The sequence below is a fragment of the Pan paniscus genome, chromosome 11, assembly GCF_029289425.2.
Source record: "Pan paniscus chromosome 11, NHGRI_mPanPan1-v2.0_pri, whole genome shotgun sequence".
Lineage (NCBI taxonomy): Eukaryota > Metazoa > Chordata > Mammalia > Primates > Hominidae > Pan > Pan paniscus.
In genome coordinates, this window is record NC_073260.2 from 43022463 (window position 1) to 43146044 (window position 123582).

The 123582-nt window shown below is 43.7% G+C and overlaps 2 protein-coding genes, 1 long non-coding RNA gene and 1 pseudogene across 8 annotated transcripts; 2 read left to right on the top strand and 2 right to left on the bottom strand.

Moving 5' to 3' along the window:
• The first annotated feature begins 6942 nt into the window (after nucleotides 1–6942).
• Nucleotides 6943–42242, top strand: ZNF367 (zinc finger protein 367). Its single transcript, XM_034967808.3, has 5 exons — nucleotides 6943–10633; nucleotides 29895–30045; nucleotides 33243–33362; nucleotides 35646–35784; nucleotides 39724–42242. The coding sequence occupies exons 1-5, from the start codon at nucleotides 10217–10219 to the stop codon at nucleotides 39944–39946; spliced, it is 1050 nt and encodes a 349-aa protein (XP_034823699.1). The 5' UTR covers nucleotides 6943–10216; the 3' UTR covers nucleotides 39947–42242.
• On the bottom strand, nucleotides 19876–21603 carry LOC103784902 (ribosome biogenesis protein NSA2 homolog; annotated as a pseudogene).
• On the bottom strand, nucleotides 24178–44405 carry LOC134728571 (uncharacterized). The gene is made up of 2 exons (XR_010109115.1): nucleotides 44266–44405; nucleotides 24178–29447 (listed from the first exon to the last, which is right to left on the bottom strand). It is a non-coding gene; the product is annotated as an uncharacterized LOC134728571 (long non-coding RNA).
• Nucleotides 43897–107065, top strand: SLC35D2 (solute carrier family 35 member D2). Of its 6 annotated transcripts, XM_003811174.6 has the most exons (12): nucleotides 44009–44703; nucleotides 59547–59580; nucleotides 63284–63370; nucleotides 67611–67678; nucleotides 75684–75755; nucleotides 76622–76690; nucleotides 82384–82486; nucleotides 83782–83874; nucleotides 90985–91052; nucleotides 103584–103662; nucleotides 105683–105765; nucleotides 106423–107065. In XM_003811174.6, exons 1-12 carry the CDS (start codon nucleotides 44048–44050, stop codon nucleotides 106520–106522), a joined length of 1512 nt encoding a protein of 503 aa, XP_003811222.4. In that variant the 5' UTR covers nucleotides 44009–44047; the 3' UTR covers nucleotides 106523–107065. The 6 variants fall into 6 exon arrangements, with proteins under 6 accessions (XP_063450375.1, XP_034823697.2, XP_054973824.1 ...); XM_063594304.1 differs by lacking the exon at nucleotides 90985–91052 and having other exon boundaries at nucleotides 43993–44703; XM_034967806.3 differs by lacking the exons at nucleotides 90985–91052; nucleotides 103584–103662; nucleotides 105683–105765; nucleotides 106423–107065 and adding an exon at nucleotides 89222–90968 and having other exon boundaries at nucleotides 43912–44703.
• Nucleotides 107066–123582: the final 16517 nt, after the last annotated feature.

Below are 123582 nucleotides of genomic sequence, written 5' to 3' on the forward strand. Positions count from 1 at the left end.
GAGCCAAGATCGCACCATTGCACTCCAGCCTGGGCAACAAGAGTGAAATTTCATTTCAAAAAAAAAAAAAAAAAAAAAGACAGAAACTGTTGTTAATGAGGCAGATGATGCTGAATGAAACATTTTCAAAAGCCATCCAGCAGATGCCTCCTCACCCCTATGGGACCCACTTCCTGATCCTTTAACTGCTACTGATGTTTTTTTTTTTTCACTGAAAAAAAGAAGAAACAGTGTACAGCCTTTCAATCAAAAGGTAGTATCATAGGTAGAGACCAGAAGCTGCTGTTGTTTAGCCACTGATGCAGGTATCTGGTGATGCTATCTTGGGTGCCCTGAACACATTATTTTTTCACTGCATTAATGAAATGTCATATTTTTTACTGGTAAGTACGTATGTGTGAGTTTAAGAAAATGATTGGTTATTGGTATCATATAAATGCAGAGTCAGGAAGCATGGGGATGTCCACATTGGTGGCTGAGATAGTGACATCTTCGCCTCTGATGGTTCAACATACACACACCTTTATTTTTATTTAAAACGTTGTATACAATTACCTTCAGGCTACGTGTATAAGGTGCACATGAAATGTAAATTAACTTCATGTTTAGATTTAAGCCTCATCCCCAAGATATCTCATTATGTATATGCAAAAATTCCATAATCCAAAAAAAATCTGAAATCCCAAACACTTCTGGTCCCAAGCTACCTGGGAGGCTGAGGCAGGAGAATCGCTTGAACCTGGGAGGTGGAGCTTGCAGTGAGCCGAGATTGCGCCAGTGCACTCCAGCCTGGGCGACAGAGCAAGACTCTGTCTCGAAAAAACAAAAAACAGAAATCAAACAAACAAACAAAAACCCAGGCAAACAGACTGGTAGAACAGAATGTAAAGTTAGACCCAAATACATATGGAAACTTAGTATATGACAAAGGTGGCATTTCAGATCACAAGGATAAAGATAAATTTTTAAATAAAGTCATGTGATAAAAATTTCATGAATGAAGTCAAAAGACAACTGATGACAGCTTGGGAGAAAATATTCACAACATATACTACAGACAAAAGGGCAATGTTCTCATATATATAGAATTCTTAAAAAAAATTAAGAGACAGCTTGGCATGGTGGATCACGCCTATAATCCCAGCAGTTTGGTAGGCTGAGGTGGGTGGATTGCTTGAGCCGAAGAGTTTGAGGCCAGCCTGAGCAACAAGGCAAGACCATGTCTGTATCAAAAAAGATGCAAAACTTAGCTGGGCATAGTGTTGTGCACTTGTAGTCCCAGCTATTTGGGAGGCGAAGGTGGGAGGATTGCTTATGCCCGGGAGGTTGAGGCTGCAGTGAGCCATGATTGCACCACTGCACTCCAGCCTGGGCAACAGAGTGAGTGCAGCTACTTTGGAAAAGTTAAGTCGGATCCCCAAAATGTTAAACCCACGGCTGCTCTATGACCCAGCAATTCCACACCTAGGTATAACCAAAAATAAAAATAAAAACATATATCGACATAAAAACAGACACATGAATGTTCACAGCACCACTGTTCATAATAGCCAAAAAGTGGGAGCCACTTAAATATCCATCAAGTGATGAATAGATAAGCAAAATATAGTATAGCTATACAATGAAATATTATTTCTCCGTAGAATGGAGAAAGGATTCTCCATTGGCGCCCAGCCAATTTCGTAATTCTGACCAATTCGGAATTATGAAAAACAAGGGGCTGGGTGTGGTGGCTCACGCCTGTAATCCCAGCACTTTGGGAGGCTGAGGCGGGCGGGTCACGAGGTCAGGAGTTCGAGACCAGCCTGGCCAATATAGTGAAACCTCATCTCTACTAAAAATACAAAAGATTAGCCGGGCTTGGTGATGGGTGCCTGTAATCCCAGCTACTTGGGAGGCTGAGGCGGGAGAATCGCTTGAACCCAGGACACAGAGGTTGCAGTGAGCCGAGATGGCACCATTGCACTCCAGCCAGGGCAATAGTGTGAGACTTTGACTCAAAAAAAAAAGGAAAAACAAGGAGCCACTGAGCCACTGAAGAACTGTTACTCACTGCAGGGAACTAAGGACAAATAATCCCTAAATGCTATGTAAGATCCAGACAGGATCTTGGAACAGAAAAAAAGACATTAGTGGAAAAAAAGAAAAAGATTAAAATAGAATAAGGGGTGTAGTTTAATAAATAATATGGTACACATGTTAATTTCCTGGTTTTGATACGTGGTTGTGGTAATATAAGATGCCAGCATTAGGGGAAGTTGAGTGAGGTATGTGTGAAAAATTTACTATTTTTGCAACTTTTCTGTAAGCCTCAAATAATTCAGAGTAAAAAGTAAAAGACAGAATATCAGAAAAACAACAATAATTGTACTGACAACCCACTCTCCAAAGTTGAACTCTGACACACAGAAGTGAGGAGGAATAGAATTTAAACTAAAAATGTCTATGTCCTTACTTACCTTAATTAAATGGCAATAAACATGATGAAATACCACAGTGGAAAGTCTTCCTGGATGTAAAATGTACTGACTACCTTTGGCACAAGCTTACAACTAGGGCACTCGAGATACCCGCAGATCCTAAGTGTGATAAAACGGGAAGCTGTCCCAAGAGTCAGTTCAATGACCTCTTATAAGACTTAAGTGCTTCTTGAAAGTATTATGAATCTGCTGCCCTAATTAAACTGCTTCATTTAAATCTACTTTGGATTTTATTCTAACAAGTCAAATTAGTATAATTTACAGTGTAGAGCCACATATTATTTTAAAGTTGATTCCATATCCAGCTGATAATTGATCATTGTGGGTCTAAGATAATGAAACTGATGTTTTTGTGGAGCATAAGAGAACCAATATTAGTACCTCACAGTCACTCAGTCAGTCATTTTCTTTTTCCTTTCTTTCTTTCTTTCTTTTTTTTTTGAGACAGAGTCTCCCTCTGTTGCCCAGGCTGGAGTGCAGTGGTGCAATCTCAGCTCACTGCAACCTCCGCCTCCTGGGTTCAAGCGATTCTTCTACTTCAGCCTCCCGTGTAGCTGAAACTACAGGTGTGCGCCACCACGCCTGGCTAATTTTTGTATTTTTAGTAAAGATGGGGTTTCACCATGTTGGCCAGGATGGTCTTGAACTCCTAAACTCATGTGATCAGCCTGCCTCGGTGTCCCAAAGTGCTGGGATTACAGGCAAGAGTCACCTGGCCCACTCAGTCACTTTCAAGATTACAGAAGGGTCAAATGGTGCAACCTCCAGATCCTTGATGACAGTGGGGGTGTCAAGGAATGCTTAGAAGATGGGTCAGTCCCCCAAATCACCACCTGTGTCACCAAAAGCAATTCCAGAGGTGAGCAATAATAGTAGAATTCATTTGTAGGAGTAACAGAAACTTTCTCAATCTTGTGTAAGTTTTGCAGAAGTATTTACTATTTACTATTTTGTATTGGTACATAACTTATACTTTAAGTAAAAACATCATGCTTGTAGTTAGGCTCCATGGAGTCCCAGCTACTTAGGAGGCTGAGGCAGGAAGATTGCTTGAGGCCAGGAGTTTGAAGCTGCAGGGAGCTATGATGTGCCTGTGAATAGGCACTGCACTCAAGCCTGGGTAACATAGTGAGTCCTCATCTCTTAAATTAAAAAATTATATATATATGTACATATATACACACATACATACATATATATGTGTGTGTGTGTGTATATATACACACACACACACATATATACATATATATACATATATATACTTGCTATGGAAAGATAGTTTCAAGGCAAGTCCTTGGGACAGCCTTCTGAATCGGACTGTCATTCCCAAGCTGTCTCACTGACAATTCTGGAGGCCCAAAGTCCCTATATTACTAGGAATGTGGTGATCTCAGGTTGAAGGAGGTTTGGTAGGTTATCCCTAATGTGGTTAAGCAGCTAAAAATGATTTGTTTATAGTTAGTCAAGTTATCTGTTAGCCAAGAAGCATTTTACCGTGCTCCCATGAGGGGAAGACTATCTTATCTGAGGTTTACGTGGGCCCCAAGTTTAAAGTTTGGGTGATATTTTAGTCCTCTTGTTACAAAATGTCTTTTGTGGGACTCAGTCACATAGCAGGGCCTGTGCAAACTTGCAACTGTGCCCTGGAGCAGTGGTCCCCAACCTTTTTGGCACCAGGGACTCGTTTTGTGGAAGACAACCTTTCCACAGATGGAGAGAGGAAAGGGAATGGTTTTGGAGTGAAACTGTCCCGCCTCAAATTACCAGGCATTAGATTCTCAAAAGAAGCACACAACCTAGATCCCAGATCCCTCACATGCGCAGTTCACAACAGGGTTTGTGCTCCTATGAGAATCTAAAGCCACCGCTGGTCTGACAGGATGCAGAGCTCAGGCAGTAATACTTCCTTATCGCTGCTCAGCTCCTGCTGTGTGGCTGGTTCCCAATAGGCCACACAGTCCACGGCCCGGGGGTTGCAAACCTGTGCCCTGGAGAACATGTCTTTCAGCATCTCTTCAACATGTGGCACTGGAGTTAACAGCCTGGCACCACAGGAGGGCATTCACACTCCCAGACTGTGAGGGTGTTAATGGCCCAATTCTTCACTCTCCCTTGTATCCACACCCTCAGCCAAGTAACTTTGCAGTGTCCTCCCACCTAACATCAGGGCATAATTCTCCAGTCTTGGGCTGAGCCATGTGGCTTGTTTGGCCAATGGGATGTTAGCTGATGTAAAGCAAGCTGCTAGGAATGCATCGTTAGTCCTAGTTAAGTGGGGGAGAGATGAGAATTAGATTGAGGACTGCCTATAATCCAGTGCTTTGGGAGGCTGGGGGAGGAGGATTGCTTGAGGCCAAGAGGTGGAGACCAGCCTGGGTAACATAGTGGTACCCGTTTCTACAAAAAATTAGCCAGGTGTGGTGGTGCGTGGCTATAGTTCTACCTACTCAAGAGGCTGAGGTGGGAGGATCACTTGATCCTCACTTGAGATTGCATTGTATCTCTCATCAATAAAACCAAATGCTGGGGTCGGGCACCGTGGCTCATGCCTGTAATCCCAGCACTTTGGGAGGCCAAGGTGGACGGATCACTTGAGCCCAGGAGTTGGAGACCAGCCTAGCCAACATGGTGAAACCTCATCTCTACTAAAAATACAAAAATTAGCTGGGTGTGGTGGCGCATGCCTATAGTCCCAGCTACTCGGGAGGCTGAGGCTGGAGAGTAGCTTTAACTCAAGAGGCAGAGGCCGCAGTGAGCTGACATCTTGCCACCGCACTCCAGCATGGGCGACAGAGCTAGACTCCCTCCCAAAACATAAAAAATAAAAATGGGCCGGGCGCGGTGACTCATGCCTGTAATCCCAGCACTTTGGGAGGCCGAGGCGGGCGGATCACAAGGTCATGAGATCGAGACCATCCTGGGTAACACGGCGAAACCCCATCTTTACTAAAAATACAAAAAAAATTAGCCAGTCGTGGTGGCAGGCGCCTGTAATCCCAGTTACTCAGGAGGCTGAGGCAGGAGAATGGCGTAAACCCGGGAGGCGGAGCTTGCAGTGAGCCGAGATCGCGCCACTGCACTCCAGCCTGGGCGACAGAGAGAGACTCCATCTCAAAAAAAAAAAAAAGTGTGTGTGTATGTATGTGTGTATATATATATATATATATATATACACACACACATATGTATATATACACATATATATAAAATTAAAAATAAAAAAATATATAATATATATTATATATTATATAATAAATATATAATATTTAATTAATATATATTATATATTATATATAATAATGAATATATATTATATATTTATATACACATAATTAATATAATAATTAATATATATTTAATATAATATATTTATATATTACATATTTATATATTTATATATAAATGTGTATATATATATAATTAAAAATAAAGTGAAACAAAAAACCTTGCTTTTTTTTTTTGTTGTTGTTGTTATTTTGAGATGGAGTCTCACTCTGTCGCCCTGGCTGGAATTCAGGGGCGTGATCTAGGCACACTGCAACCTCCGCCTCCTGGGTTCAAATGATTCTCCTGCCTCAGCCTCCCCAGTAGCTGGGACCACAGGCGCATGCCACCATGCCCAGCTAATTGTTTTTGGATTTTTAGTAGAGATAGGGTTTCATCATGTTGGCCAGGATGGACTTGATCTCCTGACCTCAGTTGATCCATCTGCGTTGGCCTCCCAAAGTGCTGGGATTACAGGCATGAGCCACCACCCCTGGCCTGCTATGTTTTACATAGACTTTAATAACTGCTGCTTTGTCTTACTTCAATTTTATCTTGAAACTTTAAAATACATTTTTTTTAAAACGGGGTTTGAGGTTTCTATCTTTATCAGAAGGGGTATACATATGTAAAATATATATATAAAATATATATACATATATATAAAAAATATATATATCTACTTATATATATATATATATTTTTTTTTTTTTTTTTTGAGATGGAGTCTCGCTCTGTCGCCCAGGCTGGAGTGCAGTGGCGTGATCTCCACTCACTGCAACCTCCACCTTCCGGGTTCACGCCATTCTCCTGCCTCAGCCTCCCGAGTAGCTGGGATTACAGGCGCCCGCCACCACGCCCGGCTAATTTTTTGTATTTTAAGTAGAGACGGGGTTTCACCCTGTTAGCCAGGATGGTCTCAATCTCCTGACCTCATTCATGATCTGCCCACCTCGGCCTCCCAAAGTGCTGGGATTATAGGTGTCAGCCACCGCGCCCAGCTGAAGGGGCCTATATTTTTAAGAGTTGAAAATGCTACTTTAGTAATATAGTAAGTATCCTGAGATAGGTTTCAGTATTTTTCAGAATTAATATGTATTGTTGTTACCGGAAAGGGGTCCTGATCCAGACCCCAAGAGAGGGTTCTTGGATTTCTCACAAGAAAGAATTCAGGGCGAGTCCGCAGTGCAGAGTGAAAGCAAGTTTATTGAGAAAGTAAAGGAATAAAGAATGGCTACTCCATAGGCAGAGCAGCCCTGAGGGCTGCTGGTTGCCCATTTTTATGGTTATTTCTTGATGATATGCTAATCAAGGGGTGGATTATTCATGCTTCCCCTTTTTAGACCATATAGGGTAACTTTCTGACGTTGCCATGGCATTGTAAACTGTCACGGCGCTGGTGGGAGTGTAGCAGTTGAGGACGACCACATGTCACTCTCACGGCCATTTTGGTTTTGGTGAGTTTCGGCCGGTTCCTTTACTGCAACCTGTTTTATCAGCAATGTGTTTATGACCTGTATTTTGTGCTGACCTCCTATCTAATGCTGTGACTTAGAATGCCTTAACCGTCTGAGAATGCAGCCCAGTAGGTTTCAGCCTCATTTTACCCAGCTCCTTTTTAAAATGGAGTTGCTCTGGTTCACAGGCCTCTGACATTATGGGCTGTTAATATCTGAGACAGAACAAAGACATCAGGAATATGATCCATACACTTCAGACAGCTTCCTCATTGCATGAAAATGGAGCCAAACAAGCAAAGATCTGGTATGACCTCAGCTTTGCTCCGGGAATCACCTTCTGCCCAGTTCACACATTCCTGGCATGTCTTTCATTCTCTTGGGGAAGAGAGCAAGTGGAGTTGCCAGGTTACTGTTGATGAAGGGCAATTTTTAGAAGCAGAAAGTCAGCATCCTGTGCTGGATGATTCATCTTGCCCTCTGGGGCATGCTCTGAATGTTAAACAGTAACTATTTGTTGGTGATTAATCTGTTGGATTTTGCTCAACCCCTAATTCGAGTGTCCATGATGGATAGATCACTTTTTTCTTTACACTACTTGTCAAGTATAAAACAGATGGATAACATTTCCGTTCCAACTGATTCAGAAAAATATGTTTTTTGGTATTAAACTGTAAAAACAAAATGTATGTTTACTAAATTAGGTGAAAGTAGGGCTGAACTTTCAACTTTCTAGATCAACCATTACAATATGAAATTTGCCCCTAAACCCTGAAAGTTTTGGAATATGAGAAACGGGATCGAGAAATGTGTGAGTCCCATTTTTCAGCCTTTTCCTCCTTTTGCTCAGCAGACACTGAATATAATCCACAGGCAGTACAGACTTATTCTTCCAAAGGATTTATTATGTAATCTTGTACAAGCCTTAACTTTTCTCATTTATAAAATGGGAAAAATATCTTCCTTACCCAATTGTTGAGTGAACTGTGAAACATCCATATGTATTATTGTGTATCAGTACATATATGCTATTTTTGTAGCAGGCCTCCAGAAAATGGAGGCTATATACTGTTTCATTTCTTAAAAGGATACTTTCACTTGGTTCAAAGTTCAAAAGATACAGTTATATATTGTATTTCTTGAAATCTTTTCACTTCTGTTCCCAGCCACACAATTTCCCTCCATGATCCATGTTTCTTTTGCATCTTGCCAGATATTTTATGTACGTCTAAAAGTAAAAACGTATTTTCCCCACTTTAACAATTTTACATAAAATCACACTATTGCTTGTTTTGCCTTTTAAAATAAAAATACATTTTTGAAATTGTTCATATCAGTACACAGAGTTTCCTTTATTTGTTTTTAAACAATTGTGGCTTAATTTAGTCATAGCTGTGCATTTGTGTGTCTTTCACAGAGAGAAAAGCTATTCAGCTTAGTTATCTGTTATTATGCAGTCGTGTTCTAACTTAATTACCAATCCTAACCCTTAACCAATGGATATTCATTCATCCATTCAGCAAATATTTATTGAGCCCCTACCGCGAATCAGGCGGTGCCTGGGAATCTGTATTCCCAAGAACAAAACGCAGCTCCCCAGGCCACATCTAGCGGGTAGGAAGCCGGGCACCCCCTCCGCCCGGTCCTTCCTCTGCGGCCTGCGAGCCCCACCCGGGCCGCGGTCGGCGCCAGCCAGGCGGGGCTGGGGCGGGGCGGGCAGAGGACGTTGGGGCTCCGCGCGTCCCGGCGCGAGTACTAGGACGCGGCCGGGGCAGGTCGGGCCGAGCAAAGTAGGGCGCTGCCCCGACTCCCGGAGCAGCCGCTCGGTAGAGCGGGGTCGCCGGGGTGGGGAGATCCCCGAGGCAACTTCGGGGCATCAGTCCAGGGTGAGAGTGTCTACTCTCGCCCGGCTCTTGTGGCCTCCGCGCCGCGAGCGGCCCGCAGGGACTTCGGAGGCCACTTCCTGAACTCTCCCCTTTCCACAGATGGGGAACCGGAGGCCCACAATCGGCCCGGGGGAGTCAGGGCGGTGCTGACAGGGCTGGTTCACAGAGCGTGCAACAGCTGAGCAGACGGAACTCGATTAAGAAACCAGGCACGCCGGGTGCCCATCAGGACCTCGGGCAGCAGAGACTCCAGCCGCCGGGCGGGTGGTGGGACCGAGGGCGGGGCGGGCGGCGGGGCCCCAGCCCTTTAAACTCCCTGCGCGCGGGAACCGCGGCCCAACAACCAACGGCGGGCGGGGCCGAGCGGGGCGCGCGCCTCCACCGCCCAACGATCACCCCCCCCCGACCCCGCCCCGCCGCTGTCCAATCAGCCGCCGTCTTGCCGCCCTCCCCGCCGCCCGTCTCCTTGGCCCGGACTAACCACGCGGAGGGACGGCGGGGCGGGGCGGCAGGCGGGTGTGTCCGGGCGAGTGCAGACGCCGCGCGCTCCACTGGAGTTTCGAACGCTGTTGGCCCTCCAGACAGAAAAAAATATAAGAGCGGCGGCCAATGGCGAGGTGGGAAGGACCCGCGCGCAGACCCGGCCCCGCCCCGGCCGGCTGGAAAGAAGGCCAGGCCTGGCCATTGGCTCGCGCCGCCTGTCACTCGCCGGTGCGGCCAGCGGGCAGCGGCCTCGCGGTGACTGGTTCCGCCCAGGCGCGAAATGTAACGCGGGAAAAGCCGGGGCAGGCACCGCGGCGGCAGGTTGTTATTTTTGGGGGCTCAGCGCCGCGCGTCCTGCTTTCCTGTCACCGCAAGGGCCGGGCCGCCCGCTGCTTCCCACCCCTGCAGCCTGCGCTGCGGAGTACAAAGAGCGGAGGGCGCGCTTGACCTGGGGCTGGGGTCCAGCCCTGCCCGCCGGTGCCGTCTGCTCAACTAGTTAGGTGGCTGCTGCGCAGGATTCCGGGAAACGTCAGTCTGCCATGAGCCGGCAGGACTGAGCCTGCGACTCGGAGCAGAGCGAGCGAGGGGCAGAGCGGTGCTCAGGAGTGCGGCCCGGGGCCGCCGGAGCTGCGGGTCGGGCCGGGCGATGATCCGGGGCGTCGAGGCGCCCATGGCGGAGAACCCGCCGCCGCCGCCGCCCGTCATCTTCTGCCACGACTCTCCGAAGCGGGTGCTGGTGTCGGTCATCAGGACGACCCCGATCAAGCCAACGTGCGGCGGTGGAGGGGAGCCGGAGCCGCCGCCGCCGCTCATCCCCACCAGCCCCGGCTTCAGCGACTTCATGGTGTACCCGTGGCGCTGGGGCGAGAACGCACACAACGTGACGCTCAGCCCTGGGGCCGCGGGGGCCGCCGCCTCGGCCGCCCTGCCTGCAGCCGCAGCCGCCGAGCACTCGGGGCTTCGTGGCCGGGGCGCGCCCCCGCCCGCCGCCTCGGCCTCCGCCGCCGCCTCGGGAGGTGAGGACGAGGAGGAAGCGAGCAGCCCAGACAGCGGCCACCTCAAGGTGAGCGGGGCGGGCGGGCGGGACGCGGGGCAGCCGGGGCCCGTTAACGGCGCGGCGGGCGGGGCGGAGTTGAAAACGCGAGGTCGATCCGGCCACGGCGGGGGCTGCGGCTGACAGGATGCTGACGTCACTGCCGCGCGCCAAAAACCGGCCCCAGTCGAGGGGGGGGGCTGTCACGTGACAGGCGGGAGCGGCGCGGGAGACCGTCCTTGCGGCAGGTGCAGTGGGCGGGAGCGCGGCCCGGGGTCGCTGGGGAGGCCGGGTCAACGGCCACTGACATCCTCCCGGCGGGCTGCCGAGTCCTCAGTTCCGAGAGGAAACGAGAGGGATGAGGGCCTTGAGTTGTTCCACCGACTGCGAGAGGGAAGGGAGCGCACAGTGTTTGCTCCATTACTGCAGATCGCCCTGGCCCTGTTAAAAGATGCCCTGCAGAGACAGCCGAAGAGCAAGAAAGGACTTCTGGGCCTGTTCTGCGGCTGAAGTTGTGCCTTCGCTGCCTTTCATTTATCCAGCATACTACTTGCTAGGTGTTGAGAGCACATAGTGGAATGGGACGCTAAAATTGCTTGCAGTCTCCGACTGCTTAAAGCTGGGAAGGTCGTTACCACTGGTTCAAACCTATTTTACAGATCAGGCAGCTGGGGCTTACAGTGATTAGTGAGGCGACCTTCCCACGATCGCACAGCTCAGTAGTGGAAGAGCGGGGACTAGGTCGAGGTTTTGTGGCTTTTAGTCCTGCATGTGTTGGGGGTGACTTTCTGCTGACTTATACTGAACTCTGTAGACTGTAAGCTCCAGGTGAGCCAGGAGTATTTCTATCTAGAAGACTATATGACTTTACTACCTTACATTTTGTAAATGCTCAATAAAGGTGCTCAAAAAATATTTGTGTAATGAATGAATGGTGCTAACAGAAGGGTAATATCCAGGTTCCATTTGTTAAGTGGCTGTATAAGATAAGCAATTTGCAAGAGATAACAAGTAAATCACATAGTGGATAACTGCATCTGTATCAGCACATAATGTATAAGTTGAAACGAGTTTGATCATTTTACATGCAGTCACAAGGATGTTGAAACTACATTGTTTGGGTTTTGAGGAAATTGATACATTTTATGTGGCATTATTATTAAATAATTATAAGGTTATAAAACTATAGGTTTTTATACACTTCAGCTCTTGAAACTGCACCTCAGTAAACATTTGAAAGAACAGAACCTGGGCCGGGTGCGGTGGCTCACGCCTGTAATCCCAGAACTTTGCGAGGCAGAGGCGGGCGGATCACGAGGTCAGGAGATCAAGACCATCCTGGCTAACACGGTGAAACCCCGTCTTTACTCAAAATACAAAAAATTAGCCGGGCTTGGTGGTGGGCGCCTGTAGTCCCAGCTACTCGGGAGGCTGAGGTAGGAGAATGGCGTGAAGCGGGAGGCGGAGCTTGCAGGGAGCTGAAATCAGGCCACTGCGCTCCAGCCTGTGCAAAAGAGCGAGAATCCGTCTCAAAAAAAAAAAACCATAACACAGCCTGGTGAGGTGGCTCATGCCTGTGATCCCTTCAGGAGGCTGAGGCTGGGGAATCACTTGAGACCAGGAGTTCAAGACCAGCCTGGGCAACATAGACCGCATCTGGCGGCCTGCACCTATATACCTAGCTACATGGGAGGCTGAGGCAGGAGGATCACTTGAGACCAGGAGTTTGAGGCTACAGTGAGACATGATAGCACCACTGCACTTCAGCCTGGGTGACAAAGCAAGACCTCAACTCTTTAACAAAAATTGAAGAAACTTGCCAGGTGCGGTGGCTCACGCCTGTAATCCCAGCACTTTGGGAGGCTGAGGCGGGTGGATCACCTGAGGTCCAGGAGTTCGAGACCAGCCTGACCAACATGGTGAAACCCTGTCTCTACTAAAAATATAAAAATTAGCCGGACGTGGTGGCGGGCGCCCGTAATCCCAGCTACTTGGGAGGCTGAGGCAGGAGAATTGGTAGAACTCGGGAGGCGGCGGTTGCAGTGAGCCGAGATTGCGCCATTGCACTCCAGCCTGGGGGACAGAGTGAGACTCCGTCTCATAAAAAAAAAAAAAAAAGAAGAAGAAGAAACTAACGATAGAAGCGTTGATAGTATTGCTGAGTATTACTAAAGGCTACAGTTGCTGTTGGGCTGCCTCTAGGTAGCCCCTAGTGAGATGTAAGATGGATGGGTATCCACCGGGTGGGTGGCTCACGCCTGTAATCCAAGCACTTTGGGACACCGAGGCAGGCGGATCACAAGGTCAGGAGATAGAGACCATCCTGGCTAACACGGTGAAACCCCGTCTCTACTAAAAATACAAAAAAAAAAAAAAAAAAAAAATTGGCCAGGGGTGGTGGCTGGCGCCTGTAGTCCCACCTGCTCGGGAGGCTGAGGCAGGAGAATGGCGTGAACCCGGGAGGCGGAGCTTGCAGTGAGCCGAGATCGTGCCACTGCACTCCAGCCTGGGCGACAGAGCAAGACTCTGTCTCAGACAAAAAAAAAAAAAAAATTTGGATGGGTATCCTAGGTATTTTTGTGTTAACCATTTATAAGTTTTAGTCTTTTAAAAAAACCACTAAATTAGATTATGTAGTTGAACAATATAAAGGCATACATTCATAAGTTCTTGTGTAAGATTTTGCCTTTATGGTTTTATTCTTATAGATTAATCTAGTTCTGGATCACCCAAGAAGATTAATGTTATATAGATGAAATCTATAGGTATGTTGTTTTTGGCCTAAAACAGACTTGTCCTTACCCAGACATTTTATAAAAATTGCTAACTGTGGCCAGGCGCGGAGGCTCACGCCTGTAATCCCAGCACTTTGGGAGGCTGAGGCTGGCTGGTCACGAGGTCAAGAGATCGAGACCATCCTGGCCAACATGGTGAAACCCTGTCTCTACTAAAAATACAAAAATTATCTGGGTGTGATGGCACACCCCTGTAGTCCCAGCTACAAGGGAGGCTAAGGCAGGAGAATCACATGAACCCTGGAGGCGGAGGTTGCAGTGAGCCGAGATCGTGCCACTGCACTCCAACCTGGCCACAGTGAGACTCCGTCTTAAAAAAAAAAAAATTGCTAACAAGATGCATGGGTTTGAATTGTATTTCCATGCTGTACACCTCTTTCCAGAGGTAAAGTATACCAACGGTTGTAAAAAACATGTAAAAGTGAAATGGCTATTTTATATTTCTGCTTTTTTCCTTTCTCATGTAGTTTTTCCTGTTGTAACTTTCATAAATTATTTGGTAAATTGATTTGAATATGTCTTTCTATTGATGAAGCAATCCACATGCAGCTCCAAAAATTCATTTATTTAGCTTTCCCACCGTAAGACAGAAGGGTCTGGAATACACCTTTATTTAAGAAAGTTGCTAGCTAGACTAAGCTTTGTGGGGGCAAGAAGGAAAAAGAAAAAAATAAGGAAGTTGCTTAGTTTGATTTGTGGTCAATACACTGAACTACAAAGATAGAGAGTCCCAGCCTGTTTTACTGTTTTGCTTCTTTAAAGTACTTGTAGTTCTTTATCTCCATGTGCATCATCAGGGAATTGTGCTGAGTCTGCTCATTTTTGGGGAAGAGAGGAGACAAGTCTGCAATATAGCCAGTGCCAATAACATTCTCCCAATATGCCACATAGAGGCACTAACAGCTGTGGGTTTGAGAACAATATTTGCGTTCATTTACTGTCTATTCTTTGCCACTGCTCCCAGGGGAGGTGTCAGCGTCTGAGTCCTGCACGCCCTGTGTCAGCTTTCTCTTGCTCTTTTGATTGTTCCTGCCCAACACTGCCTCCCTCGCCTGTGGGAACACCTACCAGCTTATTTTGGCTGCTCATCACACGATTGCTTAGCACTGTTGGCATATAATTATATATTATCTTCTTCTGGATTGTAGAATTCTGAGAGGGAAGAAAGCAGGTCTAACTGCCTTCTGCCACAAGTTGTTCCAAGGCTCCCCACCTTGTCCCTGTGCCCTCTACTAAGACTGCATTTGAAGTTACTTCTTCACTGGGGCTGGTGGGGTCTGGCTTCTCAGATACTATTCACCCTACAGGATCTACCGGCTGCCGTATCCTACTTCCCCTTTCTGTGTCACCTGAACACTTCAAAACCTAGACTGTACATACTGTTACGAATAGCTGATTTTTAAATACTTTATACGTAATACATAAATTCATAGTATTTATGAATAGTAGTGTTTGAGCACCATGTTAAACCTAACATCATGTTAACATAGTAGGCACTATTTATTGCCTGGCACAGAGTAAGCATTTCATAATGTTAGCAGCAAACTGCTGGGCTCTGTGTTGAGCATTTTGAATTCTTTAATTCATTTTATCCTGTTTACCTGATGAGGAATGAGAAATTAGAGTCCCCAAGACAAAGTCTAGTTAAGATTGTATGGTAAGTGGCAGAACTGATCGGAACCTTCTAGAGTCCCTGTTCTTAGTCCCTATACTACACTGCTCCTGGGACTATCACATGTAAATAGACTTCAGGGGTTTATTTTTGTTTTTTAAATATTAAGCTGAGATAAGTAGACATAAGAAATACATACTATTGGCTGGGCATGCTGGCTGATGCCTGTAATCCCAGCACTTTGAGAGGCCAAGGTGGATGGATCACTTGAGGCCAGGAGTTTGAGACCAACCTGGCCAACATGGTGAAACCCTGTCTCTACTAAAAATACAAAAAAATTAGCTGGGCATGGTGGTGCACACCTATAGTCCCGGCTACTCGGGAGGCTGAGGCATGAGAATCACATGAACCTGGGAGGCAGAGGTTGCAATGAGCTGAGATTGTGCCACTGCACTCCAGCCTGGGCGACTAAGCGAGATTCTGTCTCAAAAAAAAAAAAAAAAGAAAAAGAAAAAAGAAATACATACTATGTATAGCTTATCTATGTCTCAATTGAGATGCTTTATAAAAGTGCACTCAATTCAATAAACTGGAATTAAAACTTGAGAAGTTGTGAAGATAGGTCAGGATGGGAAGTAGGTAGTTACAAGTTAGGAAGCATGTATGCAAGTCATGGGAAGTTTGTATCTAAATCTGAATGTGAAAAGGTTCACACGCCTCCCTCTGAGACCTATTTTTGTTTTCCTTTTAGGTTGTGCTTGTTCCCTTTATTTGAATTCTACTTATAAAAATGTGTCAAGGACTTTTAGGTTTTTTAGTTATCACATGACTAAACACTTTCAAAATCACTAATCAACCTTCTAGAGGTATGGAGATTGTTTTTAAAATTATAATTACTAAGGTATGCAAAAGTTTTTGGCAATTTAATAATTTTGTGTTGCGAATCGTCAACAGTCTTGACAAGATCTGTCCTTAGCCTCCAGGTGCACTTGGCTGCTGAGTGTAACACTCTGTAATTGTCCGAAGATGCCTAGAAACATGGTTTTCTCGTTGTTAAGGCCAAAAGGAAGAGGGTCCTCTTTAAGTAACATTGCTTATTTTAATATGTATTGTTAAAAGATGGTCTTTATTCATTTATTTAGGGCATTATATGATTATTTGTTTTGTCTTATTTTCTGAGCTAAAAGAATGCACTTATTAATTAGCTGGGCATGGTGACGCTTGCCTGTAGTCCCAGCTACTTGGGAGGCTGAGGCAGGAGAATCACATGAACCCAGGAGGCGGAGGTTGCAGTGAGCTGAGATCATGCCACTGTACTCTAGCCTGGGCGACAGAGCCAGAGTCCATCTCAAAAAACAAAAACAAAACAAAAAAACCCGAAAGAATGCACTTAGTGAACCCTTCCCTGTATATGGCCAGTATGTTGTATTATGCTGTATATTTCAGCACTCAGTCCATTTCTCATTTGGAAAATATAAATGTGTTGCTGGTGGCAGAAACAGTCTCTTAGAGTTGCTGGGAGGCAGCCATATGGTTAACTTTTTTTTTATGTTAACTAATCAGTTATTTCAAATTGCAAAAGTCAGCAATATGTTCTTGCATATTTATTTGTTTACTTATTTTTTATGTTTTTCAGACGAAGTCTCACTCTGTCACCCAGGCTGAGTGCAGTGGCACTGTTAGGGCTCACTGCAGCCTTGAACTCCCACTCTCAAGTGATCCTCCCACCTCAGCCTCAAGTGATCCTCCCACCTCAGCCTCCTGAGTAGCTGGGACTTCAGGTGTATATCACACCTGGCCTTTTTTTTTTTTTGTAGACAGGGGTCTTGCTATGCTGCCCAGGCTGATCTCAAACTCTTGGACTCAAGCAATTCTCCTGCCTTAAATTCCCAAGCAGTGGGATTACAGGCATGAGCCACGGCGCCCAGCCTTTCTTACATATTTAAAAATACTAGGAAAGGGATCCTTTTATGGCAGAGGACTTGTATCACTAAGGTTTTTTTGTTTGTTTGTTTGTTTTGAGACAAGGTCTCACTCTGTCGCCCAGGCTGGAGTACAGTGGCGCAATCATGGCTCACTGCCGCCTTGGCCTATCGGGTTCAAGTGATCCTCCTGAGTATGGGACCACAGGTGTATGCCACCACACCTGGCTATGTTTTTTTTTTTTTGTAGAGATGGAGTCACACTATGTTGTCCAGGCTGGTCTTGAATTCCGAGTTCAAGTGATCCTCTTGCCTTGGCCTCTTAAAAGTGTTGGGATTACAGGCGTGAGCCACTGTGGCCAGCTACTATGGTTTTTTTGTTTTGTTTTGTTTTGTTTTCTTTTGTTTTTGACAGAGTCTTGCTCTGTTGCCAGGCTGGAGTGCAGTGGTGCAATCTCGGGTTACTGCAACCTCTGTCTCCCGGGTTCAAGCGATTCTCCTTCCTCAGCCTCCCAAGTAGCTGGGACTATAGGCGCGTGCCACCACACCCAGCTAATTTTTTTTTGTATTTTTAGTAGAGACGGGGTTTCACCATGTTGGCCAGGATGGTCTCGATCTGTTGACCTTGTGATCCACCCACCTCGGCCTCCCCAAGTGTTGGGATTACAGGCGTGAGCCACCGTGCCTGGTCTATGGTTTTTTTTGTTTTTGTTTTTGTTTTTTTTGAGACGGAGTCTCTCTCTGTCGCCCAGGCTGGAGTGCAATGGTGCCATCTCGGCTCACTGCAAGCTCCGCCTCCTGGATTCACGCCATTCTCCTGCCTCAGCCTCCCGAGTAGCTGGGACTACAGGCACCCGCCACCACGCCCGGCTAATTTTTTGTGTTTTTTAGTAGAGACGGGATTTCACCGTGTTAGCCAGGATGGTCTCGATCTCCTGACCGCGTGATCCACCCGCCTCGGCCTCCCAAAGTGCTGGGATTACAGGCGTGAGCCACCACGCCCAGCCAGGCCTATGGCTTTTTTTTTTGAGACAGAGTTTCACTCTGTCGCCCAGGCTGGAGTGCAGTGGTGCGATCTCGGCCACTGCAACCTCCGCCTCCCGGGTCCACGCCATTCTGCCTCAGCCTCCCGAGTAGCTGGGACTATAGGCGCCCGCCACTGCGCCCAGCTAATTTTTTGCATTTTTAGTAGAGACAGGGTTTCACCATGGTCTCGATCTCCTGACCTCGTGATCCACCCACCTCGACCTCCCAAAGTGCTGGGATTACAGGCGTGAGCCACCGCGCCTGGCCTGTGGTTTTTAATTGTCCTGATTTCATGTTCTGTTTCTTTCTTAACAGAATCAGCTCCTATTTTTATTGATCACAGATGCTATATTCTTTTATATTTATTTTGTACTTATTAAAACAATTATTCATGATATGACCATAACCAGCAATAATCCATGAAATTATTGTGGCTTAATAAATGATGGCAATGAAGATTTCACTCCTGTGTAGCTCCTTCTGTCTAACTGTGTTAATAATTTTAGCAAGCAAGACTTGAGCTATATGTGGCTACTGAGGATCATAGCCAAGGAGTAAAGAAGATGAAAGAATTTGATGACCACCAATCATGGCCAGAAGTTGATTTGTTAATTTGTACTTTAATAAGTCATGGTCCATTTAGGATCTTGCTAATTCCTGTTTCATTATGCATGGGAATTTCTTGAGTAATTAAGTAAGGTTGTTGAGCTTTTTGTTTCATCAACAGATATTCGTTACTAACCCACTGAGTCAGTTAGCTCAGGCTAAAAAGCAGGCTGCAGAATGCAACTTCAAGATGGCAATCTCAGCCTCAACATGGCTCATGTTATGTGTCCTGGGAGGGTTGACCACTGGTGTGCTCCACATTCTGTTCATTCTAGGATCCTGAAGGAATCTCTCCAAGCTGGGACAGATGGGTCTCAAAGCAGAGAGAAAACAGAGATGGTAGAACCGTATGTTGTATTAGTCCATTTTGCATTGCTATAAAAGAATACCTGAAGGTGGGTGATTTATGAGGAAAATAGGTTTATTTGGCTTGTAGTTCTGCAGGCTGTACCAGAAGCATGGCACCAGAATCTGCTTCTGGTGAGGGACCTCAGGGAGCTTCGAATCATGGCAGAAGGTGAAGGGGAGCAGGTTTCACATGGTGAGAGAGGGAACAAGAGGGTGGGGAGGAAGTGACAGGCTTTTTTTAACAGTCAGATCTCATGGTAACAATATGAGCGAGCACAGCGTCTAGATGTTCATGAGGGATCTGTCTTTATGACCCAGACACGTTCCACTAGGCTCCGCCTCCAATACTGGGGATCAAATTTCAACATGAGATTTGGAGGGGACAAACATCCAAACTACACATGCTATTTTCACTCACATTTTATTGGCCAAAGCAAGTCATATGGCTAAGTTGCACTCTGGACCCACAGTGAAAGGGGCAGTGAATGTTTTTGCAATAATATCTGCCACAGTGCCTTCTGACATTTTAAAAATTGTGGCAAAAACCCGATAATATTTTCTACCTTAACCATTTTTAAGTATACAGTACAGTAGTGTTGACTATATGTAAACGGTTGTGCAGCAAGTCCCTAGAATTTATTCATCTTGTAAAACAAACTCTATACTCACTGAACTTGCCTTTTCCCCGCCCCTCTCTAGTCCCTGGCCACCACCACTCTTCTAAGAGTTTGATGACCTCAGATACCTCATATAGGTAAAATTATGCAGTATTTGCCTTTTTGTCACTGGTTTGTTTTACTTAGCATAATTTCCTAAAGGTTCATCCATGTTATGGCATATGGCAGGATTTCCATCTTTCTGAAGGCTGAGTAGTTTTCCATTGTTACTAACACACTGAGTTTGCTTAGGCTAAACTGTGTATAGCACTATTTATCCATTCATCAGTCAGTGGACATTTGGGTTGCTATCGATTGTGAATAATGCTGCAATGAACATAAATGTGCAAATATCTCTTTGAGATTCTGTTTTCATTTCTTTTGTATATGTAGCCTTCCCACATTGTTTTTTAAAAAATATTTATTATTTATTTATTTATTATACTTTAAGTTCTAGGGTACATGTGCACAACGTGCAGGTTTGTTCCATATGTATGCATGTGCCATGTTGGTGTGCTGCACCCATTAACTCGTCATTTACATTAGGTATATCTCCTAATGCTATCCCTCCCCGCTCCCCCCACCCCGCGACAGGCCCGGTGTGTGATGTTCCCCTTCCTGTGTCCAATGTTTATTTATTTATTTATTTATTTATTTATTTATTTATTTATTTTGTGTTCCATTAAAACTTTATTTACAGAAACAGGCTATTTGCCAATATTTTAATCTATTAAAAATTACTCACGTTGGCCGGGCGCGGTGGCTCATGCCTGTAATTCCAGCACTTTGGGAGGCTAAGGCGGGCGGATCAGAGAGATCGAGACCATCCTGGCTAACACGGTGAAACCCCGTCTCATTGGCCTGATGAATCTTTCATATTTAGGTGGTTTTCTTGTAAAGCCATCTCCAACAAAGCACACGTTAGTAACTATCCTCTTCCATGCCTTCTTTCCTGTTCGAATAACTTTTAATACTTCTGCTTCTCCCTGGGCACGTACTTTAGGCAGAGGGACTTCCCATTTTCCCGCCTTCTCTTTTCGTTTCTGTTTAATCATATTGGAAGGTACTTTAGCTCGAGATTGTCCCTCTCTGTCCAGCAGATAGGCAGGTACTGCTCCCTGTGGAGTCTTTTCATCATTCTTTTGTTTGGTGTTTTTCTTTTCATGCATCTTTGATAGTCTTTTTTTCATTTGTATTTTCTCAGCATGGCGCTGTTTATGTTAAAGCTTAGCCTTCAGACCAATCATTTTCTTTGCCTTCTTTGAACGTTCATGAGCCTCTCGACTTTCCTTCTTTCTCTTTTTCTCATGGTAATCCAAACGGTATCCATAGCGTTTACGGTGTAATTCAATATATTCGTTCTGTGGCATGGTGACGGCCGCAGAGCCGCCAGGAGCAGCCCCTGGGGTGCGAAAATGCTCTCAATTTTCGGGTCTCAAAGACCCACAAGCCCACGCCACGCAGGCCGGGACAGGAAAGCTATTTATTTATTTAATAATAGAGATGGGGTCTTGCTATGTTGCCCAGGTTGGTCTCTAACTTCCGGCCTCAAGCGACCCTATCACCTCAGACTCCCAAAGTGCTAGGATTACAGATGTGAGCCACTGTGCCTGACCCCCACGTTCTTTTTTTTTTTTTTTTTTGAGATGGAGTCTTGCTCTGTCACCCAGGCTGGAGTGCAGTGGTGCGATCTCGGCTGACTGCAAGCTCTGCCTCCCGGGTTCACGCCATTCTCCTGCCTCAGCCTCCCGAGTAGCTGGGACTACAGGCGCCTGCCACCATGCCCGGCTAATTTTTTGTATTTTTTTAGTAGAGATGGGGTTTCACTGTGTTAGCCAGGATGGTCTCGATCTGTTGACCTCGTGATCCGCCTGCCTCGGCCTCCCAAAGTGCTGGGATTACAGGCGTGAGCCACCGTGCCCGGCCCCCACGGTCTTAATCATTAAAAAAGTTAACTGTAATGGCTAATGAGAATTTACCAACATAAAACATATTTCTTCAGTTATTAATAATTTTTAGGTGTTCCTGTTTAGTACGCTGCCTGAATCTAAAGACTAAAGGAAAAATAGGTAAAGACTTCATTAAATCTTTTGAAAATTTTCTTTAGACTTTCAGAATAAAAGTAGTAAGTGTACAACTAATTTGAATATTCATGGTATAAGACTGAAATCAGGTCATTAAGTTGTGCTGCATATAGATTTTAATGTCTAAGGATTTTCATAAAACATGATTTATCCTAGAAGATAATTCATCCATGTAGGGATTGAACTTTTCTTTCAATGTGAAAATTTGATTGAAGGGAATTTTGCTGTAGCTTATTACTATCCTTCAAGGTTTCAGGCTGATGTTTAAGCTTTTGGAAGGCTTTGAGTTTTGATATTGAAAGCCCTAAAAGCATCTTCATTTTAGAAGTAGTTGTATATGATCCTTTTATGATTTTTTTTCATGTAAATTGTATGTGTGAAAGTTCACTTAACTGGGAAACAAAGTTTCTTTCAAGTAAATGTTTATTTTCTATTAGTTTTAGCTGTATAGAAAAGCTGTGAAGGTAGTACAGAGAGTTCCCATAAACTGCACACCCAGCTTCCCTGTTAACATCTTACACTAGTGTGGTACATTTGTTAAAAATTAATGAACCACTGTTGATGCACTAGTATTAACTGAAGCCCATAGCATATTCAGATTTCCTTAGGTTTTTAATCAATGTAAAATTACATAACATTAAATTAATCATTTTAAAGTGTACAATCTAGTGACATTTAGTACATTCATAATGTTCTAAGAGTTCCAAAACATTTTTATCACCTCTAAAGAAAACTTGATCTGTTAGGCCACGATTCCCTGTTCCCTACTACATGCAGACCTTGGAAACCAACAACCTACTTTCTGTCTCTATGGATTTGCCTATTCTGGATATTTCATTAAATGAAGTCACATAATATGTTGCCTTTTGTGTTTGGCTTCTTTTTTTAGCATACTGTTTTTTAGGTTCATCCACTTTGTAGCACATATTATTTTCATGGCTGAATAATTTCATTATATATGTATACATATTCCATTGTGTATGTATATGTATATATATATGATATCGATACAAAACTATCAAACTTTTCCACAGTGGCTGAGCCATTTTACATTCTCATCAGTAGTATATGATGATTCCAATTTCTCTACATTTTTTATAAAAAAACTATTTCCTACTTATTTTCCTTTTTTTCTCCCAGTATAGTATAACCTAGTTGGTGCAAAGCAGTATCTCATTGTGGTTTCAATTAGCATTTTCCTAAATGATGAATAATTTTGAGGATTTTTTTTTTTTTTTTTTTTTTTTTTGAGACAGAGTTTTGCTTAGTTGGCCAGGCTGGAGTGCAGTGGTGTGATCTCGGCTCACTGCAACCTCCGGGTTCAAGCGATTCTCCTGCCTCAGCTTCCTGAGTAGCTGGGATTACAGGCACTCGCCATCATGCCTGACTAATTTTTGTATTTTTAGTAGAAACGGGGTTTCACCATGTTGGCCAGGCTGGTCTTGAACTCCTGACCTCAGGTGATCCACCCACCTTGGCCTCCCAAAGTGCTGGGATTACAGGCGTGATACACTGCATGTGGCTGATTTTCAGCATCTTTTTATGTATTTGCTGGCCATATAACTGCATTTGTTGGCCATATAACTGCTTTGGAGAAATGTCTGTTCAGGTCATTTGCCTATTTTTTAATTGAGTTTTTTGTGTTTTTTGTTGTTGTTGAGTTCTAAGAGGTCTTTTTATATCCTTGATACTAGGCCCTTATCAGATGTATGGTTTGCAAATAAATAATCTCCCATTCTGTAGGATGGCCTTTCGTTTTCTTTGTAATGTCCTGTGATGTACAAAAGTTTTACATTTTGATTCAGTCCAATTTATTCTTTTGTTGCTTAGTTCTTGGTGCCATATCTAAGAATCCATTAAAAAAAATACAAAGTCAAGAAGAGTCATCCCTGTTTTTATTTTAAGAGCATTACAGTCTTTTTTTTTTTTTTTTGGAGACGGAGGCTTGCTTTGTTGCCCAGGCTGGAGTGCAGTGGCGTGATCTTGGCTCACTCTGTTGCCCAGGCTGGAGTGCAGTGGCGTGATCTCGGCTCACTGCAAGCTCCGCCTCTCGGGTTCACGCCATTCTCCTGCCTCAGCCTCCCGAGTAGCTGGGACTACAGGTGCCCGCCACCGCGCCCGGCTAATTTTTTTATTTTTAGTAGAGACGGGGTTTCACCATGTTAGCCAGGATGGTCTCGATCTCTTGACCTCGTAATCCACTCGCCTCAGCCTCTCAAAGTGCTGGGATTACAGGCGTGAGCCACTGCGCCCGGCCAAGTTTTTGTACTTTTAGTAGAGACGGGGTTTCATCGTGTTAGCCAGGATGGTCTTGATCTCCTGACCTCGTGATCCGCCCGCCTCGGCCTCCCAAAGTGCTGGGATTACAGGCGTGAGCCACCGCGCCCGGCCTTGTTTTTGTTTTTTTGAGACAGGGTCTCACTCTGTTGCCCAGGCTGGAATGCAGTGGCATGATCTTGGCTCACTGCAACCTCTGCCTCCTGAGTAGCTGGGACTCCAGGCATGTGCCACCCTGCTCTGCTAACTTTTTGTATTTTTGGTAGAAATGAGATTTCACCATGTTGCCCAGGCTGATCTCGAATTTTTGGGCTGAAACAATCCACCCACCTCGGCCTCCCAAAGTGCTGGGATTACAGGCATGGGCTACCGTGTCCAGCTAAGAGCTCTATAGTTTTAGTTCTTATATTTAGCTCTGTGGTACATTTTGAGTTAGTTTTTGTATATAGTGTAAGGTAGGGGTCTAACTTTATCCTTTTGTATATGGAAATCCAGTTATCCCAGAACCATTTGTTAAAGAGACTATTCTTTCTCTGTTGAGTGTTCTTGGGTCCCTTGTTGAAAATCAATTGGCCTTTCATGTATAGGTTAGGTTCTGTACTCTAAATTTTATTTCATTGGTCTATATGTCTTTCCTTATGCCATTACCACACTGTCTTAATTGCCAGTGCTTAGTAGTAAGTTTTGAAATTGGGAAGTGTGAGTCCTCCTGTTTTGTTCTTTTTCAAGATTATTTTGGCTATTTGGAGCCTCCTATAATTCCATATGAACTTGAGGATAGCCTTTTCCATTTCTGCAAGAAAAAAAAAAAAAGAAAAAAAACCCCTGGAATTTTAATAGAGATTGCATTGTGGCTGTAAGATTGCTTTGGATAGCATTGCTATCTTATCAATTTTAAGTCATCTAATTCTTGAATTGTATCCTATAAGTTTGGTATGTTGTGTTTTTGGTTTTATTTGTGTCAAAGTATTTTCTTTTTTCCCTTGTGATTTCTTCTTTGACCCATCGGCTATTTAAGAGTGTGTTGGGCCGGGCACGGGGGCTCATGCTTGTAATTCCAGCACTTTGGGAGGCCAAGGCGGGTGGATCACGAGGTCAGGAGTTCAAGACCAGCCTGGTCAATATGGTGAAACCATGTCTCTACTAAAAATACAAAAATTATCTGGGTGTGGTGGCACACACCTATAGTCCCAGCTGCTCAGGAGGCTGAGGCAGGAGAATTGCTGGAACCCGGGAGGTGGAGGTTGCAATGAGCTGAGATCATGCCACTGCACTCGGGCCTGGGCAACAGAGCAAGACTCCGTCTCAAAAAAAAAAAGTGTGTTTTTTAATTTCTATATATTTGTTCCTGTTTTCCTTCTGTAAAGTTTCATTCCATGAGGTCAGAGAAGATACTTGGAATGCTTTCAGTCTTTTAAAATTTAGTGAGACTTTTTTGTGGTCTAACGTATGGTCTATGTTGGAGAATATCTTTGTGGATCTTCTGCCTAGTTGTCTTATTCATTATTGAAAGTAGGGTATTAACTGGACACAGGGGCTCACGCCTGTAATCCCAACACTCCGGGAGGCCGAGGTGGGCGGATCACTTGAGGCCAGGAGTTCAAGACCAGCCTGGCCAACAAGGTGAAACCGTCTCTACTAAAAATACAAAAAAAAAAAAAAAAAAAAAAAAAAAAAATTAGCCAGGCGTGGTGGTGGGCACTTGTAATCCCAGCTACTCGGGAGGCTGAGGCAGGAGAATCGCTTGAACCTGGGAGGTGGAGGTTGCAGTGAGCTGAGACTGCATCACTGCACTCCAGCCTGGGCAACAAGAGTGAGAACCTGTCTCAAAAAAAAAAAAAAAAAAAGAAAGAAGTAAAGGAAGTAGGGTATCAAAGACTCCAGCTGTTTTTGAACTATTTCTCCTTTTAATTCTGTCACCTTTTGCAGGAGGCTCTGTTCTTAGGTGTATATATATTTCTAAAAGTTATAAGTTTTTCTGTCCTTTCACAGTTCTTTCTTCTTTTCTTTTGTTTCTTTCTTTCTTTTTTTTGGAGATGGAGTCTAGCTCCGTCGCCAGGCTGGAGTGCAGTGGTGCGAACTCGGCTCACTGCAACCTGCGCCTTCTGGGTTCAAGTGATTCTCCTGCCTCAGCCTCCTGAGTAGCTGGGACTATAGGCGCGTGCCACCATGCCCAGCTAATTTTTGTATTTTTAGTAGAGTCAGGGTTTCACCATGTTGGCCAGGTTGGTCTTGATCTCTTGACCTTGTGACCTGCCCACCTCAGCCTCCCAAAGTGCTGAAATTTAAGAGATAGGGTCTTGCTCTGTTGCCCAGGCTGGAGTGCAGTGGTGTGATCATAGCTCACTATAGCCTTGAACTCCTGGGCTCAAGTGATCCTCCTGCCTCAGCCTCCTGAGTAGCTGGGACTATAGGCACACACCACTGCACCTTGCTAATTAAAAAAAATTTTTTTTTTTTTGAGATGGCATCTCACACTGTCTGCCAGGCTGGAGTGCAGGGGCGCAATCTTGGCTTACTGCAAACTCCATCTCCCAGGTTCAAGTGATTCTCCTGCCTCAGCCTCCTGAGTAGCTGGGATTACAAGTGTGCGCCACCACACCTGGCTAATTTTTTTTTTTTTTGAGACGGAACTTCGCTCTTGTTGCCCAGGCTGCAGTGCAATGGTGCGATCTTGGCTCACCACAACCTCTGCCTCCCAGGTTCAAGTAATTCTCCTGCCTCAGCCTCCCGAGTAGCTGGGATTACAGGCATGCACCACCATGCCCGGCTAATTTTGTATTTTTAGTAGAGACAGGGTTTCTCCATGTTGAGGCTGGTCTCGAACTCTTGACCTCAGGTGATCTGCCCGCCTCGGCTTCCCAAAGTGCTGGGATTACAGGCTTGAGCCACTGTGCCCGGCCTAATTTTTGTAGTTTTAGTAGAGGCAGGGTTTCGCCATGTTGGTCAGGCCGGTCTCGAGCTCCTGACATTGTGATCTGCCCACCTTGGCCTCCCAATCAGCTGTTAATCTTATCGAGGACCCCTTTTACATGATGAACCACTTTCTTTTCCTTTTGAGGCCTGGTCTTGTTTTGTCCCCAGGCTGAAGTCCAGTGGCGCGATCATGGCTCATTGCAGCCTTGACCTCCCAGGCTCAGCTTATCCTCCTTCCTCAGCCTCCTGAGTAGGTGGGACCACAGGCATGTACCCCCACACTTGGATAATTTTTAAATTATTTGTAGACATGAGGTCTCCTTACGTTTCCCAGGCTGGTCTCAAACTCCTGGATTCAAGTGATCCTCCTGCCTTGGCCTCCCAAAGTGTTGGGATTATAGGCTGGAGCCACGGTGCTTATCCAAGTCACTACTTTCTTGCTGCTTTCAAGATTCTTTTTGTCATTTGACAGTTTGATTACAAAATGTCTTGGTGTGGATCCCTTTATTTTTCTTGAAGTGTATTGAGCTTCTTGGATGTTTAGATTTGTGTCACATCAAATTTGGGAAGTTTTCTGTCATTATTTCTTCAAATATTCTTTCCCTTTCCTCTCTTGCCTCTATGACTCCAGTTATATGTATGTTGGTATGCTTGATGGTGTTCCATAGGCATCTTAGACTCTGTTGATTTCTCTTCCTTCTTTTTTCTTTCTGTTCTTCAGACTGGGTAAATTCAACTGACCTATCTTCAAGTTGGCTGATTGTTCTGTCAGTTCAAATCTGCCATTGAAATCCTCTAGTGAAGTTTTTTTTTTGTTTTGTTTTAGTTATTGTACGTTTCAGCTCCAGGATATCTATTTGTTTCTTTTTTATAATTTCTGTCTCTTTGTTGGTTTTCTGTTTGTTGAGACATTGTTCTCCTGGTTTCTTGTCATTCTTTTTCCTTTTTCCTTTTTTTTTTTTTTTTGAGACAGGGTCTTGCTCTATTGCCCAGGCTGGAGAGCAGTGGTGTAATCATGGCTCACTGCAGCCTTGACCTTGCAGGGTCAAGTAATTCTCCCACCTCAGCCTCCCAAGTAGCTTGGGAGAAGTGCCACCATGCCTGGCTAATTTATTTTTATTCCTTTTAGAAAGGGGGTCTTGCTATGTTACCCAGGCTTCTTATTATTCTTTGTCCATCATTTCCATTAGCTCATTGAACACATTTAAGACAGTTGATTTAAAATCTTTGTCTAGTAAGTCCAGTGTCTGTTCTTCTTCTCAGTCTCTTTGTGTTAATTTCTCCTGTGTATGTACCATACTGTTTTTATTTCTTCACATGCTTTGTAACATTTTGTTGAAAACTGGAGGTTTTGAATATTATAATGTGGTGACTCTGGAAATCAGACCCTTCCGAGTTTTTGTTGTTTGCTATGAGTTGTAGTTGTTTAGTGAGTGTTCTAAACTCTTTCCAAATTCTGTGTTCTTTGTTGTGTTTGTTCTCTAAAGTCTCTTTCTTAGCCTGTGTTCAGCTGATGCTTTTTTTGTTTGTTTGTTTTTTGTTTTTTTGAGATGGAGTCTTGCTCTGTCACCCAGGCCAGGGTGCAGTGGCGCGACCTCAGCTCACTGCAACCTCCACCTCTCGGGTTCAAGCAATTCTCCTGCGTCAGCCTCCTGAGTAGCTGGGACTAGTGGTGTGTGCCACTATGCCTGGCTAATTTTTGTATTTTTAGTAGAGATGGGGTTTCGCCATGTTGGCCAGGCTGGTCTTGAACTCCTGACTTCAGGTGATCCACTGGCCTCAGCCTCTCAAAGTGCTGGGATTATAGGTGTAAGCTACCACGCCCGACACTTTGTTTTTTGTTTTTTAGAGATGGGGTCTCACTCTGTCACTCAGGCTACAGTGCAGAGGCATCATAACTCACTGTAGCCTTGAACTCCTTTGCTCAAGTGATCCTCCCACCTGAGTCACTGGGATTATAGGCTGAGCCACCACTAGTGTTTTGACAGACTTTTTTGAATACCTAGAGCTTCCCTCCACCATCCCCCAAAAAAGAGTAGAAAGAAAGGAGGACAACCACCTTCTCCCAGTCTTTGCAGAATGGCTGTGTTGGGGGACACTGTGGTTGCTTAGCCCTGCTGTTTACAACTCTACTCTAGCCTCATTTCCTGCTTGTGCTGAGCTGAAAGTTCAGCTGAAGGGTCTTTTCAGATCTTTTCTGAGCATGCTTCCTGCCCTGGGCATATATGCATGACTTTCTAAATTCCTAACCTTAGTATAAGTGGACATTGTTGAATGCCCTAATTTCCAAAAGAAACTTTCTCCCAGCTTTTCCTCTCAGGCTGTTGGTGTGTCTGTTTGCCTCAACTGAAATCTTTTGCCCCAGGTGGCTGCAGGTGATTTGCCTTACAAGTTTTTTGAGCAATACCCTCTGAAGAGACACCTCTCTGCCCTGTTCCAAGTTAGGGAAAGCAAAGACCAATGTCTTGTGTCAGTCCTTTAGGTAACCCGCAGGCTCAAAACAGGCAAACGCAATTCTTTCAGAATCTCTTCCTCTGGAAGCAGGGACTAAAGGAGTAGGTTCCCAGACTGAGAATGCAGGCTGCTGTCTTCAAGACTGCCACTGGGGAAGGGAAAGAGAGAGGGCAAGTCAAAATGCTGCAAAGCTTTTCTACTGTTTCAAGTTGCTTTTATATTCAGTTTGCTGAGTTGCTATAAATGTATTTTCTGGAGTTGTGACAAAGCTGATCTGACAGTTTTTGCTTGATTTTTTAGTCATCTGTGGAGGGATGGGCCATTGGAGTTACCTGCCTCACCATTTTTACGATGTCCCTTAAGAAAGACTTTTGCTTTGTTTTTAGAGACAAAACAAAAATGTTTTGTGCTATGTTGCTTCGAACTCCTGGCCTCAAGCGATCCTCCTACCTCAGCCTCCTAAATAGCTGGGACTATAAGTGTGTGCCGCTGCGCCCAGCTCCCAAGAAAGATTTTTGAAAGTTATATTATGATACGTTGCTTTAATGAGTAGCGTTAAATAAATTATATTAATGTTTATAAAAATTATCAACAGGATGGAATCCGACGTGGTAGGCCCAGAGCAGACACTGTCCGCGATTTAATAAATGAAGGAGAGCATTCATCCAGCAGAATCCGTTGTAACATCTGTAATAGGGTGTTTCCACGGGAGAAATCGCTCCAGGCTCACAAAAGGACTCATACAGGTAAGTTGAGCAAATTTTATAGAGACTGCCAGAAGTAACACTTTTTTTGAGATAGTCTTGCTCTGTTGCCCAGGCTGGAGTGCAGTGGCGCGATCTTGGCTTACTGCAAGCTCCGCCTCCTGGGTTCAAGCAATTCTCTTGCCTCAGCCTCCTGAGTAGCTGGGATTACAGGTGTGTGCCACCACGCCCAGCTAATTTTTGTATTTTTAGTAGAGATGGGGTTTCACCATGTTGGTCAGGCTGGTCTCGAACTCCTGACCTTGTGATCCACCTGCCTTGGCCTCCCAAAGTGCTGGGATTACAGGCGTGAGCCACCGCGCCTGGCCAGAAGTAACACTTAACTGAATGCTGATTTGATATTGAGTAATAAATTAACTTTTTAGTTGCTTTATATTTTCATATTACCACTATTAGTTATGAAGTTTTTTAAAAAGGCAGTATAGTCAGTTTCTTTTTGGTGGAGAGTGGTGGTTTTATGAATACTGGTTACATGTGATTTCTAAAGTTATCATGGTAATTAACCTAGATGTCATAGTCATGTTATTGACAAATTTAGTTTTACCCCCTACTTGCCCAAATTGTACTTGATATACTTTTATCTATGTAATTGTTAAAATTCATCTGTAGGCCAAAAACATTAATTGTCAAGTTTTTAATAGAATGTTTAGAGTCCTCACTGTGCTATCAGGACATTTGACCTAAGCATTAAATCTGTGGTGAACTATGGTAGGCAGCCATCTCAAGATTATGGTACATCTTTATTTGCATATGGAAATTATATTTGCATTTTAAATATCATTTAGAGAGCCAAAAAAAAAAAGTATAGAGGGCCCTTGTTCTCGCTATAAAGTTGGCCCCAAAGGAAGGAACCTTATAGTTCATCTAATAGTTTACAGGTGAGGAAACTGAAGTGCCAAAAATCCAACTACTACCTGCTTACAATCAGTCTCTCATACCTTTAAAGCTAGAGCTACACTGCCCCATACAGTAGCTACTGTGACTCCTGAGCACTTGAAATGTGGGTAGTCTAAATTGAGATGGGCAGTAATATAAAACATACTTAATATGAAAAAAAGAGTAAACAATAATTTTTACTGTTGATTATGTATTGAAATGACACTTTTAGATAAATTGGATTAAATAAAATACATTATTAAAATTAATTTCATGGCTGGGTGCGGTGGCTGACGCCTGTAATCCCAGCACTTTGAGTGGCCGAGGTGGGTGGATCACCTGAGGTCAGGAGTTCAAGACCAGCCTGGCCAACATGGAGAGACCCCATCTCTACTAAAAATACAAAATTAGCCAGGTGTGGTGGCACATTCCTGTAATCTCAGTTACTCGGGAAACTGAGGCAGGAGAATCACTTGAACCCGGGAGGTGGAGGTTGCGGTGAGCCAAGATGTGACATTGCACTCCAGCCTGGGCAACAAGAACAAAACTCAATCTAAAAAAAAAAAAAAAAATTTATTTCACCTCTTTCTCTTTACTTTTTCTAATGTGCCTTCTAGAAGTGGTTCATATTGTCTTTCATTGGGCAGTACTGGTTTAGAACTTAAGCCTGTAACCCTCAGTCCCCTATTTTTTTCCACCATGTTTACGGTGCTCACCTGTTTCTCACTTTTTTTTAACTTGTGGTTTTTGAAAATATATATTTAAATGATATGATAGAATACAGGTTTTTTTAAGTTAAATCCCTGGAAAGGGGTAATGTTTGAATTTTAAATCATTATAAACTAAGGTGTCTAGAAGTTTTGACTTTAGATACCATTAGTAAAATGATTACTTAATGAAACATTCTAATTTTCAGAATTTTTATATATTTTTTTCAATCTAAATATTCTAAAATATCCCCTGGATAACTGGTTTGTAGGCCGTAGAGTTGCCAGTGTGGGTAAGATTCAAGACTATGTGGCAGAATGAAGAAAGGGCTGAGTGCCGTCCTGATCACCACTACCTCACTGTGTCACCTGATACCCCAGGCATCAGCCTAGATGTCTGTACATCAAGGAACTGAAAGGAGGATCCCTAAGGGATAGTTGAGCCCTATTAGCATATTTTGTAAAAAGCTTTTCCCTTACTATTTTAAACAATCCCCCTATATCTGTGTTTTATTTTAACTTGTATTCAACTATCACAACCATTTATTATGTCTCTAAATAATGAGAAATTTAGGGAGGACTTGTTATTGTTCTTTGAGTTATACTGGAAAATGCAAACTAATGTACAATTGTTGATTAAATAATGTTTTTTTCAATAAATAATGTTTAATTATCATTGAACAAATTTTTCAGCACTTGAGCCTGGCACTGTGTTGTCTATAGGAATTTAAGTGAAGTATAAGGTACTAGGAATCTTTGCAGGAGACTACCATGACACATAAACAACACAGGACCCCAGGTTAATGAAGGTATACAAAGTTCAATTATTTGGAGGTAGATAGGAAGAATTCAGTTATTTGGGGAGATAGGAAGAATCTCACTGAGAGCCTACAGGATTGGGAAGATTTGAATGGGCAGAGAAAATAGGATTTTCAAGGATTAGAACAAGATGAGGAACTGCCTCCTGGCTGGAATGATTCTCCAGGAGGGAAGTAAGGATAAACTCTGCCCCTTAACCCCAGTAGCTAATGAGGTTGGTGAGATTGCCTAGAGTGCCGATCTTAGAGGACCATTTAAGTCAGCAGATAATTTTTAGTTGTCCAAAGTGTGTAATAGGATTTGGGGGTGGTTCAGGAGCTAGTTGGTATGACAAAAGCAGATTTCTATGCCAGCTACTCTGGGATTGCTGTGCAGGGGGAGAAACGAGAGGCCGGCCAGGAGGCTGTCGGAGGGTTCATCCTAGTGGGAGGGCTGCCCGTCTGACCAGGGGAAGCTGAGTGGGAAGGCAGGAGTGGGTGGAAGACATAGTGAAGAATCAGCAAGATCTAGTGATTTGGAGTATGAGGGAGAAAAAATATGGGATAAGCTCAAGATGATAACCTCAAGGCCTAAAGAATAGATTGTGTTCCCCAGCAGATAGTCATTGATGCCACCCAAGTGCTGCCATTAGCATTTCCACCTGCAGCTCAGTAGGGGCCATGACATGTTTTATTGTTATTGGGAGTCATGACCTATATAAAGGCTGATTCTCTCCCCATCCCCCTCCTCTTCTGGCCTTATTATCTCAGATATAATATCTAACATCTGTCTACTTAGGTGAGAGGCCCTATCTGTGTGACTACCCAGACTGTGGAAAAGCCTTTGTTCAAAGTGGACAGCTCAAAACACATCAGCGTCTTCACACCGGAGAGAAACCTTTTGTTTGTTCAGAAAATGGTATGGTGTTAGAAGTTAAGTTTATGGAATAACTAGTTGTGACTTAACAGTTAAAATATCCTTTCCTTGAATTTTTTTGAGGGGAAAGATTTTTTAATATAAATTTTATGAAACTTTATAAGCTTTCTTTGATAATTGTGATACATGCTGAATTTCTCAGAAATGATTGATTTTAAAAATTTGTTGGTTTTGATTTTTGTGGGTACACAGTAGGTATACATATTTACAGGGTACATGAGATACTTGATACAGACATGCAGTGCATAATAATCACATGGTAAATGGGCTATCCATCCCCTCAAGCATGGGTCCTTTGTGTTACAAATAATCCCGTTATACTCTTAACTTATTTTAGAATGTACAGTTAAATTATTATTGACTATAGTCACCTTGTGCTATAAAATACTAGGTCTTATTCATTCTTTCTATTTTTGGTACCTATTAACCATCCTTACCTGCCCCTCATCCCCCAGTTCCCCTTCCTGGCCTCTGGGCACCATTGTTCTACTGTCTATCTCCATGAGTTCAATTGTTTTGATATTTAGATCCCACAAATAAGTGAGAACAAGTGATGTTTGTCTTTCTGTGCCTGGCTTAAGAAATAATTGATTTTTAAATAAAGTAATCCTTTTTGATGAAACCTTAAAGGGCAATTAAAGATACTATATCCAGTTGTAGGCAGTAGAAAAATCTGTAAAAGTAAATACAGCCTTTGGAGCAACATTTTAAACTTTTTAATTACTAAAGTGAAGTAAGCATATTATCCTAAGTGATTTTCTTAATCTTTTATCAGTTTCTAAAGATGCACATTTTTATGCAGTTACAGTATATTTGAAGTTCCGTTCAATCTGTCCTGTTGCTCTGTAATTTTCTTGATTATTACAAATGTTGCAAAAGTCTGCAAAGTTTTCATCCAGCAAGTTTGCTTAAGCCTATATGCAATGGTTTCCTCTATGTTGAATAATGAATATTTGTTTATTTATTTTTTGAGACGGAGTTTTGCTCTTGTTGCCCAGGCTGGAGTGCAATGGTGCCATCTCAGCTCACCGCAACCTCCGCCTCCTGGGTTCAAGCGATTCTCCTGCCTCAGCCTCCCGAGTAGCTGGGATTACAGGCATACGCGACCATACCCAGTTAATTTTGTATTTTTAGTAGAGATGGGGTTTCTCCATGTTGGTCAGGCTGGTCTTGAACTCCCAATCTCAGGTGATTCGTCCACCTTGGCCTCCCAAAGTGCTGGGATTACAGGCGTGAGCCACTGCGCCCAGCATTTATTTATTTATTTATTTATTATTGTTTTGAGATGGAGTCTCACTTTTCGCCCAGGCTGGAGTACAGTGGCACGATCTTGGCTCACTGAAACCTTCGCCTCCTGAGTTCAAGCAATTCTCCTGCCTCAGCCTCTGGAGTAGCTGGAATTACAGGCTTGTGCCACCATGTCCGGCTAATTTTTGTATTTTTAGTAGAGATGGGGGACCATGTTGGCCAGGCTGGTTTGGAACTGCTGACCTCAGGTGATCCACCCGCCTCGGCCTCCCAAAGTGTTAGGATTACAGGCATGAGCCACTGCACCTGGTCTGAATATTTAATTTGTTTTTTAAATGTTCTTGTTACCAACAAAGCTGAGGGGAATGTTTTCACACGTGTAGCTTTGTTCATCTTTTGGGATGCTTCCTTATGTTGGAATCCACAAATGGAATTCTCGGGTCTGAGGTTTTGAACTCCACCCCACCCCTGCGATGGAGTCTGGCTCTGTCGCCAGGCTGGAGTGCAATGGCGTGATCTCGGCTCACGGCAACCTCTGCCTCCCGGGTTCAAGCTATTCTCCTGTCTCAGCCTCCTGAGTAGCTGGGATTACAGGCAGAGACCACCACACCTGGCTAATTTTCGTATTTTTAGTAGAGATGGCATTTTGCCTTGTTGGCCAGGTTGGTCTCTAGCTCCTGATCTCAAGTGATTCGCCTGCCTTGGCCTCCCAAAGTGCTGGGATTACAGGCGTGAGCCACCACGCCCTGCCATTTTGAACATTTTGAACTCATGCTAATAAATCACTTTCCAATGGTGTTGGACACACATGGCCACGACCAAAATGTGACTGTCTTCCTGTCCCCGCTCTAGCACTGATGAGACTGTGCTGGTTTGATTGTTTTCTCCTCCAAATTATAGATCCTAAATTTCACCATATTAATTTACTTTTCTGGATACCAGTGAAACTGAATGTTTTCCACATGTCTATGTGCTGGATGTCCAGATCCTGACAGGTGTTAACCTTGTGTTTTGAAGGCTGCCTGAGCAGATTCACCCATGCAAACCGCCACTGTCCGAAGCACCCCTACGCCAGGCTGAAGAGAGAGGAGCCCACGGACACACTCAGCAAACATCAGGCTGCCGACAACAAGGCCGCGGCCGAGTGGCTGGCGAGGTCAGGAATGCTGCCTTTAGTCCACCGTGAAGATGCACAGCGCGGGCTGGGGCTATGTTAGGGACTTGGACACGCCTCTCATTTTAAATAAGCTGCATTTATACACATTTTATAACATAATTAGAAATGACCCCTGATTTTCTATAAAATTGTTATGAGTGGTATTAAGATCTTAGGATCTGTGTGTGATAGAAAATTACAGTATAATTAGAGTGCCCAGACTACAGTTTATTTTAAAAGGAAGAGTTTTCCCATTTTGAAAAAATGTTTTATATGTATTGTATTTCATTCGTCATGAATGCAACCTTCTTCATTTTCTTTATGTTAGCCTTAGCTACGTGCCAATTAAAACAGGGATAGACAGCCGAGGTGGGTGGATCGCCTGAGGTCAGGAGTTTGAGAACAGTCTGGTCAACTTAGTGAAACCCCATCTTTACTAAAAATACAAAAATTACTTGGGCAGTAGTGGCACGCGCCTATAATCCCAGTTATTCGGGAGACTGAGGCAGAAGAATCGCTTGAACCTGGGAGACGGAGGTTGCAGTGAGCCAAGATGGCCCCACTGCACTCTTGTACTCCAGCCTGGGTGACAGAGTGAGACCCTGTCTCAAAACAAAGCAAAACAAAACAAAAAAACACCAGGGATAGATGTTAGTGGTTCTTCTTAGGTGAGGTTCCAAAAACACCAATTTAATTTTTTCCAATGGCAACAAGGGGGCCAGTATAAAAGAATTTCTCTAAGGATATTTCGGTTGAAGGGCCTGTCTGCTGTACACGAGCCAGCAGCAGCTGCTCAGGCCTCACACAGGCTTCACTGGCTGCTTAGGGTAAAGTCCAGGATTCCTAGCTGTGCTGCCATAGCCCTGCCTCCCTCTGATAAGGCAACTGTCCCCTGCCATGCTTGGCTGTGGGTTTCTCAACACAGGTGCCTTTGTATGAGGGCCTGTGTGCACCCTGCTTCCTCTGCCTGGAGCACTCACTCCCCACTTGGCTTAGCCGCTTGCTCACCTTCATCTCTTACTCAGGAAGGCCTCCCTGACCTGCTCAGCAACAAACGGGCTGGGACCAACTTAACAGATGCTTTCATTTTCCTTTTCAAAACATCTATCACACATTTATTTGTTTATTTTATACCTTCCCTGCCAGACTGAAAGCTTCCCCGGGCAGGGATATTTGTCTTGTTTATTATGGTAAGCCTAGGGCCTAGCAGAGCTTCTGGGCCTTGATAAATATTTGAAGGAATAAACTCTGTTTTGTTTGGATAAAAATACATAAGAATTAGATAATGGAATCTGGAAATACTATTTGATTATTCACGTCCAGGGAAATTTGTTAGCACTGTCATAGAAATTGTTTAGATGGACTATTCTAGGGGTACCTTAAACTAAATATCTCCATCACTTCCTCCCCTCCTCTTTCTCCTGGTTGGCTCCTACTGCTCCCATTATTTCTAATTGTGTCCCAGCCAGAAGCTTACTGGTCATCCGTGTCTTTTTTTTTTTTTTTTTCGAGACAGGGTCTTACTCCGTTGTCAAGACTGGACTGTAGTAGCAGGATTATTAGCTCATTGAGCCTTGACCTCCTGGGCTCAAGTGATCCTCCCACTTCAGCCCCCTGAGTAGCTGGGACCACAGGTGTGTGCCACCATGCCCAGCTAATTTTTAAGTTTTTTGTAGAGACTGGGTCTTGTCACGTTGCCCACGCTGGTCTCAAACTCCTGGCCTCAAGTGATTCTCGCACCTTGGCCTCCCAAAGTGTTGGGATTACAGGCATGAGCCACCGCACCTCGCCTCCTTGTCTTTCTGCTGTCTACTCAGTGACCAAGTTATGACATCTACCTCCTTACTAACTCAAATTCAGCCACTTGAATGCTCTCAATCCATTTTCCATGATCCTGCCAGAGGGATCTTTCTAAAATGTCAGTATGATCCTCAGTCTAAAGACTAAACCCTTTATTATGGAATTCAAAGTCCTTCCTTACCTGGTTCCTGCTGACTTGCTGAACTTATCTTTTGCCATTCTCCTCTTCTAGTCATCCTTCAAGTCATACTGAACAATTTGCACTTCTTTTTTTAGACCTCTGTGGGCATTGCCAAAACTTTTCCACTTTAAGTAGTCTGGATTTCCTGAAATTTGGTAGTTGTATTTTTTTTTTTTTTTTTGGTATGTAATTTTAAAAACAGCTTTGTTGGGGCTGGGTGCGGTGGCTCACGCCTGTAATCCCAGCACTTTGGCTGACGTGGGTGGATCACCTGAGGTCAGGAGTTCAAGATCAGCCTGGCTAAATGGCAGGACCCCATCTCTACTAAAAATACAGGCCTGGTGCGGTGCCTCACACCTGTAATCCCAGCACTTTGGGAGGCCTAGGCAGGCAGATCACCTGAGGTCGGGAGATCAAGACCAGCCTGGTCAACATGGTAAAATCCCGTCATTACACTCTAGCCTGGGCAAGAAGAGTGAAACTCCGTCTCCAAAAAAAAAAAAAAAAAAAAAAAAAAAAAAATTAGCCAGGCATGGTGGTGGGCGCCTATAATTCCAGCTACTCAGGAGGCTGAGGCACGAGAATAGTTTGAACCCAGGAGGCGAAGGTTGCAGTGAGCCAAGATTGTGCCACTGCCCTCCAGCCTGGGTGACAAAGTGAGACTCTGTCTCGAAAAATAAAATAAAAATAAATAAAAACAGCTTTGTTGGTATATAAGTAGCATATAAGAAATTATGATACATTTAAAGTGTACAGTTTGATACATTTTAAAGTATACAATTTGATACATTTTTGACATGTATATACTGTGACACCATCTCCACAATCAAGATGGTGAACATATCCATCATTTCCAAGTTTCTTCGTGCCCCCTTTGTGAACCGAACTACACATTCCTCCCTGTCCCCCTTCCCCCCATACAACACTGATCTGCTGTCACTATAAAATAGTAGTTTTATACAAATGTAGTTTGTTTATTCTCTCGATGGGCATTTGGGTTATTTTTGGCTATTACATATAAAGCTACTATGAACATTAATATACAAGGCTTTGTATGGACAGTTTTATATGATCTGTTACTGTCATTTAAAATGCATTTTTCTTTTTTTTTTTTTCTTGAAACGGAGTCTCGCTCTGTCACCCTGGATGGAGTGCAGCGGCCCGACTTCAGCTTGCTGCAACCTCCGCCTCCCAGGTTCAAGTCATTCTCCTGCCTCAGCCTCTGGAGTAGCTGGGATTACAGGTGCCTGCCACCATGCCCGGCAAATTTTTTTGTATTTTTAGTACAGAGGGGTTTTCACCATGTTAGCCAGGCTGGTTTTGAACTCTTGACCTCAAGTGATCTGCCTGCCTTGCCTCCCAAAGTGCTAGGATTACAGGCGTGAGCCACTGCGCCCAGCCTAAATACGCATTTCTTTAGTTACCAAAGAGTTGAGCATTTGCATTTTCTCTTGTAAATTATCAGTTGGCCATGTAACAGAATAAGGGTAGTGTTTTTAAGTTTTTGAATAAACTCTGTGTCACAGATGTTAATCACTTTTTCATAGTTTGTGGGTTTAATATTTACAGCGTTAACGCTGTCAGAAGTTACCATCCCTCTGTAGATAGGATAAATAAGTTTCTAAAGACTGTTTTTTCTACTATTTCTGTATTTTACTCAAGTCCATTTCACACAGGCTCTTTAAGGCAGTGATAGTTTAATGGCAAAAACGTGATTTGAGAGTGAGTAGAAGATCTAGAACTGCCAGGTTTATTATGGAAACCTGAGCACGTCTCTTAACCTCGTTGAACTTCAGTTTCTTTCCTCTATAAATAGGAAATTTACGTTAAATCACTTTATAACTTTATAAACTGAACCACATAAAAGTAATATTGTGGTATGGAACTTTTTAAAAGAAAAGTAAACATTTGGAAATTTCATGTCTGCCATGTAACTAATGTGGCTGCATTTCACATAGGTATTGGGAAATGAGAGAGCAGCGCACCCCCACTTTGAAAGGCAAGCTGGTTCAGAAGGCTGATCAGGAGCAGCAGGACCCTCTGGAATACCTTCAGTCTGATGAAGAGGACGACGAGAAGAGAGGGGCCCAGCGCCGGCTGCAGGAGCAGCGGGAGCGCCTGCATGGAGCCCTCGCGCTCATAGAGCTTGCCAACCTGACTGGGGCGCCACTCCGACAGTAGCTTGGACACTGACTCTTCCACTGTACAAAAGTACTGCCCAGCATACTTAAAAAGTAGATGCTTGGGCATAAGCTAAGCACCTTATTTGCTTATCATAGGCTGCTATTCTGTAGAAATTTATGAAGAATGTTATTGCCCCAGAATATGGGGTGAGAGAGAACTGCACTTTTTTAATATGGAAATGAATTCGTCGTAAAGTTTAAAATATTTTGTAAATATGGACTGCACAGTACAGGGTAGAAAACTACATATTGTGGGAAGCTAGATTTTGCAAGTTTAATGCATTCATTGGAAGCAGTTCTCACAGGAAGCACTTTCTGAATAAGACACTTGTTTGAAAAACAGAATGGTACAAATAGCCAAAGAAGATTAAAACAGATTATTTATAAGATCATTTTTAACAATATATATTAGTATGTTTAACAATACTGTAAACACTGAAGCAAGCAAGAAAGTATAAAATATGTAAGATAGATAATTTTAATTGCAAAATACTGTGCCCACTAAGGCTAGAGAAATGGGAGGCTATTTTGGAAGATGTTCTAAGTAATGGACTTAGAAGAAAATAGATATTTGAGGCTCTTGGTAAGATGCACAATAGTTCAGAATTTTTGAAATTGGAGCAAAATCAGTCTTATTCTATCTGGGGCTTTACAACTCAGTATAATGTTTAAGTTTGAAAAGCACTTGTCATCCCTAGCATGTTAACTTGGGAACTTTTGCACATTTCATATTTCTCATTTGCTGAAATTGAGTGATTAATCTTGCAAAGTCTAGGTAACATAGTAATTGGTAATTTTAAAAATACATATTAAGGGCCCTGTAATGAGATTTGGCACTTGGATTTTTACTAAAGGGACACCTACAGGGTTGTTTTGTAGTGAAATGTTTTAGATCTTTTGTTAGCAAACACTACATTTTAATTGTACTGCTTGTTTAGAATTATTAGCAAATGGAAGCCTCCATATTTATATTTTCAGTGCATAAAGCCACCTTCTTGCTTTACTTCAGAGTAACATGCCAAGCTATTTTGTGTTCACTAAATTTAGCTATCAGTTAAACACTGCAGAAAATATTAGCTACTCAAATAAGTAGGCTTCTGAAATAGTTTTAACTGCAAGTGTGTTAACTTGTGTGGTGGTTTGAAGCCATTTTTCCAAATAAAGTTATTAAACACCACTTTATGTACTGAAGCATGAACAGAAAAATCAAGAGCTGAGCAGACCACCTCCTTTATGTAGGCAAAACTTCCATCATTTTGGCTTTTGTTCTAAACAGAACTAAATGACATGCATAGCATGGTAATTTACAGATCGCTTAATTGGAGTAAAACTCAGAGTAATAGAGGGAAATATGGGCTCTTCAGTGCCTTTTTAGCTTTTTTGAGTTGAAGACGTTCCTACAGATGTAGTTTAAACATTACAAAGTAGGCTTCTTTATCCAAAAATCCCAATGTGTCATAGTACACAGATAGTTTAAAATATGTAGCCACGGGGAAGGGGAGGCATGTAAATGTCTTGAAGAGGAGAAAAAGTATGAAAGAAGATACGATAGTTACGAATAATGTGTATGATGAGGACATACTTTAAAAATGTAATTCCTCTGTACAGTAAATTACAAATCTTTAGGGATTTTTTTGTAATAAGAGAATTTATATTTGTAATGGTCTAAGAATTTTTTTGTAATGTGGTATATAGAATTTTAATTTGGAGCACTTATAAGCTGGTAAGAGAGACTATAGCATCTGAATTATCTTGGTTTATGTTTCAGCATTTCCTCTAGAATTTTTGCTCTCAAATATGTGACTTAATGAACTAAAAACAACACTCATCAGTCTTGGGAAATTTGAACTTTGATCAACTTAACTAAAGAAGGAAGGGTAGTAAGAATTTTTCAAATACAAATATTTGCCAATTCACAGATGATAACATTTAAGGCCTTCAAAAGTAAGGGTTTTTCCTTGTTTCTCCAGTCAGCTTTTGTCAACTCTAATAGTTTTTTCATAAACATTTTTTATTTCTATAATTGCAACAGTTTAAGAAATTATCATAACTATTTAGAAACGTTTAAAATGTTCTTTTTGATATAAGCTATATACTTGGAAAAATACATTGGTATCTAAAATTTGAGGTGTGTTAAGACTGCTTTTTGTTTTAAAAAATGGTTTACATTCAAATTTTTGAAGTGTTTTATGCTTCATATGGCTAAGTTGTAGTTTGGCAGAGTTAACAGCATAAGAATAAACATGCTGTAATTTTAAAAGATGCTTTGAATAAAAATTTATTTTAATTTAAAATTTAAAGTACACGGTCATTCTTAAAGCCTTTATCATTTGTTTTCCTATCGAAAATATAATAACCATGATATAAAAAATTTTAAGATAGAAACATCACCTACAGCCTTATGTTCAGCCATCAGTATTATTTCAGTACATGTTTGCGTAGTTGTAAGTACAGTGTGGATTGCTTTTTCTTACTTTAATTATGGCTTTTAAGGTTATAGATACTTAACTTCCTCATCGGGTTCATTACTACAGTGTTAAAAATATACTGCTGTGGATAAGTATTGAACTATTGCCACCCCATTTCCAGGCCTTAAATTAGGGTAATAAGGAAAAGGGATTTCATTTCACTTACATTTAGGATGGGTTGTCTCTGGGGTCACCTCCTCAAGAATCCATTTAAAGCCTGTGTACTTTTCTAAGAGTCTAGCAAATTGGTTTTCTTTTTTCATCAGTTATTTTTGGTAGATCTTTAGTTGTGTATTTGCAATGGCAAGGGTCAGCCTGTCCTACCCTTGTGCAGAAGAATATCACAAGCAACTCCTTAGTGTGAGTTGCTGTTTAAACAGGGTAAGGATGGGATTTTGACAGCGAGGTAAGGTGCTGGAAGTATGTATATACAATCAAACTAAATGCAATTATGATGAAGGTCATCATTAAAAATGACTTTAAAATATTCTTTTTGCAGTCAAAACATTTGGAGACTCACAAGAAAATTGAATGTTCTGAGGAAATTAACCAAAATGACCGATTTCCTGTTTAACTTGAATATGGATTCATTTTCTCTTTTAAAACGGACTTAACATGTCTTTTCTTTCTTGTTTTGGGTAACTTGGGCACTTCTGGTCTTTTTAATGCTAGCTAATTTTCACGAGTTCTGCTTTAGTTCTTATCAGGGCTGAAAATGTTTCCCAGTTTTCATTCTCCTGGTTGTTTAGTGCCTAAGGGTAGAAAAACAATTCTCTGGGCATCTATATAGTTAGGCCCCAACTTTTATTTAACTTGAAATCTTAAGCTTTTCTAAGAAGCTAAAAGTTCATATATATATATATATAATATACATTATATATTAAATGTATAATATATATATTTTTGAGACGGAGGCTTGCTCTGTCGCCCAGGCTGGAGTGCAGTGGCGCGATCTCGCCTCACTGCAAGCTCTGCCTCCCGGGTTCACGACATTCTCCTGCCTCAGCCTCCCGAGTAGCTGGGACTACAGGCGCCCGCCACCACGCCCGGCTAATTTTTTTTGTATTTTTAGTAGAGACGGGGTTTCACCGTGTTAGCCAGGATGGTCTCGATCTCCTGACCTCGTGATCTGCCCGCCTCGGTCTCCCAAAGTGCTGGGATTACATGTGTGAGCCACCGCGCCTGGCCAAAAGTTCATATTTTTTAAAGACTGACAAGGGTAGGCGGTTCTGGGAAGCTGTCCTTCAACTGACCTGACCCGAAGGCAAACCGCCCTCCGCGAGGAATGCACCTGCCACAAAGCACCCAGAGGACACCCAAGTCCCAAGGCTTCACCCACCTTACTCCTAGCCACTCCTAGATATTTATTTAAGAGAAATGAAGACACAGGTCCCACAAACGCCCACGAATTTTCATGGAAGCATTTTTCCTAATGGTCCTAAACTGGAAACAACCAATGGATATACAATTTGTGATACTACTCAACGATTAAACAAACCACATGGTCGAGTCCAAAGCATAGAGTGAAAACCCCTGAGACCACATGCTCATTCATAAATTCTAGAAAGCACCCTGTTTATTTGAAATTCCGGAAAAGGCAAACCTAACCTACAGCAATAGTCATCGATGAGATGCGGGCGTTAACTTCAAAGGGGCAGCAAGGGGAATTTTTGGGGCGATGGAAATGTTCTGTTTTGAGTAGTTACTCCTGTGGATGCCTTTGTCGAAGCTCATCTCAAACTATGGACTGGCAAGATGTGTACACTTCATTGTATGTAAATTATACACTAAACAAAAAAGTTGTAGGGAAAAAAAAAAAAAAAAAAGCAAAACAAGCCCTGAGACTTACTGAAGCGTTTCTTTCCAGGAAAGCCTGGAGGAAGGCAGCGCTTTTCAACTCCCCAACGCATTGCCGGCCCTGGAGACCGAAGGAGGTGCCTGGAACCAGGGTGAAGTCCAGAGCGCAGGGTCCTCCCGCGCCGGCCTCGGGCGCTCGCAGGGGGCGGGCCGGGACCTGGGATTGCGCCGGGCTCTTCCTGTTCCTGCCGCGCCCTCTTCCCCGGCCCGGCCGGGCGGGACCAGTGCGCAGCCGGGGCTGGCGGGCGGCAGGGTCCGCGGGGCCGCAGGAGATGACGGCCGGCGGCCAGGCCGAGGCCGAGGGCGCTGGCGGGGAGCCCGGCGCGGCGCGGCTGCCCTCGCGGGTGGCCCGGCTGCTGTCGGCGCTCTTCTACGGGACCTGCTCCTTCCTCATCGTGCTTGTCAACAAGGCGCTGCTGACCACCTACGGGTGAGGCGGGGCCCGGGGCCGGGGGGTCTGCGGGAGTGCGGGGCTGCCCCTGTCCTCCGTGCGCTTCAGCGGCGCCCGGGACAGGGCGGGTGGAGACAGGGACCCTCGAGTCTCAGCTGGGCACATTGGTCGAGTTTCCCAGGCGCCCTCCAGAACTCGCTCAGCTTTCTACACTCAGGCCACAACCTGAGAAAGTCGTTCTCCTCTTCCTGAGCGCGCCTGCCCCGCTGCGAGGCGCCCTGTCCTAGGTGGGCTGGTAGAGCTCAGACAGATTCTTTCACACACCCAGCGAGCTGAAAACAGGGATTCAAATGCCTGCTTCAAAGGACGCAATTCCTTACACAGATCTCCATGTTCAACGGTCAGGTACTCCTGAGCCAGTAAGTCTGTATTGATTGACTATTCATTCTCAGATGACCAGCGTGTTCATGGAAAACTCGGGAAAACAATTGGAAGTTCATATGAAGTACTTTTTTGGATTAGTGTGAAGTAAACCGCAAATTTGTGCTGCCTTGAACCTATTTGTAAGGACTAGAAAATCCTGCTTACTTCTGCTACCATTGTAGCGGCACTGAGAAAATTGTGGATTTAGACCCAGCTCCACCGGTTAACACCTGTCTTTTTGGACCAGTCTCACAGTCAGCAATTTTTTTCAGATGCAAAAAAACTGAATGATTACAATCGTGTTAATTACCTTCCAGGGCTCTGCACGAGCTGTTATATGTGAAGGCTCTTTGTAAACTCTACTATGTTACAAGAATATGCCATCAACATTTTAGAGCCCAAAGAGACCTAGAGAGTGTCTTAGTTAGAGAGTATCTTAGAGTATCAGCTTTCTTATTTTATATATATATATACAGATTCAGCTTATGTGGGTCTCAGTTTTCTCGAATATAAAATACGAAAGCTGAGGCTGGCTGAGGTGGTTTGCACCTGTAATCACAGCATTTGGGAGGCCAAGGCAGGCATATATATATATAATGTGTGTGTGTATATAATATTTTTTTTGAGACAAGGTTTCACTCTGTTGCCCAGGCTGGAGTGTAGTGACACAATCATGACTCACTGCAGCCTCGACCATCTGGGTTCAAGCAATCCTTCTGCTGCAGCCTCCAGAGAAGCTGGGACCATAGGTGTGCACCACTGCACCGGCAATTTTTTTGATTTTTTGTAGAGGTGGGGTCTCAGTGTGTTTCCAAGGCTGGTCTAGGTCTGCTTTGGCCTCCCAAAGTGCTGTGATTACAGGTGCAAACTATCTCATCCAGCCTCACCTTTCTTATTTTATATTCGAGAAAACTGAGGCCCACATAAGCTCGATTGGTTGTACCTCCAACAGATATTTATTAAGCACCTACTAAATACTGAGCCCATTGCAAGCACCAGGGAAGCCTCTGTGAACAGCACAAGGTCCCTGCTCTGGAGATTCTGCTTCAGTGGTGGAGACAGAAAATAAACAGGTAGGTTCATGAATAAACGAGACACTTTCAGATCTGATGTGAGAGTGCCTGGGCTGGAGTAGCTGTCACAGAGCATTCCAGGTAGAAGTGAGCAGCAAGTGTACGATGTGCTGAAGTGGGCATGAGCTTGGCTGCTGGAGGAACAGAGAGAAGATCACTCTGCCTGGGCGGGGAGGTAGGCAGGGAAGGCAGGAGTCAGCTCTTTCTCTCATTTTCGATAGCTTTCACTAAGCACTTGTCATGTACCAGCACTGTTCGAGGAGAACAGTGTTTTCCCACCGTTGTTGGGAAAGAGAAGTGAAAAGAGCAGATCAGAATCCTTAACTTCACGGAGCTGCATCCTTGTGGACCAATAAATGAGCCAGTAACATTTACATTATGTCAGATGTGACCAAGGTGCTGGGGAAAAAATAAAACAGGAAAGGGAGTGAGGGAGAGAGGGAGGGGAGAGTATGCAGTGTGAGCGTGATCAGTGGAGCCTCAGAAGGAGGTGGCATTGGAGCCAAGACCGGAGTGAGGTGGGGACATAAGCCACACTGGGGGACGGGGGAAGAGCATTCCAGGCCTGGAGGAGTGAAGAGTTTGAATGGGAATGGTAGCAGATGGGGTCTGAGAGTAATGGATTGCTGGCCTGTGTGGGGCCTTGGGAGGCCACCGCCAGGGCTCTGGCATCAGCTGTGAATGAGATGGGAGCCACGCAAGGTGTCGGGCAGGGGAATTACATGATCTAAATCACTGTGGCTGCTGTGTTGAGAGCCGATATCTGGGGACCAGGGTGGAAGGATGAGACTGGATAAATAGTTGTAGTTTCATGCTAAATGCAATTAGAAGTCCCTTGGAAGGTTTTGACATGGGAGTGACCTGACACAATTTGTGTGATTAAAAAGATCTCTCTGGCTGGCAGGCGGGTGGAGAACTGACAGTACTGGCATCAGGGAGAGGGGCTGGAAGCCACTGCAGGGCTGCAGGTAAAGACGGCATGGACTGGGCAGGGCATAGCAGCGGAGGTAAAAGGAAGGTATGGATTTGGGATATTTTTTGGTGATCCTGTGGCCGTCAGTATTCTTGGCAAGGTCTCTCCAGTGTGTTGCAGCCTGCTGCCTGGTGTCCATGGGAAACACAGCCCTGCCTCAAGGAAATGAACATGGACATACTGTACCTAAACCTGGAGCATTTGACATGGAAGCTAATGAAGGAAAAAGAAAACTTAAACACTTAGGATGAAAAAAAAGGCCGGGCGCGGTGGCTCACACCTGTAATCCCAGCACTTCGGGAGCCTGAGGTGGGCAGATCATGAGGTCAGGATTTCGAGACCAGCCTGGCCAGCATGGTGAAACCCTGTCTCTACTAAAAATACAAAAAAAAAAAAAAAAAAAAACTAGCTGGGCATGGTGGTGCACGCCTATAATCCCAGCTACTTGGGAGGCTGAGTCAGGAGAATCACTTGAACCCAGGAGGCAGTGGTTGCAGTGAGCTGAGATCACACCACTGCACTCCAGCCTGGGCGATAGAGCGAGACTCAGTCTCAAAAAAAAAAAAAAATACCAGAAAATGAAAATGCTATTGATGGGCTTGTTTGGGAGTGGCCAGTCATTATGTCAATGATGGTTGAAGATAAGTCTTCATTTTGTGCACTTGAGTGAGCAGGGTGCTGACTGACCATGGCAGTCAACACCTCCAAAACCCAAGTCCTCTTATTGGAAGCAGGCACCAGCAAACCATGGTCAGTGCTTTGAAGATGAAGGGCAGTGTTTAACCAGGAAGACTTATGATATAAGACACCTCCTAAGAAAGGCTCTAAGGGCCGGGCGGGGTGGCTCACGCCTATACTCCCAGCACTTTGGGAGGCTGAGGTGGGCGGATCACCTGAGGTCAGGAGTTTGAGACCAGCCTGACCAACATGGTGAAACCCCATCTCTACTAAAAATACAAATATTAGCTGGGCGTGGTGGCAGGCGCCTGCAATACCAGTTACTCGGGAGGCTGAGGCAGAGAATCGCTTGAACCTGGGAGGCGGAGGTTGTGGTGAGCTGAGACCACGCCATTGCACTCCAGCCTGGGTGACAGAGTGAGACTCTGTCTCAAAAAAAAAAAAAAAAAAAAAAAAAAAGGCTCTAGCCTTTCTATCTTTAAATTATTGAGTTTCATGATTGAAGGAGAAAACGGAGTTCTTGCCATAGGAAGGCCAAAACCCTCATAATCCTTTTAAATAAACATTCCACATTTCTGTAATGTAATATACAGTTGGAGAACCCTGTTCACATAACATTGTTCATTCTTTCCTCTCAAAATGCTTTAAGCTCACATTATTGAGGGGAGGAGGAGTGGGTTGATGTGGTTACAACAATAAACCATAGAAATCGGATCCAAGCATTAGCTGTCTGAGGATAGAATGTTGTGTTGTAGGATAGAAGAAAGGACCTTTTGGTAGTTACCTAATTCGCAGGGTCATGGGAATGTAGCTCAGGGGATGCTTTTTCCTCTTTCATTTTGGGCAGATTGTTTCTGGTCAGGGTACCAAATGAATGGGTGATCTTAGTGATTTGTTAGTTTTATAATTCATTGTAATGCCAGATTTACCTGGTTGGACAGAGAGGCCTTTGAAGGCTGTGAACTGTGAGAACCTATTGGGGCGAGAGGGGAAAATAAGGGCATTTCAGAGTTTGTGGCCAGTTGGTTATGTCTTATTTTTTTTTTTTTTGAGACAGGGTCTCACTCTGTCACCCAGGCTGAAGTGCAGTGGCACCATCACAGCTCACTTCAGCCTCTACCTCCTGGGCTCAAGTGATCTTCCCACCTCAGCCTCCTGAGTAGCTGAGACTATAGGAGTGTACCACCACACCCGGCTAATTTTTGCATTTTTTTTTTTTTTTCTGTAGAGAGGGGTTCTTGCCATGTTGCCCGGGCTGGTCTCGAACTCCTGGGATCAAGCAATCCATCCGCCTTGGGCCCTTGAAGGGCTGGGATTACAGGTGTGAGCCCCCGCGCCTGGCTTGGTTATACTCTTGGTCCTTTGGGATCAAGTTCATAAGGGTTGTACAGTTGTTCTGGAGTTGTGCAGTTTTTTCTCTTCTTTCTTTTGAGACTGGGTCTTGTTCTGTTGCCCAGGCTGGAGTGCGGTGGCATGATCAAGTCTCACAGCAGCCTCTACCTCCTGGGCTCAGGTGATCCTCTCACCTCAGCCTCCTGAGTAGCTGAGACTACAGGTGTGCACCACCACTCCTGGATCATTTTTGAATTAAATTTTTTTTTAATTTTTAATTTTTGTAGAGATGAGGTTTTGCTCTACTGCCCAGGTTGATCTCAAATGACTGAGTCAAGTGATCCTCCTGCCTCAGCCTCCCAAAGTGCTGAGATTACTAGCGTGAGCCACCACACCAAGCTGGTCTTTTCTGCTTTAACATTATATAATATTGTACTCCTAGTCTGTGACATGGAAGAATTTGCTAATGATGCTTAATAAAAATATCTAACTTTACTGTATTCATTTCAACAACTATTTGCTCACTATTTGCTATATATGTTTAGTATGCATCCAAAGGCTTTGAGGTTTTTTTTGTTTGTTTGTTTTGTTTTGTTTTTTGAGACAGGGTCTTACTCTGTCACCCAGGCTGGAGTGCAGTGGTGCAATCTCGGCTCACTGGAACCTCTGCTGGCTCAGACAATCCTCCAAAGTCAGCCTCCTGAGTAGCTGGGACTGCAGGTGCACACCATTGTGCCCAGCTGTTTTTTTTTTTTTAGAGATGGAGTCTCAGTATGTTGCTCAGGCTGGTCTCGAACTCTTAGGCTCAAGTGGTCCACCTGGCTTGGCCTCCTAAAGTGCTGGGATTACAGGCATAAGCCATCGTGCCTGGTTTAGACACAGTAATTTCCAAACCTGCCCAGTAGTCTTAATCACTTGGAGAGGTTTTTTTAATAAAAGGTACTGAATTGGAATCCTCAGTGGTGGGAACTGGAATTCTGTATCCCAAACCAAAAGCAACTCCTACTGTGCTCTTACTTTAATGAAAACCTGACTCTGTCCCGAAGATGTTGCTTCCTTCACCCCCCTTGATGGAGCTGGATCTTTGCCTCACCCACCAGGCCTAGGCCAGGAGATGGGATTGGGTCCTCCTAGCTCCCAGCTGCTCATGCTCTGTTGAGACTCTGGATGTGCCATCCTTTCTGTCCCCTGTGGAATGCTGCCTGAGCTTCTGGTGACTGATTATCTAAGTCTTAGCCTTCCTCTCCACCTAGCTCAGGTCACCCTTCCTGTGGCTTCAGGGCCCACACACTGAAGTGTCACAGTCTACTCTGGTCTCCAGCAAACTCTCCTGAACCTTGCTTCCCATGACTGCTGCCAGGATCCTCTCCTTACAAGTGTCAAAGTCAAAATAACAATGTGGAGACAAGGCTGTAAATTTAATGTTTTATTTGGGAAGAAAGAATTGCCATGTGAGTCATACATACAATCTGGGTGATCTTTGGAATGTCTGAAGAACAAAGAGAAGGTTCAAGGTTTTGCTGAAAAAGAAGAAATGTTACATACTGTGCTGGGAGAAAGTTTATTGGCACTGTCAGGGTTTGGGGAGCTGGCAAACAATGACTGGTGAGCAAAGGTGTGGACAAAATTAGTCCTGGAGTTGCAGCAAGTGGTCTCAGAAGCTAGAGATAAAACTGGTTTCAGGTTACAACAAGCAGTTCCAGCAGTTGGGCTTGCAGAGAATTATATTCTTGGAGCCACATTTTGTACCCTGAATGCTTTTCCTACCTGGTTACTGTTTTAGTTTGGTATGACAAGAGTGGCCCGTTTCGGATGATCAGCGGTAACACGAGTAACTGCACCTCTCCGAGATCTCCCCTGCAGGCTGTCCACACTTGGCTTCCCCAGGCCTCCTCCTCAGTCCCTTCTCGCTGCTGTGACTGTGCCTCCTGGCGTTGTTTCTCTGCTTGGTCCGCTGAGAGCCACTCTAGGAGGGACACGTGAGACTCCTTTCTTCTCACTTCGGCATGCACTTGTCTTCTGCTTGCTTCTTTCAGCACTTGAGCAGCTCTGAGTGTTGTGAGCCGAAAACCACATCTGGCTGGCTGGTTTACTTTTAAATTGTTGACCCCATGGCCGGGCGCAGTGGCTCACACCTATAATCCTAGCACTTTGGGAGGCCGAGGTGGGTGGATCACTTGAGGTCAGGAGTTCGAGACCATCCTGGTCAGCCAACATGGTGAAACCCCGTCGCTACTAAAAATACAAAAATTAGCCAGGCCTGGTAATCCCAGCTACTCAGGAGTGCAGTGGTGTGATCTCGGCTCACTGCAACCTCTCCCTCCTGGGTCCAGGCAATCCTCCTGCCCCAGCCTCCTGAGTAGCCGGGATTATGGGCGCCCACCAACCCTCCTGGCTTATTTATTTATTTATTTAGAGTCAGAGTCTCTCTCTGTTGCCCAGGCTGGAGTGCAATGGCACGATCTCGGCTCACTGCAATCTCCACCTCCCGTGTTCAAGCAGTTCTTCTGCCTCAGCCTCCCAAGTAGCTGGGATTACAGGCACCCGCCACCATGCCTGGCTAATTTTTATATATTTTTTTAGTAGAGACGGGGTTTCACCATATTGGCCAGGCTGGTCTCGAACTCCTGACCTCGTGATCCACCCTCCTTGGCCTCCCAAAGTGCTGAGATTACAGGCATGAGCCACTGCGCCCAGCCAGTTTTTGTATTTTATTTTATTTTATTTTTTTTTTTGAGACAGAGTCTCACTCTGTCACCTGGGCTGGAATGCAGTGGCTCCATCTAGGCTCACTGCAACCTCCACCTCCCGGGTTCAAGCAATTCTTCTGCCTCAGCCTCCCGAGTAGCTGGGATTACAGGCGCCTACCACTATGCCCAGCTATTTTTTTGTATTTTTAGTAGAGAAGGGGTTTCACCATGTTGGTCAGGCTGGTCTTGAACTCTTGACCTCGTGATTCGCCTGCCTCAGCCTCCCAAAGTGCTAGGATTACAGGCATGAGCCACTGTGCCCGGCCAGTTTTTGTATTTTTAGTAGAGATGGGGTTTCACCATATTGGCCAGGCTGGTTTTGAACTCCTGACCTCAAGTGATCCACCTGCCTCGGCCTCCCAAAGTGCTGGGATTACAGGAGTGAGCCACTGCGCCTGACTCCCCGGCTAATTTTTTTATTTTTAGTAGAGACGGGGTTTTGCCGTGTTGGCCAGGCTGGTCACAAACTCCTGACCTCAAGTGATCCACCTGCCTTGGCCTCTCAAAGTGCTGCGAAGACAGGCGTGAACCACCACACCCAGCCAGAATCAGAAGACTCTTGAAGGAGTTCTGCCCACATGATCTTCACTTCCTCATGTTCACATCTACAAGAACTCAGTTAAAACATTGGGGATACAGAAATGAGCAAAGAAGACAATAATAATTCCCACTACCTAGAATCAATACCTTTTTTTTTTTTTTGAGATGGAGCTTTGCTTTTGTTTCCTAGGCTGGAGTGCAATGGCATGATCTTGGCTCACAGCAACCTCCATCTCCTGGGTTCAAGTGATTCTCTTGCCTCAGCTTCTTGAGTAGTTGGGATTACAGGCATGAGCCACCATGCCCAGCTAATTTTTGTATTTTTAGTAGAGACGGGGTTTCATCATGTTGGCCAGTCTGGTTTCGAACTCCTGACATCAGGTGATCCACCCGCCTTGGCCTCCCAAAGTGCTAGGATTACAGGCGTGACCCACTGCACCCGGCTGTCAGTACCTTTTTTAAGAAAAGTTATTCTGCTGTGATTATTATAAAGAATTCAGGTGGGCGGATCACCTGAGGTCAGGAGTTCGAGACCAGCCTGGCCACCATGGTGAAACCCTATCGCTACTAAAAATACAAAAATTAGCCGGGCATGGTGGTGGGCACTTGTAATCCCAGCTACTTGGGAGGCTGAGGCAGGAGAATGGCTTGAACCCGGGAGGCAGAGGTTGCAGTGAGCTGAGATTGAGCCACTGCACTCCAGCCTGGGCAACAGAGTGAGATTCAATCTCAAAAAAAAAAAAAAAGAATTCAAACAAAATAGAAATATTAGGGTAAAATTTTAAAAAAATTTAATGAACATGAGGCAACAATTTCAGACATCTTTTTGGATGGATGGATATAGATAAATAGTTGGAGACATAGAAACATAAATGAATTTTTTTTTTTTTTTTTTTTTTGAGGCGGAGTGTCGCTCTTGCTCTTTTGCGCAGGCTGGAGTGCAGTGGCGTGATCTTGGCTCACTGTAAGCTCTGCCTTCCGGGTTCACGCCATTCTCCTGCCTCAGCCTCCTGAGTAGCTGGGACTACAGGCGCCTGCCACCCCGCTCGGCTAATTTTTTTTAATTTTTTTAGTAGAGATGGGGTTTCACCGTCCTAGCTAGGATGGTCTCGATCTCCTGACCTTGTGATCCACCCGCCTCGTCCTCCCAAAGTGCTGGGATTACAGGGGTGAGCCACTGCGCCTGGCCTACTTTTTTTTTTTTTTTTTTTGAGACGGAGTCTCGCTTTGTCGCCAGGCTGGAGTGCAGTGGCACGATTTCGACTCACTGCAACCTCTGCCTCCCAGGTTCAAGCGATTCTCCTGCCTCAGCCTCCCAAGTAGCTGGGACTACAGGCGCAAGCCACTATGCCCAGCTAAATTTTGTATTTTTAGTAGAGACGGGGTTTCACCATGTTGGCCAGGATAGTCTCTATCTCTTGACCTCGTGATCCGCCTGCCTCGGCCTCCCAAAGTGCTGGGATTACAGGCTGTGCGTGAGCCACCACACCCGGCCAATGAATTACTTTTTATAAAGATGGATTCATATTATAGAAGCTATTCATTTATAAATTATTTTCTTTAATCCAAAAAGGAGTTGGAAATGGGGCCTTTGATTTAATTATTTAATTTTATGAGGATTACTTAGATTCCTCCTCTCCCAAACTTTTTATTTTGAAAAGTTTCAAGCATACTGAAAACGGGAAAGCAAAGGAGGAGTGAACAGGGCACACACAGTACTGGGATTCCCCTCCAGCCTTTGAAAGTAAGTTGCAAGCATCACAGCACTGCACTCTGAAATACTTCAGCTTGCCTCTGCTGAGATCTTAGGATATTCTCCTACATTGTATCATTTGACTTTTAACAAACTTAACAACAACTTCCTAAAATAATCTACTACCAAATCTATAATCATCCGGTCCCCCTAAAGCGAAGAAGCTGAGGGAAAATTAACGTAGAGAGCTTATTTGGGCTGAGGTTGAAGATTGCAGCCTGGGACACTTGAAACACTTCTGGGTTTCCTTGGGGACTGCTCAGGAGAACAAAAGAGAGGCTCAAATTGTTTTTTTTTTTTTTTGAGAGAGAGTCTTGCTCTTGTCGGCCAGGCTGAAGTGCAATGGCGTGATCTCTGCTCACTGCAACCTCCGCCTACCGGGTTCAAGCAATTCTCCTGCCTCAGCCTCCCGAGTAGCTGGGATTATAGGCACCCGCCACCACACCCGGCTAATTTTTGTATTTTCAGTAGAGATGGGGTTTTGCCATGTTGGCCAGGCTGGTCTCGAACTCCTGACCTCGTGATCCGCCTGATTTGGCCTCCCAAAGTGCTGGAATTACAGGTGTAAACTACCACTCCCGGCCGAGAGGCTCAAGTTTTTAAAGAAAAAAAGGACATATCAGGGGAGGGGGTGATTACAAAAGTGGTTTGTCAGGAATTCTCATTGTTTACAGAAATAATATTGGTTAGTGATTGGCTACACATTGTTGAACTGGGTGTATGGCATTTTATGGCTACTTGGTATCGTTCTAGCTCCACATAGCAAGTGGCTTTAAGAGGTAATTATTGGGCCGGGGGTGATGGCTCATGCCTGTAATTTCAGCACTTGGCAGGCCAAGGCGGGTGGATCACCTGAGGTCAGAAGTTCAAGACCAGCTTGGTCAACATGGTGAAACCCCATCTCTACTAAATATACAAAAATTAGCCAGGCGTGGTGGTGGGTGCCTGTAATCCCAGATATTCGGAAGGCTGAGGCAGGAGAATTGCTTGAACCCAGGAGGCAGAGGTTGCAGTGAGCCGAGATCGTGCTATTGTACTCCAACCTGGGCAAGAGCGAAACTCTGTCTCAAAAAAAAAACAAAAAACAAAAAAACAAAAAAACAAAAAACCCGGGCGTGGTTGCTCGTGCCTGTAATCCCAGCACTTTGGGAGGCGGAGGTGGGCGGATCACCTGAGGTCAGGAGTTCGAGACCAGCCTGGCTAACATGGTGAAACCCCGTTTCTACTAAAAATACAAAAAATTAGGCAGGCGTGGTGGTGCGCGGCTGTAATCCCAGCTACTCCGGAGGCTGAAGCAGGAGAATGCTTGACCCTGGGAGGCGAAGGTTGCAGTGAGCTGAGATCATGCCACTGCACTCCAGCCTGGGCAACAGAGTGAGATTCCTTCTCAAAAAAAAAAAAAAAAGTAATTATTTAATTATTTAGCTCAGAGAGGAGCAATATGAATGCTGTTACATTCCAGGGCCTCTCTGGGCCTGATAATTCCTTAGATAAAAAGTTTCTTTTCTTCTTTTCTCCCCACAATCCCAGTTGTCCCAAAGATGTTTTTTATGGTTTTATGATCCAATCAAGGCTCATGCAATACATACAGTTTTGTCTTTTTAGTTTCTTTTAATGTAGAAAAGTTCCCTATCCCACTCCCTCCCCGTAATATTGACTTTTTGAAAAGCCTGGACCAGTTGTTTTGTAAAATGTCCCATATTTTGGATTGTTCAGTTCATCTTTTGAAGTCTCAATTAACTTATCTTTCTCATTTTCTAACTGAAAGTTAGATCTAAAGACTTTATTTCATTTGGTTTAAACATTTTTGGCAAGAATACTTGATAGCTACCCTGGGAACGTCGTCTCACACCGTATCAGGAGTGGCCACAGCTCGGGTCATGCTGGCTGCACTTGAAGAGTTATTTAGATGGGTATTGCCATAGCATGCATGTATGAAATTTAGTTTTAACTGAACTGAATGGAGAAAAGAGAAGTAGAAGTTCAACTGAAAGAATTATTGACTTTCAAAGATATATATTTCTTTACTACAAGGATTAATATGTCTTAAAAGTCTTAAAAGATCCCTCTAAATATAAGAGGTCTAAGATCAATGAAAAATATTGAAAAGCTAAAGTTATTGAGTTTCTTTTAGACCCAGTGTTTAAATTTTTTTTTTTTTTTTTTTGAGACAGAGTCTTGCTCTGTCACCCAGGCTAGAGTGCAGTGGCGTGATCTCAGCTCACTGCAACCTCTGCCTCCCAGGTACAATTCAAGTGATTCTCCTGTATCAGGCTCCCAAGTAGCTGGGATTACCAGTGCGTGCCACCACGCCTGGCTAATTTTTGTATTTTTTAGTAGAGATGGGGTTTCACCATGTTGGCCAGGCTGGTTTCGAACTCCTGACCTCAGGTGATCCACCCGCCTTGGCCTCCCAAAGTGCTGGGATTACAGGCATGAGCCACTGCATCTGGCCTATTGAGTAGTTTAATAACTCTGGTGGTTTAACTTAAATTATAGAATGGAATTCAATATAAAGTTATGGAATATAGTCTTCTAAATTCCAGGCCTACTAACTAGCCCTGTATAGTGGTGGTTTTCTGTCTTCCAGATCAATTTATCTTTTAGAGTTGTTTTCCTCTGCATGCACTATGATCACCTCAGGTGTTGGTCATTCCATTTTCAGCAGTCGCCATGTAGCTCCTGGGTGTTTCTAAAGTTATTTCCTTATGTGGCAGTTAGGTTGTTTGGTCTTAGCTGGTTTCCTTAGGTCTGCATGCTTTCTTTTAATCTCCTTTGACTGTCATATCAACTCAATTTTGAGCTTTTGTTTTATTGGTTTTATTCTTTCTGAGGTATTCTATGGCCTGAAGCAATTAGCAAGACTTCCTTCTCTTCCATGCATTAAATTTTCTTCTAGGCTGGGCTCTTTGACTTATCTTCTGTGAGCCTTTTTGTTGTTATTTTACTATTTTTTAAAATTTATTTTTTTTATTTTTTGGAGACAGAGTCTTGCTCTGTCACCCAGGCTGGAGTGCAGTGGCACGATCTCGGCTCACTGCAGCCTCTGCCTCCTGGGTTCAGGTGATTCTCATGCCTCAGCCTCCCGAGTAGTTGGGACTACAGGCGCCCACCACCACGCCCGGCTAATTTTTGTATTTTTAGCAGAGACGGGGGTTTCACCATGTTGGCCAGGCTGGTCTCGAACTCCTGACCTCAGGTGATCTGCTCACCTTGGCCTCCCAAAGTGCTGAGATTATAGGCATGAGCCACCACTCCTAGCCGGGTGATTCTTTTTGTTGTTGTTTTACTGTTTGTTTATATTGTTGCCTTGTGATTTTGCTTCATGTTACAGGTTGTATTCTCAGAGGCGTAGGAAATATGTTAGGAAGTGATGCCAGGAGGCAGAATTAGGCAGAGGGAGAAGTTGGGCTCTGAGGCAGTCACAGCAAAGGCCTCATCCCAGGGGCTCTTGAGTTGTACTGGCTCTGCAGAGCTGTCCTGAATTGGGGCAGGGGTGTAGCTGTTATACCCCTGCAGAGACCAACAGTTAAAATGCAGGCCATGCTCAGGGAGTGGACATGCTATTATCAGGCAGCTTTCTGCAGCAGAGGACCCAGCTGGGGAATGGTTGCTTCTGTGTGGAAGAGGGTATGGGTGGCATGACCCAGCACTTGGTAGAGTTAATTTTATTTGCATGGTGGTACTGTCCAGCCATTCATTCTGTTTTCTCTGATAAGTTAGGTTTATTCTTTATTCTCTTCTTAGACTGTCTGAGACAGGTGTGTTTCCCTTCTGACATACAGATTGAGGGCTGAGTTTTGTGGGGTATTCCAGCTTTGTGAGTAGCCTGAGAAATAACTGGAGCCAGTGAAGGGTTGAGCCAGTGCAGGTGCGGTCCTGCCTTGTTAAAATATGATGTGAGGTAGGGGTCAGAAGTCTGCATCCAAATCACCCAGTGCCGTTTGCTGAAAGATCGTCTTTTCTCCACTGCTCTGCAGCATCATCTATGTCATAAATCAGGCATCCATATATGCGTGTCCCTGTCTTGACCTCTGTTCTTTTCCATTGTCCCATTGGATTATCTTTGTGCAAATACCACACAATCTCATTTATTGTAATTTGAACATGAATCCTGACATCCATTAGAGTCATTCCTCTGACTTTGTTTATCTTCAGGATTGTCTTGGGTGATATGTTTGTGCCCTTTGCCTTTCTTTTCATTCAGCTTTAGGATCAGATTGCCAGTTTCCACAAAATATCTGCTGATATTTCTGCTGAGATTGCACTGATTCTATAAATAAGTTCGGGGATAATGGACCTCACTACAATAGCAAGTTTCCAACCCATGACCTTTATTTAGATCTTTAATTTTGAGAATATTGATATATAATTTTTTATACAGATGCCTTTCTTGCAAATCTTTGATTAGATTTGTTCCTGGGTTATTATCTTTTAAAACTAGTATAATGAATCGCTATGTAGCGATTCATTACCCAGTGTCCACAACCTTGCTGCATTTGTGTCCATCTCCCACTCACTCCACCATCTCCCCCCAGAGTATTTTGAAGCAAATTAAAAATATATCAGGTTTAGCTGGGCACAGTGGCTCCCGCCTATAATCCTAGCACTTTGGGAGGCCGAGGCGGGCAGATCATTTGAGGTCAAGAGTTTGAGACCAGCCTGGCCAACATGATGAAACTCCGTTTCTACTAAAAATACAAAAATTAACTGGGCATGGTGGTGCGCGCCTATAGTCCCAGCTACTCGGGAGGCTGAGGCAGGAGAATCGCTTGAACCTGGGAGGCGGAGGTTGCAGTGAGCTGAGATCGTGCCACTGCACTCCAGCCTGGGTGATAGAGTGAGACTCCATCTCCGTGTGTGTGTGTGTGTGTGTGTGTATGTATGTGTGTGTGTGTATATATATATATATATGTAGAGAGAGAGAGAGTATAATATATATATAATATACACATATATATACATGTGTGTGTATATAATGTTTAGTTGGGTGTGGTGGCATGCCCCAGCTAGTAGCCTAGTAGCCTCCCAGCTACTAGGGAGGCGAAGGTGGAAAGATGGCTTGAGCCATCACACCACTGCACTCCAGCCTGGGTGGCAGGAAGCTGAGGTGGGAGCATCTTCTGAGCCCAGAAGGTTGAGACTCCAGTGAGCCATGTTTACACCACTGCATTCCAGCCTGGGCAACAGAGCAAGACACTGTCTTAAAAAGAAAAAAAAAAAAAGAATTAAATGAAAAGTGAACAATTTGATAAATTTTCATTTTCTCAGATTGTTTAATAACTTGTCATTATTTATTACGTACTATCTTCAGAGTTTTATATTTGCTCAACTGATTTGTTGTTCTGTGTTCTTTGTAGTTTCCCGTCACCAATTTTCCTTGGAATTGGACAGGTGAGTGAAAAAAATAGAATTAACCTCTTATTTTGTCATCAGTGTTCGTAATGACATTTTAAGTCCTTTTGTTTAAAGCTGTGGTTTGCAAATTTATTCAGCTGGCAGAGGACCAGAGGGTCATGGTACTCCTGGTGAGACAACAGGACATATTGACACTTATTTTATTTCAGTCTACAATTTAGGAACAATTGTATTTATGGGAAAAACAGCTTCTTATTTTAAGTTCCTTAACTGAATTTAATTACTCTAAAGCAGGGGGCTGCAAGACTCAAAGCCTCCAAGGCCTGGAGGGTAACACATGAGTTGGCTGAGGACTGGGTGGGAGAGAGAATACTTGTCCCACTCAAAGTGTCAGCTTGATACTTAGTTTAAGCCATTGTGCCTGACAGGAAAAGGGTTGAGAGATGGGGCGGGACCCACCATGCTGCCCTTATTATTAGCATCAGAAGGTTTTCAAGAGAGAGTTTGAATTTTTTTTTTTTTTGAGACGGAGTTTTGTTCTTGTCGCCCAGACTGGAGTGTGATGGCACAATGTCGACTCACTGCCACCTGTGCCTCCCAGGTTCAAGAAATTCTTCCAGCTCAGCCTCCCAAGTAGCTAGGATTACAGGCACCTGCCACCATGGCCAGCTATTTTTGTATTTTTAGTAGAGATGGGGTTTCGCCATGTTAGCTAGGCTGGTCTCGAACTCCTGACCTCAGGCGATCCGCACCCACCTTGGCCTCCCAAAGTGCTGGGATTACAAGTACAAGGATGAGCTTGGGTAAGCTTTCAAACTACGCCCATTTGGCAGTTTCTGAAATTTCCCATTTATGTTAATTTGTGGCTTGTTTATTCTTGTGGTTGTATACTGGTGATTTCCAGATAAATAAATAGTAACAGATACCAATGTTTTTTGTTTGTTTGTTTTGATTTTGATTTAATTCATAGAGGGAAAAGCTTAACATTATGAAAATAGTACCTGTTAACTAAATTTTTAATTGTGAATCTGGAAAAGCCTGTCGTTTATGTGAGTAAACATTATTCTTTTTTTTTTTTTTTTTTTTTTGTGACTGAGTCTCAGCCTGTCACCCAGGCTGGAATGCAGTGGTGTGATCTTGGCTCACTGCAGCCTCTGCCTCCTGGGTTCAAGTGATTCTTATGCCCCAGCCTCCCGAGTACCTGGGATTACAGGTGCGTGCCACCATGCCCAGCTAATTTTTTGTATCTTTAATAGAGACAGGGTTTCACCATGTTGGCCAGGTTGGTCTCCAGCTCCTGACCTCGTGATCCACCCACCTCGGCCTCCCAAAGTGCTGGGATTACAGGCATGAGCCACTGTGCCTGGCCAAATAAACATCATTCTGATTAAATGTCTTGCTAATAAATACCTCTTTGCAACATCATTTTAGGGAGAAACAATTATAACAAGAATTTTCTTACAGTAAAAAAATTATCTTTATATTTCAATGTAAAAATATTAGGAAAAAGCGCGTTAAAAAAAAAAAAGATCAGGCCGAGCACGGTGGCTCATGCCTATAATCCTAGCACTTTGGGAGGCCGAGGTGGGTGGATCACTTCAAGTCAGTAGTTTGAGACCAGCCTGGACAACATGGTGAAACTCAGTCTCTACTAAAAATACAAAAATTAGCTAGAAATTGCTTGAACATTCACTGGGAGGCAGAGGTTGCAGTGAGCCGAGATTGCACCACTGCTCTCTAGCCTGGGTGACAAGCAAGACTCCGTCTCAAAAAAAAAAAAAAAAAATCAGTGATAAGGTGTCCTTTGTAGTCTCTAAGTGAAATAAATTCATTACTCTTTAACCCAGTGGCTTATACTCAAAGGTAAAGCCTTTCTGATTTGCAATTTGTTGAGGGAAGAGGCCAGTTAGATCTAATTTTAAAAGTCTGAATTACATTTAAGTGTTAGTATATTTATTTTATTTTATTTTTATTTTCTTCCTTCCTTCCTTCCTTTTTTTTTTTTTTTCCAGTGTCTGGCTCTCTTGCCCATTCTGGAGTACAGTGGTGTGATCTTGGTTCACTGTACCCTTCACCTCCTGGGCTCAAGTGATCCTCCTGCCTCAGCCTTTCAAGTAGCTGGGACTACAGGCATGCACCACCACACTGGCTAATTTTTGTATTTTTTGTAGAGATAGGGTTTCGCCATGATGCCCAGGCTGGTCTTGAACTTCTGGGCTCAAGCGATCTGCCCACCTTGGCCTCCAAAGTGTTGGGATTATGGGCGTGAGCCACTGCGCCTGGCCAATGTTATTGTATTTCTTTAAGAATTATAATGTGAGGCATAAGTACAAAGTACAGTTATAATTCAGGATGGGCTTAATTACATAAATATATTATAAGTTTTAAGTTTGTAAACTTAGGAGCAAGGTATAGGATTATAATCGTGTTGAAGGAGTCTTAAATTTTCACATCCTAAAATGGAGAGAATTGAGTAAGTTCTAAAACTTGCATGAAAGATGACATTAAATTTTTATTTCATAATAATGATATGGAGTATTTCCAATATACCTAGGGTACTCCAGATTAAGAGGATTTGAAGGAGACATTTTTGCTATACCAGCTAGATTGAAAAGTAAATCTTTAAAAGTAAAGTTTAAAGAACTTTTTTTCCTCTTTGTTGGTCTTCTGTTTTATGGAAATAATGGACTTTTTAAAAAATGTGCTTAGGTGTGGAGTTTCTTTTAAAAGAATGTTCCCGTGCCTTTATGGGGGAGGATGCCATATGTTTAGTATAAGGGAAATATGGTCTAGGATCAATGTGTCACCTCACTGGCTGTGATCACTTTTGCACATTTGTCACTGTCAGGGAGACCATTCCCTTTCTCCCTCTGCCACAGTTCATTCCTAGAGCCCCGTGAGATAATGTGTGTGTGTGTCTATTGGATATTACACTTTTTTTTTTTTTTTTTGAGATAGAGTCTTGCTCTGTCTCCCAAGCTGGAGTGCAGTGGCATGATCATAGCTCACTGCAGCCTTGACTTTCCGGGCTCAGGTGGTCCTCCTACCTCGGTATCCCGAATAGCTGGGACCACAGATCACCAAGACTGGCTAATTTTTTGTATTTTTTTGTAGAGATGGGTTTTCACCATGTTGCTTAGGCTGGTCTGGAGCTCCTAGGCTCAAGTGATCTTCCCACCTCAGCTTCCCAAAATGCTGGGATTACAGGCATGAGCCACGGCACCCAGCCGATATTACCTTTTTTTTTTTGAGACAGTGGTGTCTCACTCTGGAGGGCAGTGGTGTGATCTTGGCTCACTGCAACCTTGGCCTCTCAGGTTCAAGCGATTCTCCTGCCTCAGCCTCCTGAGTAGCTGGGATTCTGCGTCTGCCACCATGCCCAGCTAATTTTTGTTTTTTAGTAAAGACAGGATTTCACCATGTTGGCCTGGCTGGTCTTGAGCTCCTGACCTCAAGTAATCCACCCATCTTGGCCTCCCAAAGTGCTGTGATTATAGCTGTGAGCCACCGTGCCCTGCCCGACGTTACGTTTTTTGCCTGGAGTTCTGATGGAATCTGTACTGTGGCAAGGAAAACAATGTTAATATTCTAAGAAATAGTTATTTTTTTCTGGAACCTAGAAAATGAATTTTTTGCTATATTTCTTTTTGATGAATGTGTTTTCTTTTGATGATGTCATTGTACCTCAAGCAATCTTTGCAGATATTTTGCTGAAGTTTCTCTCTCCCCTTTTCTTCAGATGGCAGCCACCATAATGATACTATATGTGTCCAAGCTAAACAAAATCATTCACTTCCCTGATTTTGATAAGAAAATTCCTGTAAAGGTAAGTAATGAAAAGTATGTATGACTGATAGAAGATGTGAAAATACACATTGATTTTAGAGTACAGGTCAATTTCTATACACACTGTACTTCCTGCCTGCACTGGATAGAAACTTCTTTTTTTGTTTGAGATGGACTGTCGCTCTGTCGCCCAGGCTGGAGTGCAATGGTGTGATCTTGGCTCACTGCAATCTCCGCCTCCTGGGTTCAAGTGATTCTTGTGCCTCAGCCTCCCTAGTAGCTGGGATTACAGGTGCCTGCCACCATTCCCAGCTAATTTTTTTTGTTTTGTTTTGTTTTTGTATTTTTAGTAGAGATGGGGTTTCACCATGTTGGTGAGGCTGGTCTCGAACTCCTGACCGCAAGTGATCCAGCCACCTTAGCCTCCCAAAGTGCTCAGATTACAGGTGTGAGCCACTGTGCCTGGCCAAGAAACTTTAATAAAGACTGTATATCATTTAGTTGTCCATTTATGTAATGCAGTAAGTAGTAGTAAAAGTATGTGCTTAACAACTGACATCAAATAAATGAATACTGTGTGTCTTGGGAAGTGAGAGAACTCTAAATTAGGCATTGGCAAACTTTTTTGGTAAAGGGTCAGACCATCTCTTGTAATTATTCACCTCTGCCACTGTACCATGAAAGTAGCCCTTGATGACATTTAAATGGGTTGATGTCCATGTGTTCCAATAAAACTTTATTTACATAAACAAGAGCTGGGCTGGATTTGAGCTCTAGTTTACTGATTTCTGTTTTCAGTTTTCATTTTTATCCTGGACTGACAAAAGCTGTGAGTGGAATGAAGAATGCAATTTGATATACATAGAAATACGCAGTTTTTTCCGTCCTGGAACTAGAAACATAAAATCTGCCATTCCTTCGTGGACTGTGGAATGGAACTAACGTTTGTTGAACAGTTGCTGGGTTCCAGACATTAGGGCAGGCATTTAATTCTTAGACCAGTCCCATACAACAGGTGGTATTTATGGATTATGACAGCATTTAGGTTTAAATCAGACTGTCAGTTCCCTGAGGGTGAGGATCTCATGTGGCTGGTTTGCTGCTGTTTCTCTAGTGCTTGGAAAAATGCCAGCATCTAGCACTGGATTATTTATCAGACAGACCAAAGAAGCACATGCTTACAGCATCAGTAATCAGGGGAGCCCAGTGTGGTGGCTCACACCTATAATCCCAGTGACTCGGGGAGATCAAGGCAGGAGGATCGTCTGAGGCCAGGAGTTGGAGGTCAGTGTGGAGAACGTAGTAAGACGTTGTCTCAAAAAAAAAAAAAAAAGCCAGGTGGGGTGGCTCATGCCTGTAATCCCAGCACTTTGGGAGGCCAAGGCAGGCAGATCACGAGTTCAAGAGATCAAGACCAGCCTGGCCAACATGGGGAAACCCCGTCTCTACTGAATATACAAAAAAATTAGCCGGGCGTGGTGGCGCACACCTGTAGTCCCAGCTACTCGGGAGACTGAGGCAGGAGAATTGATTGAACCCGGGAGGCAGAGGTTGCAGTGAGCCAAGATTGCGCCACTGCACTCCAGCCTGGGCGACAGAGTGAGACCCCATCTCAAAAAAAAAAACAAAACAGGGACATCCAGAAAAAGAGAAAAATACAAGGTTGAAGTATATGAAAGCTGTCAACCTAATCATCATGAGAAAAACCAGAATATTACTGGGCTTACTTACTCTTACTTTGTGGTATAGTATAATTTTAAAAATTTTTAAATGGTAAAATCTAATCTATACATAGAGAAAAAGGCATCCTATTTGAAAGTGTAGTTGAATGAATAATTACCCTTGTAAACCATTATTTAGGTCATGAAATGGGATCACAAAGTCTTCCTTACCCACTATCCTAACTTTTCTAACAATAATTTTCTTGCTTTCTTTGTAATTATTCTAAATCTGGATGCATCCCTAAATTCTTTTTTTTTTTTTTTTTTTTGAGATGGAGTTTTGCTCTTGTTGCCCAGGCTGGAGTGCAATTGTGCAATGTCAGCTCACTGCAAACTCTACCTCCTGGGTTCAAGTGATTCTCTTGCCTCAGCCTCCCGAGTGGCTGGGATAACAGGCATGCGCCGCCATGCCCGGCTAATTTTTTATTTTTAGAAGAGATGGGGTTTCTCCATGTTGGTCAGGCTGGTCTTGAACTCCTGACCTCAGGTGATCTGCCCGCCTTGGCCTCCCAAAGTGCTGGGATTGCAGGCTTGAGTCACTACACCCAGCCACATCCCTAAATTCTGTAGTCTCGTTTTACCTGCTTTTAAACTTGAGATAAAGGGAATCTAACTCTATGTTCTTAGGTGTCTTGCTTCTTTCACTTAATATTATGATGGTGAAATTCATCTGTGTTGTGTGTGGCTGTATTCTTTTATTTTCATTGTATGAATATACCACAATTTACTTATCTGTTCTATTGTTCATAGTAATTTGGATGTTTCCAGTTTGAGGGCTAGAAAAATAAAAAGTACCACTCTGAACATGCTTCTAGTTGGACCCTGGCGTACATGTGTTAGCTGAGGCTGCCGTAACAAAATACCCCCGGCCAGGTGGCTTCAACAACAGAAATGGATCTCCTCACAGTTCTGGAGGCTGGAAGTCCAGGACCAAAGTGCTGGCAGGGTTGACTTCTGGTGAGGCTTTGCGTCCTGGCTTACAGACGGCCACCTTCTCACTGTGTCCTCAATGGCCTTTCCTCTGTGTGTGCACTCCTCGTATCTCTTCCACTTCCTTTTTTTTTTTCTGTTTTTGTTTTCATTTTTTAAATTATTTTGAGACAGGGTCTAGCTCTGTCACCCAAGCTGGAGTACAGTGGTACATCCACAGCTCACTGCAGCTTCGAACTCATGGGTCCAAGTGATCCTCCTGCCTCAGCCTCCCAAGTAGCTGGGACTACAAGCATTTGCTACCATGCCTTGCTAATTTAAAAAATTTTTGTAGAGACGGTCTCACTATGTTGCCAGGGCTGGTCTTGAACTCCTGGGCTTAAGCTATCTTCCTGTGTTGGCCTCCCAAAGTGTTAGAATTACAGGTGTGAGCCACTGTGCCTGGCCTCTTCTCTTCATATAGGGACACCAGTCTTGTTGGGCTAGGGCTGTACCACTATGCCCTCATGTAACCTGAATTACCTTGGTTAAGACCTCATCTCCAAATACAGTCACATTGGGGATTAGGGCTTCAACATATGAATGTGGGGAAAAACAAGATTCAGTTCATAACAGTGCATATGAGTGAGGAATGTGTCTATCAGAGTGGAACTGCTGGCCCCTGGGGCATGCATATCTTCAGCTTTAATATGTATCGTTGAACTGTTCTTCATGGTGGCTATACCAATTCACCTTCTGACAAACGTGCCTGAAAGTCCCTGTTGCTTCATATTCTTGGTATGTGAGTCATTTTAAATTTGGCTAATCTGGGCTGAGTGTGGTGGCTCACACCTGTAATCCCAGTACTTTGGGAGGCTGAGGCAGGCAGATCACCTGAGACCAGGAGTTCGAGACCAGCCTGGCCACCATGGCAAAACCCCATCTCTACTAAAAATACAAAAAATTAGCCGGGCATGGTGGCGGATGCCTGTAATCCCAGCTACTCGGGAGACTGAGGCAGGAGAATTGCTTGAACCTGGGAGGTAGAGGTTGCAGTGAGCCAAGATCACACCATTGCACTCCAGCCTGGGCAATAAGAGCAAAACTCTGTCTCAAAAAATAAATAAATAAATTTTGCTAATCTGATGGGTGTGTCGTGACATCTTATGGGCTTTAGTTTGCATTTCCCTGATGACTAGTGAGAAGGCGCACCTTTTCTTTTCTTTTCTTTTTTTTTTTTTTTGAGATGGAGTCTTGCTCTGTTGCCCAAGCTGGAGTGCAGTGGTGCAGTTTTGGCTCACTGCAACCTCTGCCCCCCGGGTTCAAGTGATTCTCCTGCCTCAGCCTCCCGAGTAGCTGGGACTATAGATGTGTGCCACCATGCCCAATTAATTTTTGTATTTTTAGTAGAAATGGGGTTTCGCTGTGTTGGTCAGTCTGGTCTCGAACTCCTGACCTTGTGATCCGCCTACCTTGGCCTCCCAGAGTGCTGGGATTACAGGCGTGAGCCACCACGCCCCGCCAAAATCATTTTTTTAATGCCTGTTTGAAGATCCTCTCTGGTGAAGTATCTGTCACCATTTTTATATGTGAAGGAAAATGCTTATTGGAGTTCTAACCAAATATTTCTTCTTTTTTTTTTAATGGAAGCTGTTTCCTCTGCCTCTCCTCTACGTTGGAAACCACATAAGTGGATTATCAAGCACAAGTAAATTAAGGTAGAGTACAGGATAATGGCTGGTGGAAAGTTCCTCACCTCTGTGCTGCCAGTGGTACAAAGACCAAGATTGATTTTTGCCATTGATAGTGCTTGTACCATATATAGAAGACAATAATATTTAGTAATTTAAGAAAGTAAGGTGGAGTTTTGAGTTTAATTGGCCAATGATTTTAGGAATGTTAAAAAGCTTATTTTTTTAAATTATATTCAAGCCTGAACATAGAATCTGAGAGCTGTAGACATTAAGGTAGAGAAGGTCTGATTTATCCAGGTAGGATTGTTGGTGTGAATATGATTTTGTGTGACTTTTGGTTTCATCTCAGTTTTATAAGAGCAGGAACATCTCCTCAGCCTTGGTGTAGACCAGGTTTGGTGCAGGGAAAAATAATGACAGACATTTTCAAGTGTGTGTTATAAACTTCTGAAATTTGCATCTGCATTTATTTCAGGGTCTTTTTTTTTTTTTTGAGACAGAGTCTCACTCTGTCTCCCAGGTTGGAGTGCAACCTTATCTTGACTCACTACAACCTCCACCTTCTGAGTTCAAGCGATTCTCCTGCCTCAGCCTCCCAACTAGCTGGGATTATAGGCGCCTGCCACCACGCCTGGCTAAGTTTTGTATTTTTAGTAGAGACAGGGTTTCACCATGTTGGCCAGGCTTGTCTTGAACTCCTGACCTCAGGTGATCCATCCGCTTTGGCCTCCCGAAGTGCTGGGATTACAGGTGTGAGCCACTGTGCCCGGCCCATTTCAGGGTCTTTTGATTATGGGGCACATAATACCTTATCCTTCTTAGAATGCTATTAAATGGATCAGTTTCACTGTTAATGATTTTTTTTTTTTTTTTGAGACGGAGTCTCGCTCTGTCGCCCAGGCTAGAGTGCAGTGGCACAATCTCGGCTCACTGCAAGCTCCGCCTCCCAGGTTCAAGCCATTCTCCAGCCTCAGCCTCCCCAGTAGCTGGGAGTACAGGCGCCTGCCACTATGCCCGGCTAATTTTTTGTATTTTTAGTAGGGACGGGGTTTCACCATGTTAGCCAGGATGGTCTCCATCTCCTGACCTCGTGATCCGCCCGCCTCAGCCTCTCAAAGTGCTGGGATTACAGGCATGAGCCACCGCACCTGGCCACTGTTAATGATTTTAAGGGGTTGATATCTTATCTTTTTTTTGAGATGGAGTCTTGCGCAGTCACCCAGGCTGGAGTGTAGTGATGTGATCTTGGCTCACTGCAACCTCCACCTCTTGGGTTCAAGCGATTCTCCTGCCTCCCAAGTAGCTGGGATTCTGCACCTGCCACCGTGCCCAGCTAATTTTTGTATTTTTAGTAACGACAGGGTTTCACCATGTTGGCCAGGCTAGTCTTGAACTCCTGACCTCAAGTAATCTAACTGTCTTGGCCTCCCAAAGTACTTGGATTACAGTCATGAGCCACCACACCCAACCTAAACTTTTTCGATAAGAACAAATTTTCACCACTTCATATAGGAAAAGCAGGATAAAAGCTTCCTTTATCAATGTTCAGACTAATAAATTAGTGTCCTGATACCTTCAATAGTGACCAGGAAGGGTTGTTTTTTGTTTGTTTGTTGTTGTGTTTTCCTATCATGGATTCATGGTTTTTCATTTACTTGATACAAGTCCTTTATCAAATATGTGTTTTGCAAATATTTTTTTCCTAGTTTGTGGCTTATCTTTTTATTTTCTTAACACTGTCTTTCACAGAGCAGAAGTTTTTAATTTTAATGAAGTTCACAATCATTTTTTTTCTTTCATGGATTATACTTCTGGTTTTGAATTTGAAACTCATCATCAAACCAAGGTTACCCAAATGCTATCTTCCAGAATTTTTATAGTTTACATTTTACATTTAGGTCTCTACAAATTTGCCTACTCTAGACATCTCATAGAAATAGAATCGTACAATATTTTTGCCTTTTTTGTCTGGCTTATTCTCTTACATCATATTTTCAAGGTTTATCCATGTTATATTAGGTATCAGAATTTAATTCCTTTTTCAGGCTGATTAATATTCCATTGCAGGTATATATATATATTATATATAATATTTTATCCATTTATAAAAATATTATTATTATTATTATTTTTTGAGACAGGGTCTCCAGGCTGGAATGCAGTGGTGCGATCACAGCTCACTGCAGCCTCACCCTGCTGGGCTCAAGCGATTCTCCTGTCTCGGTCTCCTGAATAGCTGGGGCTACAGGTGTGTGCCACCACGCCTGGCTTATTTTTATGTTTTTTGTAGAGACTAGGTCTCACCATGTTGCCCAGGCTGATCTTGAACTCCCGAGCTCAAGCAATCTGCCTGCTCCAGCCTCCCAAAGTGTTGGGATTACAGAAATGAGCCACTGTGCCCAGCCTGTAAAAGTTTTAATTTTGATGAATTCCAGTTTTTCTATGTTTTTCTTTTGTTGCTTGTACTTTTGATGTTTTATCTAAGGCTTTGCCTAACCGAAGGGTCATAAAGATTTACTTCTATACTTTCTTCTAAGAATGTTATAGTTTTAGATCCTATGTCCAGGTCTTTAATACATTTCAATTAATTAAAAATTTTTTTCTTTTAAGTGATGGGGTCTTTCAATGTTGCTGTGTTACCCAGACTCAAATGCAGTAGCTTTCACTGGTGCAATCATGGCTCACTGTGGCCTCAAACTCCTGGGCTCAAATGATTCTCCACCTCAGCCTCTTGAGTACCTGGGACTGCAGGCACGTGCGACCGTACCCAGCTCTTGGGTTAATTTTTTATATGTGGTATGAGATAGAAGTTCAAATTCATTTTTTTTGCATGTGGATGTTCAGTTGTCCCAGCACCATTTGTTGAAAAGACTGTTCTTTTTCCATTGTATTGTCTTGGAACCCTGGTAGAAAATCAGTTGATCATAATTTTAAGAATGTATTCTATTGATTGTATATCATCTTTATTTATTTTTTATTTTTTGAGATGGAGTTTCGCTCTTGTTGCCCAGGCTGGAGTGCAATGGCACGATCTCGGCTCACTGCATCCTCCGCCTCCCAGGTTCAAGCAATTCTTCTGCCTCAGCCTCCAGAGTAGCTGGGACTATAGGCATGCACTACCACGCCCAGCTAATGTTGTATTTTTAGTAGAGACGGGGTTTCTCCATGTTGAGGCTAGTCTCGAACTCCTGACCTCAGGTGATCCATCTGCCTCGGCCTCCCAAAGTGCTGGGATTACAGGCATGAACCACCACGCCCAGCCTATCTATCTCTATTATTATTTTTTTGAGACAGGGTCTTGCTCTGTCACCCAGGCTGGAGTGTGGTAGCACAGTCACCATTCACTGCAGCCTTGACCTCCCAGGCTCAAGCGATCCTCCCACCTCATCCTCCCAAGTAGCTGGGACCACAGGTGAGCACCAGCACACCTGGCTAATAATTGTTTCAATTTTTTTGTAGAGATAGCATTTCACCATGTTGCCCAGGCTGGTCTCGAACTCCTGGGCCCAAGGGATCCGCCTGCCTCAGCCTCCTAAATTGCTGGGATTATTGGAGTGAGCCACCATGCCCAGCCAGCTATCTATCTATCTATCTTTAAACCAGTACTAGCTAGTCTTGATTATTGTAACTTTGTATTAAATTTTGAAATTGGAAAGTATAAGTACACCAACTTTGTTCTTTTTCAAGATAGTTTTGATTTTTTAATTCTCTTGCATTTCCTTATTAATTTTAAAATTAGCTTGTCAATTTCTGCAAAAAAAAAAAAAAAAAGAATAAATAAAGCCAGCTAAGATTTGATAGGGATTGTGTTGAATCTGTGACTTAGTTTGTTAGTGTTGCTGTAAAGGACTACCTGAGGCTGGGCAATTTATGAAGAAAAAAGGTTCGTGTGCTTCACAGTTCTGCAGGCTGTGCAAGAAGCATGGCGCCAGCATCTGCATCTGGTGAGGGCCTCAGGCCCTCCTGGCAGAAGGGGAAGGGGAGCCAGTGTGTGCAGAGATCCCATGGCAAGAGAGGGGGTGCTGTCAGGCTCCTTTAACAATCAACCTTCATGGGAATTAAGAGTGAGAACTCACTCCCCCTGCCCCAGTTGATTAATCTATCCATGAGGAATCAGCCCCCACAGCTGAAACATTGCCCACCAGGCTCCACCTTCAACATGGGGATGCAATTTTAACATGAGGCATAAAGGGTCAGATATCCAAACTGTAGCAATCTGTGTATCTATTTGAAGAATATTTTTAATAACATAAGGTTTTAATAACATAAGGTCTTTTGATCCATGAACATGGAGTGTCTTTCCGTTTATTTAGGTCTTCATTACTTTCTTTTTTTGATTTAAAAATTTTCTTAGAAGGCCAGGCACAGTGGCTCACGTCTGTAATCCCAGCACTTTGGAGGCCGAGGCAGGTGGATCACCTGAGGTCAGGAGTTTGAGACCAGCCTGACCAACATGGTGAAACCCCATCTCTACTAAAAATACAAAAATTAGCTGGGTGTGGTGGTGGATACCTGTAATTCCAGCTACTTGGGAGGCTGAGGCAGGAGAATTGCTTGAATCCAAGAGGTGGAAGTTGCAGTGAGCCAAGATCGCGCCATTGCACTCCAGCCTGGGCGACGAGCGAAACTCCGTCTCTTTTTTTCTTAGAGACAATATCTCACTCTGTTTCCCAGACTGGAGTACAAGTGGCATGATCATAGCTCACTGCAGTAGCCTCGACCTCCTGTGCTCAAGCCATCCTCTTGTCTCAGCCTCCCAAGTGGCTGAGACTACAGACATTCACTACTGTGAATTTAAAAAACATATATATTTTTTGGCTTGGCGTGGTGGCTTACGTCTGTAGTCCCAGCACTTTGGGAGATCAAAGCAGGTGGATCACTTGAGGTCAGGAGTTTGAGACCCAGCCTGCTCAACATGGTGAAACCCCATCTATACTAAAAATACAAAAATTAGCCAGGCATGGTAGTGCACGCCTAAATCCCAGCTACTCGGGTGGCTGAGGCACAAGAATCGCTTGAGCCAGGAGGCGGAGGTTGCAGTGAGCCAAGATGATGCCACTGCACTCCAGCCTGGGCAACAGAGCAAGACCCTGTCTCAAAGTAGAGACGGGGTCTTGCTCTGTTGCCCAGGCTGCTCTCACTCTTGGCCTCAAGCAATTCTTCCACTTCAGCCTCCCAAAGTGCTGGGATTACAGGCATGAACCACTGCACCTGGTTTTTAAAATTTTTTTAACAATGTTTTGTAGTTTTCTGCACACAAGTCTTACACTTCTTTTGTTAAAATTGTGTCTAAGAATTTTATTCTTTTTGATGCTATTTTAGATGAAATTGCTTTGGTAACTTAATTTTTTTTTTTTTTTTGAGACAGAGTCTCACTTTGTTGCCCAGGCTAGAGTGTAGTGGTGCGATCTTGGCTACTGCAACCTCTGCTTCCTAGGTTCAAGCAATTGTCCTGCCTTAGTCTCCCAAGTAACTGGGATTATAGTCACGCACCACTACGTCCAGCTAATTTTTTGTATTTTTAGTATAAGTGGGGTTTCACCATGTTGGCCAGGCTGGTCTTGAACTCCTGACCTCAATTCATCTACCCACCTTGGCCTCCCAAAATGTTGGGATTACAGGCGTGAGCCACTGTGCCCAGCCTAATTTCATTTTTGGATTGCTCATTGCTAGTGTATATTCAGAGTTGACTTTTGTATATTCGTTTTGTTTCCTGCCTGTTTGCTTAATTCACTTATTGTGGTTCTAATAATTTTTAAGTGGATCCCTTAGGATTTTCTGTATAGAAGATGTTCTCTGCAAATAGAGATAGCTTTAGTTCTTCCTTTCCAAATGAGATGTTTGTTTTTTCTAACTGCACTGTCTAGAACCTCAAATACAGTGTTGAATAGATACAATAGTGAGAGTGAACATCCTGGTCTTGTTCCTAATCATAGGGGGAAAACATTCACTTTTTAACCATTAAGTATACCTTATTTGCTTTTAAAAGGCATAATCTAGAATACTTTTCGAATGCGATTGAAAATATAAAACACTTTGTTGTTGTTGTTGCAGCTTTGAAAAATGTAGGTCCAGCCAGTCTCGTAAGACATCTTTAGGTGTGAATATAAAGTTCCTGAACATTCTTTCTGCAGCTGCTCTCTGGATGCAGTGTGGTTGATGATGTGAAGCCTGTGCTGGGGTATGGTTGGCTGAGCTGCCACTCTCCTCCTGTGCTGCTGTTCCAGCTCTGACTTTCTTTCCCTAGCTCATCGGCCGCTCAGGGTCGCATCTAGAAGCAGGTGGAGATGTGCTGGCATTTGGCAGCCCTGGCAGTCTGTTGACTATGCGCTGAGCTGCATCGTGGAATCTCTGGGTGTTAGGAGTGGGTAGAAGGTTCTTAACTATATATTTTAAGGCAGTTTAGCCTTACTACATAAAATTTGGGGAAGAAAATCACCCATAATCTACCTTTTAACACACAATTTTAAATACTCATTTTCAGCCCAGTGCGGTGGCTCATGCCTATAATCCCAGCACTTTGGGAGGCTGAGGCAGGTGGATCGCCTGAGATCAGGAGTTCGAGACCAGCCTGGCCAACATGGCAAAACTTCATTTCTACTAAAAATACAAAAATTAGCTGGGCATGGTAGTGTAATCCCAGCTACCCGAGAGGCTGAGGCAGGAGAATCGCTTGAACCCGGGAGGTGGGGATTGCAGTGAGCTGAGATCGCGCCACTGCACTCCAGCCTGGGTGACAGAGTGAGACTCTATCTCAAAATAATAAATAAATAAATAAATAAATAATCCTTTGCAGCCCTTTTCTGTATACAGAATGTATCTTGTTACAGTTGTAGATCCTACATGGTTTTGTATCCATTTGTTTTATTTAATATTCATTTTCTAATAGTATTTGTATTACAGAGTTATAGTATCATGTTCCCTCAACTGAATGTATCATAATTTATTTAACTATTGTGATGTCTGACATTTAGGTTGTTTCTGATGTTTTTCCCACAGACACTGCAGTGAACACATTTATGCATGTGGTTTTTTTTTCTGTCTTTCGATTATTACCTTAGAATAAGTTTCCCAAGAAGAAGTAATTAGGTCCAAGGTCAGAACCTTTTTTAATTTTTTTGAGACAGAGGTTGCAGTGGTGCGATCCTGGCTCACTGCAACCTCCGCCTCACGGGTTCAAGCAATTCTGCTGCCTCAGCCTCCTGAGTAGCTGGGACTGCAGGTTCACATCACCATGCCTGGCTAATTTTTGTATTTTTAGTAGAAACAGGGTTTCACCATGTTGGTCAGTGTGGTGTCAAACTCCTGACCTCAAGTGATCTGCCCACCTTGGCCTCCCAAAGTGCTGGGATTACAGGCGAGAGCCACGGTGCCCAGTCGGTCAGAACTATTTAATGATGACGCATAGGCCTGACTTGATTTGTCAAAGGATGTATTGGTTCACATCATGAAGTAGTTTCAGCACAACCTTTAGAATGGATGGACAGAACGGTGTCTTAAATTGCCAAGTGAAGCCCGGGTGCAGTGGCTCATGCCTGTAATCCCAGCACTTTGGGAGGCTGTGGCAGGCAGATTACCTTAGGTCAGGAGTTTGAGACCAGCCTGGCCAACATGGCGAAACTCTGTCTCTTCTGAAAATACAAAAATTAGCTGGGTGTTGTGGCGCATGCCTGTAATCCCAGCTACTTGGGAGGCTGAGGCAGGAGAATCGCTTGAACCCAGGAAGCAGAGGTTACAGTGAGCCGAGATTGCACCACTGCACTACAGCCTGGGCAACACAGCGAGACTCTGTCTTCAAAAAAAATAAAAATAAAAATAAATAAAAAATAAGTAAATAAATTGCTAAGTGAAAGTGGTATGAAATTATTTAATCTCCATTTATTTTTATTATTTAATGTGATTTGTTAATGGTAAATGTGAAAATTGATTTGGAAAATTAGTAAGCTTAATGAAAAATGTAAAACATGTAAAAGATAAAACCAATCAACCAACTCTTGGTGTCTGACATGCTTCACTCTTTTCCTGGCAGCCTACCGATGTTCACCGTGCTCAGGAAATTCACCATTCCACTTACCTTACTTCTGGAAACCATCATACTTGGGTGATTTTGTTTTTCCTCCATTCTTCCAGTGTGCCTCCCACCCACTGCATTTCTTTTACCCAGCAAATTCTAGTAACCATTGCTAGTTGCAATAATTTAAGGACAAATGGTTTATTCATTTAAAAGTAGTTTTGTGCTTCTGTGATTCCCTAAGAACTTAATGAGGGATTTTTTTAAAGTTGTAATTTTACCATAGACAAATAATGCATGTTTGTGGTAGAAAATCCTAAGAAAGTAAAAGAAACACTCCAAAAAGGATGTAAACCTGTTTCCTGAGCCAGATGGAATATAAACCAATTTTGGAATACAGAAGGGAAACTGTCCATGTATACATACAGGATAGTTGTGCAGGGTATGAGGGATATCAATTCTGACGCAGTAATTATAGTATCAGAAGAAATTAGTTTTTATATTGTTGGTATAAAATTTTTCATAAGGATATTTAGTCTGATATCCAAAAAGTTGATTCTTGATTTTGCTGGGAGGATTATTTAGAAATGAATTTTGGTCGGTGGTTCAGTGTTTTAAGCCCTTGTATTGAATTTTATCATAATCTTTGAATACTCACTATCAGTCCATGCAAACTAGATCCACCAGCAGGAGCGCTTCTGTATTTTGTCCCAGTATCTCTCTAGTGAGAACAGAGAAATCAGTTTGTAATTAGATTAAGAAAACTGCTTAAGAAATAATGTAAATTTAGTCTGACTTAGAAACACTTTTAGTGCTTTCTCTGCATCAAGCATTGTTTGCTGGATTTTAGCTATAAAAATGCTGATGTCTATTTTCAATTTGCTTAAAAAATATAATCATATTTCAATGTTTTCCTCTCTGCTCCCTTTCCTTTCTTATTTGTGTATTTATTACAGGAAGCAGTATTCACTCAACATCATCCTCAGTGTCTTTGCCATTATTCTCGGGGCTTTCATAGCAGCTGGGTAAGACTTTGGACTGTTTCTGCTCAATAACTTCTTTGTGTCTTTGACAATAGGCCCAGCCCCATCCTCAGTTTTTCATTTTCCATCTGGCTGCTGTTGAATTGAGCAGCCAAGAGACAAATCTGTTGAAGTTAGTGGAATCCCCATGTGTTCCTGTGAAAGTCAAAGTGGGTCCCACATTGGCCAGAAAATTTCTGAGAATATATGAAGAGAGCATTGCAAGATACTAATATAGCTTTTCTTCACAAAAAGCAGTGAACTGTTTACATTTCTTACTGAATGTTTGTCTTCATTATAACAACTTTACTTGAGAAGTTCTTAGGCATTTGATTAATAATAACAGACTTACAAAGCCTTTGTGTGCTGATTTATTTTATTATTCCATGATACCTTAGCAGTTGCTATTTCCGATGGTAGAATGCTAAATATATTTGTACGTTTGGGATATGAGCCAACACTGATGCATGACTACTACTTTAATAATTATTTTGCAAAAGGAATAACGAGGACTCCAAGTCTTCGTGGGCAGGCAGGTGCTCAGATTTCTGCTATAGCATGGTGGATAGTGCATGTGAATAGTTACATTCCCTGGGTTCAAAACTTAGCTCCAGGCTGGGTGTGGTGGCTCACCCCTATAATCCCAGCACTGTAGGAAGCCTAGGTGGGAATATCACCTGAGCCCATGAGTTTGAGATAAGCCTGGGAAACATAGTGAGAACCTATTTCTACGAAAAAAAAAAAAAAAAAAAGGAAAGAAAATTAGCCTGGCATCATGGTGTGTGCCTGGAGTCTCAGCTACTCAGGAGGCTGGGGAAAGAGGATCTGTTGGGCCCAGGAGTTTGAGGTTGCAGTGAGCAATGATTGCACCACTGCACTCTAGCCTGGGCAAAAGAGTAAGATCCCGTCTCTAAGAAAAACAAATCATGCTTACTGTCATTATAAATGTATTTAGTCCATTGTGTAGACTAAGATTTATTACTTACGTGTCATCTGTACTTTGTCTCCCCTAGTCCTAGCCACGGCTGAGTTTTACTCCTTGAAAGCTGGCTCTGTGGTCTCAGTGCTCCAATTCACACCACGGGTATAGGGCCAGCACCCATTAGACAGCAGTTCTCAGAGCCTCATCTAGTCATGACAGGCTTTTTTTGGAATGAAATTTTATAAGTAAAGTAGTTTAAAAAGGGAGGAGTTCTGTGGAAGATGCTCCAGGGGCGAAGGGAGACAGCTTCCCCTTCTACTCTCTGAAGGTTCATTAAAAAAGGAACTGACAGGCCGGGCGTGGTGGCTCATGCCTGTAATCCCAGTGATTGGGAGGCCCAGGCGGGTGCATCACCTGAAGTCAGGAGTTACAGACCAGCCTGGCCAACATGGCAAAACCCCGTCTCTACTAAAAATACAAAAATTAGCCAGGTGTGGTGGCAGGTGCCTGTAATCCCAGCTACTCAGGAGGCTGAGGTAGGAGAATCGCTTGAACCTGGGAAGTGGAGGTTGTAGTGAGCTGAGATTGTGCCATTGCACTCCAGCCTGGATGACAGAGTGAGACTCCATCTCAAAAAAAAAAAAAGGAACTGACAAAAGAGCAGATTGAGAGGAGAGAAAGACACACAGATTTACCTTCCCATGCCTGGGGTAGAGATCACGGGAGAGCGGCCACCCAGTGACCCAGTGGGGTGCAGGTGCTTCTATATCCTTCTTCAGGGGAGGGCAGGGAATGGAGACAATGCTTTTGGGAGTTCAGAAATGATGCCTGGAGAGAATGAATGGACCTGGGAGACAAAAATTGTAAAGGATTGATTCTCTTTGGAATTTGCACCCGAGAGGCAGACATTATATTTTTAAAGTCTGCCCAGATGTGGCTGCATTCCTCGTCTTCTCTGCAGTAGATTTCAGAGAGGGGGATGGAAAGCAAGTGTGTTCTCATGGGTGGGCGCACTCTTTTAAGATTGAAAAGGGAGTATCCAAGAAAAGCCTCTTCAGCATCTGCTGCCCTTCAAGGGCTTTCCATGTAAAATAATCTGTATGCCAGGGTACCATATTTTTGGGGTGAAATTCCCTGGGCTTCTCCCACAGCACTCTGAGGTCTCCCCAGCACAGCCCCTCTCTTCTAGCTTCCTTAGGGCTCATTTTGAAAACCACTGACTTACAGCCAGTTAAAGACTTTTGCAAAAAATGGTTTATAAAACTGTGGTAAGTCTTTGGTGAGGAATGGCCCTTCAGTTACCGTGGGTATGCAGGTGCGTTTCCAGAACCAGTGATCAGAAATCCAGTCCATGCTTCACGTATGTAAGGACAGTCTACAAACAATCTAAAAGGGTAAATCGGGGTTCCTAAAGCATCTAACTTTCAACCAAGAGCCAGCCTGGAGTAGCCATGCTCAGCCTGGCTCTTCCTCTGGCACTCACAGAATGGATCCCCACCTGGTAGCTGGCATTCATAGTGCTTAGCCACAGTGCTTAGCTACAGATCAGCAGTGAGTGCTTAGCTACAGACCAGCAGTAACCCTATCCTGCTCTCCTCTTACATTAGTGCATCCAGATGCAAGCAGTGGCAGATCAGACTGTTGGATGAGCAGGTGATGCTGCTGTAACAAACAACCTCCACACGGCAGTAGCTTCACTCACCAGATGCACCCCATCCACGCCATACACGCCGTCCAACACTAGGCAGTGCTAGTGCGAGGGCTCTGCTCCATGTGTTCACTCAGGGATCCAGGCTGATGGAATCCCTGCCTCATAGGGCACTTCCTTTGCCAAACAAGCAGGAAAAGGGAATGTGGGGAATTATGCACTGGCTCTTAAAGGTTTCACCCAGAAGTGACGTGTCACCTTCTCTTACATTTTATTCAAAAACAAGTCACATGGCCAGAAAAAGTTAAAATACATCTGGGCTGGGTGTGGTAGCCCATGCCTGTAATCCTGTTACAGGAAAGGGTCCTGATCCAGACCCCAAGAGAGGGTTCTTGGATCTTGTGGAAGAAAGAATTCAGGGCGAGTCTGCAGTGCAGCGTGAAAGCAAGTTTATTAAGAAAGTAAAGGAATAAAAGAATGGCCACTCCATAGAAAGAGCAGCCCCAGAGCTGCTGGTTGCCCATTTTTAATGGTTATTTCTTGATGATTTGCTAAACAAGGGATGGATTATTCATGTCTCCCCTTTTAGACCATATAGGGTAGCTTCCTGACATTGCCCTGGCATTTGTAAACTGTCATGGCGCTGGCGGGAGTGTAGCAGTGAGGATGACCACAGGTCACTTTTGTGGCCATTTTAGTTTCGGTGAGTTTTGGCCTATCAGCAAGGTCTTTATGACTTGTATTTTGTGCCGGCCTCCTATGTCATCCTGTGACTTAGAATGCCTTAACCGCCTGGGAATGCAGCCCAGTAGGTTTCAGCTTCATTTTACCCAGCTCCTATTTAAGATGGAGTTGCTCGGGTTCACACGCCTCTGACAATCCCAGTACTTTGGGAGGCCCAGGTGACGGGATTGCTTGAGCCCAGGAGTTCGAGACCAGCCCTGGCAACATAATGAAACCCTGTCTCTACAAAAATAAAAGTAAAAAAATTAGCCGGGCATGGTGGCACATGCCTGTAGTCCCAGCTACTCAGGAAACTGAGATGGGAGGATCGCTTGAACAACTGCAAGGGTTACATGAATCTGCTCTAATTGATTAAACAAGTAAATTCTTCAGAAATGTCTGTGCTGTCACCACTGGCCTAAACAAACAGTGGGTAAGCTGCCTGACAGTGACCCAGGCTTCCGGGAGTGGGAACAGCGCTGCTGGGAACTCTTGGTCCCCTGAGTAGGAGTTCCCCTGCAGCTCTCCCAGGAGGTGGGCAGCATCTCCCCCCATCCCCTTTCCACTCACTTGGCTCTGCTGTCTCAGGGGGCGGCAGACTCTGCTCTTCTTCACGCTGAATCACATGTGGGTAGGTAAGAAATTTGGAAGACCCTTATTTTGAAGAAAATCCTTTTGAGACAGAGTTTCGCTCTTGTTGCTCAGGCTGGAGGCACGATCTTGGCTCACCGCAACCTCTGCCTCCCTGGTTCAAGTGATTCTCCTGCCTCAGCCTCCCAAGTAGCTGGGATTACAGGCATGTGCCACCACGCCCAGCTAATTTTGTATTTTTAGTAGAGATGGGATTTCTCCATGTTGGTCAGGCTGGTTTCGAACTCCCGACCTCAGGTGATCCACCCACCTTGGCCTCCCAAAGTGCTGGGATTACAGGCAGGAGCCACCACGCCTGGCCAAAAATCCTTTTTTTTTTTTTTTTTAAATTGTGACTGAGGGAGAATTCTGACTTATGATGACTAAAATTAATTTCCCTTCTCACAAATATATTTGTAGATAATAATGTGTGGAGGCGTCAAGCAAAAATCCAATTTAATTTGCATTCAGATTTTGGTAGAATTTTTGCTCTCTGTTTCATTCTCTTTGGTTAGAAATAATCTTATTTTGACATTGAAGAAGATTCAGGGTATGCCACTGCAAACTGTGCCACTGTGAAATCAGGATTATTTTGAGCCGAGAACGATTGAGAATCAACAGATCAGGAAGTTTGCTGCCTTCTCCTTTCTGCCTAAAAACCAGGGAATCAATTTCCCATTGTGAAGAGGACCGCTTCTCCCATCCCAGGAAGAGGAGAGCAATTCCTATCACTGGACGGAGGGTCGGCCCTGAGATGCGTCTGCATAAACAAACCCTAAAATAACCCTTCTCGTTCATCATTTCCACCATAGGTTTCCTAGTTACTTTCTAACAATTACACAATTTATTTGTTCCTTGAAGCCCAAATCCTCTTTCCTTTTTAAAACGTAAGTCCCCAAGTCTAACTGTTTCTTTGAGTTTCACTTCTTTTCTGTGAACTTTAGGGAACATATTAATAAGATTTGTATTCTCTTTCTCCTGTTAATCTGTCTTTCATCAGTTAAATTAGCAGGCCCCCAGACACTGAATCTAAGAGGGTACAGGAAAAGGTTTTCCTCCCTGGCAATGTGTATTTCTGAATTATGACATGGCCTAGCACTGTCTGCAATGATCAAGTGCAGGTGGGTGGGCCACATCATGGCTCAGCTATTGCTCTTCCTCTTGTTCCTGTCATAGATCCCCAAACGTTTTTATGCTGGTGCTATTTATAATGGAAATGGAAGAGAAGCTGTTTCAAAAGAATGGGAAGAAAGGAGCCATAGAGGGGTCACATAGGATGGATACCTGCCTTGCCATTTTGATGGACGGGGTGCCGTTTGGGCACCAGATGGAGGTGTGGCTGCCTCATGCGACCCCTCTTACCCAGACTCTGCCCAGCTGCCCCTCACTGGCTGCACCCTGGAGGTGGCCCTGTTCACTACAATAAGCAGAGCCCCTGGGTGGATCGGGGCGAATCACTCCCCTTAGGAAAGTCAGGGCTCACCAGTTATTATGTGGATTCATCAGCTAGCGAAAGAAAGGGGTTGCAGTTGAAGGAAGATGCTTAATGTCGCTCTGGTTTTAAGCCATTCACGATTGAGTCGAAGCCATCTGATGGGCTGGTTTGGTTTTTGTCTGGAGGCAAAGCAGAGGAATTAATCATTCACTACCACGAAGCGGGGAAAGTGTGCCACAGAAAAGTGGGTTTGATTAGGGAAAGGTAGATCAGGCAGGCTTGGAGGCCAAGTTGTGAGTTTTTGAGTAATCATTCTCCCTTTGTGGTCTCCCTCCCAGGTCTGACCTTGCTTTTAACTTAGAAGGCTATATTTTTGTATTCCTGAATGATATCTTCACAGCAGCAAATGGAGTTTATACCAAACAGAAAATGGACCCAAAGGTACCAGACCTTGCCTATGGCTTTTTGGCTCTGTCATCTGGCCCCTAGAATTATATGAAAAATGAAAATGAATGTGTACAGTTGGAATGTAATTTATATAATATGACCTGTAAATTCCTTATTTTCAATTATCTTGTCTGTATAAGTTATTATTTGCGAAATTTTGGGTGAAAATGAGATATGATGGGAAAAGCCACTAGTTTAGATGCACACTCAGAACATATAAAAAGGGATTATTCTGAAAGGCAAATTAATTCTTTTACCAGCATCATCAATCACCAAGGCAAGGTCAGGGGTCACGATATTTGTTCAGAGAGCACTAGTTTGGAGTCTGGAGATGTGGGCTACAGACACAAGTTTTTCTACTTACTGACTGTTGTGACTTTGAACCTTAACTTCTCCAAACTTCAGTTTCCTTATCTGTGGAATGAAATGACTGCAATGGATAATTTGTAAGGTCTTGTCCAGCAATAGCTGCTGCTTCTGATGATGAGGGGGTGGGGCAGAGGAGCTTTGCTTTTGTGTGGCTGCCTGTCACGTGGAGGCCCCATCCCTCCCCCACCCCCACCCCCACCCCCAGCTGCTACAAGGAAGCCCGGAGGATGAGTCAGGCATATGTTTCTTTGTTCCAAGCTCTTTGTGCTGGATGAGGGAGTTCACTCTGACCAACAGGCTTATTTCCATGAGCTATTTTTTTTTAAATCTGCTCTTTTTTTTTTTTTTTTTATCTGCACTGTTTTTTTTTTTTTTCCCCTGCATGGCCATTTTTTTTTTTTTTTTTTAACGGTAGAAGTTTTGCAAAAACAGGTTTGTTGTCTTTTGAGGATCACAATATGTCATCCTTTTTTGAAAATGGTGAAGTGGTGTGGCCACTTTAATGAAAGTAAATATATGATGCTGCTGTCCTTTAATGGAAAGAGCAGATGTTTTAAAAGAGTTTTGTTTATATTAACATTTTTAATGTTCTTTATTTTGTTCCAGATTTCCCATTTTGAATAACATGCTTTTAAAAAAACCCCACATAATTAGAATGCTGGAGATGAATGGAACCCTAGAGGCTTCCCACTGCCATGCATTTTCTCTGTAGTTTTGGTGTAAAACAAATGTTTATTCCAAAATCTCAGTACCCTCAAACCAAAGCATTTTATGTCAGAAATTTGCTGAAAATATTCCAAAAGAGTTGCTCAGAATGCACATTCTAACTTCGCATGAATATGCAGTTGTATAAATGGCTCCAGGAAATCTGTGCCTCACGTTTCTGAAACTGAGTGGTTTTTACATTTTTGTTTTTGCAGGAGCTAGGGAAATACGGAGTACTTTTCTACAATGCCTGCTTCATGATTATCCCAACTCTTATTATTAGTGTCTCCACTGGAGACCTGCAACAGGTGAGCTGATGACAATCATTACAGTTTTCCTTAGCTGGCTTTAAAAAATTTAATATTTAACATTTGGTATGCACTGAAACAAAAAGTGTAAAGTTAGCTAGGACTACCAGGAGGGTACATGATAACAAGATGTTTGATATCCCTAGTAACACCTTTTGGCACTACCCTTGCATTGGCATTTATCCTTAGCCACATATCAAGGAGAGCCAAGAACTCTGGACTTGGTACTTTTTGGAAAACAACAATACAAATCTGAGTTTGAATTCCATACCCCCTTTGCTAATGTGGGGACCCTGGGAGAGCTACTTACCCTAGAAGGGGATTTTGATCATTTTAAAACATAGGTTTGCTTATTTATTTGTTACTTTCTATTACGGACATTTTGAAACATGCACAAAATAGAGTAATTCAGTGAGTTGTCAGGGACCCACCACCTAGCTTCAACACTTTGGCATTTTGCCATCTTATTTTATCTGTCCTCATCCACCCCCAGTTTTTTGTTCCTCTGGAGTATTTTAAAACCTATCCCAGCCATCACGCCATTTTACCTCTAAATATTCCAGGATCCACATTTGAATTTTGGGAAGGTGTTGTTCTTTCAGCATTTGCCCTGAAACCGTATCTGCTGCTGGTGAGAGACAAATAAAATGGTAAATTAGTGGTAAGATCTGAGGCCCAGTGGAGCGGTGGAGGCCAAGTCTCTCAGGAAGTGTGGACATTCTCCATAGTGACAGCTCCAGTGGCCACCCCGAAGGGTGCAAGCCCGGACTTCTTCAGGAAGTTGCGGGCCACACAGCCTCTGAGAATTTGCTGATGTGTAAGTGACTGTGAGAAACGAGATGCGATGGGCAAAACCCTCCTCAGCGGGACCTCCACCCACAGACTCGACTCCGGACACAGCCCTGACCAGCCAGGCGATAACCCCGTCATTGCTGGCCTGGGGCTGGGGCAGCACCCATTTACCCATGGACAAGACAGTGTTTCCATATTTAGCAATCAGCATGGGTGTATGTTGCCCACCAGTTGAAAGTCAATCCCATTTGCAGCTCTTTTAGGGTCTGAGTGACTCTGAAAGGCTGCAGGCTGCTGTGGACTCCTGGGCAGCTCCTTGTTCTTTCTCCAGCTGGACTTTCTCACTTGTCCAATTCTCTTCCCAGAAGGAGGGATCAGCAGAAGGGCTTAGCAACCTCGTCCCCGGGCACAAACAGCCATTTCCACGGGTTTATATGGAAAACTACCAAGTGGCACCAATCTCGATAAAGAGCTCTCTTTTTCGGGTTATTTAGAACGTTGTGAACCTGAGCCTCCCTGTTAATTCCGTTTTGGAAGATAAAGCGGGCACCTGCACCTCTCTAGTAAGAATGAGCAGGGCATGATACCTGAAAACACAGTATTTGTTTTTCAGCCACCATCAATCAATTTTAAACTTGAGTCAGTGCTCCAACATTACACAAAACAAAATTATGAACTCTTGGCCAGGCGAGGTGGCTCACACCAGTAACCCCAGCACTTTGGGAGGCCGAGGCAGGCAGATCACCTGAGGTCAGGAGTTTGAGACCAGCCTGGCCAACGTGATGAAACCCCGTTTGTAGAGAGTATTTTTAGTAGTAAAAATACAAAAATCAGCCAGGCATGGTGGCAGGTGCCTGTAATCCCAGCTTCTCAGGAGGCTGAGGCAGGAGAATCACTTGAACCTGGGAGGCAGAGGTTGCAGTGAGCCGAGATCACGCTATTGCATTCCAGCCTGGGTGACAGAGCAAGACTCCATCTCAAAAAAAAAGGAAAAAAGATAAAAAGAAAAATTATGAACTCTTAATGAAGTGGTCCTAGAGGCTTGTCTCCTTTCATTATTATAGAAACGAGGGTTTTTTTTTTGTTTTTTTTGTTTTGTTTTTTTAAATCAGCAGAGTTTATCTGTTCTGAAATTCTGGTATTTTAGATATATATATATATTTTTTTTCCAGAAATATAAATCTAGAAACTCCTAAATATTGTTAAAACATCTCACTGGGGCTAAAAGCATATTTCCCCATGGCAACAACACTATGAAAGGCATAGTGACCAGAAACTGAATTTTAGGTTCTTTATGAGTAAAATAGATTAGGTGTATTATGTTAATAATGTATAACATTGTTTCAGAAGAAATATGTGTTCTTATATCAACGTCATTGACTTATAAACTTGTAGCATGGTGTTTTCAAAAGTTGCCCTCTGCCTGTAATGATTATCATGCGGAATCTTCTGCTTTCTCATGTGATAATAATAATAGCTAATACTTGCTGAGGGCTTATTATGTCAGACATTTTTCAAAGCATTGTTCATGAACTATCTCACTGCATTTCCACAGCAGAAGAGAAGGTCCTGTTACTATTCCTATCGTATAGGCAAAGCATCTAGGGCATCGTGCTTAAATACATTCCCAAGGATAGCAGGTGGTCAGTCCAGGCACTCTGGCTCTAGAAACACATCCTCCACTGTCATCTTTATTTACTTTATTTGTATATGAAAAGTGTTTGTTTTCTCCTTCATGTGTGAAAACATATCCTTCCCTTATAGAAAGTACAAGAGACCTAACATATACTTTATTTTTATTTATTTTATTTTATATTTTTGAGACAGCGTCTCACTCTGTCACCCAGGCTGGAGTGCAGTGGCATGATCTTGGCTCACTGAAACTTCTGTCTCCCACATTCAAGCAATTCTCCTGCCTCGGCCTCCTGAGTAGCTGGCATTACAGGAGCGCACCACCACACCCAGCTAATTTTTGTATTTTTAGTAGAGACGGGGTTTCACCATGTTGACCAGGATGGTCTCAAACTCCTGACCTCAAGTGATCTGCCTTTCTCAGCCTCCCAAAGTGCTGGGATTACAGGGGTGAGCCACTGTGCTCAGCTAACATATGCTTTATTAAATCCTAATGCTCTAGGAGAATATCCGCCTCCTATTCTGGCTTGTGGTACTGGAATATCTGAATATTTACCCTGTTTAGCCTCTTCTATTTGATCAGACTTCAAAGATTTCAAACAGAAGTTCCTTTAGAAAGTCTGTAAGTACCTTCGAGCCGCCAGAGTGACTGCTAATCATTGAAATTCCAGATGGACCAAAGTGCTAACTATATAGATTTGTTTTTCAAAACCAATAAGAAAAATTATAATTAGAAGATATATAGTTATAACCATAATAAAAGGCCTTCTATAAAATAACAAAGTACAAGTCAAGTCATGGAGTTAAAAATTTGACTAGTTTTTTTTTTTTTTTTTTTTTTTTTTGAGATGGAATCTCCCTCTGTTGCCCAGGCTAGAGTGCAATGGCACGATCTCGACTCACTGCAACCTCCGCCTCCTGGGTTCAAGCGATTCTCCTGCCTCAGCCTCCTGAGTAGCTGGGACTACAGGCGCCCGCCACCATGATGCCCGGCTAATTTTTGTATTTTTAGTAAAGATAGGGTTTCACCATGTTGGCCAGGCTGGTCTCGAACTCCTGACCTCGTGATCTGCCCGCCTCGGCCTTCCAAAATGCTAGAATTACAGACATGAGCCACTGCGCCCAGCCAAGTTTGACTAGTTTTTAAGAGTTGTATGACGAGATGCCAAAATATATGAGACACTCACTGTAATCTGCAAGAAAAAAGCCATCAACCCCATATAAAAAACAAAAAGCAAAAAACAACAGTGAGATTTCCACTACTAACATTGCTCTGTATTCACTGAATCAGGGCAAATTTCTTCCCATTGGTCCCTTTTGACTGTGGCGGAATTCATTTTAGATTGCAAACCAAATAGGAGAAAGAAATGAATTTATGTAATTAGGTGTGTTAGCCTATAATATAAAATTGCTTTTTGTTTACCAAGTTTGGTTTGAGTGTTCTGAAAGCTGATTAATGAATTAGAGCAAAATGTTAACTTCTCTTGTTAATGGAAAGAAACTTGATGAGTCATTTTCCCTGGTTAACTGGGACTAGGAGCGATGGAGAAGATCAGAGATTGTGGTAAACGTGTGTGTGTGACTCATTCCTCCGGGAATTCAAGCCCAGACTTTGGACTTACACAGTCAATAGATCTATTAACAGTGCCTCAATTCTATCTCTGATGAACAAAGTCAGAGATGACAGCTTCTCTTGTTAACAAATTAGGCCCTTGGAAAATACTCAGCGGGTGAACTTTCTTTAGTATTTGAATCACTGCAATAGGTTCAAAGTACATCTAGTATATTACAGTTGATGAATAGAGATAAATAATAGGACTTTTTTTCCCTGATTAAAAAACCCTGAGTGCAAAGTGAAAAAGACTCACGTTCCAACAGTAAGTCTAAAGGAAGAAGGGCTTTATTGTTATTTACCTTTGATTATTTCTTTTTAAAAATAAATAATGCTACATTATTTTTTATGATTTAAAAATAAATCATGCTGCATTATTTTAAAAATGCCACTAATACCGTCTCATCATTATTAAGGAAATAAAACTAAAATCTATAAAAATTTAGGTTGGGGCTGATCACGGTGGCTCACGCCAGTAATCCCGGCTCTTTGGGAGGTTGAGGCGGGCAGATCATGAGGTCAAGAGATCGAGACCATCTTGGCCAACATGGTGAAAACCTGTCTCTACTAAAAATACAAAAATTAGCTGGGTGTGGTGGCGAGTGCCTGTAGTCCCAGCTACTTGGGAGGCTGAGGCAGGAGAATCGCTTGAACCCGAGAGGTGGAGGTTGCAGTGAGCCGAGATCGTGCCACCACACTCCAGCCTGGGCGACAGGGCGAGACTCCATCTCAAAAAAAAACCAAAAAAAATTTAGGTTGGTGAAGAATCTAAATATTTTATGAGAGTCACAAAATAGCCCTCAATGGATTTTGTAGTATCAGGAACACATATAGAGTTTTTATTTATTTCTTATTAATGGATTGATTGATATTTTACTGTTTGCATAAATACTTTTAGCTCTTTGAGAGAACAGATGTTTTTCTACCCTTGGTTTGAAATTTAAAACTTACGTATTTCTCTTATTCCTAATTTTATTTTAATTTCAGACACTAAGTGTTTCCCATGATTTTTGTGGTTTTGTTTTGTTTTGTTCTTTGACTACCTTAAGCATAAACTTTTTGGCTTTAATTCTATTGGAAGTTTTCTGCTCCTTTGATTAGCTTGGGGCTTGCTGGAAAGACAGATTTATGTTTATTATATTTTTCTTTCAAAAGTGAACATTTAACAAAAAGTGTTATGACGCAAGGAAACTGTCAAACATATACAGAAGGAGACGGAATGGCATGACAAACTCCACATATATGTCCATCAGCCAGTTTCAACAATTAGGAACATTTAACGTGTATTTTTTTTTTTTTTTTTTGAGACAGGGTCTCACTCTGTTGCCCAGGCTGGAGTACGGTGGTACCATCACAGCTCACTGCAGCCCCCATCTCCTGGGCTCAGGTGATCCTCCCACCTCAGCCTTCCCAGTAGCTGGGACTACAAATGTGCACACCACCATGCCCAGCTAATTTTTGTCATGTGTATCCTTTTGAGAAGTGAAGTGGGCAAAGCATTACTCACGAAACAATGACAGTGAAATGTGACAAGATGGTACTGATTGGAGAAGAGAATTCTACCTTAATTGTTTAAAAATTTGAATTATAAACTTAAAAGATTTCATTTTAAATACATTGAGTTTCTAAAACTTGGCTAACAAAGTATTGCTTAATAGAAAGTGAGTAGAACTTATATTCGATCATGTTATTGAGCACATACTTACGGGCAGTCTTCAGACACTTTCAGATCGTTTTTGGATACAGGCAGGGGCCAACCATGAATAAAATACTCTTTATTGTCACCTGTCACCTCAAGAGGGTTAATTTTATTTTCTCAGCTAGGGATTAAATTCCTGGAGAGCAGAAATTGAGTCTTTTTTTTTTTTTTTTTTTTGAGGTGGAGTTTTGCTTTTGTTGCCCAGGCTGAGTGCAATGGCGTGACCTCGGCTCACTGCAACCTCTGCCTCCCGGGTTCAAGCGATTCTCCTGCCTCAGCCCCTGTAGTAGCTGGGATTACAGGCACCTGCCCCTGCGCCTGGCTAATTTTTGTATTTTTCGTAGAGATAGGGTTTCACCATGTTGGCCAGGCTGGTCTCAAACTCCTGACCTCAGGTGATCTACCCGCCTCGGCCTCCCAAAGTGCTGGGATTACAGGCGTGAGCCACTGCGCCTGGCCAAAAATGAAGTCTTAAACTTCTTTGTCTACCATGTCCTCCACCCCAATTACTTGATTGCTTTATAAGTAGCAAATAATAGTTTATTTGTTCACAATACTTCCTAAGCATGTGCAAGTTCCTGAGAACAGTTTATGACCTTAAACTTTTCTTGCCTACATTATTAATTAAGAATAAACTTTTTGGCTGGGTGTGGTGGTTCATGCCTGTAATCCCAGTACTTTGGGAGGCCAAGGCAGGCAGATGACTTGAGCCCAGGAGTTTGAGACCAGCCTGGGCAACATGGTGAGACCCTGTCTCTACTTAAAAAAAAAAAAAAAAATTAGCCAGGCATGGTGGCCTGTGCCTGTAGTCCCAGCTACTCAGGAGACTGAGGTGGGAGGAACTGATTGATCCCAGGAGGTAGAGGCTGCAGTGAGCCATGATCACACCACTGCACTCCAGCCTGGGTGACAGAGCAAGACCTGGTCTGAAAAAAGAAAGAAAAAAAAGAGATAATTAACTTTCTTCTAAAACTATTTATAAAAAATAAACCCAACCTTGAATTTGGGACCACAAATTAAATTAGTAAATCTGTATAAAGTCAGTGAATCAATGATAGCCTCAGCGATAATAGCATTTGCGATTTTGTGCTGGCCATCAGCACAGTCCTAAACAATTTCTTTCAGTCCTTATATCAACATTTTGAGGAAGGCTTTCCTTTTTAAAAATAATCTAGATTTTGTAAAATGAATCTGAAGTTCAGGGAAGAAAAGAAATTTGCCCAATGTCCCACAACTAGTATCACCTAGGATTTTTAGCTTTATATTTTCTGTTTGGGAAGATGGTTCCTGTATCAAAATGCAGTTTGGTAAAACCAGTAAATTTAAACTGCAATATTATTAACCTAATCATTAGCTTTTTTCTTTTTAATAATAGGCTACCGAATTCAACCAATGGAAGAATGTTCTGTTTATCCTACAGTTTCTTCTTTCCTGTTTTTTGGGGTAAGAAACCATAGATAAGTAGAAGCATTGGTCGACAGTATCTCTTGACAAGTCAAATCAAGATATGCCTTCTGTCTGTTCTATCAGAATTCCTATGTGTTTCTCTGACTTTCTCTGGAAAGTACCCCTGCAGCAAGGGAGGTGGCAGGGACCCAGGATACCTGGAAACCCAGACTGAAAGACCAGGAACAAGCATACAACTCTTGTTTTTGAAAGTCATGCTAATGTCCTGTTCTTCTCCAAAATATGATGTCGCCTATTGATTTCTGAAAGTTTGTCTGAAATGAAGTCAGCTGACATTTCAAGTTCGATGCTGAGGATTTTTTGTTTTTTGTTTTTTAAGAGATGGGGTCTCACTCTGTTGCCCAGGCTGGACTCAAACTCCTGGGCTCAAGCAATCTTCCTGCCTTAGCCTCCTGATTAGCTGGGACTACAGGCTTCTGCCTCCAGGCCTGGCAGTAATATGTTTTCATCTTTGTCACCATGTCCTTAGTTTTTCAAGATCCCTTCCTCAAATAATTATGTGACTATGACAGCCTTTTCCTATAGTGCTATACCTGCTATATTCAGGAAAATTTCTAAAGAGAGATGTCCAGGCTGTTGTATTGTCCAACAGTTAGGCTTTCTTGTTCTTGAAATTTTCTTTCTTTTTTTTTTTTTTGGAGATGGAGTCTTGCTTTGTTGCCCAGGCTAGAGTATAGTGGCACAATCTTGGCTTACTGCAACCTCTGCCTCCCAGGTTCAAGCAATTCTGCCTCAGCCTCCCGAGTAGCTGGGATTACAGGCATGCACCACCACACTTGGCTAATTTTTTGTATTTTTAGTAGAGATGGGGTTTCACTGTATTAGCCAGGATGGTCTCAATCTCCTGACCTTGTGATCTGCCCGCCTCGGCCTCCCAAAGTGCTGGGATTACAGGCGTGAGCCACCGCGCCCGGCCCCATTCTTGAAATTTTCTTTAGGTATATCTTCTGGTTGAGAGACCATATAGTTTGTGTCTATTTCAGTCTTCTAAAGACTTGAAAATCCCTTTGCATGAATAGGTGATACATGCAACTAGGAAATCATTAAGAAGGTACAAAAGAATAAATAGGGAGGCTGAGGCAGGTGGATCACCTGAGGTCAGGAGTTTGAGACTAGCCTGGCCAACATGGCATAACCCCATCTCTACTAAAAATACAAAAATTAGCTGGGTGTGGTGATGCACACCTGTTGTCCCAGGTACTCAGGAGTCTGAGGCAGAAGAATCGCTTGAACCCAGGAGGTGGAGGTTGCAGTGAGCCAAGATCGCGCCACTGCACTCCAGCCTGGGTGACAGAGGAGACTCCATCTCAAACAAACAAACAAACAAAAAGAATAAATAGGGAATACCAACTCCCCTCCATTCTTCCTCGCCTCCAGCACTGTAGTTTTCTTCCCCAGAGGCAACACTGTTGGAAATCTTGGGAGTATTCTCCCTGAGCGGGCGTTCATTCCAATACAGGCATTGGTACCTTCTCCCATACTGAAGGGGCCCTTGAATTCCTATAGCAGGGAATTACTCATCAAATGATTTTTCCTGTGAAGGAAGATGCATTCCCTCTCACCTGCCACACTTTTCATTCTGTGTAAATGAACAAAGACAACTCATGACCTCTTTGATCAACACTCTTCAATTCTCAAACTCGATTTCAATTGCAATGATGTACTCACATGCAGTAAAAACATTTCTGTCTATCTTCCATTCGTTAGTTCTCTCTTTAGCTGTGTCTGATTTAATGATTTAATGTTGATGGAGTTTTTGATTTTAACAATTTTATATTTTATTTGTAAAAGTTCCACAGTTTTTTCCCAAACGTATCTGTTCATTTAGAATACTCTCACTGGTGATCCTTGTGACTGTGCCTTTTATTTCTTTAGGTGTCACACACAGCTATTCCATATTCTGTATCTGACAATCCCAGCATCGGCAGCAGCTCTTGAGAATTTAAGCATGCAGTTTTTTTGTTTCAGGCGATGTTCATTGTGGTTTGCTTTCTTCTGTGTTTGGTGACCTGTGATTGTGAGCATTTTGCTTAAAAAAATTTTTTTTTTTGAGATGGAGTCTCACTTTGTCACCCAGGCTGGAGTCCAGTGGCACGATCTTGGCTCACTGCAACCTCTGCCTCTTGCATTCAAGTGATTCTCCTGCCTCAGCCTCCCGAGTAGCTGGGATTGCAGGTGCCCACCACCACACCTGGCTAATTTTTGTATTTTTAGTAGAGACGGAGTTTCATCATGTTGGCTAGGGTGGTCTCAAACCCCTGACCTCAGGTGATCCACCTGCCTCGGCCTCCCAAAGTGCTGGGATTACAGGCATGAGCCGCCACACCCGGTCCATTTTGCTTAACCTTGATCAGTCCCATGAGCTGAAATTGGGAATTTGAGACACTTTTCTATAGGGACAAGTTGTATTTGCTTCTGCTGGTAGCCAGGGGTTGCCCCAGACCTTGATCCCTTTAGGCCTTTTGGGAGTCTGGGCTCAGTATCCCCTCCTCCCCCTAGAGTTTGGCCCCAAGCCAAACTTCCTCCCCATTCATGGAAAAATTGTCTTCCACAAAACCGGTCCCTGGTGCCAAAAAGGTTGGGGACTGCTGCCTTAGAGCACTTAGCCATTGTTGGAAGCATAAGTTTAGTAAAATACCTGTAGTTTTCCCAGTTGTTGAGTGAGAACATTTAACCTTGAAAAAAAAAATCTAAGCCATGCTTGTGAGTCACCCTTTGTCAAACCATCTCTTATTTTTCTCTCTAATCGAAAAATAAGAAGTCAACCTTTAGTACCCAAACTTAAGACTAGCACCTTTCCCTGGCTAAGCCCATATTCCTCTGTGAACAGGAGAGCAAAGTTTCGAAGTCTTCTCATGTCATTGTAAACTTGATGAGATATTGGCTTTTTTGGTTTGTTTTTTGTTTTTGACATGCACTTCACCGTTTAACCATTCCATGAAGGAAACCAAGAAGTGGACCCTCTGAGGTCAGCTGTCCTCAGTGGGTGAGGGCGGGCAGCCTCGCTGTGAGCTGTCACCCTCCAGGGCTTGCCCATGACAGGCTTGACCCCATCTGTCTACAATTGCATACTTTTTTTTTTTTTTGAGACGGAGTCTTCCTCTGTCGCCCAGGCTGGAGTGCGGTGGCGCGATCTTGGCTCACTGCAAGCTCCGCCTCGTGAGTTCATGCCATTCTCCTGCCTCAGCCTCCCGAGTAGCTGGGACTACAGGCGCCCGCCACCACAGCTAATTTTTTTTATATTTTTTTAGTAGAGACGGGGTTTCACCATGTTAGCCAGGATGGTCTCGATCTCCTGACCTCATGGTCCACCCGCCTCGGCCTCCCAAAGCGCTGGGATTACAGGCGTGAGCCACCATGCCCGGCCTACAATTCCATACTTTTTTTCCCCATTTAATAATGTGTTTCTTAAAAACAAATGCCCTTTTGATAAGAATTATTAATATATTATTTTATCAGTAGTCATTTTAGAAATTGAAAATTCAGGCCAGGTGCAGTGGCTCATACCTGTAATCCCAGCACTTTGGGAGGCCGAGGTGTGCGGATCACGAGGTCAGGAGATTGAGACCAGCCTGGCCAACATGGTGAAACCCCATCTCTACTAAAAATACAAAAATTAGCCGGACCTGGTGGCATGTGCCTGTAATCCCAGCTACTCAGGAGGCTGAGGCAGGAGAATCACTTGAACCACAGGGTTGGAGGTTGCAGTGAGCCGAGATCGCGCCACTGTACTACAGCCTCGCGACAGAGCGAGACTCTGTCTCAAAAAAAAAAAAAAAGAAAATTCGTAAAGGTGTAGTTATTATAAGTAAAACAGTAAAAATGATGAAATCATTAACATTTCAGGTTTACTCAAGTTTGATGAAACAAGGTGGATGTTAATTTCCAAAGTGGGTCTTTTTTTTTTTTAAGATGGAGTCTCGCTCTGTCGCCCAGTCTGGAGTGCAGTGGCACAATCTCGGCTCACTGCAACCTCTGCCTCCTGAATTCAAGTGATTCTCCTGCCTCAGCCTCCCGAGTAGCTGGGATTATAGGCACCCACCACTGCGCCTGGCTAATTTTTGTATTTTTAGCAGAGACAGGGTTTCACCTTGTTGGCCAGGCTGGTCTTGAACTCCTGATCTCAGGTGATCTGCCTGCCTTGGCCTCCCAAAGTGCTGGGATTACAGGTGTGAGCCACCGAACCCGGCCAACATGAACTTTACCTTTAATGGTAAAGTTTTAAGTCTGAAACTGCACTGCAAGGAGACTTCCATTTTGGCATGGCGGCTTTTTCAGAATCCTGCTTTCTTGTAGTTTCTCAGTCAAAGTATGCTAGGATCTGATCATCTGCATCTCCATAGTAAGCTTCCTAGCACATCCTTGGCTTTGGGGACTGGTGCTGGACTTGGGCTGTCTCTTCTCTCCTGACCGGTGCTAAGGGATGTTTTAGGGTTAACACACACACCGCAACTCCAGACTCCAGGCGAGCCCACTCAGCCTCTTACCTGCTTTCATCGCTTTCAGGTTTGCATTTCAGACTTGCTCTTTTCAGCCACCAAACCTCTATTCCGAGTTGAAAATATAATTTAAAAATTATTACGCTTTGAAATGTTTTGTTAAGAAGCCGATAGAATGGTGAAAGGGCCAGTGCCAACCACAGTCCTGAAAGACACTGTAAACCAGCAGTCCCCAACCTTTTTGGCACCAGGGACCGGTTTCTTGGAAGACAATTTTTCCATGGATGCAGGATGGGTAAGGATGGTTTGGGGATGAAACTGTTCCACCTCAGATCATCAGGCATTGGATTCTCATAAGGAACACGCAACCTACATCCCTCAAAGGCGCAGTTCACAATAGGGTTTGTGCTCCTATGAGAACCTAATGCCATCACTGATCTGACAGGAGGTGGAGCTCAGGCGGTCATGCTTGCTCACCTTTTGCTGTGCACCTGGGTTCCTAACAGGCTGTGGACTGGTACCGGTCTGCAGCCCGAGGCTTGGGGACCCCTGCTGTAAACCAAAAAGTGTCTGAGACAGGTCTCAATCTATTTAGAGGTTCATTTTTCCAAGGTTGAGGCTGCACTTGGGGAAAAAGAAACAAGTCACAGTAGGATCTGTGGCCTGTGCTTTTTCCAAGGAGAATTTTGAGGACTTCAATATTTAAAGGGGAAAGGGTGGCAGGAGGGGCAGAGGGAAAGAAAAAAAAAGGGAGGGAGGGTATGTCAGGAAGTGAGTGGTTACATTCTTGTAAGGTCAGTGAGTCCCACATTCTTGCAAGACTTTGATTAGTGCTCACTGAATCCACATGTTACATGTGAAAGGAGGGGTCGAGGAACAATTATTCATTTGTCTGGCTTTCAGCAAATCTGCATTTTACATAAGATAAAAGCAAGCATACAGGAGAAGGAGGCAATCATGCATTTGTCTTGGAGTGGGCAGAGGGATGATTTCTAGTTTTGTCTTTGTCCATACCTGTTTAAGATAAGCTATTAATTTACATCATCATGCGGGCATGGTGGCTCAAGCCTGTAATCCCAGCACTTTGGGAGGCCGAGGTGGGCAGATCACTTGAGGTCAGGCGTTCGAGATCAGCCTGGCCAACATGGCGAAACCCTGTCTCTACTAAATATACAAAAATCAGCGGGGCGTGGTACTGTGCCCCTGTAATCCAAGGTACTTGGGAGGCTGAGGCACGATAATCTCTTGAACCTGGGAGGTGGAGGTTGCAGTGAGCCGAGGCTGTGCCATTGCACTCTAGCCTGGGTGACAAAAAATAATAAATAAATAAATAAATAAAATCAGGGTGAAATTCAGCAGAACTCTGTTTTAGGGTGAAGATTTTGGGAACTGCAAGGAACTTCCTTGTGAGCAATTTGCGAGGGAGGCCACCTGGGGAGATGTGTGGCCCTCTCTCTTTGCAGCTATCTATTGAGGAACAGAATGGAAGGCAGTTTTTGTGTGACTCAGTTTCCAGACTTAACTTCTCCCTTTGGCATTGTGAGTTTGGGGTTCTGAGATTTAATTTTCCTTTCACAACACTATCCTGAATGCCATAACCCCCAAAAGATCTAACTTCAAAAAATTATAATCCTGAAAGAGTAGAATCTCAAATGTTGAAATCCTGAAAGCTGAATTCTGTGGAAGGGATTGTGTATTTCTGTTGTATGCAGGATACATGTTGTGTCACATCAGATGGATGCAACTAAATAACAAAATTTCTTTGTTACTGTCTTCATTCGGAAACTTAAGTATGGTTTAAGGCGATGCCTGTGGGTGCCAATTGACAAGCAGGGGGAATTGTGGAGTTAAATTCAGGTATCAATTCGACTGGATTAAGGAATACCTGGGAACCCAGTGAAGCTTTATTTTAGGTGTCTGTGTGTGTGTGTATATGTGTGGGGGTTTCCACAGGAGATTGGCCTGTGAGTCTGAGTGGACCAGGTGGGGAGGATTTGCCCTCATGGTTGGCAGGCACCAGCCAATTGGCCATGGGCATGGAGAGATCAAATACAGAGGCGAATCCATCCCTCTTTGAAATCTGGGACAGACTTTCTTCTGCTGCCTTGGACATCAGAACTCCTGGCTCACTGGCCTTGGGAATCTAGGGCTTCCACCAGCAGTCTGTGGTCAGGAGGCCTTTGGCCTTGGACCACCAAGTTACACCAAAGGCTTCGCTCGTTCTCAGGCCTTTGGACTTGGCCTAAGCCACGCTACTGGCATCTCAGGGTCTCCAGCTTGCAGATGGCCTGTCTTGGGACTTTTTAGCCTCCATAATTGTGGGAGCCAATTCCCCTGATAAATCCCCTCTCATATATCTATACTTGTGTGTTCTATTGGTTCCGTTCCTCTGGGGAACGCTGACTAATATAGATTCCTTTATTGAGGAAGCCAAATATCATTCCTTCTTACTGTATTCCTAACAACACAACAGAAAAGATCCGTGAAAATGTTCTCTCACAAAAGGGCTGTGAAAAATAAAAGTTTAAAAGCTAGTTATTATTGGTGCCGCAAAAGCAGAACATTGCTTAATTGCAATGGCTGAGCAATTATCAAACTTGCAAATGGACAGCATATGCTTACAAAATCCGTGGGCCACAGCCACTCTCCAAGTACCAGTGGAGGAGTGTTTTGAAGATCATAGATGTGAAAATGCAGGTGAGAAATACAAGAAATCTATGCCAGACACAGTGGCTCATGCCTGTAGCCCCAAAGCTTTGTTTGGGAGGCTGAGTGGGAGGATCACTTGAGGCCAGGAGTTTGAGACCAGCCTGGGCAACATATGAGAACTCATTTCTACAGAAAAAAGTTAGGCAAATATGGTGGCATGTTCTTGTAGTTCCAGCTACTCAGGAGGGTGAGGCAGGAGGATTGCTTGAGCTCAGGAGTTTGAGGCTGCAGTGAGCTATGATGGCACCACTACACTCCAGCCTGGGCAACAGAGGGAGAGCCTGTCTCTAAAAAAAGTATATATATAAAAAAGTGTGTATTTATATATATAAAAGTATATATGTATATGTGTGTGTGTATATATGTAAATGTCTCCTGCCAAATTATTCAATCCTGTAGAATTTCTGTCCTTTAAAAGACATAAAGAATGTCTTTTTTTTTTTTTTTTTTTGAGATGGAGTCTCACTCTGTTTGCCCAGGCTAGAATGCAGTGACGCGATTTCATCTCACTGCAACCTCCGCCTCCTGGGTTCAAGCGATTCTCCTGCCTCAGCCTCCTGAGTAGCTGAGATTATAGGTTCCAGCCACCAAGCCCAGCTAATTGTTGTATTTTTAGTAGAGACGGGGTTTCACCATGTTGTCCAGGCTGGCACTCTGTGAGTTCTTAGGAGTGAGTTCTTCCTAGAGATGGTGAGGATGAGGTTCCTTGGAATTCTTTGACATCTGGAATTATAAGAGAATGATGTGCTTGGGTACCATTGTGGATGGTGGAAGGAATGCAAAAGTGGCCTGTGAATATTTGAACGTTTGTTGAGTTTCTATATTTGTTGGGGCAGGGAACGGTAATCAGTGACAAGGTATAAACTAGGTCATTTGAGTTCTGTTTGTGACTGCCACAACGTTGGGTAAGGCAGTTACTTTTTGTGCTGTTTTTAGAACAGGAAGAAGAAGGCTTTGAGCAGAGGCTCTGGTCCAGGAGTTTCTACTTGGGCACCTCCACCCTGGGGGCCCTAGAAGCAGAACACTCAGCTGGCCTCTGTTGTCTGAATAAATGTGCATCAGATGTATGTGCTGTTATATTTCAAATGTACACAGATAATATCATGACTTCAAAATACAGAGCGCGCTGGGCGTGGTGGCTCACACCTGTAATCCCAGCACTTTGGGAGGCTGAGGTGGGAAGACCACCTGAGCCCAGAAGATGGAGGCTGGGCTCATGTGAGCCCAGTGAGTTGTGATTGTGCCACTGTACTCCAGCCTGAGCAACAGAGTGAGACCCTATCTAAAAAAATATAGAATGGTAAAAAAGGTTACTAAGAATTCAGCAATACTTTTAAATATCTTTGTATTTTATTAATCTACAGATAGTAAAATCAAAGCTAGTCATGTGGAGGTTGATATTTTCAGTAATAAAAGTGGTGAGGTTTCCCTTGCACTGAGTACTGAGTTAACGAAGGTTCTTTTAGTTCAAAGTCTTGGTTTTGGCCAAAGAACTATGCAAGTTTTTTTTTGCATATAGAAATAGAGTCTTTTAAAAAATGTAATATACTGCTACTTTGAGCCCGGTGGTTCTATATTTGCCCTCTCTGGGGACATCTAGTGGATATATTAAGAAGCTGGGAGTGGTGACTAATTCCTATAGTCCCAGCACTTTGGGAGGCCGGAGAGGGAGGATTGCTTGAGCCCCAGAGTTCCAGACCAGCCTAGGCAAGATAGCAAGACTCTGTATCTAGAAAAAATTTAAAAATTAGCCAAGTTTAGTGATGTGTACCTGTAGTCCCAGCTTCTTGAGAGGCTGAGGTGGGAGGATTGCTTGAGCCTGGGAGGTGGAGGCTGCAGTGAACCATGATCACACCACTGCACTCCAGCCTGGGCGAAAGAGTGAGACCCCATCTTTAAAAAAAAAAAAAAGAAAAAGCAAAAGAAAAAAGAAGTGCAGCCCTTCTATCTAGCCGCCATCTGTTGCTAAGGAGGATGGCTGCTCACTGAGGCTCACTCCAGAATGTTAGGGAGGGATTCTCCTCCCTTGGCTCAGCCCAGCTGGTGAGTGATGTCCTAGTCACCCACACTCATGATGGATGGGTGCTGGGATCTTAGATCCGTGATGTCTTCTGATTCTGAATGCAGGCTGAGGTGGTTTCACTAAGATGGAGCCGGGTGTGACGACACACATCTGTAGTCCCAGCTACTTGGAAGACAGGCGGGAGGATCACTTGAACCCAGGCATTCATGTCCCGCCTGGGTAATATAGCCAGATCTTGTCAAGAGATGAGGTTCCCCCCAACCCTTTTTTAAGAAAAGAAAAATGGAGGATGGAGAAAATGTTGCATGATTGGAACCCTGGAGTTGGAATTTTAAAGCAAAAGTGGAAATAAAGAACATCCATGCTGTCCTTGGTTTAAGGCTGTGCTGGTGCGTAGGCGGCCTGCAGGAAGCTCCTGTCTGCCCCTGCGTTGGGCTGGGCCCTGTGCTGTGCTCCCGCTGCTGTGCAGCTCTCTCCTCTGATCTGGGTCTGAGTGGCTCCGGGGCAGGTGCTGTGGATGGGATGGTCCCCTCCGACAGCCAGGGCCTGGCAGAGCAGGCACTCAGTGGCATCAGTTTGAGTTTTTTAATTTTTTCATTGTATGGATAAATAGGATTATTTATAGCTCCTGGGAATCTAAATTAGTGTTAGATTTATTAAAATTATAACAATTTGAGAAACTTGGATTTTCTTTTTTTTTTTTTTTTTGAGACAGAGTCTCGCTCTGTTGCCCAGGCTAAAGTGCAGTGGTGCGATCCCGGCTCACTGCAACCTCCGCCTCTCAGGCTCAAGCAATTCTCCTGCCTCAGCGCCTCCGAGTAGCTGGGATTACAGGCGCATGCCACCATGCCTGGCTAATTTTTTTTGTATTTTTATTAGAGACAGGGTTTCAGCATGTTGGCCAGGATGGTCTCAATCTCCTGACCTTGTGATCTGCCTGCCTTGGCCTCCCAAACTGCTGGGATTACAGGCGTGAGCCACCACACCTGGCCGAAACTTAGATTTTTTCTTAAGCCTTAAAGTTCAACTTACAAATATTATTGCCTTATTTAGAAGGCTAACAATTTTTCTATAAAAGAACATTTACTTTCGTTATTTGATAAATGGCTTATTAACTCAAGTTTAGCTGATTAAAATCCCCTAAACAATGTACTATAAATCAGTTCCATTTACAACTTAGTGAATTAAAAGAATTTAAGCATTTTCAACTGTTTTTACAAATGGGAGCTGCCTACTTTTTCTTCAGCAATTCCAACCCCTGAGGCCAATTAACAAAGCTAGTAGATTGCTTTCTGTACTTAAGCAACTCTTTGAAATCTAATAAACCAAATTTAGAAATGGGGTAAATCAGCTTCTTAAAAACATTCAAATCCTGATGCAGACTTTGACGCTCTTCTTTCAAATTAAAATTGCAAGTCTAATATCAATTATATATTTCAAATTAGAACCACAGAGTTTCTTTAACTTTTCAAATTGTTTTAATTACAATGCACACAGTATTGCAAAGATTACAAAATTTAAGTTTGAAGTTAAGTTTATTCTTCAACTTGTAAAGCTTGATATTCTGATTTTTTTCCCTCTACCACCTCTAGTAATAAACACACTCAGGCCAACAGAGGTTATCGTGTTGAAGGTTTGTGACTGTGATCTCCACCAGAGATTTGAGCCTAGGACCAAGACCGAGTGTTAAATTCTAGCAGGATTCTAGAATTAAATAAATTCTGTGCTTACCCAAGTGCAGGTGCACTAACCCCTTTGCTAGAGTTGAGTTCACTTCTCTCTGTCAATGGTGAATCCAAGTTCCTGCCTTTAACCTGGGACTAATTAATTAATTAATTAATTGAAATGGAGTTTCGCCCTGTCACCCAGGCTGGAGTGCAGTGGTACGATTTCAGCTCCGCCTCCTGGGTTCAAGCAATTCTGCTTCATCCTCCTGAGTAGCTGGGATTACAGGCATGTGCCGCCACGCCCGGCTAATTTTTGTATTTTTAGTGGAGACAGGGTTTCACCATGTTGGCCAGGCTGGTCTCGAACTCCTGACTTCAGGTGATTCACCCACCTCTGCCTCCTAAAGTGCTGGGATTATGGGCGTGAGCCACCGTGCCGAGCCTGACCTGGGATTTAGCTTTTCAAATCTCACACATCTTGTACTCTCCTTGTACCGTCCATGTTTCTTTCTCAGCCAGTTTGTAATCCCTTTCAACATTCCATCATCTGATCTGAGTTGCAGCTTAGGTGAGGTTGCAGCTAATTTCCATCACTGCTTGACTGGAATTAGCTCGCTTCTTTACCTGACTGGATTTGGCATTCTTTACCTGTGTATGTGTTTTCTTGTCTGGCGCTCATTCACAAGGCTGTAGTCATTTTATTGGCAAGTAAGTATCAATACCTACGGTCATGTTAAGTGCCTGAGTTAACTTTGGTAACAGTTACAGGAGCATTATCCACAAGTGGAATCTATTTCAATCTCCTCTGTCCAAGGCAGCAATCGCTCAGCTGATTTTCTCTTCTGACACCAGAGGTCCTCTGCTCTGGCTACAGATCAGAATCACCTGAGGATCTTTCATATCGTGCACGATCAGGGCCCCACCTCAAACCATGTGAAGCAGAACCTCTGCCAGGCATCGTTCGTTGTGTGTTGGAAGTGCAGCAGGCAGGCCGGGCGCGGTGGCTCACGCCTGTAATCCTAGCACTTTGGGAGGCCAAGGCGGGTGGATTGCCTGAGCTCAGGAGTTCAAGACCAGCCTGGGCAACGTGGTGAAACCCCATCTCTACTAAAATACAAAAAAAAGTAGCTGGGTATGGCGGCATGAGCCTGTAGTCCCAGCTACTTGGAAGGCTGAGGCAGGAGAATTGCTGGAACCTAGGAGGTGGAGGTTGCAGTGAGCCGAGATTGCACCACTGCACTGCAGCCTGGGTGACAGAGCGAGACTCCGTCCCTACCAAAAAAAAAAAAGTGCAGCAGGCGATTCTGAGGCACAGAGGATTAAAAACTCCAATTCTTAACTTCATTTAACATGCTGATAAATGAGAGATTTCAGGTCATTAAACCTTGTTCTCCTTACCCCCATGTTGTGGAAACATTCATTGGAAATGTACAGAGAAAATGAGAAGGATACCTTAAATAGAAGGTTTAGCTAATTCACAGCTGGACCATTTTCCTGTCATAAGACCAATAGCAACATATCTTAAGATGTGGGTTACAAAACCTTTATGATATGTGTTTCTTTTTTCTTCGCTTAAAGTGCTTGTGTGGGGGTCTCTGCTGGCCTTAACCTATTTGTCATTACCCAGCGTAGTGAGGCACACACTCCAGTGTCTGCTTCCTTGTCACAGGTTTCTGCTGATGTACTCCACGGTTCTGTGCAGCTATTACAATTCAGCCCTGACGACAGCAGTGGTTGGAGCCATCAAGGTGAGTGGATGGAAACTTGGAAGGGAACAACTGAGTCAAGGAATGGAAATCCAAATATTCCATTGGAGGCCGGGTTTGATTTTGTTGTTGTTGGTGGTGTAAGAACGAGGGCTGTGACCTTTTCAGCTGGGCCTGTGTGATCCCATCTTACTTCTTTTTTTTTTTTTTGAGACAGAGTCTCGTTCTGTTGTCCAGGCTGGAGTTCAGTGACACGATCTTGGTTCACTGCAACCTCCACCTCCCTGGTTCAAGCGGTTCTCCTGCTTCAGCCTCCCGAGCAGCTGGAATTACAGGCGCCTGCCACCACACCCGGCTAATTTTTTATATTTTTGGTAGAGACCAGGTTTCACCATGTTGGACAGGCTGGTCTTGAACTCCTGACCTCGTGATCCACCCCCCTCGGCCTCCCAAAGTGCTGGGATTACAGGCGTGAGCCACCGAGCCCGGCCCCGTCTTACTTCTTCTAATCTATTGCATAGAATAGAGGGACAGATTGCTAATTTATAAAGGAGAGATGAATTATAACTTTTAAGTTGGGGTTGGCTCGGAGGGGGTGGGTCTGGGAAAATGAAGTAAAAAGCTAAAAAGAATAAAATCAGTCCAGGTATCAATGATTAGCAAGATACCTTGTGATCCATAATTTGGTTTTCTGGGAGAACCTGCCCACTGAGAAGTGGAGCCCTTGTGGAGGTGTATGCTGTGTGATGAGATCATGAGCTGGTGGGTTGGTGTGTGGGTGTTTGCTTGTGTGGATGCATCTGAATACACACACATGCACATGAATGAATAGGGGGAGAGGTGTTCTGGATTCTATTCCATAATTGCTTCATTTTTCTATTCACATGAAGTCCTAGAGTGTGTGAAAACACTGCCTGCTTCAAGAGTTTACCTGTCCCCTGGGTGCCCAGAGGTCTCCTAGAATGCACCGGGCAGAGCACGGCCTGGAATTTGTTGACTGTCTCCACTCTGCTCAAGTTTACGATCAAGATAATTAACTCACTACTTGGCCCTGGTGTGTCCACAGATTGCAGTGTAGTGTGGGAGCCCAAGGTTGAAAAAAAAAAAAAAAAAAAGAAAAACCAGGCACAGTGGCTTATGCCTGTAATCCCAGCACTTCGAGAGGCCAAGGCAGGCAGATCACCTGAGGTCAGGAATTAGAGACCAGCCTGGCCAGTATGGCGAAACACCATCTCTACTAAAAGTACAAAAATGAGCCAGGCGTGGTGGTGAGTGCCCTGTAGTCCCAGCTACTTGGGAGGCTGGACCGGAGAATCTCTTGAACCTGGGAGGCAAAGGTTGCAGTGAGCTGAGATTGTGCCACTGCACTCCAGCCTGGGCAACAGAGTGAGACTCTGTCTCAAAAAAAAAAAAAAAAACAAAAAACCCCAGAAAACCTCACTACCCAATGATAGTAAAGAGATAGGAATCTGGCAAGCTGATGACAGCCCCACTCTTCCTCTTTTGCCTGCATGCCAACTGGATCAAGAGAGAGAATAATGCAATTTTCTGTTGTTATCATACCATAATTTACTGCATTTATTTAGTAAGCCCCATATGTAATGGCTTATTTATTTATTTTTCTGAGGCAGGGTCTTGCTCTGTTGCCCAGGCTGGAGTACAGTGGCATGTAGCTCACTGCAGCCTTGACTTCCTGGGCTCAAGCAATCCTCCCACTGCAGTCCGTGTGGAGTAGCTGGGATTACAGGCATGTGCCACCATGCCCGGCTACTTTTAAAAATTTTTTTGTAGAGATGGGATCTCACTATGTTGCCCAGGCTGGTCTTAAACTCCTGGGCTCAAGTGATCCTTTGACTTTGGCCTCCTAAAGTTTTGGGATTACAGGCGTGAGCCATCGTTCCTGGCCTGTAATGGTTTTTATTTTGTTCAACCACCTGTGAATATCCCTATGTACAAGTCTCTATGCAAAGTAACTAAAATGTCTAGTTTCAGGTTTTACTATTTATATTTTCCCCTAAACAGTTTACTTTTAAAATGACGAATCCTCTCTCTTTTTCTGCAGAATGTATCCGTTGCCTACATTGGGATATTAATCGGTGGAGACTACATTTTCTCTTTGTTAAACTTTGTAGGGTTAAATATTTGGTGAGTGGGAATTTTTAATGGACTCGCTTTGGGAAGACAAGAACCTTAAACACTTTGATTAATATGTAATAAGCAAAAGAGCCTGGAGAAGTCTTTCATGTTAAGCCAGGAGGCGTTTTGACATTCTAATTTCTAAGATAATTTTACTTCATCACTGGGTTCATCCTCATGCAGATCCATGGGGACACGTGTGATGGCAGTTTGCGGGGCTGGGATCGGAATTTAACTCACCTGTCTTCCTCACAGCAGGCCCCTGCATTCTCTGCCCTCCTCCTATAAAGTGGAGGGTGTTAACCTTTGTGCCCACTAGGCTCGGCATGCAGGGGGTGTGGACTAAGCCAGCTTTGAAAGGCATTTGGGGTCTCAGCAGTGGGATACTATTTAAGGCTAAGGGTATGTAGTTTATTCAGTAGAAACCAAGTGCTTATTTTCTCTCTGAGGTTCTGCATTAGATTTGATGACTCTTTTTCTGCCTCCAAAGGCTTGTAAATAAGGGGAAATTCTCATCAAGCAATCCACAAACTTGAGGAGAAACACAGATATTGGAATAATTCCCTCCGCATGAAGTGGGTGTATTGATAAAAACGCCAGCAACTGCTGCTGGAGCCCCTGTGAAATTCCCAGTCATTTATTTTCACTTTTTTTTTCTCCTTTCAGCATGGCAGGGGGCTTGAGATATTCCTTTTTAACACTGAGCAGCCAGTTAAAACCTAAACCTGTGGGTGAAGAAAACATCTGTTTGGATTTGAAGAGCTAAAGAGTCTGCAGCAGGATTGGAGACTGACTTGTGACTGCGGGCTGGGGGGGCATTCCCAGTGGGAATGTGAAGCCAGAGGTTTCAGATTCGTGACATCCACCCCCTGGGCAAGTGAGAGCATCTGCAAAATGCAAAGAGAACTACCTCATATGCAGGATGAGCCAATGGCAGTCTCAAGAAATGTACTTGGGTGACACCTTACCTGTGGAAAGCAAATCTTTTCAAAATAAGCCACTGGGACTCGGTAGGTGGAGCCCCAGCTGCTCTTCTAGGGACCTATGGGGCCTTCGTGGCATCTCTGTGCTGTGTGCTGGGGAGGAGGTTGATGTAATGGTGACTCTTTTCTGATCAGCACCTTGGCCGTGATTCCCAAGGTCCCAGCCAAAGCAAAGGGCCAGTTGTTTCAGTTTAAACAGACATGTCTTTAGTCTAATAAAATTAGTTAACTGCCAGTAAAGTTATTTGTTAGCTTTGATGAAAGCTATGTTGGTATCTTTCCCTAATCATCAAAGTAAATAAAAAATCATTTCTATGTATGCCTCATCATGTGATATTATTGGAGGCAGAAAACAGTGCCCGTCATTCACAATGTAACAGAATGTGTCACCTTGAAGGGACAATTCCAAACTCCTTTATGACTCGAGGTTGGGGAAAGCTACAAAGTAACTCAATGGGAAAAAAAAAATACTCAGGCTTTATCCTGTTAGCTATTTTTTTTTTTTTTTGAGACAGAGTCTCACTCTATCCCCCATGCTAGAGTGCAGTGGTGCAATCTCGGCTCACTGCAGCCTCTGCCACCCGGGTTCAAGTGATTCTCTTGCTTCAGCCTCCCGAGTAGCTGAGATTACAGGCATCTGCCACCACGCCCTGCTAATTTTTGTATTTTTAGTAGAGACGAGGTTTGGCCGTCATGTTGGCCAGGCTAGTCTTGAACTCCTGACCTCAGGTGATCTGCCCACCTTGGCCTCCTAAAGTGCTGGGATCACAGGCGTGAGCCACCGAACCCGGCCAATCCTGTTAGCATTTAAGCGCTCACCTGTTTGTTTCTTCTCATCTCCCTCCAGGTTTGTTCAGGAGCTTTTACCACAGGTGCATTTCCTCACATGCTCACCTACCGCCAACCCCTGGTGTATGGGAAGGAGGCCCGAATGGATAGGGTGCCTTTTCCCTCCCTGCGTGGGAATGGGTGTCCCCACTGGAACTGGAGTGCGGGATAGAGCCACGGTCTGGGAGTCAGGAGCCAGACTAACTAAACTTGTCTCTACTATTAAACTCGGGAGACCTTTCCCAAGTCACTTTGCCCGTCGTGGCCTCTAGTATTTTAATCTGTAAAATTCAACTGGATCTCTAAATCCTTGCAAGCTGCAACTTTCTGAGTTTCGAGAAGCTGAGCCAGATCTGGAGCAGGCCAGCACAGGAAGGAATCGTGTGGATTTTTATGTGGCTGGGTGCGGCGGTTCACGCCTGTAATCCCAACACTTTGGGAGGCTGAGGTGGGAAAATCGCTTGAGCCTAGGAGTTTGAGGCCAGCCTGGGTAACATGGCCGAAACATCATCTCTACAAAAAAAATTAGCCAGGCATGGTGGCGCACACCTCTGATCCCAGCTACTGGAGAGGCTGAGGTGGGAGGATTGCTTGAGCCTGGGAGGTTGAGGCTGCAGTGAGCTGTGGTCACGCCACTACACTCCAGCCTCAGTGACATGGTGAGACCCTGTCTCAAAAAAAACTTTTTTTTTAATTGTGGTAAAATACATAACAGACTTTACCATCCTAACCATTTTTAAGTGTATACAGTCCAGTAGGAGTAACCATACTGATTGTGCAACCTACCTCTAGAACTTTTTCATCTTGCAAAACCGAAACTCTGTACCCATGAAACAAGAACTCCCATTTCCCCATCCCTCCGGCCCCTGGCAACCCCCATTCTACTCTCTTTGTGAGTTTGACTATTCAAGATACCTTATATAAGTAGAATCATATAGTTTTTGTGACAGGTTTATTCACTTAGCATCATATCACCGAGGTTCATCCATGTTGTAGCATGCAGAGCGTCCTTCCTTACGTCTGAATGTGTGGTGTGGATTTGCCGCATTCTGTTTATCCAGTCATCTGCTGATGGACACTCGGCTTGCTTCCACCATTTGGCTATTATGAACAATGCTGCTATTAATATGGGTGTTCAAATATGTCTTCAAGGCTCTGCTTTCAATTTTTTTAGATATATGCCTAGAAGTGGAATAGCTGGATCCTGTGGTCTATTTTTAGGTTTTTGAGGACCTGCTATGCTGTTTTCTATAGTGGCTGCACCATTTTACATTCCCGCCATCAAGGGTTCCAATTTCTCCACAACCTCAATAACATTTGTTATTTTCTGTTTCATTTTTACTAGTAGCCATCATAATGGATGTTTTAAAAAATAATTTATTTTTATTTTATTTTGTTTTTAGAGATGGGATCTCACTATGTTGCCCAGGATGGTCTGCAACTCCTGGGCACAAATGATCCTCCTGCCTCAGCCTCTGGAGTAGCTGAGACTACAGGCTCACCTGCCTGGCTGTGTTTTGGTTTTGATTTGTATTTCCCTAATTAATCGATTAGTGGTGTTGAGCATTTTTTCATGTACTTGTTGGCCATTTATTTATCTTCTTAAATAAATGTCTATTCAAGTCCATTGCCCATTTCTTAATCAAATTGTTTGTTTTATTGTTGTTGAGTTGTAGGAGTTCTTTACTGTTTCAATATGCTTTTATATTTAATTTATTTTATTATTATTATTTTTGAGACAGAGTCTCAGTCTGTCTCCCAGGCTGTAGTGCAGTTGCATGATCTCGGCTCACTGCAGTCTCCACCTTCCAGGCTCAAGCGATCCTCCCACCTCAGCCTCCCGAGGAGCTGGGACCACTACTAAAAAATTAGCCTGCCTAATTTTAAATAGTTTTTGTAGAGACAGACTCTTGCCCTGTTGCCCAGGCTGATCTCGAACTCCCAAGTTCAAGTGATTCTCCCACCTTGGCCTCCTAAAGTGTAGGGATTACAGGTGTGAGCCACTGTGCCCAGCCTTCAATGTGCTTTTAAGAGGCTTCTGGAGGGCTGGGCATGGCAATATGGCAAGATTCTGTGTCTACAAGCACAAATAGTAAGATAAAATAATTAAAAGGCTTCTGGAGTATAAACTTGGAGCTCCCAGACTTTTTTTTTTTTTTTTGAGACAAGGTCTTGCTCTGTCTCCCAGGCTGGAGTGCAGTGGCATGATCTCGGCTCACTACAATCTCGAACTCCTAGGTTCAAGTGATTCTCGTGTCTCAGCCTCCCTCCCAAGTAGCTGGGATCATAGGCGTACGCCACCACGCCTGGCTATTTTTTTTTTTTTTGTATTTTTAGTAGCGACTGGGTTTCACCAGTTGGTCAGGTTGGTCTCGAACTCCTGGCCTCAGGTGATCCACCCTCCTCGGCCTCCCAAAGTGCTGGGATTACAGGCTTGAGCCACTGTACCTGGCCATCCAAACTTTTGTTAACTACCTCCTGTTGCATCAACATACTTTTTGAATTCCAGAGACCAAAGATGCTAAGCAAAACAAACAAAAACTAATTTCCTTCTTTCTTCCAATTTTTTAAAAAAATCTTTAATTTTTATTCTTGGAATTCTTAAAGATGTGTTTTAAGACTTTTACACTTGCTTCCATGTGTGGCCAGCAGAGGGCACCCTAAGAGCAGCCCAGCAGCCCTAGGAGCTGGGTTGAAAGTTGAAATGTTTGCTGTACAGCTAAAGAACTTGGGTTTAAGGGAGGAGGGAGGTTGAAGGAAGCTCCAATCAGGCTTTTGAACTAAGGCTAGTTGGGGGTGCTGGAGGTGGAGAAGTGGTATGGAAAGGCTCTGCAAACCCCATCGAGGCTGAAGAAAAAATGTAGGTCCAGTGACCCAGGTCTCCAGATATAATTTTTCCTGGTAAAAACATTGTAAAAACCGCTAGTGGATGGGACACAAACATTAGTTTACTTACCTTGATATTTTGCACACCTCTTGCCATGGTACTACAAATAACAGTTACACCATTTGTTAACTTGGACTATTTCCTGCTGTTTTAATACTTTTTTTTTTTTTGAGAGGGAGTCTTGCTCTGTCTCCCAGGCTGGAGTGCAGTGGCATGATCTCGGCTCACTACAAGCTCCACCTTCCAGTTTCACACCATTCTCCTGCCTCAGCCTCCCCAGTAGCTGGGACTACAGGCGCCCGCCACTACACCCGGCTAGTTTTTTGTATTTTTAGTAGAGACGGGGTTTCACCATGTTAGCCAGGATGGTCTCGATCTCCTGACCTCATGATCCACCTGCCTTGGCCTCCCAAAGTGCTGGGATTACAGGCGTGAGCCACCACACCTGGCCTGTTTTAATACTTTATATATATATTAAGTATATCTCAAGCATTGGAGCTTTTTCACAGCTGAGGTTGATTAAATAATAGGACCTAGTTTAGAGAAGAGTGAAATATACATTTTTTGTGCCCTCAGGCACACACACAGAAAAGGCACCTCCAGGCCAAAGTCGTCACCAGGATAAGCCCTGAGGCTTTTGTCTGCAATCTGCGGTCCCTTCACCAGAAGTGGCATTGGTAACTTGGGGCCTCTTAGAAATGCAGACTGTCAGGGAACATTCACTGAATCAGAACCTGCATTTATCCCAGGGGATTTGAAAAGCACCAGCCACCCCAGGCTGTTGGTCCAGACCATCTTCCCCCCCTTTTTTTTTGTTTTTTTGAGATGGAGTCTTGCTCTCTTGCCCAGGCTGGAGTGCAGTGGCATGATCTCTGCCTCCCGGGTTCAAGGGATTCTCCTGCCTCAGCCTCCTGAGTAGCTGGGATTACAGGCACATGCCACCATGCCTGGCTAATTTTTGTATTTTTAGTAGAGATGGGGTTTCACCATGTTGGCCAGGCTGGTCTTGAACTCCTGACCTCAAATGATCCACCTGCCTCAGCCTCCCAAAGTGCTGAGATTACAGTTGTGAGCCACCATGCCCAGCCTGGGCCATCCTTTAAGTAGTAGGGATTCTTAACCTGGAGTTCGTGGACAAGATTTAGTGAGCTGGTGCACACAGCTGGGGAAAGAATACATCCGGATTTTCCCTAACCTCTAACCAACATTTAGCATTTCTTTCCATTTGAATGTAGGAGAAACCACAGTAGTATTAGCTGTACCTGTAACTTTGTTACCAATAGAATTAAAGATATTTTCATATTGCATTATGGGTTTCACAGAAAAACCATTTATACCCTACTTGTCATTTACTAGTTGTTAGACTCTCCATTGGTTCTTGTTATTTAATATGTTCATAAAGAGGCATATTTTCAGTACATCACATTAAAAATAGTGTATATCTGGTTTTTGGTAATTGGTTTCCGTTATAATTCTATGTATTTAATTTTGTGCATTTAAAAATATTATTCAAAGAAGGAGGCTGTGACTAGACTGCCATTGTGGTCCATGGCATAAAAGAAAAATAAGGATCTAGCCAGGCGCGGTGGCTCACACCTGTAATCCCAGCACTTTGGGAGGCCGAGGCGGGTGGATCACAAGGTCAGGGGATGGAGACCATCCTGGCTAACATGGTGAAACCCCGTCACTACTAAAAATACAAAAAATTAGCTGGGCGTGGTGGCAGGCACCTGTAGTCCCAGCTACTCGGGAGGCTGAGGCAGGAGAATGGTGTGAACCTGCAAGGCAGAGCTTGCAGTGAGCTGAGATCGCGCCACTGCACTCCAGCCTGGGCAACAGAGCGAGACTCCGTCTCAAAAAAAAAAAAAAGTCTGTGAAGGCCGGGCACAGTAGCTCATATCTGTAATCCTAGCATTTTGGAAGGCCAAAGCAGGCGGATGGATTGCTTGAACCCAGGAGTTTGAGACCAGCCTGGGCAACACAGTGAGACCACCATCTCTACCATAAAGTACAAACATTAGCCAGGCATGGTGGCGCATGCCTGTAGTCCCACCTACTTAGGAGGCTGAGGTGGGAGGATAGCTTGACCTTGGGAGGTTGAGGCTGCAGTGAGCCATGATTGCACCACTGCACTTCAGCCTGGGTGACAAAGGAAGACCTTGTCTTTAAAGAAAAAGTCTATGAAAAGGTCAGATGGCAGCGTGAGGAGTCCTGTGGACTCATTCTTCTGTGAAACAAGCAAAGCTGGCAAAAACTATAAAAAGAGAAGTAATTACAGTCTCCAGACATTATAACGGCAAATGAGGAAACATTGATTCAGGTAAACTTACTAACACTTGGTAAGAACAATAGGCAGCCGTGGCATTTGAGAATTGACCCCACCCCTCTCTTTTCCTTCTCCCAGCTCGACTTGGTGGAAGTTCTGCCTCAGGTGGGCATAGCCAAAAAGGGGTCATTCTCTTCTCGGTTCCTGGGGAATTGGATCCAACTGGGAGAAGACCACCTGAATTCTCATCCCATCTAAGTTGAAGATGCTATTTTTTAAAAATTTAATTTGTAATTTTAAGTTCTGGGTTACATGTGCAGGATGTGCAGGTTTGTTACATAGGTAAATGTGTGCCCTGGTGGTTTGCTGCACCTATCAACCTATCACCTAGGTATTAAGCCCCACATGCATTAGCTATTTATCCTGATGCTCCCCCTCCCCACACCCCCCTTACAGGCCCCAGTGTGTGTTGTTCCCCTCCCTGTGTCCATGTATTCTCATTGTTCAGCTCCCACTTATAAGTGAAAGCATGCAGTGTTTGGTTTTCTGTTCCCGTGTTAGTTTGCTGAGGATAATGGCTTCTAGCTCCATCCATGTCCCTGCAATGGACATGATCTCGTTCCTTTTGATGGCTGCATAGTATTCCGTGGTGTGTATGTACCATGTTTTCTTTATCCAGTCTATCATAGATGGGCATTTGGGTTGATTCCATGTTTTTGCTGTTGTGAATAGTGCTGCAGTGAACATACACATGCTTGTATCTTTATTTTTAAAAATCTTTTTTTTTGAAGACAGGGTCTGGCTCTGTTGCCCAGGCAGGAGTACAGTGGCATTATCTCAGCTCACTGCAACCACTGCCTCCCAGGCTCAAGTGATCTGCCCTCCTCAGCCTCCTAAGTAGCTGAGACCACTGGGACACACCATTACACCTGGCTAATTGTTGTATTTTAGTAGAGATGGGATCTTTCTACGTTGCCTAGGCTGGCCTCAAGTGATCCTCCTGCCTTGGCCTCCCAAAGTGCTGTGATTACAGGTGTGAACCACCATGCCAAGCCAGAGATGCTCAATTCCTGGTGAGTGCAGCTGAGGGGCTAGGGCCCTCTCTACCAAGCCCCTACCCATGAGATGCAGGCTCTACCTCAAGTACAGCAGGCCACAAATACTGGGGTCCCCATTACCCTTGCCCCAGCTCACTTGGAAGGCTGTTCCACACTGGGGAGAGATGATCTGACAAGACCAGAGGCTACCACCCTGTCCAGCACCCAGAGGAGTGGCTCAGAGAGGCTGCCCAGGGAGGACGCAGCCTGTGCAGTAAAGAATTTAATCTTGCCCAAAAAGATGTCTGGTCTTTGCCCTAAGCTTCTTGGAATATCATGCCAAAGAGGAGTGTCTTTGTTTGCCTGGGGACCTTGGGTTACATTAGATAGTCTAACAATGTGATTTCAGATGGGGGCTGGCTACACCAGAAAGACCAACAGTGTGGTTTAGGGTGAAGGCTTTGGGTGATACCTGGGGAGTCTGGAGACAGAGATCAGCCATGTGGGCAATCAGTGAAGTTTATGTAATGAAGCCCTAATAAAAACTCTGAACACTGAGGCTTGATTGAGTTTCCCAGGTTGGCAATACTCTGTGCATATTGTCACACATTGTTGCTGGAAAGGTAATGATGTGTCTTGATTCTGTGAGAGAAGACAATGGAAGCTCTACATTTGGCACTTCCCCACACACTGTCCAATCCAATGCTTTTCTTGGCTCATTTTAATCTGTATTCTTTCCTCATAATAAGCGGTAACCACAAGTATAACAGCTTTCTGTGAGGTCTATGAGTCCTACCAAATGATCAAAACTGAGGCTGCTTTTGAGAACTCCTCAAACTTGCAGCTAGTATCAGAAGTGAGGGTGGTCCCATGGGAGCTGTGTGCCCTTAAACATTGCAGTTGTCCAAATTAACACAAAGTCCACGAGAAAAAAGAGCTCCAGGGCACTCCTTAAAGGAACTGACTTTATTTGAAGCAGAATGTGGGGAAAATGCATGTCTAAGAGACTCTTGAAGATGATGCCCCTCTTAATTAAGAACAACAAGCTAAATCATAGTCCAACTGGTTCACCAGGGGGAACCAGGGAAAGAGACAGCAAAGAAGAGCTCTGGTGGAGTCAGAACAGACCTCAAAAACTGGCCTCAATAACTACCCCTGCCAGAATTTAATTGGATCAGACTGCTAGGCAATTTATGCCCCAGGGCACTATCAAAAACAATAGAGCAATCAACTGGTAATTGGGGCCTGATGGACCCGGGTAATAACGAAGTCAAGCAGACAGCTTAAAATATAAATCATGGAAAGAGGCAAAGAGAACCCCCTTAAACCCAGTGTCACTGCAGGGAGACAGTGTGCAATCAAGCCTCAGCCTCCAAGGAGTGACACCAAAGGGGAAAATGGACTTTACTAAAATATTCTAGTGTGTAGCCAAGTCACAAAATAAACAAAACAACAAAACCAAGCTCCAGGGAGAAGGGAGGGGAATCAGTATCCAGAGTTCCTGCAATATATTACCTAAAATGTCCAGGTTCAACAAAAAAGTATAAGACATTCAGAGAAACATGAAAATGTGACCTATAAAAGCAGACAACAGAAACAGCTTATAAGAGGGACCAGGTGTATTTAACAGATGAAGACTTCATTATAAATAAGTTCAAAGAACCAAAGTACACATGATTAAATAAGTGAAGGAAGGTATGAAGACAATGTTTCATCAAACAGGGAAATCAAAAAGTGAAAGTATTAAAAAAGAACCAAATAGATATTCTGGAGTTGAAAAGTATAAAACCAAAATCAAGCATTTATTTGGGGGCTTAACAGTAAATGTGAACCTACAGAAGAAAGAATCTGTAAATTTGAAGAGAGATCAATAGAGATTATTCAATTTAAAGATCAGAGAAAATAGAATGAAGAAAAATGAAAAGAAAGCAAATCAACATTTGCATAATTGGAGGGGCAGAAGGAGAAGAAAATGAGAAAAGAGTTAAAAAAATTGAATAATGGGTAAAAACTTCCTAAATCTTTTGAGAAACATGAATTCACACATCCAAGAAACTCAACAAACTCCACAGACACATGCAAAGAGATCCACATCAAGACATTGATGTAAAAATACTAAAAGCCAAATACACACAGAAAATCTTGGGAACAGCAAGAGAGAAACTACTCATCACTTACAAAGGAACCCTAATAAGATTAACAGCAGACTTCTTTTTTTTTTTTTTTGAGATGAGTCTCACTCTGTCGCCCAGGCTGGAGTGCAGTGGCGCAATCTTGGCTCACTGCAACCTCCGCCTCCCAGGTTCACGCCATTCTCCTGCCTCAGCCTCCTGAGTAGCTGGTACTACAGGCGCCCACCACCATGCCCAGCTAATTTTTTGTATTTTTAATAGAGACAGGGTTTCACTGTGTTAGCCAGGATGGTCTCGATCTCCTGACCTCGTGATCCACCTGCCTCGGCCTCCCAAAGTGCTAGGATTACAGGCGTAAGCCACAGTGCCCGGCCTAACAGCTGACTTCTCATCAGAAGCAGTGGAGTCCAGAAGGCAGTGGAATAACATTCAAAGTACTGAAAAGAAAGTCCATGAAAAAGAATAGAGTGTTTTATAGGCATGACATTAAGTCTGACTTCATTATGCATATTTAGTGATGTGGTTTGGCTGTGTCCCCACCCAAATCTCATGTTGAATTATAGCTCCCATAATTCCCACGTGTCACGGGAGGGACCTGGTGGGAAGTAATTGAATCATGGGGGTGGGTCTTTCTCGTGCTGTTCTCATGATAGTGAGTAAGTCTCACAAGATGTGATGGTTTTATAAAGCAGAGATCCCCCTGCACACGCTCTCTTGCCTGCCGCCATGTAAGATGTGACTTTGCTCCTCCTTCGCCTTCTGCCACGATTGTGAGGCCTCCCCAGCCATGTGGAACTGTGAGTCAATTAAACTTCTTTCCTTTATAAATCACCCAGTCTTGGGTATGTCTTTATTAGCAGCATGAGAACAGACTACTACACTTAGGAATACTGCTGTATCTGGCATGCCCTCATAAAGAAGAGTAGACAGAGTTACATAAGGAACACAGTCATATTCATCTCCTCCCTCCACCCCAGGATCTGAGAAAACCCTGTTATTAACCCAGTGATATCAATAAAGTTCTAGAAACCATGTTCTAAACATAAATATTCCTCATATATTTTAGTTTTAGTGATGAGGTTTATAAGCTCTGGTAACTGTATGCATTTGGAAGCAAAATGGCTCACAAAGGTCTGATCAGCACTGTTCAGTAAAACTTTCTGCACTGAGGGATGTGTTTAAATCTGTGCTGTTCAATACATGTGGTTATTGACCACCTGGAATGGCCAGTGCAACTGAAGAGCTGAATTTTAAATTTAATGAAATCAAATTAAAATTTAAATAACCACATATGGCCTGTGGTTAGTGATTTGGATAACACAGCTCTGGCAGCTCCAAAACCTCTTTCTTTTCCCCTGGTTATCTTTCTTGAGTAAACTATGTAGCTTACTTTGTGTGGTCAGCCTTAGTTTAATAAACATTTTCAGTATAGATAAGAATAAATTACCCTGAAAAAGAATAGAAAGAAACATTAGTAAGCACTTGCTACAGAAAAGCTTGTTGCTATTCGGCTTTTCACTGATTCTGGGACAGAAAGACACTGTGATTCCTGAAGTGGAGTTTATGCCCATAAAGCTGGCTCTAAAAACTCTAAATTGAGTAGAACAAGGCCTGGTACACGGTGCGAACGGAAAGATCCTTGTTGAATGAATGAATAGACCATATAATCAAAGGGCAAGCTTCAGGATGTTGTTTTTCTTCAATGAATTTCTCTTAACGTAAAACGTAAATGAAGGCGAAGTTCTCTCTTAAGTAAACTAAACTTGGAATATTCATGAGAGTTTATTTGACAGGGTGTGGTTCCCTGCTCTCTTCTTCTTTGTGCCTCCACATGCTCGCCCCTGGCATGAGAGAGCCTGCATATTAGCAAGATAGAGTTGGGTTTCTGTGTAGGATGTTTACAAACGGGGACTTCATAGGATAGGGACAGCTAGCAATGATGAGCTGAACGGAGGCCAACCAGGCCTTGAAAGGTAGTTGGATGGGAGCAAGAAGCGAGTATTTACCCCATCTTCTAGACTCCCAGGGTGTTCTTGATCAGCTGGTAGAAGGACCCTTTTTATTGATGGGCTGAGACTGCACACCCTTTCTGCCATTGCTAGCCACTCACAATTATAGAAATGCTTGCTCCTCCAGGTTTTGTTAAATGTGATCACATCTGCAATAGCAATACTGTTAATGACAACTACCATTTACTGAGTACCCGTTCTGTGAGATCCAAAAGTAGGAACCAATCCCTTAGCGCTCTCCTCCAGGGGGTTTCCCACTCTTTCAACCCCAGCACCCCCTGGTTAGTGCTCCCTCAGGCCAACACTTTGAAAAAACCTTCAAAACATAAAATTGTACTTGTGCACAATCTGTATTTTGTATTTGTCAAAACTGTGTGATTCCCAATTAGAATTTCTGGTTGACATGAGATAGCTGATGTTACTAACCAGCTGACTGGAGTTAATTCTAGCCAAAAGTACGGAGAGTTGATGACTGTCTTAATCCTTACAGCTCTGTGATAGAAAAGTCTTCTGAAAATTTGACTTTTGGGGGATACTGAAAATGACTTGAGGATGGCCATTCTTGTTTTCAGGAACTCTCTAGTGATTTGGGAACCTTAGTTCAGAACAATTCTTCTAGACTGAGTTGTTCTTGCATTTTCATCTCAAACTTGGGGTACTGGCTTGAAGAGCAGGGTGGATGGGGTCACCTTGAGAGTTGAATAAGATCATCCAGTCCTTGTGCATTTTATCAAGGAAACCAACCAAGGAAGCTGCTGACATTGGGATGGCTGGACTTTCTAAAGGTGCCTTATTCTCCTGTTGTGATGGTGGAGGTGGGCAGAAGTTGTGTGATGACAGCCTCTGGAATCAGACGGCCTGGGGCCACGTCCTAGCTCTGCCAGTTTTAAAAAAACAGCTTGATCGAGGTATTATTTAAATATCTTAAAGACCAGCAATTTTAAGTGTACAGTTTAATGATTTGGGGGTTAATTTATAGAGCTGTGCAACCATCACCCCAATACAGTTTTAGAACATTTCCACGACCCCCAAAAGATTCCCCTTCCCCTGGGAAGCTGTGTACAGAGTGTATTTCAGAAAGCCTCTGCTGTTTAATCTACTCCACGGAGGCACGGAGGAGAGTCTCAGTTCCATTGCAACCTCATGAGCACTGCATGCGAGCCTGATGCTCTATTTACTAGCTTATGTGTATGTAGTATTTTACTCATTCAGTTGACATTTCTAATAATGTATGAGGTTAAACATTCCACACATTTGCATACTAGTTGTATTTCTTCATTTAATTTTCTGCCCATGTCTTTTTTTTTTTTTGAGATGGGGTCTCACTCTGTCACCTGGCTGGAGTGCAGTGGCGCGATCTCAGCTCACTGCAACCTCTGCCTCCCGTGTTCAAGCGATTCTCCTGCCTCAGCCTCCCAAGTAGTACAGGCGCCCGCCACTATGCCCGGCTAATCTTTTGTATTTTTATTAGAGACGGGGTTTCACCATTTTGGCCAGGCTGGTCTTGAACTGCTGACCTCGTGATTCGCCTGCCTCAGCCTCCCAAAGTACTGGGATTACAGGCATGAGCCACTGTGCCCGGCCAATGTTCTGCTCATGTCTGTTACTTCAAGATGTTCTTTGACCTTTGAGTTGCTCCCTTATGTCCTGCATCTAAGGCCTTGTTTGGACCCATATCAAGCTTGGTTTACTGACTTTATGTGTTTTCTCAGTGCTACCAGCTTTTCCATATTTGTTCTTGCCTCTGCTCCTCCTAGCTTTACTGTAGTGTTGTGGAGAGGGTACTCAGTGAACTTGGTTATTGCATTCTGTTCACTGTCTCCTCACCCCCTTCAATCCCAGCCCCACTGCCCCACCAAGTACATGCACACTGCACTTAACTAAGTTAATTCACCTCCTTAATCTGAAGCCTCAGACCTTTCATCCACGGGCCCTTGGAGGGCTGCAGATGTGTTTTATTTTGTCTATGCGGTGTTAACATGGTTTCGGAGTTTGTTGCTTTATATTCCAGTTGTTATTTTCATAACATTTTTTATAAAAATGGAGACATGTCTTATTAGAAACTGGATTTTTTTATCACTTAAAAAAAATCACAATTTGCCTACTAGGCCACAGTTCCACAGGACAGCTGGAGCTGGGTGGAGTGGACAGTTTCTGTTTCATGTTCTCCATGTTCCCTGTTCTCTATGTCCCACGAGTGGAGGCTCAGGGTCAGTCTCTATCCTTCACGGTGTTTGTAGTGTCATTTCCTAAAGTAGAGCTGAGAGGAAAACAAGAAAATAAAAGCTAAATCAAGAGAGATAAGATTTCAAAGACAATGAAAGAGAGTGCATTTGTCTGTGGAAGTGAACATTATACCTGCTCTGTGTCTGTAGGGAAAAGTGTAGCACAAGGCCAGGCACGGTGGCTCACGCCTGTAATCTCAGCACTTTGGGAGGCCGAGGTGGCGGATCATGAGGTCAGGAGTTTGAGATCAGCCTGGCCAACATGGTGAAACCCCGTCTCTACTAAAAATACAAAAATTAGCCAGGTGCGATGACGGGCACCTGTAATCGCAGCTACTCAGGAGGCTGAGGCAGGAGAATTGCTTGAACCCGGGAGGCAGAAGTTGCAATGAGCCGAGATCACACCACTGCACTCCAGCCTGGGCAACAGAGCAAGACTCTGTCTTGAAAAGAAAAAAAAAAAAAAAAGTACAGCACAAAGTCCCTGCCCTGTTTCATGGACTTACATCACCTGCCTTCCACCACTGGGAGCATCTGAGTTTATGATCCCTGTTTTGGAGACCCAGTTCTCAAACTGTTTTTCTCTGCTTAGCAACTATGCAGAGTTGCTAGATGTATGGTAAGAATTTTTTTTTCTGGTTACTATTTATTGAGTTTTGAAAATCATGTATTTAGAAGTTTTACATCGGCATTAATGTTATTGCTATAATAATATCAGTCATTCAGTTGCATTTCTCAAGTGGAGCAGAAAACAACAGCAAACATATGCTGGGGAAATAACATGTCTCCACGTTGAAGAATTTAATTTTTAAACGCTCCCATGTACTCTGTGTCAGGTCGGGCTGCTATAGCAAAATACCACAGACTGAGTGGTTTAAATGGCAGAATTTTGTTCTTACAGTTGTGGAGGCTGAGAAGTCCAAGATCAAGGTGGTGGCCCACTTGGTTCCTGGTGAGGGCTCTCTTGCCGGCTTATAGACAGTGGTCTGCTTGTTTGCTTGCTGTGCCCTCATGTGGTGGAGAGAGAGAGGGAGATCTCTTGTGTCTCTTCTTCTTCTTCTTTTTTTTTTTTTTTTGAGATGGAGTCTCGTTCTGTCGCCCATGCTGGGAGTGCAGTGGTGCGATCTTGGCTCACTGCAACCTCGGCCTCCTGGGTTCAAGCAATTCTCATGCCTCAGCCTCCCGAGTAGCTGGGATTACAAGCGGGCACCACCATGCCTGGCTTATTTTTGTATTTTTAGTAGAGATGGGGTTTCACCATGTTGGCCAGGCTCCTCTAGAACTCCTGACCTCAGGTGATCCACCCACCCTGGCCTCCCAAAGTGCTGGGATTACAGGTGTGAGCCATCGCACCCAGCCTTGTGTCTCTTCATTTAAGGGCATTAATCTTACCATGAAGGCCCCACCCTCATGATCTCATCACCCCCAAAAGGCTCTATCTCCAAATATCATCACACTGGGGGTTAGGCCTTCAATACATGAATTTTGGCTGGGGCCAGGGGGTAGGGGATACAAGTCATAGCATCTTGCAAATAGAAAAATACACATTTAGTTAAAAGCTTTGCTGAATTCACAGTCAGATATTGGTATGTAATTTCTCAATCTATTACATGGGGTTGGATATAGTTTTTGATGCTGAAAAGTAAAAGTGGGGAAATCTTGGTCTGTGACCAAGCACACAAATGAATTGCGGCTTACGATTCTGGTAACGGAAGTCTAAATTATCCACCATCCAAAGAATAACTGCAGGATAAAATTTGTTTGAAGTTTCCAGATAATTTACATGCAATAAATTGCACAGAGCTTAAAAGTGTACAGTCCAGTGAGTTTTGATTAAGGCATGCCCTTCCGAACACATTGCTTATCAAAATATAGAACATCTTAATCAACCAGAAAAGTTCCCTATGACCCTTCTAGCCAATCCCTTCACCTCTACCAGGCAACCAGTGTTCTGATTTTATTTTACTGAAGATTATGTTTGCCTGTTCTTTAACTGCCTATAAATAACATCCTATAGTATGTACATGTAGAAGGCAGTTTCTATAATGGATCTCAATGATCCCCGCCCACTATGTTCACTCCCTTGTGTGATCTTTTCCCTTTGAATATGGAGTGGATCTAGGAACTTGCTTCTAATGCACAGAATGCAGCTAAAGTGATGGAATGGCCCTTCCGAGATCAGATTACAAGAGTGTGGCTTCTGCCTTCTTTCTCTGTCTGATTCTTCTCACTGGCTAGATCTGATGAAGCAAGCTGCTCTTGGGAGCTGCCCTGTGAGGAGGCCCACACAGCAAGGAACAAAGGAGGAGCAACTGGATCCTGCAACAAACAAGTGACTGGGCTGCTGTTTCCCCAGGTGAGCCTGGAGATGACGGCCACCTGGCTGGACTTTATTGCCACCTGTGAAAGACCTTGAGCCAGAGGATCCAGCTGATCCATGCCTGGATTCCTGACCCACAGAAATCATGAGATAATAAATGGCATTGTTTAGGCGACTAAGTTTTGGGTTAATTTGTTATACAGAATAGATAACTAATGCAGTACTTTTCTGTGACTTCTTTTGCTTGACAAAATATGATTTATCCATGTTTTTGTGGGTAGAAGAAGAGATATTCTCAAAGAGCTTATTAAAAGCATAAAACCTATTAAGATAGTCAAAAATTTCAGTATAAGAGAAAGCAGCAATACAGAGAGGTAAATTGAGCACTGAAGCCACATAAGCCCTGCATTTGCTGGACGGGGTGATGGGGAGCTTCAGTGGTGATGGTATGGGACAGAAATGAAGGTCAGGAAGAGTCTAATAGATGAACATTCCATAAGGCCGGGGTCCCAAAAGGTTTCTACATCCTCAGGGTAACCGTAGTCCAGAAGAAACATGCTCCCGGACTACAAGGAAATGCACCTTGGCACTGAGCAGAGGAGGTGGTGGTGGGTGGAGATGGCCAGAGAACCGTCCTATGGGTTTATCAACACAGGCCAGGGTGGGGTGTCATGGCAGACCAAATTCACTTCACCTGCATGGTTTAAAAAACTATGAATTTAGCCATGAATTTAATTTTCCAAATTGGAAGTTCCTCTAGGTATCTGGTAGAAGCAAAATCACCTCCTCTACGGAGGAATACAGCTTCATCAGAAAACCTTACAGAGAAATTTCCAAGCAAAATGGGATGTGCACAGGTGAAAATTATCAAGCACACAAGGGAACAGGGCACCATGAGTGAGACCTACCAGAGAGAGGAGATAGCAACAGAAAGGCTGATGTAGGTACTGGAATTGTTAAAGCCAGATCATAAGACAATTATGCTGAGGTAAAGAAAGTCAAAATTAAAAATATCTGCACGGAGCAGAAAACCATAAGAAGAAAAGCCTCAGTTTTGCAAAAAAGAAAAGGAACTTTTAGAAACGAAGTTAAGGTCATTAAAATAAAAACCACAATGGGCTGATTTAACAATGATCAGA

Excerpts from the sequence above, each read along its gene's own strand:
- ZNF367 (XM_034967808.3), top strand. The coding sequence starts at position 10,217 with ATGATCCGGGGCGTCGAGGCGCCCATGGCGGAGAACCCGCCGCCGCCG. Across the intron at positions 10,634-29,894 it reads CAGACAGCGGCCACCTCAAG|GATGGAATCCGACGTGGTAG; the intron begins GTGAGCGGGGCG and ends AATTATCAACAG. Across the intron at positions 33,363-35,645 it reads TTTTGTTTGTTCAGAAAATG|GCTGCCTGAGCAGATTCACC; the intron begins GTATGGTGTTAG and ends TGTGTTTTGAAG.
- SLC35D2 (XM_003811174.6), top strand. The coding sequence starts at position 44,048 with ATGCGGGCGTTAACTTCAAAGGGGCAGCAAGGGGAATTTTTGGGGCGA. Across the intron at positions 75,756-76,621 it reads CTGGAAACCATCATACTTGG|GAAGCAGTATTCACTCAACA; the intron begins GTGATTTTGTTT and ends TATTTATTACAG. Across the intron at positions 83,875-90,984 it reads CCACTGGAGACCTGCAACAG|GCTACCGAATTCAACCAATG; the intron begins GTGAGCTGATGA and ends TTTTAATAATAG.